Raw genomic sequence first — 124,732 nt, 5'->3', positions numbered from 1 at the left:
ATTAATTCCAAGAGTGGACTTAGCAAGAAACACTTATTTATTATTCATAGAGTAATAAAACTCCAACTGGCCAGTTTTCCGAATAATAAAACCTTGTTCGAGCTCCTCTTGAGGACATTATCAAACGAGACTCACCTCGCGCACGATTCAACATAATAGCAATCCTAGCACCGCTAGATATTAATCACCACTACCCAATATATCAGGATTATTGGGTTGCGAAAAACCCGCACCATTTGATAAGTCAAAGTAGTACATGATCAATACCGTATGCTCAATGCTAACGTATGTAGATTAAGAAATAGTTATTTATCAAGACCTAGTCTTTCAGTAGATAGCATAAAGACACGTCTTGCTGTTAAATCCATTCAGTGCTATACCATACCAACGTCATCTTATTTCAGAAAGGCTTAGAAATAATCGGACTGACATTGCAACCTTTCACGATAGGTAGTCTAAGCCTATCTGGGTTATGAAATTCTTCTTTGTCTTTTGCAAAGCATTGCATAGAACCGATTGTGTTACCTTAAAGTGGACGACGCCCACAACCAGTCTACTAAGCAAAAGACTTAGACTTTGTTTGATTCTTATACATTCAAATGTTTATAAAACATCTTCTAAATGCACAAGCAAACACAATGTAATAATATACTGATTTTATTCGTGCGAAACTGCTCGAATAATACTGAATCGGGTTAAAAGTGGATTATAGAGTTTTACGTATACAAGCAAGATTCTATTCGAGCGAAACTTGCTTGAAACATGCTTTTCAGTATACCAAACCTAACATTGACTGCATGCATTGGAAGTGGAAAAATTGCCCGACTGCTTGGAGGGGGCAACACTTAAGCGGCCACAAAGGTGGCGGCCCAACGCTTATCCTTGAAGCGGTCGCCGATTAGCGCCTATGGATTTGGCATGCATATTTCGGTGTTGTCGGATCCAACAACGACTTGAACGTGTTATATTTTTCACCACTCTTCGATGATGTTTTGAATGGTGTAGCACCGGCGATCGACTTCACCGTCAACGGAAATGCATACCAATGGGTTACTATCTCGCCGATGGTGTCTACCCAAGGTGGTCGACTTTCGTGAAGTCGTTCAGCAATCCACAAGAGCAAAGACGGATTCTTTTTGCGCAGCGTCAAGAGTCTGCTCGGAATGACATCGAAAGAGCTTTTGGTGTCCTTCAAGGCCGATTCAACATTGTGAAGTCCCCTTCTCGGCTTTGGTACGTTAAGAATATCGTCGACATCATGTACACGTGTATTATCTTGCACAACATGATTATAGCTGACGAAGGACCGATGGCGCGTAACTTTTACGACGAGGATGGAGCCGGAAGCTCAACCGTGAGGTCTCCCCCACGCCGAGGTGTGCATACGACGGTGAACGAGAGGATGGAAAGAAGACACACAATGCGCGATACAAGAGCCGACACTGAGCTACAAAAAGATCTAATCAATCACATTTGGGCGAAATTCGGCAACGAGTAGTGTAATTTTTAATTTTTAGGATTTTAATTGTGTAATTTTTAATTTTTAGGATTTTAATTATGTAATTTTTAATTATTTTGTAATTTGTAATAGTATTTCGGATATTTTAATGCATTTTAATATTGTGGAAATGTTTTTATTTAAATTGAATAATAGAATGGTGGGACCCTTGAGCTTGTCCTTAGCTAAGAGCACGGATGTGGGTGTTGTGCTTTTAGCTAAGGACAAGCAGTAAAAGTGGGTCCGGACCCACTTCCGTGCTCTTAGCTAAGAGCACGGATGGGGATGCTCTAAATTCAATTTGCAATTTCCCCTTCGTCGATTGGCTACCGGAAACAAGCAATTGCAACAGAATCGAACCACACCTTCTTCTGCTAAAGTAATTAACATATCTACAGTGCTGGAAATGTGTGTAATTGCGTTGGTGGCTTGAAATTAAGCTATAACCAAGCCGGATTTATAAAATTCGATGAGAATCGCGACGCTGCAATGGGTGGAAATCGTACACAAGTTTTAGGGTTTTCGATGATGAATTCGATGGTAATGGGGACACTTGCTCAAACACACCCTTATGCGGCGAATCGCCGACGATTTGATATGGAAGACATGACAACAGAAGGCTCTCAAATTGAGAAATGAGCATTTAAATTGAGGAAAAAGTTAATTAATTGATGTTCCTCTCGTGATGATGTGGGCGGCGTGGTTGATGTGCAACGACGAGAAGATTTAGTGATGGCAATTGAAGAAAGAGGTGTACCAAAGAAGACTGAATCGTATAACAACATAAATAAATAAATAAAAAATTAAAGATAAGGAAATTGATGACGAGGAAGAAGATGGAGAATAATTAGGGGAAATATCGGTTCGGATCACCTACAACTTTTCCTACAATATCACCTACTCCACCCCTCACAAACATAAGTAATGGGCCCACCATCGTATTTTATGTTTGTGAGGGGTGGAGTAGGGGATGTTGCAGGAAAAATTGTAGGTGATCCGGAGTGGAGAAATATATTACACGTCATCAGCCACTCAGGTGGCGCTCATATAGAGTCGCTCAGCTGAACAGTTCTCATATAAGTATATCTTATGGATTAATACTATAAAGTATTCATTTATATAAGTGTTTACGCACTTATACCTGGTTAGTAGTACAATGGAGTATTATACTCCTTTTTTATCATAAAGATATAAATATTTAAAATAATATGAGAATTAATGTACAATTGATAAAGTAACAGAGAGGATGAGAATGATAGTTATAGTATTAGTGGATAGTGAACCTCATTATTATTATTATTATTATTATTATTATTAGTTTTTAATTAGTTGTAATGGTGAGTCATACTGGTATAAGTTGTAAATAAATTGACGTATATGAGTAATGCGTTTGGAGACACCTTTCCATAAATGGAAATGTTTATATTTTTATAGGACAAGCGAAAATGAAAAATTTACATATTTTTACGTGACGAAGGGAGTATTAAGTGTTATTTAATATTTAATATATTTAAATTTTTGTTTATTTAAATGAATTAGATATTAATCAAAGTTTGATTTTAAATTCAAGAACAATTGAAATAAACACTGAAAATCCAAATTTGAATAGGTATTAATTGAGACCCTACATGAGTTAAATAATCTAATACTATTATTATGACCACATAAATGTCATTACTTAGAATTTTAAATTATTATAATGATCATTATATTTTTATATATAGTAGAATTATAAATCAATATACTGTAAATATAGATATTTGTATATATATTTTCAATATATTGTGAATAAGATATTTGTATTTTTTTTTATTATTTACATTATTGTATTAGTATATTATAACGAGGTATGATTATTATGTCAATTCTAGTTAATTGGTTATAGATTTTCGATGACCCTATTACCGAAATCAAAACCGAATCTTATTCGGTTTCTACTCCAACTTGTTGATTGATAATCAACCGATTGATTTGTAGGAACTTATTGTATATTTTTGTACCTTCTCTGCTTTATTATCTTTCTTATCTTACTCTCTCATCACTTTAACTATTTCTTACTCCCTCTGTCTCTACCTGAGCGATACGTTTCATTTTTGCAAGTGTATGAAAAATGATACTATTAATAAATAGTTAAAGTGAAAAGAAAGTAAAATACGATAAAGAATAATGTACTCCCTCCGTCCCACTCAAAATGGTCACATTCTTGAGTGGCACGTGATTTTAGGAAGTGTTGTTAGGTGGAATAAAGTATAGATTAAAAATGTAGTTGAATATTTTAATGAAGATAGAGGAGAAAGGAAGTTATTTCCAAAATTGAAAAGTGGTCATCTTAATTGGAACAAACAGAAAAGGATAGGTGACCATCTTGAATGAGACGGAAGGAGTAGATGAGTCCGCTTAATGGGACGGTGGAAGTATCATATTCAAAATGAATGCTAAAAAAGAAACACATCTACTAAGTGGGATAGATGGAGTATATGTTATGATTTCACCTTCAAAATGGTAAATTAGAATATCGACAATATTTTGTTAGATTTATTGGAATAAATTATGGAAACCGTGTATAGATGATAGTCTAATTGTAAGTACAATTGAAGGAAAAGAACAACAATAAGTGGAAGAAAGGAAAATCCTCTTTTCACAAGACAAATAGCAATATTACACAATGACCAATGCTTGCAGATTGACGTATTATTCCCAAAAATAAAACAATTTCCTCTTATATTATAGAAACACCTCAAATCAAGTAGACACCAGTAGACACTAGTCATAAACTTATGCCAAGACGTGTGCATGTACTAGAAAAGAGTTGAGAAAAGACTAGCTTGTTGTTATGTTGTGTGTATTCTCCTATTTCAAATCCCACTTGTTTATAGACTAAAAAACCACTTGAAAAGCTTGCAATCAAAATACTGTACCTCTTAACAAAGCTGGAAGATACCTATATAAGTAAAAGGCCACAAGCCTGGCTAAAGGCCAATACTCCCTCATCTCCACGTTTCCAACATACTATTACTAATAGTATTTATCTTTTTGTCATGTTAGTACGTAATAAAAACTTGCGCTACACTGGTTATACACCAAACAACTTTGTATTTTCTTCCTATATAGAGAACTTTGCACTATCTTTGATGATTACGATCGTTTTAGGTAATTAACCGAGGGAAAAGCTGGATCACTCAAACGATAGGCTTGGCATAAGGGTCATAATTTCATTTTTAATCGCAAAATGTAAGTTATTCAATCAATTTCCAACGATACAACTATATAAGAGCATCTCCAATGCTAAATAGGCCAGCAATAGGCTAGCCATTCTCTCTCCCTGCCACGTCAGCAGTACTAAAAATTTACCTGCCACATCAGATTTAGGCCAGCCGCAATAAAAATAATTCAAAATATACTACATTTATGTAATTAAAATTACGATTAAATTACGGAATTAAATTTACGACACATATACGGGAAAATTAATCCATTCCATTCAAAAAAGTACAAAGATTTTTTTAAAAAAAGTACATGATTTTTTTTAAAAAAAAAGGGCTTCCACACACGAGCCCCGCCACGCTCTACTCCTCATCGCCGTCGCCGCCGTCCTCGCCGTCGCCGCCGCCGCTGCCGCTGCCGCCGCCCGTGGTATCTGAGCCCACGTTGGAACCCCCTAGCCGTGCCATCGCGACATCCAAATCAACCCGCATGCTCTCGAGCATCGAGTGAAGAAACATCTTCTCCGTGGGGTCAGTGGCGGTCCTCCAATCTTGGAAGACCTTGTACATCTGAGCCTGCGTTTGGTTACGCGAATGGAGAGTGTACTCGAGTGGGGCGGGTGGGAGGGCGGAGGACTGGACCTCGCGGGGCGATAGGGGGGATCCACCCCTCGCAGCCTGTTGCGCCCGCTTCTGTCCAATCGGGCGGGGGCGACCAGCAAATGAAGGAGGGGATGGAAACTCCTCAGCATCCAGGGGGAGGTCGTGGGATCGCCGCTGCTGCCGCTGTAGTCGCCGGTATAGTTCAGTTTCTGCTTCTTCGGCCACCCAGCGTCGCACCCCGCACGGAACTTCTCGGAGTCCTTCAGCAACAAAAAGCACTCCCAAAAGTGGAACTCCTTGTACGTCCCCGCCAAGGGGAACTGACTCTCGGCTATCCTCCGGGCGTCCTCCTCATTCTGCCCACTAGTGAGCTGACGGAGGGCGTTGGCGTACAACGCCGAAAAACAGCCGACCGCGGCCCTGATGCGGTCCCATCCCTTCCGGACCTCCTCCCCGCTGAAGTCCTTCCCGTGCGGGCAATGCCTCCTATAGGCAGCTCTAATCTTCGCCCACATGTTGACGACCCGCTGGTTGTTCGCAACCAGCGGATCGTCGCACACCTCCAACCACCCCCTGGCCACCCCAGCGTACTCATCCTCCGTCCACTTCCTCCGGCCGGGGGTGTCATCAACAACGGGCTGCGACGACTCGCCGACCGCCTTGGCCTTCCCCCTCGTCTTCTTCTTCTTCGCCGCGGCCCGCCCTGCTGGAACGGGAGTGTCCGGATCGCCGAGATCGATCCCCATGTCATGCAATGACAAAAGGTCATCGCCAGTGAACTGCGTCTCCACTGGGGTCGACGTGTGAGACGAAGCCGTCAAAAAATCCAGAGAGGGACGATAGACCGTGTCCCCCCCCCCCCCCCCCCGGTGACCCCTGCATCCCCCCCGTGCTGCATCCCTCCCTGCCACATCATCCCCATCATCTGCTGCAGCATCTGGGGCATACCTCCCCACCCGCCGCTCCCCTGGCTCCCCTGCCCCCCGCCCGGCATCCCCCACGGCATACCCCCCTGGTTCCCCCCTACATCCCCCCCGGCGCACCGGCCATCATCCCCATCAACTGCCCCCAAGGGACGTTAAACCCTGGGCCCATCTGCCTGCCCATCTGGCCCCATCCAGATCCCACAGGTACCGTGGGAGTCTGAGATCCACTCGTCGCTGGACTGGACTCGTTGTTGTGATCCATCGCTCAATGATGCTCTTGTACAGAAAGTTAGAGAGAGAGAAAACTCGTTAAAACAAGTGGTGCAAATGAAAATGAAACGAAAATCGCGTTTATATAGGTTTTTTTTAAAAAAAAAAACAAAACAAAATTCGGGCGCTGGCCGATTGGGTCGCCACAATGGCGGCCAGCGCATCGACCAGCGCTGAGCGATCGGCCAGCCCACGCCGATCGGCTCGCCGATTTCCGGCTGGCCGCCTCCAATGGTTCGGCTAGCCGATCGGCCAGCGCCGCGAATCGGCTAGCCGACCATTGGAGATACTCTAAGTATCAACTCTTAAAAATGGAGTCGAAATGAAAAAGAAAAATAGAAACACGGGAAATGCATAAAGAAAAATAAAAATGAATTTTCCCAAAAATAAACTTGGGCGGTGAAGGTAAGGCCCATTGACTACAGCCCACCACACTACACAACCGGCCACACCTCACTGTCTACCACCACCACCAATATTCTATTTTCCAACCGGCGGGCGACGGCGCGTGAGGCAATTTGAAGATGAAGTTGAAGCAGTTGGAGAGCCTTCTCGGCTCAATTCAACAGTTCGAGCGCCCCAAGGTCTGTCTTATACCTTCTATCTGTTTGCTTTATCAATGATAAGTATAATGATATAATTTCATGGCGCAACAGATTGAATTGGAGCAATATCCCACAGGACCCCACATCGCATCTCGCTTGCTCTACACTGTAAATATTCTTCCTTTAATTTCCCTTTTACCTTTATCAGATGCCTAAATTACTGCACATTTTATTTGTGGCGGGTTGGATATTCTGTATAGGTTGACATTGGTTGTATCAGTACTCAATATTCGTTTTGTTAGCCTATTTTAGGCAGAGAATTCGTTCGGGGATTTGTGTGATAAGGTAGTGGCGGATTTCGGTTGTGGCTGCGGTACCCTAGGACTGGCTGCTGGTCTTTTGGGGGCAGAGTAAACACCTTTTCACTTTTTTTAAAAAAACTCTGTTTGGTTTAATTTGAAATTGATATGTAGTTCACATAATTTACTATCAGGCATGTCACTGGATTTGATATTGATCAGGAGTCTATTGAAATTGCTACCTCTAATGCAGATGAACTAGACGTACACTTTCTGTCTCTCCCCCTTTTTCCCTCAGCGTTGTGTACAGATATTGAGTTTTGTTAGTTTACTAATCTCCTTGAGTTTTTTCCTTGTAGTTAGACATCGATTTTGTTCAATGTGATATCAGGAATTTAACATTGTCAGGTAGTTATCTGAAACTCCCCACCTCAAATAAATTACTACTACCGAATCAACTAAAGTTCCTGAAGGGATTGATGGGGATTACTAAAGTTCAATAAAATCTCTTTTACCTTTTAGACAATTGAATGCTGAACTCTATCACAGGGAAGCATCTGCTTGAGAGATGAGTAAAATGTTGACCATTGCTCTTGAAATTTGCACAGATCGACATATCGACACAGTTGTAATGAATCCTCCGTTTGGAACTCGGAAAAAAGGAGCAGACATGGAATTTCTCTCTGTGGCTTTGAAAGTAACTCCTTTCCTATATTGTAATTTGTCTATACTAATTAATTGCAAGATATGTTACTTGCGTCTAGTGTCTACATGTTACTTATCACTGGAATGCGGATTTGACAGGTTGCTTCCCGAGCAGTTTATTCCTTGCACAAAACCTCAACAAGAGATGTAAGTTCATTTACCTTTTGAAACAGAGGTTTAGTTGTCTCTTGGTTACATCATATTTCAGTTTTGTGTTGGAAGATTGGTGCTTTTTTTTAGTACTTGTATTTTTGTTATTTCTCATTGTTTACTACTTTCCCAAGAAATACTATTTTTTGTGGTTGCATATTTGATATTATGAAGTTTGCAAAATACTCTATTCATTCGCTGGTATCTTGAACTTGATGGTCTTCCATCCTGATTTGATACGGCACTTTCCTTTAGGCAAGTAAATTTTTATCTGATTCTCTTTTTTTCTTGGAGAATTTATTGGGAAAAACCATCATTTTATTTACTTCTGTATAGTTGAGAGTGTAGCTTATTTTGACCTTTTAGCTTACTCACTGATTTTGATGTGGTCCATAAACTATTCACAAAACATCAGCTGGAAGTAGAACTATACTGATGTAGCTTACTGAGTCTGATCATTGATACTTTTAGGATGGTAGCCTGGTAGGGTAAAAGAGAAGTAATACTTATAATGTTACATCATTCACCTGTCCTCTTGGTGACGCACGCTGTCTGATAGGAATGCTAGGAGTTGCAAAGTGTTAGACAAGACAATGGTGTAACGCCTGAATTTTCTTTAAAGAAGCACTATCTTTTAACTATCTACTTCATTCATTTTGCCAGAATCTTTATATGCCCTTTTTTTTTTTTTTTTCTATTTGCCATTGTGAACTGGTGCTAATATACATTGCTTAATTGGGCTTGTTCTTGGATTTATTTTTTGAATGCAGCACATCAAAAGAACAGCATTGCGAGAATATAATGCTAGCAGTGCTGAGGTTCTGTGTGAGGTACATATGGATTGCATGCATTCTTTTGTGGGCTGAGTTATTTTCCTTTGGTAGTACTAGTAAATATGGGTTATACTTTTGCGCAGCTTCGCTTCGATGTGCCACAACTTTACAAATTTCACAAGAAAAAGGAGGTCGACGTGGCAGTGGATCTGTGGCGATTCGTTCCAACATCCAATCAAGGAAGGCATATCTAGCAGATTTGCATCCATTGCTTGTCACAAATATTCCCAGTAGGCAGAAGCCAACAATGCCGCCTTAAGATCTCGAATACGTGTGGAGGGGCTAGGGCTAAAAACTCATTTTAAATAGAAATATGAGACATGATGAATTCTTTGTGAAACATTATGAATTGTTCGCGCCCATGATATCGGTATTTAGCCATGTTTTAAAAATCGGGCTGGTGAGTGAACCGGAGATTAAGAATGGTGTGTTAAATGAATGGCGAATAAATTAAGACATAATAAATAAGAGAGATGAAAAGAGAATAAAATACTCCATTCGTCCCTCACTAAGTGAGATGGGGTATTTCTTTTCGGCATGGAATATAAGAAAATGAGTTTTTGTTAGTTAAGTGGACAATAATAAAGTAAGAGAAAGAATAACGTAGAGAGAAAAAAGTGAGAGAATGCCAACAAAAAGAAATGACTCATTGAACTTGGGCATCTTAAAAAGGAATATGCATCACTTAGCAAGGGACAGAGGGAGAAAGATGGAGTTATTTTTGGCAAAAATAGAAATAATTCAATTATCTTAGAATTTTTTAAAATAAAAAAAAATGACTCAATTAATATGGAATGGAGAGAGTAATTTTTATGAGTATTTTTTAGGGGTGACAAATCGTGCGCATTGGGTCGTTATCGGGTCAACATGATAACGACTCAACCCAATAAGGTCTAATCCGAACCCGACCTGTTAAGGAAACTGTAAATTCGAACACGAACCCGACCTGCTACCCTCAAACCCGAACCCGACACGAACCTGTTAACGACACGATACGATAACAGCACGAATCCGATATTACATGCTTAAAACCTATTATTATATAATTATACACGATATTACGTGATTAAACTTAATTTTTAAACTTGATTTACATGATAAATATTCATTATTCACGACTTAAACCCGATTTACGATAAATTAAATAACTAAAGTCAAGCCTTATTTTTTAAAAAATTAATAAAAATAATAATATTATTATTTCTTAATGGGATACCCGTATCCAATCCGAACCCAATCGGAAATTTTCGGTTCTTAACGAGCCAACCCAATAAGGACACGAACCCAATAAGGCTTGACTCAAACCCATTATTTTCGTGCAGATTCGTGTCGGATTATCGTGTTGGGTCAAAAATTGTCAGCTATAGTATTTTTACATTATTTGTAAAATTATTTAATTAAAATAATTTAATAATGCAAATGCTTCAAAATTTTGGCCATATTAAAATTTAAATTGCCCCAATTATAAAGGCAAAAAAGTATATAGATCGACTGCATCAAAATTTTAGAGTGAACTACAAAAATAGTCCCTGCACTATGCGTTTATCTCGCCAATGAACCCTGGACTTTCAAAATATCCCCAGACAATCCTGGACTAAGCGTTTATCTCGAAAATGGTCATTTTTCATTGTTTCGTGACGAAACTACCCTTTTGGGGGTTTTGGGGGATTTGGGCAATTTGGTCTTTTTACATTTTAAATTTGATATTATTTCAATGATATACTAAATCTGATATTATTTCAAAATTATCAATTTTCTTCCCTTTTGCCATGCTTCACTTTGTTTCTTGATTTCAATATTAGATTTAATTTTATAAAATGAGTGAACTACAAAATTAGTCCCTGGACTATGCGTTTATCTCGCCAATGAACCCTGGACTTTAAAAATATCCCCAGACAACTCTGGACTAAGCGTTTATCTCGAAAATGGTCATTTTTCACTGTTTCGTGACGAAAATACCCTTTTGGAAGGATTTGAGGGGTTTGGGCAATTTGGTCTTTTTACATTTTAAATCTGATATTATTTCAGTGATGTACTAAATTTGATATCATTTCAAAATTATCATTCTTCTTCCCTTTTTCCATCCTTCACTTTGTTTCTTTATTTCAATATTAGATTTAATTTTATAAAATTAAATTTTAAATTTCGATTTTTAAATATCAATAAATTCTTTTAATTATTAAAATTACTATTAAATAACAAATTAATAGTTTTAATCAATATTTGATAGTGTCTAATATTTAATCAATAAGGTACGATGACACCTTAGTTTTAATATCAGATTTAAGGCGTCATCGTACCTTATTAGTCTATTTATGATTAAAACATAAATTAGATGCACATTTATTTCGGAATAAATCGTGTTACATGATCTATTTATGATTAAAACTATTAAATACTGATTAAGGCGTCATCGTACCTTATTGATTAAATATTAGACACTATCAAATATTGATTAAAACTATTAATTTGTTATTTAATAGTAATTTTAATAATTAAAAGAATTTATTGATATTTAAAAATCGAAATTTAAAATTTAATTTTATAAAATTAAATCTAATATAGAAATAAAGAAACAAAGTGAAGGATGGAAAAAGGGAGGAAGAATGATAATTTTGAAATGATATCAAATTTAGTACATCACTGAAATAATATCAGATTTAAAATGTAAAAAGACCAAATTGCCCAAACCCCTCAAATCCTTCCAATATGGTATTTTCGTCATGAAACAGTGAAAAATGACCATTTTTGAGATAAACGCTTAGTCCATGGTTGTCTGGGATATTTTTAAAGTCCATTGTTCATTGGCGGGATAAACGCATAGTCCAGGGACTATTTTTGTAGTTCACTCTTATAAAATTAACTTTTAAATTTGGAATTCTAAATATCAAAAAAAAATTTAAATTATTAAAATTACTATCAAATAACAAATTAATAGTTTTAATCAATATTTGATAGTGTCTAATATTTAATCAATAAGGTACGACACCGCCTTAGTTTTAATCAATATTTAATAGTTTTAATCATAAATAGATCATATAACACGATTTATTCCGAAATAAATATGCATCTAATGTAAGACTAATATAATTTTCGTTTATTAATTTGAAAACAATCAAAATTAACTAGAAAATTCCAACAAAAATTCTCCTATTTCAAATTTTTAATAGTATCAAATTATTAGTCAGCTTCATAATATTTTTAGTCAAATTCTCTTATACATTAGATGCATATTTATTTCGGAATAAATCGTGTTACATGATCTATTTATGATTAAAACTATTAAATATTGATTAAAACTAAGGCGTCATCGTACCTTATTGATTAAATATTAGACACTATCAAATATTGATTAAAACTATTAATTTGTTATTTAATAGTAATTTTAATAATTAAAAGAATATATTGATATTTAAAAATCGAAATTTAAAATTTAATTTTATAAAATTAAATCTAATATTGAAATAAAGAAACAAAGTGAAGGATGGAAAAAGGGAGGAAGAATGATAATTTTGAAATGATATCAAATTTAGTACATCACTGAAATAATATCAGATTTAAAATGTAAAAAGACCAAATCGCCCAAACCCCTCAAATCCTTCCAAAAGGGTATTTTCGTCATGAAACAGTGAAAAATGACCATTTTCGAGATAAACGCTTAGTCATGGGTTGTATGGGGATATTTTTAAAGTCCAGTGTTCATTGGCGGGATAAAAGCATAGTCCAAGGACTATTTTTGTAGTTCACTCTTATAAAATTAACTTTTAAATTTGGAATTCTAAATATCAAAAAAAAAATTAAATTATTAAAATTACTATCAAATAACAAATTTATAGTTTTAATCAATATTTGATAGTGTCTAATATTTAATCAATAAGGTACGACACCGCCTTAGTTTTAATCAATATTTAATAGTTTTAATCACAAATAGATCATATAACATGATTTATTCCGAAATAAATATGCATCTAATGTAAGACTAATATAATTTTCGTTTATTAATTTGAAAACAATCAAAATTAACTAGAAAATTCCAATAAAAATTCTCCTATTTCAAATTTTTAATAGTATCAAATTATTAGTCAGCTTCATAATATTTTTAGTCAAATTCTCTTATTCATTAGATGCATATTTATTTCGGAATAAATCGTGTTACATGATCTATTTATGATTAAAACTATTAAATATTGATTAAAACTAAGGCGTCATCGTACCTTATTGATTAAATATTAGACACTATCAAATATTGATTAAAACTATTAATTTGTTATTTAATAGTAATTTTAATATTTAAAAGAATATATTGATATTTAAAAATCAAAATTTAAAATTTAATTTTATAAAATTAAATCTAATATTGAAATAAAGAAACAAAGTGAAGGATGGAAAAAGGGAGGAAGAATGATAATTTTGAAATGATATCAAATTTAGTACATCACTGAAATAATATCAAATTTAAAATGTAAAAAGACCAAATCACCCAAACCCCTCAAATCCTTCCAAAAGGGTATTTTCGTCACGAAACAGTGAAAAATGACCATTTTCGAGATAAACGCTTAGTCATGGGTTGTCTGGGGATATTTTTAAAGTCAAGTGTTCATTGGCGGGATAAACGCATAGTCCAGGGACTATTTTTGTAGTTCACTCTTATAAAATTAACTTTTAAATTTGGAATTCTAAATATCAAAAAAAAATTTAAATTATTAAAATTACTATCAAATAACAAATTAGTAGTTTTAATCAATATTTGATAGTGTCTAATATTTAATCAATAAGGTACGACACCGCCTTAGTTTTAATCAATATTTAATAGTTTTAATCACAAATAGATCATATAACACGATTTATTCTGAAATAAATATGCATCTAATGTAAGACTAATATAATTTTCGTTTATTAATTTGATAATCGTCAAAATTAACTAAAAAATTTCAAAATTTTATTGGCGAGATAAACACATAATACATGGACTTTTTTTTGGTTCAATCAAAATTTTAATATATTAGAATGAGCATATGCATCTCAACCAATTGTAAAGATAAAATTTACCGGTTTTCGATCAAAACCTAAAGGTTTTGGTGTACTTCCCAAACTCTCCCTATCGTCAATGGCGGACCACCACACTAATCAGCAAACAAACCATGGAAATGGGATGGATCACGGCGTGTTACTCTACTACAAGTACGCAGAAATCCCCAACCTTCAAGACCTCTTCGATTTCTACCATTCCAATTGCACCTCTCTCTCCCTCCTCGGCCGCGTCCGCCTCTCTTCTCAGGGCGTCAACGTCACTGTAATTTCCCTTCTCCACTCCATCTGTCCCAGAATTCAGCTTATGCCATTTTTTTGTGTTTTTTCCTCATTACCTTTTAATCCAAGTAACTCAGCATGCTCTGCTCTGGTGCGCAGGTTGGGGGGAGATTGACGGCATTGGGGGAACACATTGAGGCATTGAAATCTAACCCTCTCTTTGAAGGAACTGACTTCAAGCTGGCCTCTTGTTCCGAGCCGTTGAATGATCAAGTGGCCAAGGAATGTGGATTTACTTCTTTATCGATCCGGATTGTTAAGGTTGTGCTCAACTTAATTTTTCTGTTTAATTTATTTGAATTAGCGGACGAGTCATGAGCATGTGTTATGCTTGTTGCAGCGGGTCCCTCTATACTCTATAGGGATTGTTTCTGGCCAGTAGAAAACTTCCTAGTCACACCTTCACTATATATAAACCTATGGGGATTGCAGAAGTCATCTGCTTTAGTTTCCTCACATTCAAACTGAAACAGGCTATCATACTGTCAATAGGAACTGGTGACCTTAAGCTCTCACCCATTGTTGAAGTCTCCGGAGATTTCAAATGCTGGGAGACATCTCTCGGCAGCTGAATTTCACTCTGTTCTTCAGAATGCTGGTATTTTCTGTGTGTATTTCTGCAAGTTTTTTTCTTTTGAGTTGTGCACCATGGTCATTGGTTTGTGTACTTTGACTATTTATTTAGTGCTGACACTAACCTATTCTAGTTGCCAAGTCTTCTACTGCTGAATTTTCTGGTATTTTCCCAGGTAATTGTCAAGAGTTAAGTAGTGGTTCTGACAAGGAATTGATACTGTTAGATGCAAGAAATTTGTACGAGACAAGAATAGGCAAGTTTCATGCTCCAGATGTCAAAACATTAGATCCAGCTATCAGGCAGTATAGTGACCTGCCCTCATGGATTGATGAAAATTCGGAGCAATTAAGGGGGAATAATATCCTTATGTGAGTACGTGTGCTATAGCAGTAATTTACCATGCTAAGAGCAAAAGTCAGTTGTGGTTTCAATTGTAAAGCTTCTTTCACATTTGTTGTCTGCTTTACTTTCCAGTATATATTCTACAGACACTGTATCCTTGTTTTCTTAAGTTGCATTTAGATGACCATCGCAATGTTATAATGCAGTGAGTTGTTAGATTAATGTTTCGCAGCTGTCAGTGAGTAGCATGCTTTAACTTCTCATTGTACCTGTTAGAAAGCTAACTTCAATAACCTATGGAATGTGTGGAGTATAATTTATTATTGGCTTCTAATTGGCCTTTTCTATAAGCCCGTGTGCATATTCTTCTTGCTGTAATTGCACTGAATTACTGTGATTATGGTCTATTTCTATTTTTGATACTGAATGGTCCTCCATATGCATGGGTAAACTTATTTCAAGGATCTCAGTTGTTTGTTTGTTGTCATTCAAAGGTACTGTACTGGAGGAATTAGATGCGAGATGGCATCAGCCTACATCAGATCTAAAGGTGCTGGTTTTGAAAATGTTTTTCAGGTGAGCTCCTCCAAGCATTTTCCTGTAAATGATCAATTCCACAAACAAAATTTTCCTCTATACGCATATAATGAGATGTTATACTTTTTTGTGATTTGAGCTATTGAGTTGATTTGGTTCAAGGTAATTTTGTTTGATAAAAATTCAAGTATGGCTCATTTCAAGACATTTTAGTATATATTGCCTTAAATTTTTGGTTAATTTTCCTTGGTACTATGAACTTCTAGTGCTTATATAGCTCCTGTGTTAGGCATATTGAGATTGCTAAATCAAATTTTACTCTGAGCGATGAAACTATATTGAGATCAAGGATGCTGATGGTATTCACGGTATTGCTATTTTTTAGTTATATGGTGGAATCCAAAGATATATGGAACAATTCCCAGATGGAGGCTTCTTCAAAGGGAAGAATTTTGTTTTTGACCATCGGTATGCTTTGCATATTTATCTATTTCCTACATCTGATTTGCCTCATGAATGTTCTTTTATTACTTTTGTATTTCTGCATTGTACTATTGGACCTGCACAAACTTCCTCATAAGCTTGGGGCAGATCTTGTGAGTTGTCTTTGATAGAATAAATTCAAAATACTGTCCTTTTGCAGGATTTACATATTTTGTATGGTTTAGGTAAAGCATGTCTGTCTATTAAGACATCAATTTTGGTAGTTTTGTAATCTTATGGATTTCTGCTTTCAGGGTTTCTGTTGGGAGCTTAGATCCTAATAAGTTGGGAACTTGCCTTTTCTGTGACATGCCATTTGATGACTACACTTCACGTTGTCGGTGTACTCACTGTAGGATGCTTGTATTAGTCTGTGATCGTTGTCAGGTATGTTTCATTCACATTGCAACTTGTGAAGTATGTTGCTTTGAAACCTTGCCCAGAATGTAATTTGAAAATTCTAGATAAAATAGTTTGCTTGGCTGATTAAAAATTTGCAACTAATCTTTGCAGGAAAGAAATTCATCTTATGTTTGTGAGTTGTGCCAGAAAGATGGCAAGCCTTTTCCATCCATTTCCTCAATGGCGGAGGAAGTATCGGAGACACCATATGATGATCAAAATCTGGAGGTTGATCAAGCTTCATCTCTTCTATCTATAAGTGAAGGTAAGGCATTATTCATAACATTCTTCATATTTGGCACTCTAATATATCCTACTATTAAACAATCTCTTGGACCTTTCACACATAAACTGCTTCTCATGTCATTGCTAACTCTTGAATGGAATCTTGTTAGCTAAACTATGGATATGGAGTATAACATATATTCATCTCTTTACCTTCAGCTTTCTGTAACATTTGCTTCATATTCTCTAGTTTTTGTCCGATGTTCTTTGTTATCCTTCTGTGATTATTAAGAAGAAAATTGGAATTGTGCAGGACAAAATGCTGCTTTGACTAAGCCAATTAGAAAGCTCAGAATATTATGCTTGCATGGCTTCCGGCAGAATGCATCCGGTTTCAAAGGAAGAACAGCATCATTAGCCAAGAAACTCAAGAACTTTGCTGAGCTTGTGTTTGTTGACGCACCACATGAATTACCTTTCATTTACCAAGCTCCGCTAGCTGACCAGAATCATAGTTGTGATTCTGCATTTGAGCAGAAAAGCCCACCCTTGAACCATTGCAATAGAAAGTTTGCATGGTTGGTCGATGCAGATTATAATGGAAAGGATGATTGTGAGTGGAAGATGGCTAAAGCTCCTTTCGACTGTCTGCAGTACCAGCAACAAACAGAGGGGTTCGACAGGTCTATTGAATACTTGAAAAATGTATTCTCTCAAAAGGGACCTTTTGATGGGATATTGGGATTCTCTCAAGGAGCTGCAATGGCTGCCTTAGTCGGTGCTCGCAGAGAAGAGCTTAAGGGTGACATGGATTTTAGGTTTCTTATTTTATGCTCAGGTTTTTCTGTCAATATGGCAAGAAATGCCGAAGGGTCGATCAACTGTCCATCACTTCATATTTTTGGGCACAAAGAGGGCAAGGACAGACAGATAGATTGCAAAGCCAGTATGCAGCTAGCTTCCTTGTTTGAGAATGGATGTGCGGTGCTTATTGAACACGACTTTGGTCATATCATCCCGACGAGATCTCCATACATTGATGAGATTAAAGATTTTCTTAGACGGTTTCAGTAATGCTGAATCTTAATGTTTCTCGTATACTTTTGTCAATTGTGTAACTCACCTGTCTTCTGATCTGTTGAATTTCATTGCTTGAGTTTTTAGGGTAAACGGTTGTGCTGTTCTCCCTCAATACACCAACATCAATATCATCTATGTCATGAATTTTGACGCATTTTGTAACACTACCAAAATATTTCAACCTTATGGCATGGTTTTTGGCGCTTTCTAATATGCACGACGGCACCTACAACGTTTTAAATAAAAAATCCGATGTAGTTTTAATCAATTGATGTTCCTGAGAATGTGTTGATGCATTAGAATTTCCTTTACACATTTCAAACTCGAAGGATATGATATTATGTAATACACACCAAATAGTAGAATGCGTATAACAACCCTTACAGTAGTAATTAGTTGGATTACTATAGAAGTTGGTTCAAAATGTGAATGATAGTTTACCAAATATACAGGTCACAGCAAAAACAAAACAAGCTGGTGGTGAATATGGCAAAATCAAATTCCTTAAGGTGCTACCATGCCCAGAATTAAAAGTAGGGTGTTAAATACAAGTGGAGAAGAAGCAGAGGGTTAAAGCATTTACACTTGCACAAAGGCCGCTACAACTTGAGAACCTGCAACACAACCAAAACACCGTTTAGTTACTCATTTCTTACACAGGCAATACATTATTTTGGAGGCAAGGGCTGCAACCATTGGGGCTTAAACGACAAGAGGAGACATGATGCATGCTATGCTATTTCATACTTACCTCACAAATTCAATCATTAACTAGTGGAGTAGTACTAAAAGATATTCATCACAACCATGACCAAATTTATGATTTGCCTGATAAGCAACGATTGTAAATCACAATTTAAATGAAGCTTAAGTACTCCCAGGGAGGAACTACAAAAGATAGGTTCTACTAGAAGAATGTAAATCACGATTGCTAGAAACTAGAAAGTAGTACCTAGAAGCAGTGCCATTTGCCATTTCTCCACTCTTGATGCACCCTCAAGTCAGAATGCTCAAACTTCAATTCCTCAGGCGGGTTCTCAAAGTACACAGAGTACCTTTCTTTCACAAGAATTTTTGTAACCCTACCAACCCACCAACAATCATTGTAAAAAGCATCAACTTGGTCATTAACTTTAAATCTGTCAATGACTCCAACATCAGGAGGGCTTGGCCTTAAATGGAGTTCATTGATCTCTTCTCTCAAGAAGTCCGTGCCATCATCGTTCATCAGTTTTTTGTACTCAATCAGATATTTTCCAGCTGCTCTTTTCTCGAGAACAATTACAGGGAACCAAGCACCTTCAAAACCATCTTCATCGCTACTGGCTTCCGCATGGTCTCCTGAGTTAAAGTTATGCTTAGTCGCCACCATGCTGCCTTTTGCTTCAGCTGATGACGGAGTTTTCTGTATTAAAAGGCAAGACATTTATGAGCACAAGCTCTTAGTAATTGACAACCAAGGAAGCTAGCCTATATTGTTGAGAAAGACAGACAGAGTGAACTAACTCAATCCCAAAGTTAGAAAAGGAAAATGAGGAAACATGTACATTTTTTAATTATTAAAAAAGGAAACTATAGGAAGTTATTGAGAAAATTGATATCACATAACAGCATATCACCTTATGATACTGTATGGATCCATTTTCAAAACCATCTTCATCGTTACTGGCTTCCGCATGGTTTCCTGGGTTAAAGTTATGTTCAGTTGCCACCGTGCTGTCTTCCGCTTCAGCTGACAACGGAGTTTTCTGTATTAAAAGGCAAGACATGTGAACAAGCTCTTAGTCATTGACAACCAAGGAGGCTAGCCTATATTGTTGAGAGAGAGAGAGAGACGAAGCGAAATAACTTAATCCCATAATTAGAAAAGGAAAATAAGAAACAATTTACACTATTAAAAAAGGAAACTACTAAGAAAGTTATTGAGAAAATTGATTTCACATAACAGCATATATCACCTTATGACACTGTATGGATTCATTTTCAATCCAGCAAATCTATTATAGTATGTTGAAATTCAAACCTCGGATTTTGCACATCACGCATCAGAACTATGAGTGGTAAACGAATCTAATGTATTAGAACTCAGTACATAAGGCTAAGTTTGATATTCTCAACTGTTGTTTCGGTTCTATTTCCTTTTTGGGATGAAATAAGATGAGGCCCCAACAACTCTAATTCTTCAGTCCCATATGAATACCATAACTTTCTCAACTCTAGTACTCCATAAACACCTAATTAGGGTATGAACCACAAAATTAGTAAGTAGTACTCCATAAGATGCATAATCCCAATGGTTATAGTATTATGCAACAGAAATGGTACGTTACATTAAATTGGTTCCAAATTCAGCAAGAAAATCCATTTGAGAAATATTTTTAGCTAATCAGTTGATTCAATCACCAAGCAAACAGTAGGGTCTTTACTACGTATACAGCTCTTATATAAAAAAGGGCAAAAAACTGGAATTTGTAATTAAGAAAAGAAAAAAATGAAGAAAGATGAGGGAGGTATGCTTACATTGGCGTGGGGGTAGGGGAGCAAAGGCGGGACCCAGTTCCCCCCCGTGACCCACTCGCGGTGGAGCCTCAACTGCGAGGCCGTAAATGACAGCTCCTCCCTCGACCCGCGAAAAAAGACAGTATATTTATCCTTCCCCTCAAATTTCCGGGTGATCACACCCTCCCACCACCCGTCGTTGTAGTATGCATCCACTTCGTCGCTGAACTCGAAGGAGGTGCGATTCTCCTTTGGCGGCGGAGGGCGCAGCACCACCAGACTCAGCGGCTCCCTCAGCGGCCGCTTGCCCGCCTCGTCCTCTGTCAAGGTCTTGTACTCCACCAGGACCTTGGAGGATTCATCTTTCGGCGCCCGGATCACAGTGGCCAAGAACCAAGACCCGCGAAATCCATCGTCGTCGCTGTTTACCTCGACTTCGGCTCCTTTCTTGAAGTAGCGTAAGATGCTGCTCTCGCCGCCGCCTGCCATCGGTATACGCTCACTTTTTCTAGGGTTTAGCGAGGCTAATCGGAGATCAAAGATTCATGGCGGCACTGCGTCAAGAATTTTGAATTTTTTAGCCCAAAAAACCTAATAGTAGAATTGAATCTATCGACCGACCCGTTTAGGAACTCATTCAAAAAATATTATTTTTATAATTTTTAAAATATTATATTATACCGTTAGACTGTCCACAAAAATAACTTGTCCGACTAGTCATCACAGCCACGTGCGCCACGCCACAGTTACAAAAAGTAACTTGTCTGACTAGTCATCACAGCCATGTGCGCCACGCCACAGTTACAAAAAGTAACTTGTCTGACTAGTCAACACAGCCATGGCCCAGCCACAAAAACTTGTCCAGCCATGCTAGGACCACAAATCTCATTATTTTATCAAATTTTTATTTATTTTAATTGGAGTAGAATAAAATTAATTGAAAAACAATAATTAGAAAAAAAAAACATAATTCATTCATAAATAATTAGTGAACAAGAATTACAAACAAAAGTAATCACAATGTGCCCGTTCCTCTACGTGCCCATATCTCTTCAACCATATCGGCATGGAGTTGGAGATGTTCTCTTTCCTTGCGTATATCAAGGAAAGTTCAGAGCAAGTATTTATCAATACGCAATACACCCATTTGCAAGGGGACGGTGGCAATACCGTGACTTGGTCCAGCACCATCGTTCGATGTCCAACGCTCCATAGATGGACCTTCATCATCTACTATCATGTTATGCAATATGATGCGTGCAAACATGATATCAGCGACGCTGTTTGCGTGCCAAACTCACGTCGGGCACCGTATAATGCCCCATCGTGCTTGGAGCACACCAAATGTTGGCTCAACATCCTTCCTCGCACCCTCATGACGTTGCGTGAACCAAGATTTCTTTCGACCGACAAGATGTCTGATCGTCTTCAAAAATACGGGCCACCGAGGGTATATACCATCCGCCAAATAGTATCCCATATTGTACTCCCTGTCATTGGCTATGAAGCTGATTTGCGCACCCTCGCCCCGACGCTGCTCATTGAAGAGAGGCGACGATTGCAGAACATTGATGTCGTTTTTAGACCCTTCAACACCAAAATACGCATGTCAGATCCACAGCCGGTAGTCAGCAACGGCTTCCAGGATCATCATCGAGTGTTTGCATTTGAACTTGGTAGAGAACTACCATTTCCAAGCCATCGAGCAGTTCCCCGATTTCCAGTGCAGGCAATCTATGCTGCCCATCATCCCTGAAAAAACCGTGCTCCATCCCGTGCATAGCAAGCAGTATCTCGCAGTCGGTGGCGATCGTCTTTCGGAGGTACTCTCTACCGAAGATGGCTCTGATGCCGCTGCAAAACTGTCTCAAAACCTGTAGGCTAGTCGTCTCACCCATATGTAGCTATTCGTCGAACATGTCAGCTGGTCCGCCATAGCCAGTTGCATAATTGCAGCGGGTGTACTTGTGTAACGTCGACAGTCCAATCCTGCCGTTGGCATCAGATCGGAGGGTGAAGCACCTGTACTACGAAGCCAATGACGATTCTACATGTAGGAAGAGCCGTCGAGACTTTTGAAACGCCGATAAAAAAAGCTCTAGCGGAAAACGCGGGTTTTCGGCAAAGTAGTCATCCATAGCCGCTGGTTAGCCTGATATGGTCGCAGGGGATTGTCCGCCGATGCTGGATCGGACGAGGGACCACCGCTGCCGCCCGCTCCTCCTCCTTTACTTTGTGCGCAACCTCTTCAACCAACGCGTCATAGGCCGTATCCCATGCACGTTGATACTCATCGTCGGAATCCATTTTCTGTGAATGAATTTGAGAAAATTTTGAGATTTGAGATTGAAATGGAATGAAAAAAATGAATTGTGAATATGGTTTTTTCTAGAAAAAATTTAAAGAAATAAAAAAATATATATTGGAAATACGCCGCCATGGCGGTCCCGCAGCCTGCAATAGGCCGATGCGCCGCAGCCACGCGACCGCCACTCCCCTGCTCGGCGCAGCCGGATACTCGGCCGTGGCACTACTGCCGCGGCTCTAACGCGACTTACAATAGGCCGTCGCAGCGGCACTATTATGGACACTCTTAAGTTTAAGCAAGTTAGGTGTAATTCTGTGAATGACGTTTGTGTTATTCACGAGTTCGTGTATGGTGCGATCGTTTTCAAGTTTAATGGTAACAAGTTGAATTTGTATTTAGACAAAAAAATTTCTTAGCATATTGGGTTCAGGTTAAGTCCTATTGTAGAGATTTGTAACTAAGTGTTTACTTAGCAAACCAACTGAATTCACGGCTGAGTCATTTAAATAATTTTTTTGAGATTAATTGCTATAAAGTTAATTCAAATAACATGTATGCAAAGAATGCATACCATATAATGTAAAGAATTAAAATCCTAAACATGAATTGTGCTATTAGAATATTTATGACTCTGATTCATTAAAGAATTGACAATGGTTTGCTCTTTTCACGCTGCGGTCTTAAAACTCAATCATAAATGCTCTGATCTATTCCCAAACACAAAGTATGATATTTTTGTATGGATAAAACTAATCACACTAAAAAATTTGGTTTAGAAAATGTGTGTGGAGAATGGACTTTTTAAATCCATGTGTTAGGGTTTTTGAATATATGATGGCTAAAGTCAATTTTATCTCTTGTATAATAGTATCATATTTAAAGTTATTTTAAGTTAGATTAAGGATTTCAAGGATATTGGACTAAGTTTTACATGTTGGATTTTAATTAATTGAATTGAGTCTAATTTAAGCCAAACTCAAAAGAATATTGTGTTGGACCACTATAAAAAATAATATTAATTGCCCGTTAATATCTAAATCACAAATAATTTAGACTTCCTTTTAATTTAATTTATTTACCGTGTTTAAGATTTCAACACTCATTGGTTAATTTTAATTTGCTACTGACTTTAATTGATTAGTAATATCTTTTTATCGAAAGTAATATAGTATAGTAAAATAATACTATTATTTATTATACTCCTTCTGATATTATCAACTCGGACTCACCCCGGACATGATTCGGTGCAATAACAATTCTAGAATTGCTATGCATTGATTACCACTTCCCTAAGATATCATGTTTAATGGGTTACGATTAACTCGCACATATTGATAAGTTAAAGGAGCAGTGCGTAAATGATATCGTATGTTCAATATTATACGACATCCGTTTCAATGTAGTTGATTCGTATACCTTTTCGAGCTATCCCAAGGTAATTGAATTGCTTCCTACTATGCTCTTTATCTTTTTTAGAAATAAATAATTTTCGAGATCTCATTTTTCAGTAATTAGCAAGAAAGACTCATCTCACAATATAAATTTATGTTGTGTTATATCATATTAGTGTCGTTAGTCTTCTAATATCTTTGAGAATGACATTACAACCTTCTTTGATATATCGTTAAAAGTCTAGACCATGAAATTTAGTTTTCTTATTTAGGCAAGAAATCTTTAAATCCAAATAAATCCTCGGCCCATATATCGAACGTCTTCTTACTTTGGGCCGAATTTTCGTATCTTAGGGCCTTTTTCTATGCGGGAGCTGAGATCAATTCATTCTTATTGTTTTTAAAAACATTAGAATTAGTTCATTTAAGTTTGGATATCCTTTGATTTACAATTAGCCCTTTCTAAAATGAGAGGACAATTGTACGAGAAAGCCTGGTCTTAAATCTGAATTTGTACTCATTACATAATGAAACTTTTTGAGACAAGTTTTTTGTGCTATAATACATACGAGATGCAATCCATTAATTTAGGAGTAAAATGCAATTCTAATGTATTTTTGAACTTGACCTTAATTTTGGTACCAAGTGCCAAATAGTAATACATGTCGGCGCTGAACCATTAATTAGCCAATCAATCAAACATTACAGTATATATGGAAATTAAATACTAGCACTACAAAGATTCACACCCTAATCTTAAATTGTAGGGACTATTCGTAGGTGGACCACCATCAATTAACAATTTCTTCGATTTTAATTAGGTGTGGGGTTTGAATTAATTAAACAGAAGGCACGTGGCGATTGGTTGGTCCCCACTCATTACGCGTAGAAGAAATCTCTGGTTTTAGCAGTTAAGATTTGGTCCTCAAATCTGCACACGTGTCCCAGTTGAATTTAGATCTCTCTTTCACGTCATTAGATTTTGTTGGTCGTTAATTAGTTGGTCTTCTTTTTGTTTTGGCGTTTTGCTACATCTTTGACTATTGCAATACACCTATTAACGGCGTTACAACTGGGTTAAGTAATTAATTGGGATTAATGTTTAATTAGAAAAAATGGGCAGTGTCCAGAAGTAGCTGACTATTACAGAGCATGGTTTTAAATTATTAAAACGCCACGATTATCTTCTTCTTAATAAAAAAACTGCTACTACGATTTAGTAGTTGATGAATCATGCTTTTGTATTGAAAGTACTATTTATTGACTACATAGGTATATGGCGTCATGTCGGTTGGAGTTGTAATGTAAAGCTATAGTTTGATTATTTTAATAGTGTACATTAAATAAAAATAGTACACATCCACAAAATTTTGCCACAACTTTCTTTTCCATTGGTCTGCGATAAATTTGTCAATTTTTATTTTAAATACTCATCTACTAATAAATAAAATAGCACTCTTACTACGCCTATACTACAGTCATTTTTAAAAATATATTGTCCACATTGCGACAAATTTATTGTAGATTAATAAAATACTACTCCCTTCGTCCTCAAAGAGTATGAACAATGAATTTGTCACGGATTCTAATAAATAAAGAAAAAAGTTGTTATTGATAATAATATAAGTTGTTAATGATAATGATATAAGTTGTAAATAAAATAATGTGTATGAGTAATATGTTGTTTGAATTTTTCAAAATTAGAAAGTTCTTATTTTTGAGGGACGGATAAAAAAGGAAATAGTTCAAACTTTTTGGAGACGAAAGGAATACTACGCTCCTCCGTCCAAAAAATAGATTAATTTACTATTTGGAGCGTCCAAAATATTAGACTAGCTCTATATATGGAAAATTTAAGACATATATTAACCATAGTACGTCATTTTAAATATGAACCTTGCAATTGACTAATACTATTGTTTTTGTCACATTTTTCCTCTCTCTTAAAATAAGTTGCGGTCAGATGTAATTTTTTAAAAGAATTTCTTACTTTTCCTTCTCCAGAGAGAAACATTTCTGTCTCGTCTCATTCTTTAGGCCCACGAGAAGCACTTATCTCAATGATAATGAAATGTCAAGAATAAAAAAATCAATTTAGGAATTAATTAGTTGCAACTCAAGGCATGGGGTTGTTATGATAAATTTTCTGTTTTCAGTAGATGAAATAGGTCTCTAATAAAAACGCATATATATATTTCTAGAACATCGAATAGTGTTAGAATCAAGTATCAAGTCATATTAGTGCACATCCTGCTAAATTGTGAAAATAAAATGAACACTTGAGGTTTTCTAAAAGTGTATGTATTATATATATTTTGAAGTAATTACAACAAAGGTGAGATGGGGAGCAGCAGAATTAAAAGAAAAAAATAATAATAAGACTACTTAAAAAGGAAGAAAACACAGTGTAATCTCCCTCTGTTAGGCGTCTCTAATATCTGAAGCCCAACTATATAATTCACACTCCAAAAACCAAAATAGAAATAGGAATGCTTTAGCCTTTATGGTTAGGCGGCGGAAGGGGCTGGAACATAGCGAACCACGGCGCGAACCGGCATCAACTGCTCAGGTGCAGCAGCAGCGACCTCGCCCTTGTAGTCGAGGCTCTGGTCGTTGTAAATGTCCCACCACTTATCCACCACCATCTTGATGTCTTGGCGGTCCATGTTCTCCTCCTCGCCGGTGTAGCGCCACGGCTTGGACCCGGCAGCGCAGTAGTGCACCACCTTGACCTCCTCCAGCCGCACGTTCTCCGGGTGGCGCCACAGCATCGCCAGCACCAGGTTGTAGTTGTTGGGGATGGGGCGGTACACGTCGCGGAAGAACATGTTGAGGAAGTCCTGCTCTGCGAAGGGCGTCGCCTCCGTCACCTTCAGCGTCTGCAGCAGGTCGTGGTACGTCGGGAGGCTCGGCTCGAACACGAACATTCCCGCGTTGAAGTACTTTGCCGGCTTCGGGCCCAGGGAGTCTGGCCACTGCACCCGGTCCGGGCACTGCTGGCAGTAGCCGATCTGGAACTGCGGCGTGTGGCTCCACGTCTTCTCGCAGAAGCAGTCCATCACCGCGTAGAAATAGCCGTTCTCCATGTCGAACAGATGGTCGATGTTCTCCAACACCTGGATGTCTCCATCCAAGTAGATCATCTTGCTGTACTCCACAAACTGCATATTTGATTGATACGTATTAATTAGGAATTAATTAACATTATTTGAAATTTTGAAAGTGACAATAATATTAAATTAATGATTCTACCTCCCAAATGCGGAGTTTGGAGTAGTTGATGACGTAGTAGGCCATGGCGAACTGCGTCTGATTCTCGGGCGGGTAGACGGGCTCGATCTCGCGGACGATGCAGCCTTGGTCCACCAGTATGCGGCGGTGCTCGGCGGGGACGTCGGGGAGAACAGCCACCACGAGAGGGTAGATGGTGCGGACCTTCCTGAGGCCCTTGGCCAGCCCAACCACGCCCTTCACGTAGTCGCCGTTGCCGGCAAGGAAAGTGACGTAAGCGCGGCTGGGGAGGCTGCCGGCCTTCGCCAGACCGGAGGCACCCCTATTCAAGGGACGGTTCATGAGTTCTGGTGCCATATTTTGTTCTTGATTTGGAAAACAAGAGTGAGATGTGTTTGTGTTGTGCTTGTTTGTTTGTTTGGTGTGTTTGAGTTAGAATGAGGGGAGTGGTCGCTTTATATAGAATTTCATGGAGAGTAACGTTTTTTGCGTACAAAATGTTAGATGAATCGAGGTGGGAAAAAAGTGTGAAATTATTTAGTTTTGAATTGTTGATAGAGGTGTTTGGTAAACAGAGTGTTTGTATAAGAAATGAATCTGGGCCGTACGCGTGGAATGCTTCTAGCTTCGGTGAAAGTTCGAGTGAGGATGTATAGAATATAGATTATATCATAGGAGGGGCGGTGGAAGTGAAAAATATTGTATTGGGCCCACCATGATATGCTAGCAGCTTCCTAATACTAACATTTTCATAATCCTTTAGTATTAATTAGTGGTGATTGAGTAATTCTCTCGGTCATTAGGGCTAAAGCACTTTAGCTGCCTTGATTGTATATTCATGAATTTTGGACTTTGGTGCCAACTTCCCACGCTAAATGTTTCATTTTTTCAATTCAACTAGGTCCCATCTTATCAATTTCGCTGTTCTATAATTTCTTTTGCAAATTAAGTAGGAGTACTATTACTTCATTTTTAGTTATTTATTTGACTGAGAAACCGGTGTTAGAGCTTATTAATAATTTATTTAAAAGTAAATTAGTTCCTAAACTCACAAACTTTAACCAAAATTTTATATTTAGATTAACTTCAAATTTGATCATAAAAATCATGAATTTATACTTTATAGTGGATTTCCCATAAAATCATTTTTTTTTTCACAAAATTAATTATTTCCTCAATTCATTTCATACTTAATTTTTTTATTATGTGAAATGTGTGTAATCCAATATTTTAAGTGTTTAGGATTTCAAATCCCAAGTGATTATATTTATTAATCTAATTAGTATTATTTGACAAATTGTGTAGCAAATATTTTAAATAGGAGATTCAATAAAATTAATTATACCTAAAATCATAACTTTGGTCTAATTTAGTAGTATCTCTCAAACTTTAACTTTGATTGCAGAAATGGTGCACTTATCTCTTGTACTGAATTTCCAATGAATCGATTTTGTGAGAAATCCATTAGAGCATCCACTATAGGGGCGGCGCGCGGGCCGCCCCGTTCGCGGCTTAGCCGCGGCGGGCTATAACGGAGGAGGCGTCCGCCCCGGGCCCCGGGGGCGGACGAATTTGTTGGGGCGGACGGGCATTCGCCGCGATTGCGGCGAGGACGGGCCGGAGGAGAGAGAAGCACGGCGGCCGCCGCGCCTATCTATTGCGCGGCGAAACCGCCGCAGCTGTCGCCGGTTTTGAATATTTTTTTTATTTTTTTTTAATTCGAATTTGTAATGGTTTTTTTATAAATATTCCTCCCATTTTCATCTTCTCTCCACACACATGTTCACACCCATTTTACTTTCTATCCAAATTTTCTATCTCTAAAATTTTTTCAATTATGGATGATTTGTGGAATCAAGCATGGAATTCTTTGATTCAAGAGGTGCAGAGGGAGGCCGACGAGGAGGATGAGGCGGCGGCGGCGATCCCTCGTGAGATTCGTCATCGTCGGACAATCCCACGAGACCATGTCGGAGCGGCTGAGCGGCTTATGGCCGACTACTTTAGCGCTGACCCTCGTTACCCGGCTGAGATTTTTCGTCGGCGTTTCAGAATGTCGCGATCGCTCTTTACCCATGTAGCGACGACATTGGCGAACCGGTTCGAGTGTTTCACGCTCCGGAGTGATTGCACTGGCCGGATCGGACTGTCTACTTTGCAGAAATGCACCTCTGCAATAAGGCAGCTTGCCTATGCCGGACCGGCTGATATGTTCGACGAATACCTACAGATGAGTGAGACGACTAGTCTAAATGTGCTCCGGCAGTTTTGTAAGGGCATTCGGGAAGTCTTTGGTCTGGAGTTCCTACGAAAGCCAACCCCTGATGAGTGCCAGAGACTGCTAGATATGCACGGTGCGGTGCACAATTTCCCCGGGATGATGGGCAGCATTGATTGCATGCATTGGGAGTGGAAAAACTGCCCGGTGGCGTGGAAAGGCCAGTTCACTACCGGTTTCAAGCAGAAACATCCGTCGATGATCCTCGAAGCCGTTGCTGACTACCGTTTGCGAATCTGGCATGCGTATTTCGGTGTTGTAGGTTCGAACAACGACATCAACGTTCTGCAGTCGTCGCCTATCTTCAATGAGTGCCGGGGAGAGGGTCCAGAGATCAGTTTTGTAGCAAATGGCACGCAGTATCGCAAGGGATACTATTTGGCAGATGGAATATACCCTCGTTGGCCCGTATTCGTCAAGACACTTCGCCAACCGGCTGGAGCGAAGAGACAATATTTTGCGCGAAAACAAGAGGCCGCTAGGAAAGATGTTGAGCGAGCTTTTAGTGTGCTCCAAGCGCGATGGGCCATTCTACGCTGCCCGGCACGAGTTTGGCACGAAGATGATGTCGCGAATATTATGGTAGCATGTATCATATTGCACAATATGATAATAGAAGATGAAGGATTTGCTGCAGAACGTTGGGCGCCGGAAGATGGTGCAAGTACAAGTCACGGCGTTGCCTCCGCGCCGATACAGATGAGTGTACCACGTAGTAATGAATATCTGATCCAACGTTTCGCTGATATACGCAGGAGCACAACACATGACCAACTCCAGGTCAATTTGATTGAAGAGGTCTGGGCACGTAGGGGAGGCGGCGTAGCGTGAAGAACATGTGTGATTTTCCGTAGATCAAATTTTCGTTGTAATTTTCCCCTCACTTTAATCCGATGAAAATTTAGTTTTCAATTTTAATTTTATTGCACTAGCCGTTTTTCTCTAATTATTTTTAGTCCGATAATTTTAATTGTAATTGAATTAAAATATAAACAAATAAAATAAAGTGAAATGTGGCTAAAAAAAGTGTTCACTATTGCTGCGGACACTTTTTTTTGTGGCTATGGACAAATAAAAAGTGGCTATGGACAAAAAAAAAAAAGTTGTCCACCAAAAAGTATCCACCTATAGTGGATGCTCTTACAAAGACTAAATTCACGATTTTTAATACTAAATTAAAAGTTCGTAAAACAAATACTCTAAATTTTGGCCAAAATTTATAATCTTATAGATCTATATCCATTTAAGGTATAAATCGGTAATTTGAGTTTATTAGTACTAGTTGTTTTATATAACTCCAAGCAGGGGCGGACGCAGAAAAAATTGACTGTAAGGGCTGAGCTTCATTATATATTTAATACGAACTAGTCTAAAATATACTTCCTCCGTCCCATAAAAATATGTGCACTTTCCATTTTCGTCCGTTCTTCCACAAAAATATGTGCATACCATTTTTGGAAAGTTATATTAATTCAATAATATAGGTCCTACTATCCGCTTAACACTACTTTAACTGTCATTTTCATCCTCTCTCTTACTTTACCAATTTTGTCTTCATTCCTGTGCTATACCCCTTGCCCATATTTTTATGGGACGGAGGGAATATCTAATAAAAAGAACTTGTCAGAGCTTCTAAAGCGGTGGCAACGGAATTCTACCCGTTCTCATTGATTGAAAACGTTGTAAGATTCGTTCGTTATTAATAGTTTAAAACATGTCCTTCTCAATATACACAATTAAAATGTCATTTATCCACTCATCTCCCATTAGTTTATATCAATAAGATATTATCATACCCACATCAACATAACATAACTGTATTCTATATATTAGACAATTACAATTCACGACTATTAGCTCGCAACTAACATTGTTATAATTTTTTTAATTTGCAACTATTCTATCAAAATCTTAAAAAGACAAAAGGTAGAATATAAAATTAACAACTTTAATAAACTCTTAGCCTCACAATTTATGTAAAATTTGACTGTTAATTTCGGTAAAGTCTCAGAAACTCATAGTCTCAAACCCTCTGTATTCCTTTGATTTTTTAAAGTCCTTCAATTTTAATAAAAACGTGTGCCCATTTTAAAAAGTGATAGCACTTCTATAAAAATGCGTTCTCTATTTTTTAAAGTTAAAAACGAGTACATATAAAGTGGGGTAAGTGCGGTAAGTTTGATTTTTACTTTTATAATTAATTAATTCATTTATAAAATTACACATCTTCTTCCTACGCTCCCAAACACCATTGTTACACTTTTTTTCTGCAGATTTTTACTTCCCCCTTCTTTAATTTCAGCCCCTTACAATTCTTCATCACAAGATAATTTGGTCTTTAGTAGCATTATTTGGTAAGGGCTTAACATGATTTTTCCAAATTTTGATAAGTTTGAAAATAGAAAATTAAGAAAAAAAAAAATTGGGTAAGGGCTTAAGCCCTACCCTCTCTCCACGTGTGTCCGCCCCTGACTCCAAGGGTATCTTTTGTCTTTAGGATTTGTAGATGAGCTTGTTTCTTGTCCATTTCCATTTCTTTTCAATTATTTACTTTTATTATTGTTCTTATTATTTTTACTCTATATATATATATCTACTGTTGCGGTGAACAATGGTGAATAGCTGAAAGTCTGAAACAATCCACACTGCATTTATAAATTAAAGTAGCTAGTGAAATATAAGATCTATTTATTCAAAAAAAAAAAAAAGTAAATGCAAACTTTCGAGGATGACAAAATGTGTACCCTAACCGAAGTACTTAATTTTGTTAAATGTGTACCCTAACCGAAGTATGTTTGTTATTCTCCAAGGTACACATTTACTTATTATAACATCAATTATTTATTTGCATGAATTTCAGAATTAGAAAGAAAAAGTTCTGAAACCTCCATTTAAACATAGTATTTGCAATTAAAGCACTATACATTTGATTCATAAGTAATATACAAAAGTGCTTATTCCTAAACCTTTGATTACAAATATGGCTTATTTCCCCATTAATTCGACAGTTTAAAAATAACATGTGTTGCCTTGATAGTTATTGAAATTAAAATTAAAATTAAAGTAGTGTGTAGTCTACAGATAAGTGTAGCCATCCTTGGTCTATACATAGTACTCATATTACTAGTATTTATAAATTAGCAAAAAATACTATACTTACAAAAAAAAAATAACTCTCCATGAGTAGTACTATTAGGATTATTCTCAAGATATAATGAGAACTTTAAATTACAGCAATTTTTAATCTGAAAATCATAAACTTAGCACTTTCATACTTTACAAAAGAACAGCTAGCTCGTGTCAAACTTTTCGACCAGCATAAGTATACATACGTGTTTTTCCATAAGCCAATTTTCGGAAGGGAAGTTTAAGAAGTATATTTCTTTTGCTTGTCCACAAGTTTACAAGTAAAACTGTAGAGTTGAATACCAACTACTCTAATTTGGACAAGAAATGGGATAAGAAAACGAAAGGTAACTGCTCCATAAAAGCAGGCGCAAATAGACGTAGCTCCACCAACCGTCACCGACCACATCCCGCTCCCCTGCATGTATACCGCGTGTCAGGGGTGGGCCCATTTCTAATCTAGCGATTCACGTGGGTGCACCAGATTCCACCACGTGGGGACCTCCTTCAATCCTGCAACGTCTGGTTTAAGTAACAACCCTCGTTGCCGACTTATCTCTGGAATTGGAGAGATAGAGTGGTGACAGTGACTCGCATTGAATTTTTTCCTCCTATAGTACATTGTTAGTTGTTGACAACTTTATATGATACCTATATTTAACCTTTAACTTTTTGTGCAGCGGATTTCTTTTTTAGGTAAAAAAAGTTAAAATTAATAATATACTATCAAAATTATATCTCTGATTTAAAACATAATAATTAATATACAAGATGTCAAAACTTCAAGCTTGAAATAGTCGAGCTTTGAATTTTTTGCTATTTCTTATTCAGGCCGGTCAGTGGATAAAATTGCTTCATGAGGCGGACGAAGAATTCAAATGGGCTTGATTACTTTTTATATTGGAGGGCTTGATATTGTTTTCTGTGAGTTTTTGAAAAAAAAAGAAGGTGGAGACACTTTAATCCTGATAATATGTTGTAATGACAAAATATAACGTAGAGGGATAAGATTTCTTATCCGGCTTTTGTTTTTTTACAGTAATTGGGCTCCATTCTTATTGGGCTTTTGATTTTTAAGCTTGGGCCTATTACTGGTGTTTTCTGGTACTAAGCTAAATTAACACTCCTACTCAATTTCTTTAATTTTCATTCTTGAAGTAAGGTCGAGATCAATTTAAAGAAATTAAAATTGAATAAGTTTGGAGCAACTTAAATCTGCTACTTACTACTACATCTTATCTTACTTACAAAATAGGATCTACAAATTATGAATTAATTAAAATAAGATAACAACAGCACTACTATACTTACTAACAAATACCCCAAAAATTCACGAGATAATTTCGACTTTAATTCATTTGAGCTCAGAGCACTTCCAATAGGGGTGGCGAAAATCCGGCGAAAAATCGCCGAACATCGCCGGATTATCGCCGGCCGTTGTGGTGAAATCGGCGATAATTCGGTGATAATCTTACCGTTATTTCGCCAAGCGGCGTTTTTTCGCCGGATTATCGCCGAGCGATCGCCGGCCACTGTGGGCGACGCTCGGCGATAAATCGGCGATATTTAATTTTTTATTTTTTTTTCGGCCCAACGGCTATTTTACATTCCACCCCTATAAATATTTCCTCCATTTCCTCCATTCATCACCCACAATCTTCATTCTCTCCATTTTCAATCTCTTCTCCCAATCTTCAATCTTCATCAATCTTCCAAAAATTATGAGCTTTTGGAAGAAAAATTCCCGCTCGGGTAAGGGTAAGGGTAAGGGGAAAGAGTCGAGTTCACAAATTCCCAACACGGATGAAGCAAACGAGCAGTGGATGCACTCGTTGTTGGCGATGGGTTCTCCTCCCGGCCAACTTCCATACGCGGGTCCGTCTCCTTTGCAGACTCCTCCGGCGCGGAGACTTTCTCCGTACTTCAACTCTGCCGGCAGAATGCCCTCTCCAGCCGACGATGTGTATCGGCCCCAGTTCGACACCCCCGGATCAACCCCAGGCGACCAAGAATCTCAGGCCGCGACACTGAGCGCGGAGGACTTCGAGGTGGAAGAAACGCCCACCGAGCCGCCTTCTAGGAGCGGGAGGGGGAAGGCGCCGACGTCGTCGGCTGCGACTGATACGGGTTCCGATGAGAGGCCGAAGCGGGTAAGGACTACTTACACTCTGCAAGAGTCCGAGCTGATAGCCACCTGCTGGGCGGACACGTCACAGAACGCGGAGCGCAGCAACTACCAGACTGAGATCATATTCTGGGAGCGGGTTGCCGCGAAGTACAGGAGCCACAAGACTGCCTCAATGAAGGACCATGGCAGCGAGGCGATCCGTCGGCATTGGGAGCGCCTCATGAGGGACTGCGGCCACTTCAACGGTATTTATTCTAACTTGTTGGCGAACATGCCCAGTGGCCAGAACGAGCATATGGTCCGAGATGAGGCCATGCAGAGGTATTGTGGCCAGTACTTGTCGAAGGGGTTCAAGTATTGGAACATCTACGATAAGCTGAAGGATCTCCCCAAATTCCGGAAGGGGATGCACGTCGCGCTGCACGGGAAATCGGTGCGCTCGCGACTTAGCGTTTCGGAGAGCGAGGGGAGCGCGACCCACATCGACTTGAGTGGGGATGGTCCGCACGAGCGCCCGGAGGGAGCGAAGAAGGCGGAAGGGGAAGGGCACAACGTCGGAAGTCGAGTCGGAACCCCACATCGACTTAGAAAAAGCCACTTATTCGAGCAATGTCGCCAATCTGACGCAGATGTACACGCTGTACTTCACCGGCGGCGGGACCCCTGAAGAAAAGGCGGCCCTCTGGAAATGCATCCAAAGCCTGCAGATTACGATGGGCCTCGATCCCGACGCCCCTCAGGCCCCTCCGTCTTAGTTTTTTTTTTTTTAAATCTTTATTTATTTGCGTTTTTTATTTGTAGTTTTTTTTTTCTCGTTGTATTATATTTTCCAATGATTAATACAACGATGAATTGTTCATTATTAGTCTATTTATTAAATACATTTGTAGAGAAAATTAAATAATATAAAAAATAATGATGTAAAAATGAAATGTTGAGTTAGGGAGAAATAAGGGAGAAATAAGGGAGAAACCAATGTAGCAGTTGGCTAAAAACTGGGGATAAAATGTGATGCTGATGTGGCGCTGATGTGGCAGGAGTTAGGGAGAAATAAGGAAAAAATAAGGGAGTGCCATTGGGAAGTGCTCTCAGCCTCTTAAATTTATTTGACACAACGTGTAGATTTGTGAATCAAACATATTGCGGCGTTTAATTCCAACTGCCCAACTATAAAGTTTAAACGTAGTGAGAAGAGAAGAAGCGCTCCACGACATCAAAATTGCGTCTACCAACCTTCATTGTCCAAACTCCAACCTCTACAAAAACAGCTACACCAGAAAAACGAAGGAATTATGGCGGTGGAGGTGGAAAAGTCTCAGCCTACAGTGCAGGTCACCAACCTCAAATTCACCTATCCGGGAATCGACGGCCATCCTCCGCCCGGCGCAAAGCCTCTCATTCAGGATTTCAATCTCTCTCTCTTCGCCGGCAGCCGCTGCCTTCTCGTCGGCTCCAACGGCGCAGGTTCTATCTCCCTCTCTTTCTGTTAATCGTGATTGCCTGCAATTTTTTTTAATTGAATTTCATGGTGGGCATTTAGGGAAAACGACTATCTTGAAAATTATTGGAGGGAAGCACATGGTGGATCAGGAAACTGTTAGGGTTTTGGGAAGATCGGCGTTTCACGACACCGCATTGACCGCCTCAGGCGATCTTTCTTATCTTGGCGGCGAGGTCTGTCATTCTTCGATTTTATTTTCTGGATTATTTTTACGTTTCTTCAGTCTTGATCTGCATAGGTTGGATTTGGTTTTGATGTATGATAGGAAATTTTTAACTGCATTTGCATTTTAGATAAAGATGTTATGAGAGAAATTCTTGGAATTTGGAATATGAGAACAAGTGAAGGATCTTAAAAAGTACTACTAGTACAATTACTGTCCATTTCCAAGACATTTATGACTAGAATGAAGAGAAAACAACTTCTCAAATGATAATCGTTTGCAAGTACTTGGTTTTTGATTTGTGGAAGCTTAATTATCCAGTGGAGGAGAGAAGTTGCTTTTGCTGGTTATGAGGTTCCAATTCAAATGGATGTGCCTGCTGATAAAATGATTTTCGGGGTAGCAGGTGTCGATCCCAAAAGACGAGATGAACTGATAAAGGTATAATGTGTTTCCTTGATTTTTTGTTTCTCTTTATTCTTAAATACATTTTCTGTCTTTGCTTGATTTTTTCTGCCTTGAAAGTTGAAATGTTTGCATTTGGTCTGTCACTTAAAAGTTGCAAAATGACTGCCTTGATAGAGAATGTGGCTGATGTGAAAATTTCTTCCTAGCTAGTTTTCAAAATAAATGAACTGAGCAAATCAACTGTTGTTTACTGCTATTACACCATATCTGGTCAATCATATCAAAAATCTGTATTCATTGAAAGCAAAGAAAAAAAGTTAAAACTATTGAATCCTGCTCTCTATCTATTTAAATAAAACATAGACGAAGCTTGAAAAGCACCAGCACACCCTTTATTTGATGTATAAAGTGAGAGACTATGGAAATGCACGCCGTAGTTCTTTTTTGAACATTCATATAACTCGTCATTCACCAGGGCTTAGATAATGCCTATGAGGAAGCTTGTGATTATTATGGTCAATTTTCCAAGCTTTTGTGAGGTTCTGATTATCCTTTTAGTGACCACAGAGTCCCAGTTTTAGTATTTTGATCGAACATTTTTCAAGGGCGTGTTACCTAAGTGGACTCGGTGAGTTGATCAATATAATAACGTATCTGACTTTAATCAAATGCATCTATGGAGTTACACATAATAGTTTCTTGCTTGCCACTGCAATGAAAATAAAGAGCAGATTGTGTATGCGAACACAAGGCTAGTCGTGCTGAACTAACTTTATTTGAATTGATCCGTCTTTGTTCAATGATCACATATACTTAGATGACCAGTAACCAGATACTGAGATCTAGGAGAAATATGAATTAGTATCTCATGATGTAGGTTTTAGATATCGATCTGTCATGGAGAATGCATAAAGTATCTGATGGTCAAAGAAGGAGAGTTCAAATATGTATGGGTCTTCTAAAGACATTCAAGGTATGTTTGTGATCTTTTTTGACAACTAATTGTTTTAATGAATTAATAGAGAAGAGGCTTCATTATACCCTATGCTGTCAGGTCCTTCTGCTCGATGAAATCACAGTCGACTTAGATGTTCTAGCTCGGGCCGATCTCCTAAAGTTTCTGAAAAAGGAATGTGACGAGAGGGGAGCTACAATCATCTACGCTACACATATTTTCGATGGCCTTGAGGATTGGCCGTCTCACATTGTAAGTCTGATTCCAGCATGTCTGCTTCAGCTCTTCTCAGTCTAGCTAATTCTCAACCATCATACTTGTCAGGTTTACGTGTCTCAAGGGAAGTTGCAACTCGCATCGCCAATAAATGAAATCAAGGAGCTTAGCAATCTATCCTTGATGGTCAGTTCCTCTTAAACTACAAATACAAAATTTAATTGATATCAGAATCCTTGCATTCTTCAAGATTGAAGAAATAGCTTGAAGCTCATGTTGTGGTATTGACGTTGCAGAGGACTGTGGAGCGTTGGCTGAGGAAAGAGAGAGACGAGGAGCGGCTGAGGAGGAAAGAGAGGAAGGCGAAGGGGCTGCCGGAACATGAGAAACAAGTAGAAGGAAGCCGTGTGATAAATAACGGGTGGGCTGCTGGGAGGCTGAACTCAACTGTTGCTGGAGAAGAGAATTTTGTGTTAAGCTCAAATAGGGTCCTCAGATAAAAGGAAACACAAAACTACCAGGAGTATTATTAGAGCTTGATGTGTCTTTGTTGGCCTCATCATATTATTTTCCAAAATTGTTTTGCTGATTGCAGCATTATAAGTACCAAATAAAAATATAGTATACATATGTATTTTTACTTAATTAAATTTTAGTCAATTGCGCAGTTTTAAAAAAAGGAACTATGAATCACCAAACAAAAAATTCGTAATTATCTCATCTTTCTTCATTTAGCGGAAATCAACGCTGAGGTGCCATAAAATGACGGTGACTGGTAACGATGGAACATGCCTTGGCCTAGCTAGAGAGCACGGGAGAGAGAGACATGTTACGGCCGAAAGAAAAGTGGACTATTCGTTTCAGGTCAAAAAAGAAAGTGAAATACTTTATACTCACTCCGCTTCATAGTAATAAATGCGTTTATTTTTGGCACAAAGATTAAAAAATTGTGTTAGGTGAGTTAAGTAAAGTGAAAAATGAAAACAGTATAGAGATGAAGAAAGAATAAAGTAATAGAAAATAAAATAGATGTGAAAAAATGTGTTGAATTTTTTACTAAAAAGAAAAATAACTTTATTACTATGGAACGTACCAAAATGACAAAATGACTCTATTATTAACGGAGGAAGTACTACAAACTTCTTTCAAACTATTTTAGCAAACCCATCAAATAATTTATGGTTTTGCAAATTAAATGGAGCTTGGTTCGTTTCAAGTTAGAAAAAAAAAAATAGAAAATATTCTATATCAAACTTAGTCTGAAATATTTTAGCAAATCCTTCAAATAAATTATAGTTTTGCAAACTAAGGAAAATGGGTTTTATTCATTTTAGGTAAAAAATAAAAGTGTAAAATACTTAATATCAAACTTGTGTTGAAATATTTTAGCAAATCCTTCAAATAATTTAGCGTTTTGCAATGTAAAGGGAAATGTGGTTTATTCGTTTTAAGTGAAATTTAAAGGTAACGCATTCGAATATATCATTCTGACTGTGCATATACAAAAGCCCAAGCCCAAGCCCAATTATAAGCCCAAGCCCAAGCCTAAATCAAAGACCAAGCTCTGTTTAGTGCAATTATTCAAGAGGCGCATTCTACGCTTCTGGAAAGTCAATCAACAACGAAGGTAGAAGATCTTACTGTATTTTTTTAGAATTGTTCCCTTCACGCTGTACTTGTACCTTCACATAATCAAACCCTAATCACATTACATTCTCTCTTCTCTCGATTTCGCCTTGCATTCACGTAATCACTTAATTTGAGATCTATTACCTCGGTTGGCGGTGATGATTTTATTAATTTTAATCTCGTATCATATCTGCTTTTTTTCCCTGAAGGATCTTTATGTTCGTTTAGCAGGTCGAACAGATCGAAGGCGTCATGTTAGGTGTTTTAAGGCGGAAAGCCGCTTCCGGCGCCTCATCTGCTTCGGTAAATCCCTCCTACCTTTTGACTATATCTACGCGCATGTAATTTCTCAATGATATTCTGTTTTGCTGGTGGGAAAATATGCGTGTCGGTAATCACTTGTGCATTTCTTTGAGTAGGTTTACGGAAAATCATTTTACAAGCTTAAGCCTACAGGATCTGCTCACCTGCTGAGCTCTGCAGTGGGAGAGGAGGTAATTTGATGGTTTAATTTTCAATGGTAAATGCTAGCATCATAGAAATGTGAATACATGCATGTATATTCTGCTTTCACCTGTTACTCCTGTTTTGGTAGAAATGGTTGTCCATGAGTTGCTTCATACTTTTCATAACTTAAGTAATTGCGGATGAAGAAACTGTATCTGGTTGCTAACTTGCTATGATGTTTGCTATTTAATTGTGTTTGATTTCGGAATTGAGGTGTCTCGACTATATCTGTCACTGTCACTTATGTTTGAGATGTTGAACAGATTAATTGCGTAAGGGGATTTGGCAATGTTCGAGCATTTTCTCACCTTCCTTTGGCTGGTATGAGCAGTTTCTTATTCTTTGCCCTTACATAGACCAAATTACTCATTAGATGGATTTGCACCAACGATTTATCTATCATATTTTTACAGGACGAACAATGTCTCTGATGCCAAAAAGGTCAGTGGTTCAATATCATATACATTTAACAGGTTTTCATACATTGCGTAGATTTTACTTTATGATGAATAGTAGGATAAAATGGGATTAGCATGTACCAAATAAAGAGATTAATTCTAGCAAACTGTTCCAATTGTGGAATAAGAAATTTATACTATTGGACATGGTGATTATATCATGGAGACTGCCAGCATCGTGAAGTAGCCTCAAGATCTAGTGGAATGTTGTTGCTTGACCTTCATATCATTTGATTAACTGAAAAGGCACAAATTGTATACATTCTACTGAAAATTCACCTCAGATGGATCTGTTTTTTTTTTTTGTTTTGTTTGCAGGGAAGCACTGGACAGTTCCCTGAAAAATGTGACTTTACAGACTTGGAGTAGGTCATTCAGTTCTGACAGTGGTATGGTATCTACTTTGGTGGCACTAAATAATGCTTATTGGTGAATCATAGGTGTTTTCCTCTTCTAGAATTAGTACATGCGGGTTTGATCTGCAATGCTGGTTTCATTATCTCATTTGCACTATGGCCTTTGATCGTTTAAGTGTTCGCTATTGAAATTATTGATCGAATCGCATATGATATCAGAATTAAGATTGGCTATAGCTATGCAGATTGCTCGGAGACACATTCAATGTATTTATTTATTACTTTATTCATTTTAGATTCATGCTTGTAACTTGCTCATCTTATTGATGTATAAGCAGATGGTGATGTTTTTGAAGCTGTTGTCCCTTTTATGGGTGAATCAATAACTGATGGCACTTTGGCAACATTCTTGAAAAGTATGTTTCTTTATCTATGCCGAATGTTTTCACAAAAGTTATTAGCCTCTTAATGTTAATCGGATGTTTACTTTTCAACTGATTGCTGTTTTGAGCAGAACCTGGGGATAGAGTTGAAGTGGATGAGCCAATAGCTCAGATTGAAACAGACAAGGTACTCCTTTAATAACAGTGAACTTAGAATATTTCTCGACCATTTCCTGCTGCAGAATCATCATCTGCTATTGATGATTCTGGATGTTAATGTGACTTGTGTTTGCAGCTTAATATTATGTTGCTTATCCAGAGCTAAGAGAAGAAACTTTTTATATACTTAAGATTCTTCTCCAAGGCTCTTATCTTACGTTTTCTATTTGGTTGCTCATGATTCCAGGTCACCATTGATGTGAATAGTCCTGAAGCAGGGGTGATCAAGGAGGTGAAATTTCATAATTGGAATAGTAATTAGTCTAATTCTCTGTTTTGTTACTTTGGCCTTGATGTTATTTTTCTTTTGTCTGCTAATAGTTTGTAGCTAAGGAAGGAGATACTGTAGAACCTGGTACCAAGGTTGCTATAATATCAAAATCTGGTGAGGGTGCGACTCATGTTGCACCTTCTGATGAGAAACCCTCTGAAAAATCTCCTTCTACACTGGCACCTGCTGCTGAAGAGAAAAAGGAGAAGCCAGCACCTAAAGTTGAGACGAAACCCGCTGTAGAAAAGCCTAAAGGACCTCCTCCTCCCAAACATTCTGCTACTGAGCCCCAGCTGCCCCCTAAAGAAAGGGAGAGACGTGTATGACCAAAGTTTCCATGTATTTGGCTGATGCTATTATATATTTTTTCATAAGTGGAGATTGTAACATTATATGCTCTGGTGCAGGTGCCTATGACAAGACTTAGGAAAAGAGTTGCTACACGATTGAAGGATTCCCAAAACACATTCGCATTGCTGACAACATTCAATGAAGTTGACATGTGAGTTTATTCATCTCCATGTGGTTTTGATTTGCTCGATTAAAGAGGATATAGGTCTGCTCAGATATTTGTGATTTCTGTTACCTTTGTGGTTTAGTCAATCATGTCGTTTTGTTTTGGCTAAAACAAAAATGAAGGTAGCTTTTGACATTCCATTCTGCTGGTTACTCACCAGTTAGTTATTTTGCTGGTTCATCATCATGCTTTTTTTTTCCTGTTTATATCTGGAGTTTAACCAATTTTGTATGGATGCATTTATTTGAGCTGTTTCACCCTTGTCAGTAGACAAAAATGTGACTGATATTTCTCAGTTGGCATTTGGTATTTTTTTCAAGTCTTATAAATCCCGATATTATGGCATCCAACAATATTCGGAATATTTATCAATTTGTTGCTCATTACCCTTTATGAAATCTAGAATTTTTATACCATATGATTATCATGGTACATCTCTGACAGTTAGACATCTATTTTGTTTTTTATCAGGACGAATTTGATGAAGCTTCGTTCTGACTACAAGGATGCTTTTGCTGAAAAACATGGTGTGAAGCTGGGTCTAATGTCCGGATTTGTAAAAGTATGCTTGAATTAATACAGGTTTATATTCGTATGCATGTTTAATGTTACCCAACCTGTTAAATTTTTATTTCAGGCAGCAATAAGTGCTCTGCAGAAGCAGCCAATAGTGAATGCCGTTATTGATGGGGATGATATCATTTACAGAGATTATGTAGATATTAGCATAGCTGTTGGCACCCCCAAGGCAAGATGCCCGCATTTACTTCTTATTTTAAGATATTTACTTGGAGACAAAACTTTGAAATATTTAATGAAGTACACAGCTTACATGGACATATGAAGTAGGATCAATGGTAATTTACTTCCATGGACATAGGACTGTGAATAGACAGAATCTTTTTCATATATGGATATAACACCTTTTATATTTCCACACATAATCTTGTTAGGGAGTTTTTGTGTTTTATCATGTAATGAGAAAAGCTAGCTTTGATTGGCTTCTGCAAAAATTAACGGACTTGACTTGACTTCCCTCATATACCTTTTGGTAGCTATGCAAATTTGTAAGGTTTCTCAATCACTTATTTGGAGCAATTTCTATATTTCGTCAGGGTCTTGTTGTTCCGGTTCTACGGAATGCGGAAAACATGAATTTTGCAGAGGTTGAGAAGGCGATTAATAACCTGGCTAAGAAAGCCAATGATGGCAGTATATCAATTGATGAGATGGCTGGGGGAACGTTTACCATATCGAATGGTGGTGTATATGGAAGTCTTCTGAGTACTCCCATCATCAATCCTCCCCAGGTATGTGCCTCTTCTGTTTTTTGATATGTTGGTTCTTTATATTCATTTAGTGATTGAGCGGTTCCTCCTTGGCTTGAAATTGTAGTCTGCTATCCTGGGGATGCACTCGATAGTGAGCCGCCCTATGGTGGTTGGAGGCAACATAGTTCCGAGACCCATGATGTACATTGCACTCACATATGACCATAGGCTGATTGATGGGAGAGAGGCAGTGTTCTTCTTGAGAAGAATCAAAGATGTGGTGGAAGACCCACGCAGATTGCTGTTGGATGTATAATGCAACTGTGGATGTTGATGCGCATCCATGAGTTTGAGTTGGCAAAATAAATGCACAATATTGAAAGTTTTTTTGCAGTTAATTGCTTCCGTCTTTGAACGAAGATTGTGTGGCCTTTGCATGCGGCCACCCGTGTCCGAATTTGGAAAGAGTATTTATTGTCTACGGTGCTTGATTGTTGAAAATTGCCAAAGTTAAAACCGTTTAATTTATTTTTTTGCACCTACATGATTCTGTTCTATAAATGATTGATCATGCTGTATTTTGGTTTACTACCCTGATTTTTGTGTTGGAAAGTCTTATATTGAATTAGTAAATAGCATAATTAACCTGAAAGTAAGTAGATCAAGAATTTGTATGTATAAGCCTTCCATTCAGGCATATTTATTTTATAATATACCGTGTATTGTTAAAGGACAAATATCACTTTTATCTATAAAAATAATAAACTTTTATTCTCATAAATAATTCTCTAACTTCTACTTATATGAACAATAATTTGAATATTCAACAGTATTATAGGAAAATACATTTGTTTCGGGAAATTAAATTGATGTTAGCCATTAAATGATAGTAGTAATAGGATATCATTGACTATTAAACTTATTTGAACTGAATACAACAAACTAATTAATAGGCATTATGTATTTTGCTGTAAATAAGTTAAGATCCGCAATCCAAATATGTTTATCTTATTTTTTATTTAGAAATTAAATTCATGAAATCATAAATCTTATTCTATGAGTCAAATTTTCCAAGAACAATAAGTTTTATTTGAATAATAACTTTTATACATTAGAATGATAAATTTTATCAGCAAAAAACAGTGAACTCTTGTCAGTAACAATAGTAACCTTAATAATTAGAACAATAGCTTTTGTACATCAAAATAATACTACTGGATTTTATTTATTAAAATAATACTCCAACTTTTATTCATTGGAAAAATAATATTTACTTATAAAGAATAAATATACCTTTACTCAATAAAATAATAGTAATATCTTTATCTAAATATAATAACTTTTATTCAAAAATATAGTACTAATTTTTACAAAACTAATAATTATAATTTGAAAATAAATGACTTTTGTTTAATAAAAAAAGTTTTAGCAATAATGAACCATGATATCTCTTATTACCTACATCAAATTAAATATATATATATATATATATATATATATATATATATATATTATTAAATGGAATGTTATCTGATTAATTTACGACAAAAAAAATGAAAGAATGGGAGGATTATAACATAAACTATTACACCAAATTCGATGGATTTAAAGCCATCAATATAAAAAAAGGAGTCAATTAATTTTATCTTTTTTTTATATATATAAAAGATCTAAATAACTATATATGGTCTATCGCGAATTGAATGTTTTTCAACAATATTATAGGAAAATACATTTGTTTTGGGAAATTTAATTAATGTTAGCCATTAAATGATAATAGGATATCATTGGCCATCAAGCTTATTGACTGGAATACAACAAACTAATTAATAGAAATTATGTATTTTGCTCTAAATAAGTTAAGATCTGCAATCCAAATATGTTAATCTCATTTTATATTTAGAAATTAAAATAATAAAATTATAAATCTTACTCTATGAGTCAAATTTTCCAAAAACGAAAGGTATCTAAAATTAAGGGCAACAATAGTGGAAAATTAAGACATTAACTCATATATAAAGCAATGCATGCATTACTAATTTCTCAAGCAACATAGCAAATTAACAAACAAAAATGTCAAATGTCCATGGTCTTGTGTTGTTTTTTGGGCTCTTGGCTATTACTAATACCCCTTCTCTTGCTCGTGAACTAGAAGGTGGCGTGATGTTGAATATTGGTTCACAAATCAAGCATCACCACCACCATCATGCTCCCTCTCCTCACCACAAACATGAGTATGTTTGCCCTCCTTCCCACCACGGCCACCACCATCACCATGCTCCATCTCCTCATGCTCATCATAGTCATCCTCCTAGTCACCATGCCCCATCTCCTCATGCCCACCACGCCTATTCTCCTCATCACCATGCTCCATCTCCACATGCCCACCACGCTCATCCTCCTCACCACCAAGAACACGACCAACATGCTCATCCTCCAAGATATCATGGTCATGCTCCTGCTCCTCAACGTGCTCATTCTCCGAAACACCATGCTCCTCAACATGTTCATTCTCCAAAACACCATGATCATGCTCCTACCCCGTCTCCTCAACATGCTCATGCTCCAAAACACCATGGTCATGCTCTCGTCCCTGCTCCTCAACATGCTCATTCTCCAAAACACCATGATCATGCTCCTACCCCAGCTCCTCAACATGCTCATTCTCCAAAACACCATGATCATGCTCCTGCCCCGACTCCTCAACATGCTCATTCTTCAAAACACCATGGTCATGCTCCTGTCCCTACTCCTCAACATGCTCATTCTCCAAAATACCATGATCATGCTCCTACCCCGGCTCCTCAACATGCTCATTCTCCAAAACACCATGATCATGCTCCTACCCCGGCTCCTCAACATGCTCATTCTCCAAAACACCATGATCATGTTCCTGCCCCGGCTCCTCAACATGCTCATTCTCCAAAACACCATGATCATGCTCCTGCCCCGGCTCCTCAACATGCTCATTCTCCAAAACACCATGATCATGCTCCTGCCCCGGCTCCTCAACATTCTCATTCTCCAAAACACCATGATCATGCTCCTTCCCCGGCTCCTCAACATGCTCATTCTCTAAAACATCACGATCATGCTCCTTCCCCGGCTCCTCAACATGATCATTCTCCAAAACATCACGATCATTCTCCTGCCCCTGCTCCTCAACATGATCATTCTCCAAGACACAATGGTCATGCTGATTCTCCAAAACACCATGGTCATGCTCCTGCCCCTGCCACTCAACATGCTCATTCTCCAAAACACCATGATCATGCTCCTACTCCTGCTCCTCAACATGCTCATTCTCCAAAACATCATGATCATGCTCCTGCCCCTGCTCCTCAACATGTTCCTGCCCCTGCTCCTCAACATGTTCATGCTCCAAAACACCATGGTCATGCTCCTGTCCTTGCTCCTCAAAATGCTCATTCTCCAAAACACCATGATCATGCTCCTTCCCCGGCTCCTCAACATGCTCATTCTCCAAAACACCATGATCATGCTCCTTCCCCGGCTCCTCAACATGCTCATTCTCCAAAACATCATGATCATGCTCCTGCTCCTGCTCCTCAACATGCTGATTCTCCAAGACACAATGGTCATGCTGATTCTCCAAAACACCATGGTCATGCTCCTGCCTCTGCTCCTCAACATGCCCATTCTCTAAAATACCATGATCATGCTCCTGCCCCTGCTCTTCAACATGCTCATTCTCCAAATCATGATCATGCTCCTGCCCCTGCTCAAAATGCTTATCCTCCAAGTCATTGTGGTCATGATCATTCTCCAAAACACCATGGTCATGATAATGCCCTTTAAAGTCAAAAGCATAGTATTTTTAAATAAAAGTTTAGTTGATTATCATTGTAATAGCTTCAAATAAATAAAGGCTATTAATTTCTTGACATAGTAATACGTGTTTCATTAAATGTTTGAAGTTAATTTGACATAAAATTTTTGTGAAATCAATTTGAATATTGTGGCAATTTAATTAGTTTGTGTTGATGATTTATATTTAGCTGAAATGAATTTGAATATTTCTACAATTAAGTTGTAGGCTAATCAATCAATAAAATTGCACGAAATTCAATCTTATATGTACATTAATAAAAATGTACTCCATAAATTGACCCTAAATATATACTTTTGACAATTTATGTCAAAAGTATATATTTAGGGTCACATTATCATATAATCTAATCTTCTAAACTAATGGAGTATATTTCAAAATCACTTCATTAAAATCAATACATGCAAGTGTTGAAAAATGTTATACTAATGAAATAATTATAAAAATTGAACTTTTGTAATTTTAAATTATGTTGAGCTTGTGGAAGCTTAATGAATATTGAAAGAGACCGAGGGTTGAAGTGCAAATACTTGAGCGGTTGAGCTCACAGGAGATAGTTGTTGTAATGGTATTTGTTTGGATTCGGTTTATCGACTGGAACAATGAGCTGAGCAACTGTGATAAGTCAATACAATTAGAGTGAAGCGAGTGAATTTCATCAAGATTGCAGTCCCAGTTTCTGTAATTTCATCAAGATTTGGGTATTGTTCCCACGAATTATCAACTAGCAACTAGCGCATTTCGAAGTTCTAGATGAGCATTTTCATTCTTTATAGCGACATATCAAGTCAAATATTCTAGAGAGCATCTTCATTTGTTATTGTAATTTGTTGTTCATGTTTTAATTCGCACTAAATAAATAAAAATAATAATGGACGAATTGCAATATCTCATATAGTAAATTTTTGGTGTTGTTCCGTAGAAAAACTCAAAAATGGGTTTAAGTTTGATGTATTTTTGGATATCATTTTTACATTAAAAATGGATTTTGGTGTATGGTTAGAAATGGTCTAAGTAGCTAAACTCACAAAATTCTAGAAGTTGAGAGTAATTGACTTGAATGTTTTTCTAATATTTTATCCAACGAACTAGCCTTGTTTTACTTCCCCCGCCTCACTATTAAGTGATTATTATTATTTTTGCATGAGATTTAAGAAATTTATTAAGTTAAGTGGAGAGAGAATAACGTAAGATAGAGAATTCAATAGAGAATAAGATAGAATGAATGTATTCTTTTTGCTAAAATTGAAAACCGATCGCTTTATAGTGTAACGAAAAAAAAAAAGAATATCAATCATTTGTAGTGGAATACACGGAGTAATTGTTTGCAGTGATATTTTTTATTATTCAGCCAATAATGAATGTTACGTTGTTCAATATTGTTAAATAATCTGAAAGATGAGTATTAACACTTCTAAAAGCATTACTTTTCCGGCTTCTTATACAAAATTTGGCCCTTTTCGTATTTCCATTTAGCAAAAACAATAGTACATGCATTCAATTAACACGCCCTCTTTCTTCATTTATCACTCAATGTTTGTTTATTTATAGATACACTATCGCCGTATAGTGTGAAAGAGCATGTTTTGTGGCCATTTTGAACCTTCTCGAAGATAGAAAATCGATCCAAAACAAATATTGCGACGCCTCCAATTTCCAAATTAGCCATTGGTTTTGTTTCTCTGCCTAGGTGTTGTGATCTATTGTTTATTTATATTGCGAATTTCTGCATTTCAATGTGTCCTCACCACCACACCATTCATTTTCACACAATTCAACAGATATTTTTATAAAACTCGGGATACATTTGAAAATTATTAAAGCTCATGTTAGAATAACGAAAATTATTACAGCACAAGTTGGTGACACTAACAAAAGCATTAGAAAAATTACACCTAGAAAAGCTTTCATCTATATAAACTCATTGCTGATGTTCATCACTTCATCTAATAACACATGGCCGCACACAATTATGTACAACTACAGAAATGTCTTGAGATGCCTATCTATTCACAAAAAAATGACTCTTTTCTCTCTAATTGCAGAGAAACAAAAGCATAGTTCAGTAAAAATAAAAGTAATAATGAAGGGAAAATATGGTCACCTTTTCTCCTTTAATTCTGCTATTGGTACAAAAAGAAGAGATCGGTCACCTGAGTTATTTCCCCTAGCTTTGCCTATCCTCGAACATGGAAGTTCAAGAAGAAGTTGGTGCAGTTTCTCTACTCTGCTCTTAATTTCACAGAGCCTTTTCATCTTCTTTTCTGCTTCCAGCATACCACCCTGGCTTTTGCAATCCAATTTCTTCTTGGCTTCCTTCGCTTTGTTTCTTACATGTTTCAGGCTCACATCATCACCAAGATCCACACTCATCTACAGCAGCCAGTTTCAATGAATAAAATGTCCTTGCATATTGTGGTGCAAGTAAACCTCCCCCCGTCCCCATAAAAATGATATTCCATAGATGATACAGAATATGACGAATCAAATATGCAGTTGTGACTTTTCTAGAATATTCCTGTTAAGGGTTTAGCCCCATAATACCTGGTTTCTGATTGCTGATTGTAAAAGGTTTCCGTTGCTGCTTTATCTTGTAAGAATGGTTCAGCAAGTGTGTATTCCTTTGTTGAGGAAACCCTTTTGAGATCTTAGACTTTACTGGTGCAGTACCGTTCCTTGATGAGATTTGATCCCAAACACCCTCTTCAGTATCTGATGAGGATTCCTTTTGAATACCAGGGCTGACTGCAACTTCTGCTCTTCCTGTCTATTCAGAGTCATTGCTTATCAATTATTCCAACTTCAGATCCAAACATGCATGCTTAATCCACGGTATAACGATTTCACTTGAGGCATGACAAAATACAAAGAAAATATATATACCAAGATCTTAAACAGGTACTTACTTGCTTTCTCTCTTTCAATGCTAGGTAGCGTGCATTCTTGAACCATTTGTTCACCTACAAATGCAAAAAAATAAGTAATTATGGATCACACACAGTTGACATTAAATATTCCATGCTTCTACATATGTCTCTCTTTTGATGGATCTATGTTTGGCAAGTCAGTATATTGATTGGCATAACTGGTCATCTCCTTTGCCCCTTCTCTGTGGCTACTCTGATTTCCTTGTAGGTGTAGTTCATGATTAGCACACCCAAGATGAGATTGTATATATTCAACAGCCCAATTAAATATCTTATCTCGTATTGCAGACAACTTAGCAAGCTGTGGATGAACTTCACTGGAAATAATAATGAAGTCTGCAAATTTTTAACAATTTTAGCAAATAAATGTTGTTTTTAAGAACTTCGTCTGAAATTTGTATAATCTCCTTTTTAATTTGTTCACATTTAATTCTTTCCAAATTTAACAAGCCATAACCTTCTCAAGTTCTAGGCCTAGCTGCTCTGAAAGACTCACTCTTACTGCTCTTTCTGGAAGTTCATTCTCAGAAAAAACAAGTCGAAGCTTCTGAAAAGATAACAACAAATAATGAGCATACCTGGTGAATTGATTGTAAGTACTAAGAAAACAGAATCAATGTTACCTCAACTGCAACATGCGGGAGTCTGCAAATTGGTCTTCTCATCTTCTTGGTTAACTGTTTCTCTTTCAAATATGAAAGAGTTTCTACAGAGAATTTGTTATCAGTTTCACCTAGAGCCATCAAAGTGCTGGCAGCATTAGTCTCCTTTGCTTTCCGCTTTCTTTTTGTGGGACCCCAGTCTTCATCTTCACTGATTTGTTCACTTTCGGTAGGATTCTTTCCGAACATTTCCTAAAGGCAATGGAGCAAAATCTCATGCCTGACAATATGGTTTCCGGAATTCCTATATATTTATGGGAGGTAAAGAAAAAATATCAAGATATTAAACTCATCTAAGTGTTTAATGGTTTGTTCTCCAAATAAAAAGGTGCTTAATGGCTGAATACAAACATATAGATTTCAAATGGCGAAAGATTCTTCTTATCTCTATAAACAAGCAAAGGAAATCATTCAATTATTCAGATAAAAAACCCATCCCCTTCAAAGAATTTAGTGAATATAAAGACTTCCCCGATCATCGAGATTGCAGATTTTCAGAAGATTCTGGGGCTTTCAAGATTAAGTACATTAAGCAAGCACAGATCAATCATTATTCACCAAGAAGTATAGCTGTGTAGAGCAAATCTTGATCCCTTACATTGTATAACTCGATATAGTCGACAGCTGGTCTCTGTCTAGGATGGGATACAACTCCACCATTGTGTATCTCATCAGTGTCTGCTCCAATTGACTCTAGATTTTCATCAAAAGATCTATTGCTTCTCACTTCAAATCTCTCATCTTCATCCTCAAGCGAACCCAGGAAACTGGAACTATACTGAGAAGCATCAGATTTGGACGTAGACATATTGCCACTGCAGCTGCACTCATTTCTATCTGGATCATAGTCATCATCTGCAGAATCATCCGATGGCCATTCCTCTTCTTGGAACAACACAGAGTTTACACCATCAGGTAATTCAGCTTCTTCCTTGAAAACATCCTGTTACAATTCTAGATGCCAATGTATCAAATTATGGATGATGACATATCAATGCGACTGGTTACAAAACAGCCTACCTGCCAATTACTATCCAAGGGAAAATGAGTCCCAAGGTGCGCATTCGTTGCTTCCAGTATCTCTGTCTTTTTCTTACAGAATTTGCAAAACCACCCTTCGTCCCCTGGAGGAACTAGCAACATTGCTAACTTCATCATTACAAAGTAAAACAGAATTTGGCATATGCTACTGTAAAGGTATGAATATTGATCAACAAGAAACAACAAAGATTAAGCTCACTATTTTCTGGTGACAATGGAGGATCCATGCACTTCTGGTGAAAAGCACAATTGCATGTCCCATGACAATGGATGATGCGATTATCTGGGAGTGCTTCACACAACTTACATTTGACACAGATTATCTGAGTATTAAAAAATAAGAATGCCATGAATCTAGTGAAGGAAAGATGTTATGTTTGTAGATATGTAGAGGAATTCCCCAATAGATTATTTACTTCCAAATATGACAAAGTCACTAATAGATTATGGTTTGGCAGTCAAGATATCAGTTGCCAAACATATGTCATTTCATTTCATATATCCCCCCAAATTACATGAAGAAAGAAAAGGGGGCTGACATGTTCATGGTGCATAGATCCATCAGGAGCAACCGCGGAATCATTAATACGCCCTTCCGAGCTTAGCAAATCCAATTGACGGATGGCTTCTCGTATCCCTAGTTTGCACTTGAATATCTGTTGTTTGGCTCTTTGTAGTTCTTTCTCTGGTTTAATCTTTTCTCGACTGGTGGGAAAAAAAGTCACTTCATGTAAGTAATTAGTAGCATGCAGTACATGCCTATGAAAGAATGAGATAAGAAATGTAGTTGAATGTAATTGATCCTGAACAAATGTAATACACAGCTGATTCTTCTCATGAAGGAAACCAATTTTACTTTCAAATCAATACAAAGAAAATGTTTAAGCTGTATGCTATCAGTTATCCATTCTTCATATTTCACCCAGACCTTCTCTACTTTAAAATTACTCCCTCAGACTAACATAGTACTTTGACAGCAGGGATGTACAGCAATACATAAACAAAATTGCATCTACAAGTAGGCAGTTTAGATTTTAAAAATGGGGCATGATATTATACCTCTGACCTTTCCAACCTTCTGTAGAGTATGCATCAATTAGATTCTGCTCCAGCTTCACTTTTATTAATAGGTATTTTGTCCTCCTTTGCAAGCGAGAAGCGTCATCGAGCTCCATGTTGTTTTTTGTCTTCTTTCTCCTTCTCTTTGGTTTTCGCGATATTCCATATTTATCATCTGCTTTATCACCCTCCTTTGAGCTAACATTAGTAGAATTATCTTTGAGAACACCCAAAGATGGTTGCTTCTTGGAGGTTATGGTCCTATTCACAACGGTTTTCTTGACAACCTTTCTCCTCTTCAAGCTCACATTTTCATCATCTTTTCCTGAGCTCTTGCCTTTACACCTAGATAAGGATGAGTGAGCTTTGGTGCCGGATTTTATTTCCCGTGCTTTATTTTTAGATTTCGAAGCGTGAGGCCTGTATAGAGGTTTTAGTTCTCGTTTCAAGTTTTCTAAAGTTCTTTCATCATCTTCCAAATGCAGCTTCTTACGAGTTGCCCTTTTGGCCGCCCCAGGCATATTGAATATACAATATGAAGTGTCAGCATCAAAACTGAGAATTCATACAAGGAAAAACAGACATGGATAAGATCAATAGAAACTAATAAACTTCAGTATCAGGAAACATTTTTACAATAAATATCTAGGCATAAATACCATTAGCTCCCCAAACTTCAACCAAACAAATCCCAATTCAGTAGCTACGATCACTTGAATAATGACCTACTCTGAATCAACAATCAAATTCCAAACATTTGATCAGCTACATGGAATTCAAATTTAACTCACAGAACCATAAATCCCCCGACAAAAAATTAATCCAGATTTCCAACCAAAATGCTAAAGATAATAAATATTCATGTTGAGTCAAACGAGCAGAACAGGAAAGAATTGATCACCTCAGAAAAAAACAGAGAATGGAGAAGCGATCGGAACCTCATGAATCAGACGGATAGTGGATAACTAGGAGAGAGGAAGAATCTTAAATCATGAGTAGAATTGATGAAGTAATTGAATCGATAGACAGTAGGGAAGTTGAATTCAAATATTTGAACATAGTTGAATCTGGTGCGGCGGAGCAACTCGCCGGCGCTATTGTCGTTCACGGCCAGCCAACTGAATCATGTTAATTAATGGCATTACTTTATTTGTACCTTGTTAAATAAAATAAAGAAATGTTTGTTAATTAAGAACCGAATCACAAATATTTTAATGGATAGATACTTTTTGGATTAATGAAGAACTTGATTTATGACAATTTCCTACATGCATTTTGATAGGAATTTGGGGTTTCCAAACTTTAAGCTTAACCTCTTCACATTAGGTATCATGGAATTGATCTTGATTAAAACTGTTTATTAAATATTTCCACCAATAAATATCAATTGGCAACTTTATATTGGATGTGGGTGTACACGCATCAAAAGACTAATTATTGACTTTATTTCCCACCAGATCCACAAATGATTAGTTTTGAGGTTTTACTAAGGAATGCATGATTCTAATCAAAATTATGTTTATTTATTGATTTTGCTAAAATAATGTACGCCAATAATGTTATTTTAAATTGATGTGTGATTTGATATGTTTTGGTTATAAATTTTTAAGCAAGGTTTAATTAGTACTCCTACATCAAAACAAATTTATTTAGGAGGGAACAAGTGGTGGCATATTCGGAAGAGAGAAATTGGTTAGGCCAACTTTGGTAAGAGAGAGAATCTAGATTTGAATCTATTTTGGTCATTATTGAAATGAGTTTACGCAAAAATAGAGAGGAAGAATTTGTCAAAGTTGATTTTGTTTGTGTGTTTCTGGGATCTGTGACATGTTTGTTGTGATGAAGAATGATATGAGATGGAAAGCTTTAGAAAAGCCTATGGAGCACTAAAGGACTCCACCAAAGTTGGTCTAGCCAGTCTCAATAGTGACTTTAAGGTACTCAACATATTTCATTGGATTTATTCAACCAATTTTCCTCTCAAAATTTGTATATGTTTCAAGGTGTTGGATGTTGCAATTGTCAAGGCTACCAACCACGTTGAATGCCCCCCAAAGGAAAGACATGTCGTAAGTAAGTGCATTCATTCAATCTCTTTTTTAATGCCTTTTTCCATGTTTATTTGCTACTTGATTTTCTCACGTTAGTTTTCTTGTGCTATGTAGAGATACTTGCAGCAATATCAGCAAACCGCCCACGGGCCGATGTAGGCTATTGCATCCATGCGCTATGCCGAAGATTGTCCAAGACGCGCAACTGGATCGTATGCTCTTTCGACTTTTATTCTTTCAACTGCAAATTTCATTTGATTTCATTATAATCAAGTTGTAGGTTTATTATGCAAAGGCTAATTATGAAGTCTATACAATATTGATGATTGAGCTCATTTCAGGTTGCAATAAAGACTTTGATAGTTGTTCATAGGACTCTTAGAGAAGGGGATCCTGCATTCAAAGAAGAATTAGTACGTTACTCGCAAAGAGGAAAATTATTTCAATTATATAATTTCAAGGATGATACAAGTACTTTAGGTAAGAAGTATACATATCTTCATGATCACACTAGTTTTCATATTTCATCATAAAGAAAATCTTGTACTCAATGATACATTGTCAATACTTATCTAGTTCTGATGTAGCTTGGGACTGCTCTGCTTGGGTCCGTACATTTTCACTCTATCTAGAGGAAAGAGTCGAGTGCTTTAAGACCCTGCAGTATGATTTGGAGGGCGATAGAGGATCAAAACCCGGTCCTCAAACATCCAAGGCATGCCTAGTGTTTCTCCTGAAATTGTGCTCAATTATATAATAAAAAAAGCTATGAATTACAGTGGTTTTTGTTGCACCAGATGAACAGTAAGACACGATTTTTGAATGGTGAACAATTGTTAGAACATTTACCTTCGTTGCAACAGCTTCTCTACCGTCTGATCTGTTGCCAGGTTAGCCAACATTGTTTGTCATGTAACTAACTAATGGTTGTTCTGTTTATGTTCCCTCGATAGACTATCTGACTTTCGCGAATACTTTGCAGCCTGAAGGATTAGCCTGTCATAACTATCTAGTACAGTATGCTTTGGCCCTGGTATGCAAAAGAGCAATTCCAATTTTACCTACGAATCGTGCATATTTAACACAAACGAGTGGGATTTTCTGTAATGTAGGTCTTGAAAGAGAGCTTCAGAATTTATTGTTCCATCAATGATGGGATCATCAATCTTGTAGATTTGGTATGTGATATTTTATGATACTGTGAAATATTTGTTCCTTAAACATATTTATAGTCAGCAAGATTTCTCTTTCTATTCTTGCAGTTTTTTGACATGCCCAAGCATGACGCTGTTCGGGCTCTTGATATATACAGAAGGGCGGGAAAACAGGTTCGTATCTTCACTTGTATATTCACATGGGGATCCACCAAGAAATATAGACTAATGAACTGCCATAGAACACTTGATAACTGATGTTCGTGCTCTTTTTTGTTGTTGATCCATGGTTCGTTTAGGCAGCACATCTTGCTGATTTTTATGGCTTCTGCAGAACGCTAGATCTTGCTCGAACCTTTCATTTCCCTACGCTGAAACAGGTTTCCACCTTATTTTTTCATTGTGGAGTATTCATCAGTGATCTCCTTGTCAATATTTCGGTAACATGAACATAATTTTTATGTGCATGCCTCAGCCTCCCCCAACGTTTCTCGCAACTATGGAGGACTATATAAAAGAAGCACCGCAGACGAGTTCTATAACGGATAATAGACTGGTGAGAAGACCATCATACAAGTGTAGATCTGAGGTAGGATGAATGGTGCCATAACATAATTATGCTATTCTTGCACATAATGTGTAGGAGTATGGGGAGACGGAAAACGAATCAGAAGAAGGTGATGAGGAAGAATCTCAAGTAGAAACTGAAAATCAAGTTCAAGATAAAGAAGAAGAAGATGCTGTCATAGAAGAGGAAGAGGAGCCATTTCAGACCGAACCAACGCCACAGGAAACTGAAGAGCCCATTGATCTGCTTGTGAGTTTCTTTGTAATTTCTAGTACAGTGTATTTATTTTGCAGGATCCTTTAGCCTAAATTGTTATGCAGGGTTTGAGTGAAGTAAATGAAGAGGCCTTAAAAATAGAGGAAAACAATGCATTTGCCCTTGCAATCTTTGAACCTGGTGAGTCATGCATGCCTCGGGGATTTGTCGTTCCATCTAATTTAAAATAAGTGATAGTAGTTGGTTGTCTTGAGCAGATGCCAATCCACCTTCATCTAGCAATGCCCTAGCTGAAATTGGAAGCACAAGTGGTTGGGAATTGGCTATTGTTGAGGCCCCAAGCAATATGACCAAACCCCAACAACTCGCACAACCACAAATGGTATGTCACGTTAGTGGTGCACATTAAATTGATGATAATGAGGCAAATGTTATGATGGTTTTGTCATCAGGCTGGGGGCTTCGACAACCTACTGCTGGATAGCCTGTACGAAGACTCTGCGGCTCGGAGAACCATGGAGCTGCACAGTGCAGGATACAACACGAGCTACGCATATAACCAGAGCATGCAAATGACTCCATTTGATCATCAACAACAACACTTTGACCCTTTTGCCATGTCAAACAACATCCCGCCTCCGACAAATGTGCAAATGGCTCTCATGGCGCAGCAGGGTCAGCAAATGACGATGCTTCAACAACAACATCAACTTATGCCAACGCCGGAGGTGCCGGGCATGGAACCCTATAATCCTTATGCAACTCCTCCTCAACAGGCGGGAGGCTACTTCAATCCTTTTAGTGATCCCTTCCACTTTCCACAGCCGCCACATGGGGAAAATAATAGGAGTAATAATAATAATAATACATTCATCTAATTCATTCTTCTTCTGCTTTATTCGTCAAGGCCTTGTTTACTTTTATTGATTGGACGATAGATATCCAAGATATATATTTCAAATTGTATTAGTATTACGTTACAAGTGTTACAAAATTCATGATTCCCAAGATGGGTTAAACTTGAACCATGATCGGAAACCGACGAGAAATTAAGAACACGATCTAACCCAACCCAACTCATTTTTCCTTTGACAAAACATTATTTACATGTTTTTTGGTGTACACTTAGCCTATTTTAATTATTAGTTATAGAATTTTAAAATACCAAATACCAAATACCAAATATTACATAATCAAATTTTAAAAATGAACATTAATTATACACCAAAGATATGCAATATACCGCGTGCGTGCTCTTATCCACTTCCGTTGGCACCCACCATTTGTTTATATTCGTCGCTCTCTCTCTCTTTGAATTTCATCATCAGAATCGAGATGGCTATGTCTGGAATTCTCTCCAAATCCCTCGCCCGCGCTTCTCTCGCTCCCTCAAACGCCCTAATCACCCACCACCGCCACCGCTCCACCAAACCCGCCCGCGCTCAGCTCATCGACCTCGACCTCGACCTCGACTCCGATTCACCCGACCCCGACGCTGTTTCCCTCGGCGTTAAGAGGCTCCAGGACGCCATCCACAGCATCATCGTCCGCCGCGCCGCCCCCGATTGGCTCCCCTTCCTCCCTGGCCACTCCTATTGGGTCCCCCCACGCGCCGCCTCCAAAAACCACCATCCATTCTTGTCCGAGGATGAGCACATGTCCCTTTTATCGCCCAACGGCTGGCCTTCCTCCACCTATTTTATTCAAGGTAATCAAATTCTATTTCATCAAATCCATAATCTTGGCCTATTTCGATTGAAGTTGATTCCCTCTAGAATGCTAAGAATGGTAAACTTGAATTGGATAATTGGAATAAGATGGTGATTTTTATTTATTGATTTTCGGTGTGTTCGATATTCATATTGACAATTTGGGCTTGTTATGTGGCGAAAACCAAACGTATCGGATTTGATCTCTTGCTTAATCCTTACAAACAAATACACAGATAACATGTAGGGGAGGTTCTAACATGTTTATTTAAGATACTGGTCATATAGTTTTAGGTATGCTCTGGAGATATTATTGGCATATTCATGCTTTAGTTAGAGACTCTGTTCCACATGTTCTTACGCTTTATTAGAAGCATCGCACTTCATGTCTTGCAGACTTGCACAGATCTGACATCTCACTTCTTTCTTTACCATATTTAATTTGAATTCGATACAAAGTAAATTAGTTGAAATATGCGAATGTGGTGTTTGCAACTCTAGGTACTTCACCACAACATCCAATCCCAATGCTTATACTTTCAGACACTTCTAGCTCCAAGGATGAACCTTGACTGCCATTCAATTCACATCAGGTTGGGAATGTTGCTTTTGGTGTTCTTTAATGATCTTGGGTCATCATTCAAATAAGTTTGTCCCTTTTTCTTTTGACAGGGTTGCCGTAGTTGTACATATGAAAAGCATGGAAAAGGTGAAGGCAGAGTCAACTTGAAGGAAGAACAGAGATTGAATTTGCATTAGCATGTCCCCGGGAAAGTGTATTCGAGCAGTACCTGAATAGAGAATGTATATACTTAATGTTATTCTAGTAAAATAGTTATATAGTATGATGAAAGCTGAGCTCATTAAATAAATTGCTCCTTTTTCACAAAAATATTCTATTTATGTCGTCTTACAGAACTGAATGCTGTTGTTGTACGCACCAACTTTACTTCGTGAAATATATTCTACTTATTTTTCACCTGAATGTGCACTACAGACTCTTATACAGCCCAGTCAGGGTAAATTGTTGGATGAAACAGATGGTTTGACTACAAATAATTCACAACTTTTGCTGGATATGTATTTGGTAAACATTAACTTTTATTTCAATAATGTTTGTATATACAACCACACAATAGTAATACAAAATTTGATGGGATACAATAGAAGCCTTAATAGGACCATTTATTGTGTTTACTCGACAGGGATATACTTAATAATCAAATTTACATATTAGTAATAGCATCAAAATCACATCTCCGAGAGAAGATTGCTGATCTTTCTGAGCTCTTTGAGTGCAGCCGTGGCTGTAACTTGTCCTTTACCGACAAGACCATTCTTCGACAAGTTCTCCGAGGACCCTCCAACTTGACCACCACGATCCTGCTGGAACACAGACTCGAGCACCTGCAAGGTTCAAATGTTAGAAGATGCCGTCGCTACACTACACAGATTATATAACCAAACATGGGAAAGACCTTTTACAGACAACATGGTCAAGCTTGCTGCTCTTAATGAAATTCCTTGAATTTCTCAAATAAACCCAGTTTCATTTCCATACCCAATTAGTATATGTGAACAGATCAAGGAAGAAATAAATGTGACAATTATGACAATAGAAACTAGACTAGAGTACTGAGACCCTTTGTCCCTAACACAAAAACTTAAGCACGGTTTAGATAAGTACCTGAATGTTCTCAATCATGGATTGACCAATATTCTTCCAGCTAACCCTCAAATTTTGGTCCACTGTCTCCCCCTTGCTGGTTTCAGATGCGCGGTTACACCCATCGGCAGTGGAAATATCAACAAAATTGTTCTGATCACTTCCATTATCGCAAGCTTTTGCATCCTCAGGCACAGTTCTCACAGATGTGCCCTCGTTTACATTCCTTCCAAACTTCCATAACCACTGAAACTTCCCAGATAGATGTTTAATCTCCTTTATCCCTGTAGCTAATTTCCCTACAGCCTCATCATTTCCTGCTGAGTTTGATGAGCCGTCGTCATGGTGGCTTGAGACAGATACATGGGAGCATTCAGGATTATCTACACACGTCTGAGTTTCATTTTCATCAAATGGAGCACCATCTTGGTGACTCGAGACAGGCAGAGGGGAGCATTCAGGACCATTAACACATATCCGAGCATCATTTTCATCCATTGATGAGTCTGATGCAACACTACTTCTTTCCACTTCATTCTCATTATCACTACTTCTATGAATAGGACCAGAAGGCTCTGAGAAATTGGAAGAATTGTCTTCACTCCCAGCAGAACTTGATGAACTCTCATAGTTTTTATCAATTGCATCTTCTCTGTTGACATCCACCGAACCCCCGATGCCAACATCAGCATCAGACACTGTATCCTCTTTAGTATCTTCATCTGCTCCGAGCTGTCGTGCAAGATCATCCAACAAACTTCTCCTCACAAATGGCTTTGGAATTTTGGTTCTTTCATTTTTCTTTGATGGGGAAGGATCGGATTCAGTCCTAGACAAGCGGAGTCTTACTCTTTCGGACCAACCTTTTCTGCGATTTGGAACTTGATCTCCCCCAGCACTCAGCTTATTTTCTTCTTTTTTATGCAAAACTCTCCATTTCTCTTCCCAGTAGCTATCAGGTACCACAGTTAGAGGAGTATTTGGAGAAGAAGAATCCAGAGAAAGGCTATGACCCCTAGTTACGTTTGACTTCCTTCTGTCATATAACTCAGATTGAATTGGCACAGGGTTTAACTTGTTTGCATCTCTGGCGGTGGCATGCAAGGATTTTGCCTTCGCCAACAGCTTTGCAAGTTTAGTATCATCAGGAAAATTCAACAATCTCTGAAGACAGATAGTAGCATTCTCAGTGGCAAGCAATGAAGACCTCAAGTTAAGTATCATAGAAACTGCAAAAGCGCATATGAATGCTCCCCTAGGTGACTCGAGAAGTGCAACGTTGGATTCAGCATCACAAGCAACAGCAGGACTAGACACCGTATTTTCATGTGCAAAGATTTCATCCCAGATAACCAGAAGCTCTTCCAAAGAAAATTCACGTCCAAATAATACCCGTAGCCAGCGAAGTGCAAAATATTGGGGTTCAACTCCCAACTCTACAAGGTGAGCATGAAGAGATGAATCAACATTGTAAAGCAAGTGATAAAAGGCAGAAGAAGCCTCAATTACAGGAGGGGGTCCGGTATGTGGCTTTCCAGAAGGATGAGAGTAAAACTTGGCCATTGCTATGGGACCACCAGATCCACTCATTAAAGAATCAAACATGGAATAGGCATCATGTTCCATAAACTTCTCAGACAAGACAATGCCAAGTTCACCTTCTGCTCCATAGGCATCATTTAGTAAAACTGTAGTTTGAATCTCAGGATCAAGTTCACAGAGACTACTAGCTTTTGCAGAAGTGTTTTCAAATCCATTATTATCTCCCTCGGAGTCTGAGAATTTCTTGAAGTCAAATTTGTATGTCAAGTCATTTTCATGAAATGAGAAGCCATCAAATTTATCAACAAAGTGGTCAGCATATGTTCTTTTCACTTCTGACAGATTTTCCACATCAACATGAAGAACATATAACAGGGGAGCCAAGATCTCATGCATGCCTGAAAGTACAGTTTAGAGAGACGCATCAGTACCAAAGGCTAAAAGATTAAACAAATTTTCCAAAATTCAGAATGTACTACATTTAAAAAATATACGCTCATTGGTCTCATTTAACAATAACCTTCTAAATGTAAACATCTTCCGCAAACTGGAGGACCAGAAAGAACAGATACAAACAATATTAACCTACCTTGTCTGTAGCCATATTCTGGGTTTCTAAGGCACCAGAGCAGCAAAATCCGCCTTAATATGCCTTGGCATACACTTGTCTGGAAATAGCTGTCTCTTTCAGGATACAAGCGCGTCAAATCTTGATCCAACATTCTCTCCAGTTCAGCATTTTTGAAGAATCGACCCCACATGCTATCTAAGAGAGGGCACACCAGTTACAAATAGCTCAGTAACGCAGAAAGTATTTCAGCAAGACCAAAACACATGAAAGCCTAAGCCAAGGCAGATGACAACGTGAGAGTTTTTATGTCACTGATGAAAAGAATACAAATTTTAGTATTTCAGCAAGTAAAAATAAAGAAAATCGGCATGCCTAACCAAAATCCCCCAAACTAGAATCAGGACGTCAATAATATTGCAGGAAAACAGAAGTCACGTAGACTCATCAAAATCCTACCTGGGTTTTGGGATAGTGGATTGTCCATGACACGATCAGGAGAGCTACTTCCATCTTTCGGTATGTGTGGATCAACTAGAAGCTGTCTTCTTAACGCAGCATACCTGCATCATCACGAATCCAATTCAAGATTACATCAACCAGAAACGGAGAGAAAAACGTGGCCAACTTCCAGTTTTCAGATGATTCCACAATTTGATTGATATTCTTTCAGATTTAAATCAAATTACAGAGTAGCATAAGTACAAATTGTGAAGGATTGATTGATTTAGTCCTTTTAAACCCCCCAATACCTGCTAAACTCGATCAAAATTGAAGCGCCGAGACATTAAATTGGTGATAATAAATACAACCGCGAAAAGTTAATAACGACTGACAAATTCGTATGACCTACTGAAAAGAGTGACATCTCTTCAATCATTGGTCTAAAAAACTACGAATAATAACTAAGACTTATAATATCAAAAAGCTATGCGTTTACCTTCTCCGAGAATTAGCGGTAATCCGGCGAAGATCGTCGACGGAGGCCGAAGGATAAGATGGTAAAATCCCCAAATCAATACGCCACCTTACGCCTCTGAAATTTCTAAAGGGGCGCGAACCTCCAGAACACGACTCCGTTTCAACTATCTCTGTATCTATGGAAACCTGTGACATGTGTGAGTCTTCTTCCACCGGTTGTCTTTCTCTGTTTTCACTTTTCAGTCAATCCAGCTCAAACTATCCAGAATCCAGCACACGAATCGCAATTTTTAAGACAGAAATCGTCTTAGAAATGGTAAAATTGGTAGAATTGTGGAACACCCACTAAATTCGTCTATATCATCAAGTAATAGACCTTGAATAGATCTCGATTCTCGAGAAATATTGCAGTTTAAGAATTACAGAGAATAGAAAAAGAGTACTAGCAGAGAAAAATCAGCAAAAATGTAGAGAGAGAGTTGAAGGTGCATCGAAAATCCGCAGCAGTGGAATTTCGGATGGAAAAAGAATAAGCTGAAAATGCCTTTTCAACCAGTTTTATACAATTATTATAATTCCACTTTCAAGGGATGTTTTTTATTTTCCCTTTCATGGAAATACACTAGTACTACTCTTTATTTTATTTTGTGCTGATAAAATGTTAATAGTGAAATGTGAATATTAATTATCAAAAATAGTAAGAGTAGTAAAAATTATAAGTTGGGAGCAAAAATGAAATTGAATGGGGAACAAGGGAGTATATATTTTCCACCCGTCCTCAAATTTTCGTTTGCTTTTTCTCATTCGTCCCTGAATTATATTCCCGTATAGAATTTGATACAATAAATTAAATCCTAATAATTAGAGTCTAAAAAAACCTCCATCGGAATAGATCAAAGACATTAAATCATAAGTACAATTCAGAGGCAGGATTAGGAAGAATAGTAGTGGTACTAAAGTTGACCAATTTTTTTTACGAAAGTCTTAAATTAGAAATTAATTTAAGGGATTTAAAAAAAACTTATATTTATGGCACATGTTATATTTGGTAATGAGATTTACTATAACTATGCTACAAAAAATTTATTGGTAATTGAATTTCAATTTAAAGATCGCGTCATGGAGGACTCGAACCCAAGGCCTTTAGTCTTGGACTCTTGGCATTATCTCTCTAAATTTCTACTCCATAATCCCTGAACTTCATTATCTAGCTAGTCCTTATATTTTGTTTTTTTTGTCAAATCCAATAGCTTGTAAAATACACAAAATTCTTGTCAAGAAAAAATGATAGTACCATAATATGCACTAAAAATTTAGGTTATTTCAAAATGAAAACGATGAATTGATTGCATTAAGGTCATTCTTACAAAATATGATAGCTTAGTAAAATACATGAAATTCTTTTCAAGAAAGATGATGTATAATCTGGACCGATATTCTGTCATTTCAGAATGAAAACAATGCACAATATGATCATTGTTCATTGAGGTCATTTTTACAAAATTCGATAGCTATTAAAATATACTATATGAAATTATTGTTAAGAAGAAACGATGCATAATCTATACCAGTTTAGGTCATTTCAAAATGAAAACGATGCACTTAGCATTATATGGGGTTGCGAGTCGAATTATATAAATATTCGTCTGTATTGCGTTCCATATAGTATTCCGTTGCAGATGTGAAGCATATATGTTAAACAATTCATTTCATATAGGTCCAACATTTCATTTAATATATATCTAAAAGTTAATTTTTTTTTCATATCATGTGAAACGTATCATGTTTGTTTATCTGAAACATGAAACTATTGTTTCATATATGAGACACAATTATTCGGTTAGATTAAACAAGCCATTTCATATTTTTGAAATAATTACTCCCTCAGTCCCAATTAAAATGACTCATTCCTTGAGTGACAAGTAATTTTTATATAGCTTTATTTTATATGTCAAGTGGAGAGAATAAAATAAGAAAGAAAAAATAAAGTAGGGATAAAAAATGTTTCCATTTTTAGTAATAAGTCATCTTGGAACAAATCGAAAAGTAAAGTGAGTCATCTTGGATGGAAGAAAGAGAATATTATGTATATACTAGTATATCATGAAAGATCAGAGTTACTCTAGAAAAGACCAAGTTACTCCATTAATTTCGCGATTGACACTTGCAATGAATTATTAAATACCTTTCACCCCTAAAGTAAAATGATCTTAAACACAATTTCATCCATCAAATTTTTATCTATTTTTTGAATCACTTGAGATTTGATTTCTAGTTACAAGTGATGGCTCTATAGTGGTACTATCCTACTTATTTGTGCGTTTTTTCGTAATATATCTCTTAATCCCGTTATTATATTCATGTTCTGGTGTCTGATAATCAATTATAGATTAATATAGTTAGATCCGATCTTCATAAACAAGCTTGGTTACTCTTTTAAATGAATAATGCATTGAAGATTTTAGTGTATCTTCCCCTCTAAATAAAAGATGATTATAATTTAGATAACTACATTCCCACTAATTAAAAAGAACCAAATCACATATCTAGATCCTTTTTATAGTTTATCAAAATACTCCGATAGTAAACAATAAATTTGTTTTTTTGTGTGAAGTAAAGTATATGAGAGTATGGAGGTTGGATTGTTTTATGTGCATGTTGCGGGTCACTCACCAACATCCATCCCATGTTCTCAACTTTTCTTTTTGTGCACAATCCAAATAGCTGCAATCATTCGTTTCTATCAAAAAATTTAACTGATTACATATATATATAAATAGCCTAGACAAAGAATTTTCGTTTTATCTAAGATAATTGTCCTAATTTATAAAACAAAGTTCTGTTCTTCAAGTTCAGTTTCCATGAATTTGCCGCTAATAGTGTTCGTTGTATATTGAACTTTTGGATACAGCTATATCTCATTTCAAAATTAATACTAAATCACTACTACTCCATTAATTATGTGCAAACAAATGACAACACGATACGATAATTTCTGCATTCTAATATAGACATGGGCAATGACATAATCCATGTGATGTGATCATTGGAGTGAGTTTCATTTATTAATCAAATGTTCAGGGATTCAATTCATACCTTTGTATATGAACTAGTCTCACTCGTCGATGCATCTACAAATTAACACAAAGTATAGTCGATAGCTCTGCTGGTGGACATTCTTGCCTTGGGTTGGAAATTTTGACACACGAAATTAATAAGTTTGAGTCAGTTCTAATTGCTTTCATGTCCTTATCGGTTTCGGGTTGAGTTTTTGGATAACCCGTTTAAAAAATAATAATATCACTTTTAACTACTTTTAGAAATTACTATATTTTACTTTTATTCTCTATATTCATGTGAATCAGGTTTTTATCGTGTAATATCAAGTTCAAACTATTTTTTAGAAATTATATTTTACTTTTATTCTATATATCCGTGTGAATCATGTTTTTATCGTGTAATATCAAGTTTAATTGTGTAAATCAGGTTTTGATTGAGTAAATCAAGTTTAAAAATCTGATTTAATCATGTAATTCAAATTCTAATTGTGTAAATAAGGTTTTTATCATGTAAATCCGGTTTAATTGTATAAAATCAAGTTTTAATCGTGTAAATCAGTAATCATATTGTTATGTGTCGTGTCAACACATATTGAATTGATGACGAGTTCGTATTGTATTCATGTTCGGGGTGAGAATTTCCTTAACATATCAAGTTCGGATTAACCTATTTCATGAGTTAGGTCGTTATTAAGTTGACCTGATAACGATGAAGTCCATGCAATTTACCATCCCTATCCTTTGATCTACTATAAGATATCATCATATCTACATGCAAAACGCAAAGTTCATGGATATATTAACTCCATTAACTAATATTCTTTCGGCGATGCAATATTGGGGTAGTACATTTGGAGAATGTTTTGTTTATATTAGTTTCGTGATCCGTAGAATTACTTGTTTAGTTGTTTTAATTTTTATATTTTCTGAGTGCGTCTATCTAGAATATTTCACTATATTATACCCAATTTTTGTAAAATATACATGTAGTATCTATTTTCCTAGATTACACTCATCTGGAATCCATACCCTAATTATGCCATATCAATATCATCATTCCTTTCAACTTATACACCAAATAATCTTCTACAATTTCATATCATTACTCATACATGAGTTACATCTATCTATATAGAACAGCTTATTTGAATTTTTTTTAATTTTTAAAATTATAAAATTCGTAAAATTAAAATAAATAATACTGTAAATCGAGAATATAAGATGAGATAAAATTAGAAGTTGGGATTCATTTTAATTAAGTTGATGAGTGTTGACGGCTGAATTTATCAAATGTAAATTGAGATAATCAATTCCAGGCTGTCATGTGGACCAAAATAGTGGCTATTTTCATGCTAACCTATCTATCATTAATATTTGGCATTTTTCGCTTTCCACTACTCCACAGCAGTTAACAAATGAGAAAACGGCACCTCTATTTGATTTTGGAGGCTGATTAAGACCCAACACTCCAACACAGAGTCAAATTAATTAATCAGAAACCAAAAAGATAAAGCCATATACACGAATATTGGAATATATGTTTTGTTACGTTCCCAAAATATAGAAAAAAGACTGTGACCTAACTCTGAGCATCTCAATCGAACTTAACAAACTTGGTAAACAACTCCATAATCTCTCATATACAATAACACAAATGATGTTAATTGCATACCTAATCTTCAGATAAACGCATCTTTAAATTTCCATCATTTTTCACAATTAGATTGTTGAACTTTCAATTCGCTCAAAATTTTATTTATGTTATCATCAAGTTCAACACCAAATTTTAAATCCAAATATTCACTTGATTTAACATATATTTAGTTAGCATTTTTTTTTGAAAATATATTTACTTTTGCATTTTTAATGAGATGTAGATCAAACCAGCACAGCAATGTGGAGTACAATTATAAACAACATTTTAATTTTAATTAATGTGTTTGTTCCAACTAAAAAATATTAGTAGTATTTAGAATAAAAGGGGCGTAATTATTAAAGAATTGGTATGGCGGTTGTAGACGATCGAGGACGTATGTATGACCACATGCGAATTCGACATCACGAGCCGCCCATAATATTTATTATTGAGTTTAATTATCACATTTCCTTAGCTTGGCGACCGCTACCGCATGCTGTCCTGTCGCTAATCCTCAATTTTTTCTATTTTTCTTTTTTGATGGCTTCCATCCAATAATAAGAATAATAATCTTCGAATTACGTCCATATTTTGTCAAGTAATATCTACGTTTGCAAGCCCCACACATATTTTTTTTCCAGCTGTTTTATTATTTTCATGCACAATTTTCCTTTCACAAATTATATTATATGAATTATTTCTCCTTCCACAATCTGATGGAGTGTAGGCGTTGCGTTGACTGAGTGGGTCTTCCAATAATTTTGAAAAAATGTAGAAATAGTTCTTTAAATATATAGTTCTAGGTTTGTGTTAAAATGACAATCCCTTTAAAGTGACACAATGACACCACTTATACACCAATATTATAAACGCTACACAATAATCTATAAATTGCTGTATAGCGTGTTGGATATTGCTGGCCAAGAAAAATTGATGTATAGTGTACAAAATATTGTTGGCCGTCTTTTTCAGAATTTTTTTTGCCTCGTGACAGCTTATTATTCGTCCACACGTACAAATGATTGGCTAGGAATGGTGGTATGATGTTATTTTAAGAGGTGGTGACACCCTAACACTCCCCTATAGTTCTATTTATTTATAAATTAAACTTTTATATTTGATATAGAAAATAATTAACTGATCATCTTATGCCTACTCACACATAGGGGTGGGGAAATGGGATTTCCGTGTAAACCTGACCCGAAAAAATCAAGTACCCACACTTGAAAATTAATTGTCCACTTCTCCTAATATCCAACTTGGTTATACATTTGTGTACCTGATTATCTAAACTCGACCAATTGAGCACCCAAAAAAACTAATTTTTTTTTTTACAATCCATTTTGACCGTTTGAAGCTTTGCCACTACTATTTAATTTGTATACCCACATCATGCCCATAATTATATTAACACTCTAGGAGAGCCATGTGAGCTTAAATTATACTTCTATTGCTCTCAATGTGTTCAATGCAAAAAGTCATTTAAGATTACAAATTGCAAGTTACAAGGTAGTTTAGTTTTAAATTGACCACGACTAATTCCTTGTATTTATATAATTAACTACAGTTTTATCAAGACAGAGGTGTTATTAGAAAGTATGCAACAACTTGTGCAAATTGACACATTAACTTGGAGATAAAGACCAAGATATTATTAATAAATAAGTAGTAATTGATTATGATACAATTGCAAGAGTCGGATTTCTGCCTAACATCGTTCAATTTGATGTAGTGTCAGTGTCAATCTATTTTTGTTTATCTTGTCAACTAAAAAAACATTCAGTGCCCCTTCCTTTCCGGTTTCTAATGCCTTATTATTTTGTCATGACACGCGGCCTCTATTTATTTATTTATAAAAAAAAATCAAAATAATTTGTTTATATATTATAAAAAAAATCAAAATTATTTGAAAGTGTTATATCATTATGAGATTATACATTATGGTTTTTCTTCAAAGCGATTTTTACGTTCTTGTTTGTTCATCTTATTCCTAAGAGGGTATTTAATTCTTCCATTAAGGAAAAATATAATTTTTCACTCAAACATCGTAGAGCATATATTTTTCTCAAACAAAAAAGTGGTAAACAAGTGCATAGTGAAAGGATATTCGTTTTCCAACTGCAATCTTGTCGCCCTTTAAAAGTGAAAACAACATCCCACTCTGCTATAAATATCGTAACCGCTCCCTCATCCGTCCCAAAAAAATAAGGACATTTGGAACGGCACAAAAGTCAATATATAATTGGTGAAGTAAGAGATAAGGAAAATGATAGTTTTAGTAGATAGTGTGATCTACAGTCAATGGCGGATCCAGAAACTAAATATCGTAGGGTCGAACATGATTTAAAATAATTACTTTTTTATAAACATATATTTTAATTTAAATAAATCATGCGAGGTATCTTAAAACAACTCTCCCCACTTTCGTCATCCCGTTACAAGGGAGACGTTTCTTTTGAATACAAAATTTAAGAAAAAGATGTTTATGTGGAGAAAGAATAAAGTGAGGTGAGATAAATATAAAAGTGGAAATAGATAATAAAGTAAGAGAGAACAATCGTGTCTTGACAAAAAAAATAACATACCTTAGTTGGGACGTACTAAAAAAGAATATGAGTTGCTTATGGTAGGATTGAAAAAAAGTAAAGAGAAACAATAGAAGAGAGAATAAAGTAAAAAAGAGAGGTTGCGAGTTATTTTTGCGCTTCACTTATAATGGGATGGTAATTTTTCTATAATATCCCAAATTTTTAAATATTAAAAAAACTGAATATGTATATTAAGATTTAAAATTTAAATTATAAAATTTAAATTAAAAGAAATTAAGAAATATTTACTTTATAAGTATATGTTTAATTTAGATAAGTTGATATCATATAAAAAAATTCAAAGCCCATTTTACAATTAGATAACAATTTGAGATATTTAATCTTTTAAATTTAGTCAAATTGTATTTAGTTTACTTCACGAGTAATTATAGGGAAAAGAAAACAATAATGAGATCTCCATTATTATTTCTCTCTCTTCAAAAACAAAACACGCAAGGACTCTTCCCCTCCAACTCCTTCGTTCTCGCAACAGCCTCCCATTCTCGCGACCGACTGCCTCACACATCCTTCCTTTCTCTATACCCAGTCTCCTCGTCATCTCACACTGTGTGAGGTGGAGGCGGAGTCACGGATGCCGTAGGGTCGGAGGCGGAAGAAAGTAGCTTCCCGGTGGCACTCCGTGGCCGGTGGTGGGGGCGGCCGACCCCGCCCGACCCCACCTGGATCCGCCACTGCCTACAGTATCATTAGTGTTTTATGATGGACCCTATAATGATAGAAGTTGTAAATAAATTGATATAGTATATGGGTAATAAGTTTGTGATAACTTTATATAAATAGAAATGAGATACTTTTATGAGAAGAAAAAAAAGGAAAGTGCATTTATTTTTAGAGTAGTGCTAAAGGACCATATTATAGCCAGCTATAATATTAAAATATTAATAAGAATTGTATAATTAATACTCATTTAATGAGACCAGCTCGCCTTGGAAGTGTAAGTTCTTTTTTTAAGACTATTGTACCCTTAACTAATTATTTTATGTAAAATATAATTATATGTATCCATATCCATACTTCTGAAAATAAAATACATTGTTTTCAATGTGGAAAGAGTCTTTATTTTTTCTTAGTAATTCAAAATAATGCAACAAAAAATATTTAATCTTCACATAATTTTCTATACGAATTTAATTTACCTATTCACTAATTTTGTTATTATACTAATTCTTAATATTTTATTACAACATACATTTAACCATAATAATATAAAATATTTAGATTTACGAGTAATACATATTTTTACAAAGAATTGCTTTTCAATATTAAAAATTACAAAAAAAAAAAAAAACAAAACTAATAGTAGTATATTACGTTTAAGTGAAATAGTATATGATTAACAATGAACGTGAATTAAATCATTTGATATCCTAAATTAGTTGCGACACTTTTATGTAGTCTATAATAAAAAAATCTATTCAAATTGAAACTATAATATTAATATGCAGTACAATTTATTTTAAAACTATTTTATGAATTTTCCATGATAAGAAGACTTCATTATTAAATGTAGTTTCATTTATTTAACTTAAACTGAATTTAATAATACTTAGATAATTTGCGAAGAAAAAATTATAAAACATAATGATTTGAAATTGCAAATCAATAATAATTTACGGCAACAATAGTGTTATAGTCTAGTATTTGATGAAGTATAATTTTGGTGAATAAAAAATTAATTAAATTTCAACTCCGACGAATATCAACTAAAATATTCAATTGAAAACCTTAATTTGGAAAGTGACTCTAATATCAATTAAATTTTTAATTGAATTTAAGATGGATTGAAATGTGCAACTATTTTAATTCTAAGACCCAACTAAACAAAATACATTTGTACAAAGATATAATGAACCAAAAATTTGTAGAAGAACCTAATAACACAAATATATTAGTATAAGAACCTCTAGGTGTGTTTTGTCTAAAAATTAGTATAGTATAGTATAGTATAGAATACTTTTAAAGATGATGTTCACGTAAGATATATAGCATATCAATTATATCTTTTTATATCATAACAAATTATCATACTTCCGTCTCTCAAATTTTGTCACATTTACATTTTCTCATTTATGTCTGTCCCATAAAATTTGTCACATTTTATTTTTATTTTTACCATTTTTGGTAGTCGAAAATTTTAAATAAATTTTAGATTTAATTAAATACCTTAGTAGTTTCAATTAATACTAAATCCATATGTATTTGAACAATTGAATGTTGAATTGGAAATTTCAATTGTTATTAAAAAATTCGGCTGATCATGGTTCAATTGGTAATTTATTTAATCTTAAGTTCAATTGAATAATTGAGATCTAAATTAATTTAAATTCAAAATAATTGAAAATTTAAATAATTAGGTTCCATTGAATAATCTTTAGTAATTTTATTTGATAATAATCTTCAGTAATTTTATTTGACATTAGGTTCCATTGAATAATTAAGACATGAATTAATTTGAATTGCAAAATAATTCTTAAAATTCATTTGATAGTTGAAATTTTAATCATATACTAATACAAGTCACTTAATGGTGGTACGGATGAAGTATTAACATTTGGTTCGACCCGAGTTTTAATGCATAATTAGTAAAAGTAGAGAGAAAGAAAAAGTTTTTAAAATATTATTAGTTTAGAATGAGTCTCACCTCATTAAAGAGAATATTTTCCGAAATTAGAATGTTAATACTTTTTAAGGACAAACTTAAAAGAAAAGATTTCATAATTTTCGGAGACGGAAGGAGTAGCAAACATAGTGATGCCATAATACAACAATGTATATAGTTCTCTAATTAGTACACACACGAGTATATCATAATACACAAATAAATAATTATGATACCAATCCATGAGATATTATTGAAATACACAATTATAAAATAATTGATAAAATTTAAATATTATTATATGATATTTTAGAAGCTATTACTAATTTTTAACGATAATGTGTGGTACAATATAAATGTTATCAAGTTATTATTATCAACATTACTGTTCTTGTCATTTTATAAGATATGGAGTATTATGGTGTAGTGAACAAATTCTCTTTGATTGCAACTGATAAATTGAAAAAAATAGAAAATAAATAAATAAAAAGCATTCCTGATATGTATAGTAAATAGAAAGAAAAAAAAAGCATTTCTCTTTGTTGATTTTTCTGGTGAAGGGAAAGAGTAGAGGAGAGGGTTATTGATTTTCTTGTTAGATTCATTTTTAAAGCTATAAATCGGATTGAAACTAAATAGCATACTAAAAAGAAGTACTCCAACAGATTTTAATAGGCAATGTTTATTATGTAAAAACACTACAACACTAATAACTACACTGATTACTATTATTATTTTAATAGGTGTAGTTACTATTACGTCCTTTGTGGCCAGCCACATTATGGCCACATAGCATTATCCTTATTTTTATGAAACGGAAGTAGTAATTAGGATGTGATCAAGTTTCACATTCCCCAACACCAACATCTCAATCCCCAAAATAAACATCCCATAACTACTTCGTCAACCAAGATTTTGTAGCATCACATTTTGGACCACCAAATTTGATGTTGAACATAACACCTCGAAATAGTATAAGAGAATTTCATATCACCCAAATCCCCAAATATTGGTCTATTCTTGGAATTCACCCATTATATTTGAGAGTTCTCTTGTTTCTATGTTAGATGTCAGTTTGTTAATTGTTACTACTACTACTATTATAAACAACAATAAATAATGCTCTGGCGATTATTGTAGCAACTTCAATTGCCTGACTATTAAGCTCAAAAACTCTTTAAAACGATGCTTGAATTATTCGACTTACTTTATGGACATTTAAAGTAGCTTGTATATAGTAACAATTAGAAAGTTTCTTACATCTCAACTATGCTACTATGTAGCATCCCCATTTCGGAATGTCAATTTTAGAAGGAAAACAAAATTTGAATATGAGAAAAATAGGGATAAATATCTCGAATAAAATTATCATAACGAGGTTGGCCATTTCTTCACCTTCTGTATCTCCACTAGCACTTGACATGGAACCACTTAACAACAGAAGCTAGACTATAACTGGAGATGAATGGGTCAATTGCAATGGCTTTAATCGACCAAAGAATCCATATCATTGGCCGTCAATCCGCCTCAACAGATGTATAACTGGGGAAAAGACGTAGCAGCCTATTCAGTGTTTCAGGTAAGAACTTCCTTGCAAATAGAAAACACGGGCGTTCGACTCCATTCCATAAGCACTGTGTAAGCTTGACTTGTCTCTGAGTTCACAAGGAAAAGTAACATAGTTTTTATTATTTAAGCTCAACAAAATAATACACATGCATTAAACTAACCGTTTTGTCACTTGTTACGTGCAAACTTTCTGAAATAGACTGCAAAAAAGTTGAGAAGTTTAGTATCTAGATAATTTCAAGCAACTAGTTTACAACAATATCTTATCCAAGAAATATTTCCAAGCAGAATACATATAAAAGTTACTATATCAATATAAATCATGTAGCTTTGGATGAACATAGTCATACTGTGATATTTCTCAAAAGCTCCATGGTAACATCCCGTGATTTGTATGACTTTGGGTGCCACTTCATTTCTGACCAATCAACATGTGTTACTGACCAATTGGCTATTCCAGCCGGATCAAGCATCTGAAAATGCAAACTAGAATTATACACAAAGAGAAGGGATTGAATAGTGCATCATAAGTTCCTAACCAACCGAAAGAAGAAAAACACGACAATCTCACATGGAAGAATGTTGGCAAATAGTGTTCATCTGAGTAGCAGTTGCGTCCTCCTTCCATGCCTGGCTGTTCAATCAAAAGTAAGGATTTAGCACTATCACTTCGGTACAATGTGAAGTGGGATTTCATATTGATCAATATGCCACAAAAAAATGAATAAAGAGGCGTAATTTCTAGCTAGCAAGAAAACTGAATCCCTAAATAGCACGTGCCAAGTGGTAAATTATATCCTGAAGCCTCTAAAGTAAAACATGCAATACAACATTTATACACTGTATGTACACCCTCCCGCACGCACACAAGGAGGCATAATTATCAATGAAGCACGAAACAAGGGCTTGCTTACATTCTGATGTTCACTATTCCTATAGTAATAAGACATATATCAGTAAGTGATTGGAATAGGAAAGCTGACAAGCTGCTGAGATCAACTAAACACCTATGCAGATAATCTGGATTCTGGGTTTATTTTGTGGTCTATTGGAAGTTCATTAAGTTTATTTCACAATTCAGCAAAGAAATGAACTACTCCTATTTTACATAATAACCATCACCATATTCACATCACTATATAGTACTCCGTATAAAATGTAGTCTTTATGTATTAACATAAGATCATGCGTCAATTATAAAACTTTGAATCAGTAAGAATTCAGTAATAACAATCATCTACTATGTTAAAGTAATTGCCAATATTATGTACTAGGAGTACAATATAACCATAGGAAAAAAGGTATAATGGCATAATCCAAAGTAGAACGTGACAAATGAAATAAAGACTATAGTACACATATCGAGCATATTTCTTGTCCTCTAGGCTCTTAACTCATCTTCATTCCTATGCATACACATGCATATATAGCATCCACACATTGAGGCAATATTAAATGTGCTAATTACTATATTTCTGGTAATTAAACCTGTATTCCTACCTTTTAGATGGATAAAAATAAACAATTTAAGGAAGAGGCATTTCTAGCAACAGACATAGCACATAAGTTTAGTTCATCTTGTTCAGGTGGATTGAAGCATTATTCATAAAATAAACTTTAATGACCTTGCAGTGCTCCCTGAATTTTCTGAAATAGAGACTGTCAGCCATGATTACAATAGCATGTTGCCGCTTCATTGTGAACCACTGCATGTTGATATACAACATGTTATGGCTTGAATTATAATGACTAAAAAAGGTGAAGAGGTAATGATTTTATTGAAAATGCCTCTTGTCACAGTAGCTGAAAGAGAAATGTTAAAAATCATCATACAACATACAGAGCCTTGAAGGTCCAATGTACATTGTTAAATGCCCAGATGAATTTCAAAGACAAACATTATATATACTTGAACAGTATAAAATCTGAATACTTATTAGTTATTAGGGGTAGAGCGGACAGCTACTATTTACCAAACCTTTAATATTTGAGAATAATTTCAAATCAGTACTTTTTCCCAAATAATCACATGATGAAACACACCTGGGATCCTTTGCGAAAGTCTTTCTTCTCTACTTCAGGTAACATATAGTTGATATACCGGCCACTTCCATGAGGACCAGGATCCTCAAAGCTGCAGATATAGTACCGTATTTACTTCTGATTTGTATTCACAAGCTAAAGTCAAATTTACTTAAAGGGCTTTGATTACTAGTATTCAACTATTCATTGATATCCCATGGGGAATTAATAGTGAAATTTGACAGTCTTCATTTATTTTATGATAATACTTGGAATGGGGATACTGTAGTGGTTTTCCATCGCCTAAGTGGAATATATTTTTGTACATGACTTAGTTTTGGATGTTATGCTCAATATGATGCAAATCTTAAAAAGCAAAGTAGTCAATTTAACTAATTTTTGTTTCAGTTTATCCAACCTAGATACAAAAAGCTTGCGGCCTAGTATTACATAAACTTGAACTAATGGTAATACATGGCTCAAAATAAGCAAAGGAAAAGGATGAAATGAAAAAGTCAGACTTACCAATCTACAAAGCTAACATTTGTCTGCATGAGATAGTCATACACAAAATCAAAACTACGAAGTGGTATGCAGCTGCACTAATTAAAAATGCCTGATTAGTATTTGAGCCATTCCACGAGATCACATAATAGAGAAAAGGTGAAGAAACTTGTCAGAAATAATATTTATTTTACAGCTACCTATCAGAAAGCAGTACGAAATGTTGGTTGTCTGAATCTTTGAGAGCATTGGCTAGAAGCCGTCTTTCAGCATCAACCATTGAAATTTTCCCCCACTCTACCTGAGATTATGAAATTAACACGAATCAAATCTAATGGAAATTTTAGTCCACCAGTGGTAGAAGGGTTTCCAATTTCGACCTGGAGAAACCAACTATAACACATAAGAATTAGGCACTGCTACAAACAATATGGGGAAAAATCTTGGCTGTACTTTAAGTAAAATCGTGCCGACTGTTTAAGCAAAAGAAGAATTTAATCTATCATGTCTTACTGAAAAAAAAAATTGGTAAAAAAAAGAATGCAATCAACATAAAGTAAAACGCAGTATACATAATGGTTATGTTGGACATGCTAGATAGTGTTCAGTGCATACTTAGACCAAAATCCTAGGAAACAATAATACTCTTAATTGTGCAATGTTACCACTCACAAATAATACATAGATATAATGATATTCAGATATAGTGATATGTATACGTTTTTAAGAAGCACGGGAAGCTCAAAAAAATACAGCAGTTTGAATTACAATAGTACACAAGTAATAACATTATTTTTATCAACTGTGAAATTATACTGACCAAGATGGGTAAAGAAATTGAGAACAGACCGTGTCACTACGAATTTCCCGATTGATAAAATAACGGCTAAAATGAACGGGTCTATCCTTGGATGCATGAACGTACACAGAAAATCTTCCTTCATTACCCTGCCATAAAACAGGAATTTTTGAGAAAAAGATGTTGCCCAATTGAAAAACATAAAAAAGAATGTCATATAATTTTAAGTACTAAGTTTATACTACTAACTAAAATTTATATAAAAAGGAGTCTTCATTGACACCGTTCACCACAACATACTCTTTTGGCTGGAAGAGTTGGTTCACATATAGGTGATGAGCTAGTTGGTGATACTTTAGATTCCTTTATCATACCTTTAGAGTTGGTTCACATATGGGCCTCTCCTTTCAGTGCTTATGATCATATATACTAAACTTGTTATTCATTCACAATTATATATACTTGAAATCAAATGGAATTTTTTTTAAACAACATCCTTTTAAAACAGAGAAATCAGAAACTACACAGAAAGACTCTAAGTCCATGAAAAGACAATTTCAATCTCTTTAGAAAACAAATAATTTATTGAAATAATAGTAATTTTAATTGGTGTGTGATCAGTAAATAGATGTTGAATTACCTGGAAAAATTTGTCCCACAACTTTTCAAACGGTAAAGCACCAGGTGTCAAAAATAAGAAGGCAATTTTGGGATTGAGGGATATAATGGGAGGCCTACTAAGGATATGTTTAATTACAACTCGAGAAGCAACTTCATCATCAGTTAGTTCTTTGGTAAGTGCGGGAGGATTCCAATTTTCCCATGCCTCGCAGCCATCATATGAGAACACATAGCATGCTGCGAAATTCCGAGGATAAACATATGAAAAAATCAAGAACAAGCTGACCAATGAGACCAATACAATGATCCATGTTGGCTTCTTTGAATGGCTGCGATGGCGAGCCATAAGCAACATAGGTGAATCTTTTGTGCCCATAGGCCAGCCCTGAGTTGATTTCATCTAGAAATGATGCATCGTATATCAATTCTAAAAAATACTCGATCTTGTTCCACAGCTCGCCTCAGATACGAAATGCACAAAGTAACATTACAAAACCGCCTATAGCGGACCCTGAAACAAGAGTCTGTATATTAAGAGAAGAAGCGCATAACCTAAGTTCAAGTGCAGAAGGGTCACTAATTCAAATTATAAGGATAAAGCGCGTCAATGTTACGATCGAAATGGTGATTTGGCATAGTATTGAAGATTGAAAATAGGATAATCATGTTGCAAAACATGAAATGGAATCACAACGAACTGAAGATATCTATATCATTAAGAAAGCAAATTTATTCGGCCACGCGAAATCCAAAATGCAAGACCGAATCTGAATCCACGACCTATGGATAGAGAGCAACTATCGAGAAAACACTTAAAAATAACACGACTCATGCAGTTGCAAAAACAAAAATTAAATAAGCAATTTACCTGAAGAAGAAGAAGAAGAGGAGGGGAGATATGCATAGAATTCAAATTTAAAATGAACACAATGATATATTGTTTGTATATGTGAGATCTAGGACACATCGAGCTAGTATTTGAGCAAACGAGATAGGTTGACGCCCCAGGCTACAATATAATTAGGTTGAATAGACACAATTGATGCATAGGTAGGTGACCGGAGGAAATTCCAAGCTCTTGTGTGTGTGTTTGTTCAAGTATTCACTTCTGCATTGAGAATTTGAGAGAGAGAGAGAGAAGGGTAAACGACGTTCTCCATTGAAGAATATTAGAATAACAAACATTTGGACCGGCGACGAGAGTGAGAGGCACGCATGTGATTGTGACTGCACTTACTTATTATCACTCCATATATTTGACCCAAAATTCGTGGACCAAAATAGCATGCCTAACTAAAAGGACTAGGAATTTAGTATGTTTGGCCTATCAATTGGCTCTATTGCAATAGAGTTGACACGTATATAAAGAGATTTTATAATTTTTACAAAATGGCAATGTTTTAATGGGCATAAACAGTGCTTCCTTCGTCACTTTCCTTTTTAGTTTGTCCCACTAAAAATATCACATTTTCATTTCTAGAAATAATTCTTTCTCACAATAATATAAATATTTATATTTTCTCTTGCCACCTAACACACAAAACAAAACTTCCTAATATATATCATGTGCCGTCCCACAAGTGTGACATCTTTTGTGGGACGAAAGGAGTAGTAATATAATACTATATTTTATTTTTAGTTTTAAATTTATATTATGTATATATACTTTATCACCCTTGTACTAAATTTTGTATTAAATACAACTATTTTATTTTGGCATCATAGGACCCAAAAATTTATGATGAACATTTTTTGATCGTTACCCTTCTTATTGCATTTATTTAAATAATTAACTTTAAGATTCTAAAGTGTTGTAATTTATTAATTTTATATATTTGATGACATTTCACCACTCAAATAAATATTGATATTTATTAGCAAACAAAAAATGATGAATATCTTATAAAACTAGTCTGTATAATTTTTAATATAAAAATAATTAATTATATGAAGTATTAAAAAATTGTTATCTAATTTTAATAAAATGCAGTAAATAATAAGATTTATAACATATTGCAAAAAGAGTACTTTATTTGCAATATTCAATATCGATAAACTTATTCATTTTGTCACTTTTAAATTTTAATCTACAAGATTCTTTATACTCAATTCAATATATCATGCAACAAATATTACAGTATGATATAATGAACTGAGCTAAAAACTCTAATATTTTACTTATGAAAAAGAGAAATACTAATTATATAATTTTAAAATATTAAATAGATGAATTAAGAATATTTGCTAATTGTTTTGATCGATGCTTGATTGTTATTTCCAAAATTTAAAATAAATTAAAATATCTAATTGTAAAGAAATAAAATCAATACGACAAACTCAAATCTTAATCAGTATAATTATATATCAAATTTAATTTGTCGCATGTTATAGTCAATACTACTAAACAAATAACTCTAATAGTTTTATTAAAAACAAAGAGAAAACATTAACTACAGAGTATATATTTTTAAGAAAAATTAATACCGCAAACTCAATCAATATTATTATGATAAATTAATACTAATTGAGTTTATAATTTTAATTTTAGAAATTTCATAATTTTGATTTGTAATCTGTTTATAATTTTAATCTTACTAATTTCATAACTTTAATTTGAATTCTTTACTTCCTAAAATTTTAATTTCTTTATTTTAAATTTTGTGACGTTATAATCGAATATCAACCAAAAAATCAAATATTTTAAATGTATAATTTGTTTTGTAAAATATTAGAATTATTAGCTCAATTCGCTATTGAATATATGAAAGTAATAAATTAAATGTTGATATATTAATACTATCTGAGTCTACGCTTTTGATTTTGAGAATTTATAATTTTGATTTTAATTATTTACTTTTATTGATATTAAACTATTACTGTTTGAATACATTCGGAGACATCAAAAATTGGAATAATAGATAAAATTAACATGTCTCGTGCACAAGATGACATGCATAAATAACGAAATATACTATTATTAGTAATTAATCACCTAATTACATTTAAAAAACACTAATTATAGAAGGTGGGCCTCTGATGGGCCCGGTCCCGAGCCGGTCCTGGGCTGGGTCTGGGCCGGGCCTGGGTTTACAAAACGATCCAATTGGAGCCCATCTCAACTAATGAGCCCAATCCAAGCCCGCTTCGTTTCACTGGTGGGCCGGGCCTGGGCCGGGCCAGCCCGGCCCAGTTGACAACTCTAGATGAGCTGCAGAAGAGCCTCCGCCTCACAAATGAGCATAGGTCTTGCACTAGTTAAATTTAAACACAATTAATTGAAGTTTCATAATTTACTTAGCTCGCCAAATTGGGATAATTCAAAGGATTAGAAATGTGTCCACTAAGATGGAGAGACTAATGGCGTGTCAAATTAAGATAAAAGTGATTATAGTAGGCGTAATAATTATTACTACTAATAAATAAAGGCTGCTGGCTATGGGCCTAAGTTTTAATTTGTAATCAATACGTCATAGAGTCCAAGCACAAACAGAAGCTAAACATAAGAAAATAATTGAATTAAAGATGAATTCCTGGATTACTCGGAAATTGGGATTGGACGAACAATTAATATTATTCCGATGCTATAGCTAGTGTCAGATTATAATATTATTTTATTTAGACTTGAATTAAATTGAAGTCTGGTCCAATTCAATCTCTGTGCATCCGTAATGAGATCCAACATAACTTTATATAAAGGAGACTATGAGACTAAACATGAGACGAAAACCAAGTCTACATAATTTTTAGAAATCTTAATGGAAGAGATTTCAAAATTCTATCCTTTTATTTTCACAAAATAAGTTCTTCAACTCATTCTTCATGTAGTTGAAAATTTTGGCTCTTTATTAGTCTAGCTCTTGATTTATTCAATATGTTTTGCCCAAAGACCAGATAAGGAGTTTAGGAAACAACTCAGAAGATTTATGGAACAGTACAACAAATCACGAAGAGATGTATCAAGCCATCAAAGATTCTCATTAAAATCAACCGGTATGACTCTAACCAGTAGATATCATGTTTTCTAATTTATTTTGTTATGTGATTTAAATGTGTTTCTAGCATGCGCAACTTGTTATGTGCACGGTTTAGTCATAAGATCACTTAGATATATTCACATATTATGAATTAATTTAATTTGTCCTTTGCGAAACCCAACATGCTCTCTATTCTTCTTATTGATTGAACAATTATGATTTTTCACATTGTTTGCCATTATCTCAATCGAAAAAGACCCGATTTTTGTTCTATGCATCGTGCTCGCCAAATTTTCTCATGTCTACTCAATATTAGTATTTGGCATAGTTGCTCAAACATTGTAATCGAACGTGTAAGAGATTTCAAACTAAGAAATTGAAAGATGATGGTGTTGGATATTGGAAATCACATCGAAATTATCTGTTACAGTGATTCTGTACTAGTAATTGATGACCATATCCTCATAAAATCACAATAATTTAAGATTCCATAATTTAAGATGATGAAATTAAGGAACATGAAATTATAAGATGAAGGTGAGATGTAACAAGTGTACGTATGTATGTATGTAATGAAATAGTAGTAGTGGAGAGGTAGTAGTTGAATGTTGTGGAAGGCCACAATTGACATGAGAGGAGAATCCGTTGAAGGTTAGGAGTACAGTATTTTTCCTTACTTAACCAAATCCTAACCATATCCTAATCACCCTTAACTTCCCCAATTGTTTTTTAATCACACTCTCACTACTATAAACACCATCATCCACTCCTCTCCTCCCACACTAATTAAAAATGACTGGCGGAGCAGATTCCCTCCATCAAACCCCGGGCGAGAAGCCGCTGAGCATGACGCGGCGGCCTCGGGGGCGGCCCGCGGGGTCGAAGAACAAGCCGAAGCCCCCCATCATCATCACCCGGGACAGCGCCAACGCGCTCAAGGCCCACGCCATGGAGGTCGTCTCCGGGTGCGACATCGCGGAGAATCTAATCGGCTTCGCGCGCCGCAAGCAGCGCGGCGTCTGCGTCCTCAGCGCCACGGGCTTCGTCACCAACATCACCCTCCGCCAGCCCTCCTCCTCGGGCTCCATCGTCACGCTCCACGGCCGCTTCGAGATCCTCTCGCTTCTCGGGTCCGTGCTGCCCCCGCCTGCCCCCGCGGGTGCGGCCGGGCTGGCCGTGTACCTGGCCGGGGCGCAGGGGCAGGTTGTCGGGGGGAGCGTGGTGGGCGCGCTCATTGCGTCGGGCCCTGTTGTCATCATGGCGGCCACGTTCATGAATGCTACTTTTGATCGGCTGCCGTTGGACGACGGCGAGGAGGTGGTGGCGGGCGGCGGCCAGCATTATCAGAATAACAGACAGCAGCGCCACCTTGTGGATGTGGGTGCGGATGTGTATGGGGTACCGCAGAATCTGCTGACTAATGGAGCTTTGCCTTCCGACGGATATGGGTGGGGACAGGGACAGGGCCGGGTCGGGTCGAAACCGTGATTGGATTTCTTGATTTTAAGGATGGGATGTTTATTTTCTGTATGTTGTACGTGTATGCTATGCACACCAACTTTATATAACTTCATTCTTCATTTCTATTACTCCTACTATTGCATCTCTTATTGTTTCTTCATTCCTTCTAACTTATTATTCCAATTCCATCGCTTTTAATTCGTTGTGTCCATTGGTATCTTCATTATTTTAACACACGGATTCTAATTAATTTGGAACTTGGTGGATACTTGATACCAAAGGTAAATTTTCATAGGAATAACTATCGGAAAATATTCTCTTTTTTGGGTCTACTGTCTTCGTGTATTACTAAAACCTATATCATCCAAATTTACTTATATATGGGCGCTGAAAAAATATTACTCACTCCATCCATTATAAGTGTCTCATTTTGCCATTTCCGTCCGTATCATTAAATGTGTCATTTACTCTTTTTTTTTACTATTTTTGGTAATAGATCACACGTTCCACTAAATTTTCTTCACTCACATTTCAATATAAAACTAATACTTAAAAGTAGGATCCACCTTTCACTAACATTTTCAATTCATTTTCTACTACATTTCTAAAAATCTGTGTTCGGTCAAAATTGGTCTTATATTGATGGACGGATGAAGTAAATACTAGTATTATCTAATTCACATTTATGGAAAAATTATTAAATTCAAATATAACAGCATAACATAAAGTCCAAAATACAAACATTAGAAGGGATTTATTCACAATGCACGCACACGTATATATATGGAGTATTAATTTAGTGGGAGTAATTTCTAATTTAGTGGGAGTACGTAATTTCTCATCATAACTCAAACTATTGAACAAGTCATTTCGAGAAGCACAATGGAAAATATGGAACAAGTCATTCAGAGAAGCAAAATGTGGACAGAAAGAAAAATAAATGTGAACAATATAATGATTAACCTTGGGAGACTTCGTGGTTGATAAACAGCATTGCTATCCACTGTGCTACCTGTTCACATTTAAAATGGGCACTAACTTTATTATGGAGTAGTATTTATATCAATTAATCAAACAAATACTAATCAAAATCGAAGCAAAAACAAAAATTTCAGTTATCGATGAACTCATAGGTAGAGAAGTTAATCCGATTCAGTATAAGTATAATCGATTAACGATAATTGCCTAACAAATTAGGCACTCGTGATTCGAATGCTGGGCTTCTCCCAGATTTGTGAAATTGAATAATACACGTGGCAATCAAAAGCAAGCAGTTTAGAATTTGGGTAATTAAATGGCAAGACTAAAAACAGTGGGAGTAGTAATCTTGGTGCGGGTAAACAAACTGCCTTGTTTCTTTTTGTAGTAAATATAGATGAATCAAAATGCACTTTACCGCCTATGGCCCCTGGTTTATCCTTCAAACATCCACCGTTATCCTATGACTTTATTCTTCTTCTTCTTCTTCTTCCCTATTTATTCCCCCTCTTTCCTCTCCTTCATCCGTCAACGCTCTTCCTTGCATGCTTGAATAAGTTAAATAATGACAGTTAAAGCGGCGAGTTTAGTGAGTAGATCGGATTATAAGGTTATTCATAAGAAGAGGAGATGTCGGAAGAGGGTTAGGCGCCCCGCTGGAACTCTGCAGCACCTCTTTCACTCTTGCCAGGCAGCCTTCAAGGGCCCTGGGACTGTTCCTTGTGCTACTCATGTCCAAAATCTGTGTCGCATTCTTGGTAATTAAGCAATTCAATTATTTGATTTTGATCGATCGACTCGTCTAATTATGTGTGTATCAAAACTAGTTAACTCTATATTTATGTCAGATTGTATGAAACCTGAAGATGTGGGACTTAGCAAGGATCTACACTTCTTTAAACGCAACACCCAAATTGATCGCCATCCAGCTCGAGTCACCTCAGCAACCATCTATAAATCTGACCAATTTGAGGTATATATAAATGTTTTCTTCAACTTGATCCAATAACATTTGGAATGTGATCATATGCATAAATATCTAATCAAGAATGTATTGTGTAGTTGTGCATATTCTTCGTCCCTGAAAATGCAGTCATACCTCTTCACAATCACCCGGAAATGACTGTTTTCAACAAGCTTCTCTTGGGGACGATGCACGTTAAAGCATATGATTGGGTTGATCTCGATCCCCTCACCTCTAAATCACCTACTAAATGTAAGTGCTCTTTCCAATTATATAAACATAATTAAGAACTAATTTAGGTCAATCCAATTAATCGATCTATACGTTTAATTTTCTAGTGTTAGATGTGGATGGAAGTTGTGTAAGATTAGCCAAGGTAAAAGCCAATGGAAGGTTGGCAGCCCCATGCGACACTAGTGTGTTGTATCCAACTTCAGGAGGAAATATCCATGAATTTACTGCAATAACACCATGTGCCGTACTTGATGTAATCGGACCTCCATATTCTAAACATGATGCCCGTGATTGTACATATTACCAACTAGTGAGTGACTTCGAAATAGAAGAAGAAGATGGGTACGGATGGCTAAAGGAAACTGAAATCCCCAAGGAGTCCAAGATGGACAGAATTGAGTACATGGGTCCACATATTAACATTAACAATCCTAATCCTTCTTCTACTTAAACACATTTCTTTTTTTGTAATTAATTATCTTTTCTTTCCGTAGAGCTAGCATGTTTAGTTTCATTTTGTATACATAGATCTGCCCCTTTGTAGATAAATGGAAAAGATAAGCTGCAAGTAATTAAGAAGGAAGGCCAATTGTTATATTGGTGGCCACCACCACCCTTATTTCCAAGCACCCAATCCCGTCGATCTTAAGCGCCATTAATTTTGAAATTTTTTATAATTTTGAAGCAAAAAAGGGAGCCCATGTTGTTAACACAATTGCTTTGATAACGATGTCAAATCGCTCTCGAGAATGACTGAAACTAAACCAATCGATAGAAAAACTTAAGTTTCTTAGTTTTGTTTATTAAATATAATTTTCCAAAAAAACTAGTACCATTGATATTACCAATAAGGCCATTATATAGGCGACAAAAAATACTAATATGAATTGGAAATGAAAAGATAAATCCAATCGCTGAAGGCGGTGTTCGGTTGGGAAGACTAGCCAAGGCATAATCTCGTTGACTGCTTTTATTCCGCATTCGGTTGTCAATATTGGAAATTATGTTGGCCCAACACTAAATAAAGGCCCGTGGCTGGCCCGTCCACATGATATAATCTTCAATTGAATTACCAACTATCATCAGAACTCCAGTCCTCCGACTATTCTATCTCACCGCCTCTATTCTTTTGTTCCCCTCTCTCTCTTTCCAGTATTAGTTTAGTCTTATAAATACTCCATCTCAACAGATCTCAAACTATATCTCATTACTATTTTAATATCTCAATACTAGTAGTATTTTATATAAGCAACGAACATCACCTAAGGGGATAGAGTTATATTTAAATTCAACTTCTATGTCTAATTGAAAATGTCTAATAAATAAATTCTACTACTTTCTTAAATGGATAGAATTTGACGCAAACAAAATAATTAAGCCCGTTCAGTACAGTACTACTTTATTTGTATCGAAAGAGAGGGCTCACATATGCATCATAAAAAGCATTTAATTTTTTGTTCGAATGTTTGCCTATGCTGCCAAATAAGACAGATGGAGATAGGGAGAGCAGACTGTGTTACTTGGGAAATGAGACTTGGGAGTTGGGACTTAGGGAAAGATTTTGAGCAGGAAATTATTTGCCCAAAATAGGATCTTTTAATTGATAGTCCTTGTGGGATTGGGTACGATGAATTGATTTTGATAGTTGAACCCATTTTTTATAAAATAACTAGCCTACACTTGGATAAATCAAAGACCACTTCTAATTAAGAGGAGCCCAGGACAAAATAAATAAAAGGTCATGTTATGATAAATAGGGCAATTGTGAATTGAGAAACAAAAGAACGTAAATAGACACAGAATTTACGTGGTTCACCAACATTGTGTTGGCTACGTCCACGGGCAAAAACGGAGAACAAATTGTATTATGACTGCAGTTTTCAGATACAGATCATGTGTTCTACTCCCATATATATAGGCACACATTAGACAGACTGGGCATAGGAAACATAATCTTATCCCAATTAGGAAACCTAATCCTATACAAATTCAAGGCATACTAACAAATCTCCACCTTGACTTGAATTCTCCTTGCAGACGCATCATCATAACACCAGACGAACAAACTTCTCCATTCTTGCCTAAGATTTTCCCTCCACGGGCAACTAACAGCTCATGACATTAAGCAAGTCCAAACAATGTTGGAACTTGCTCTGCGGGACTGACTTGGTGAACATATCAGCAGGATTATCAGCAGTACCTACCTTCTTCACCTCAATTCTCTTCTAATCTCTTAGAAAATGATACCTCACATCAATATGCTTAGTCCTTTCATGATGGACTTGATCCTTGGCTAAACAAATAGCGCTCTGACTATCACAGAACACAACAGCTTGATCTTGATGCAAACCAAGATCACCAACTAGCCCTTGCAACCATATTCCCTCTTTAGCAGCTTCTGTCAACGCCATATACTCTGCTTCAGTAGTAGACAAAGTAACTGCAGCCTGCAAAGTTGCTTTCCAACTAACAACAGAACGACTAAGAGTGAAAACATAACCGGTCATAGATCTTCTACTATCGACATTTCCAGCGTAGCCAGAATCAGAATAACCAGTCACTAAACAGTGAGTATCACCTCCATAAATGAGACCAACATCAGACGTACCTCTCAAGTAACGAAAAATCCTCTTCACAGCCTGCCAGTGCTCCTTTCCAGGATATCCCATGAACCTGCTAACAACGCTGACAGCATGCGCTATATCTGGCCTAGTACAGACCATGGCGTACATCAAACTCCCTACTGCATTAGAGTACGGGGCTCGAGACATGTACTCCTCCTCAACTTCGGATTTCGGTGCAAGATCAGATGACAAATGAATGTTTGTGGCACTTGGAGTATCAATAGCCTTAGATGCAGATATGCCAAATCTTGACAAAATCTTCTCAATGTAGCTCTTCTGTGACAGAGAAAGCTTTTTCTTTTCTCTATCTCTAGAAATCTCCATGCCCAGAATTTTCTTCGCAACACCCAAATCCTTCATATCAAACTCAGCACTAAGCTGAGCTTTCAACTTCTGTACTTCAGACTTCGACTTCGCAGCTATGAGCATATCATCTACATATAGAACAAGATAGACCATAGAACCATCGTCAGCTTTGTTGTGATAGACACAACAATCATACGGACTCCTGCTGAATCCCAGCTACTGCTGAAGCCGCCGTGTATCTAACCACTGGTGAGAGTATCTCATTATAGTCAACCCCCTCCTTTTGCGTGAACCCTCTTGCAACTAGACGAGCCTTGTATCTAATGCCCTCATCTGGTGTAGTGCCTTCCTTCTTCTTGAAAATCCATTTGCAAGTGACAATCTTTCTCCCTTAGGCCGTGGAACCAATTCCCAAGTCAGGTTCTTCAAAAGTGATTCTATCTCTTCTTGCATTGCAACGAGCCACTTGGCACGCTCACTGCCTGAAATGGCTTCCTTGTAGATAGGTGGTTCATCTGCCGAAAGCTCATCTTCGACCTCATTGGCAACCTGCAATACATATGCCATCATATCCTCAAAACCATACCTCAACGGAGGCTTCACATTTGTCCTCCTAGCTCTGTCAATAGCAATGCTTATCTGACGAGCTTGTGGATGAACATCCGAACTAGAAGTATCGGCGGCTTCAGCATTAGTGTGTTGATCTTCTCCACCTTGGAGTTGTGATTCACTCACATCGTGAGTGACTTGCAGCTCCACCTGTTCATCAACACCATCCAAATCCTCTGTAGCAATAGACTTCACAGTAGAGTTAAGCATAGAATTTTCATCAAATACCACATTCCGACTTAGAATAATTCTATCCTCTGAAGATGACCAAATTCTGTACCCCTTAACTCCATCTCCATAAGCAACAAATACTCCCTTCTTAGCTCTTGGCTCCAATTTACTTTACTCACATGATAGTAAACAGTACTCCCAAAAACTCTCAACATAGAGTAATCTGCAGGTGAATCAGACCATACCTCGTACGGTGTCTTGCAGTCAATGCCAGTGTGAGGTCCACGGTTGATCAGATAACAAGCCGTGTTTACTGCCTCTGCCCAAAACTTTCTAGTCAAACCGGCTTGGAAGAGCATGCATCTTGCTCTCTCCAACAACGTCTGATTCATGCGTTCTGCCACACCATTATGCTGTGGTGTATGTCTAACGGTGTGATAGCGAACGATCCCTTCACTCCTACAAAACTCACCGAACTCAGACGAACAAAATTTCAGACCGTTATCTATTCTCAATCGCTTGATCTTCTTCCCAGTCTGGTTTTCAATTTGAGTCTTCCACTCTTTGAACTTCTTGAATGCCTCACCTTTATGCTTCATCATAAACATCCAAGTCATTCTCGAGTAGTCATCAATCATCGACACAAAATACTTGTGTCCTCCAATAGACTCAACACGTGAGGGACCCCAACAATCCATATAAATGTAGTCAAGTGTCCCCTTCGTTCGATGAACACCCTTCTTTGGAAACTTGCTGCGATGAAGCTTCCCCAAAACACAGTGTTCGCAGAAATCAAGTTTCTGCACCTTATGGCCCGAAAGAAAATCACGATTCGACATGATTCTCATGCCATGTTCTCCCATATGACCGAGCCTCATATGCCACAGCTTGGTCATATCCTTGGTTGCAACCTCGGATGATGCAATATCAGCAGAATTTTCCACGATGGAACCTCTCAGAACATACAAGGTACCTCGTTTCAAAGCTGTCAGAACCACCTTCGAACCTTTCAAAATACGCATTACTCCACCTTCACCTTTGAAACTGAACCCCTTACTATCAAATGTACTCAGGGATATCAGATTCTTCGTCATCTGTGGAACATGCCTAACATCGTTCAAGGTGTAGAAGACCCCATCATGAGTCATAATCCTGATTGAGCCGATGCCAACCACCTTGCAGACAACACTGTTGGCCATGGTAACGTTGCCCCCATCTATCTGCTCATAAGTGTTGAAATACTCCATGTGAGGACAGAGATGATATGACGCTCCAGAATCCAAAATCCACACATCATTACAGTGTGGCTGTTCATCCGCAACCAAGGCCAATTCTTCTTCCGAATTTGTGTCATCAGCTTCTGCCACAGTCGCAGAACCGTTAGCATCTTCCTTCTTGCCCAATTTCTTCTTTATCCTTGGACAATCAGCCTTCCAATGCCCTGGTTCTTTACAATATCTGCAGATGTCATCTGGCTTAGGGCCTTTAGGACCTTTTGAACCTTTTGAGTTCTGCTTCTTTTGTCCGAATTTCTTCCGTCCTTTACCCGTAACAGATAATCCCGATGTCAGATCTTCTGTGGCTGAACTCGTTGCCTGTTGACGATCCTCTCTGATGTGGAGAGCAGATCGAACATCCTCCAACGAAAGAGTTTCCTTGCCAGTCATAAAAGACTCAACAAAATTAAAGCAGCATCCTCGTCTTCTACTTTAACTTCAACATTACGCAAATCTAGCAAAATTTTATTCAAATTTTCCAGATGATCCCGAAGGGGCGTACCTTCCTGCATGCGTAACCGAAACAAACGTTGCTTCAAGAGCAACTTGTTGGTTAGAGACTTTGTCATGTATAGACTCTCCAACTTCGCCCAAAGAGCAGCAGCCGTCTCCTGATCCGCAACTTCGATGATAACATCGTCAGACATGCTCAATATGATGGTCGAGTGGGCCTTTTCATCTAGGGTTGTCCACTCCTTATCATCCTCTGTAGCCTTCTTTGTTTTGAGCAGCTCCCACAAACCCTGCTGCTTCAGCAGAGATCGCATCTTGATCTGCCATAAACCAAAACTATTTCTCCCGGTGAATTTGTCAACCTTCACGTTCAGAGCAGACATCTCGATTTACCAGACAAAACCCTCGCAGCGGAATTCAAAACCCTAGTTCGAAAACCAAGGCTCTGATACCAGTTTGTTATGATAGATAGAGAAATTGTGAATCGAGAAACAAAAGAACGTAAATAGACACAGAATTTACGTGGTTCACCAACGTTGTGTTGGCTACGTCCACGGGCAAAAACGGAGAACAAATTGTATTATGACTGCTAGGCACACATTAGACAGACTAGGCCTAGGAAACATAATCTTATCCCAATTAGGAAACCTAATCCTATACAAATTCAAGGCATACTAACAGGTCAAAAATATCTTTATAACTTGTCATTCAGAAGAAAAATAGTAATCCATCTTTCCACATTTCATTAAACTTGGCACCAAAAGTGTCCACCATAAAATGTGATTTTATATATGTTTAGATTAACATTACCATTTTTACCCTATACAAGATCAATGTATGTTGTCACATTAATTAATTAGAGTGAATTGTACCAAAGGTCTATAACTTTTGCACTTATTGCACCAGTAACTTTTAACAAAAAAAATAATATCAGAGGGGCCTAACAAAATATACAATCACAAACGAGGTTTTTTCGGACGATAACACCCTCAGACCCTTAAAGTGTTAGGTTTGGTATACTGAAAAGCATGTTTCGAGCAAGTTTCGCGCGAATAGAATCTTGCTTGTATACGTAAAACTCTACAATCCACTTTTAACCCGATTCAGTATTATTCGAGCAGTCTCGCACGAATATAATCACTATTATTATTATTATTACATTGTGTTTGCTTGTGCATTTATAAGATGTTTTACAAACATTTAAATGCATAAGAAGTAAACAAAGTCTAAGTCTTTTGCTTAGTAGACCGGTAGTGGGCGTCGTCCACTTTAAGGTAACACGGTCAGATCTATGCAATGCTTTGCAAAAGAAAAAGAAGAATTTCACAACCTAGATATGCTTTGGCTACCTATCGTGAATGGTTGCAATGTTAGTCTGCATATTTCTAAGCCTTACTGAAATAAGATGACATTGGTGTGGTATAGCACTGAACGGATCTAACAGCAAGACGTGTCTTTATGCTATCTACTGAAAGACTAGGTCTTGATAAAATACTATTTCTTAATCTACATATGTTAGCATTGAGCATACGGTATTGATTATGCACTACTTTGACTTATCAAATGGTGCGGGTTTTTCGCAACCCAATAATCCTGATATATTGGGTAGTGGTGATTAATATCTAGCGGTGCTAGGATTGCTATTATGTTGAATCGTGCGCGAGGTGAGTCTCGTTTGATAATGTCCTCAAGAGGAGTTCGAACAAGGTTTTATTATTCGGAAAACTGGCCAGTTGGAGTTTTATTACTCTATGAATAATAAATAAATGTTTCTTGTTAAGTCCACTCTTGGAATTAATAAGATATTAATTAATTAAGTCCATAGCAGACATTAATTAATTAATGGACATTTATATCTTAAGCGCGGGAAATAATTAATATAAATAACGAAAACCCGGATTACTTGTAATTTCGGATTTGGATGGGGAGTGCAATATTACTTCTGTAGTGGTTGCTCGTAATATTCCAATATAAGCTTGTATTAAATTGTGGGTTCAATTTAATTAGTAAAAAGCTAATTGGGGGAGCCCATATCCAAAACCTTCTATAGATCCCTGACTGGACCCAATATGAACTTAATATAAATAGGAGAATAAAGGAGAGACAGAATTACAATTAGTAGTAGAAATTTTCGTCCCCCTCTGTTTTTAGAGGAGCTCGAAAATTCTCTCATCTCTCCTCCGTGATATTTTTCTGTCTTCTTTATTCGAGTCCTAGTATTTTGATAAGATCAGCGCACCCTGATATCGAGATAAAGTTCGGGAACCAGTCAGAAGATCTGTGGTCTAGTATTGAAGATCATCGTGGAGAAGGCGCAAGCAATCGTCATTTCTTTGGAGAATCAAAATCGGTAACCCTAAACCGTTGAAATCATGTTTAGGATTTATATTATCTAAGCATGAATTATTTGCGTTCTAGCATGCAATTATCTGTTTAACATGTGAATTGATTAATCGCATAATCGGTCAAATAGATCCGTGTCTGATTTATTTATTTTGTACAAGTCTTTCGCTGTGCATGGGGCACCAAACCCCAGCATAAAGTGCATTCTCGTCAAATTACACACCATGATGGCGTCGCCCTGCCATGCAACCTGCTGCATGTACTATCACACTGACACATTAGCAAGTTTTTTTTTCTCCCTCGAAACAATGCAGATGCAGCAGCAACCTTTCGCCTCCCAACTTTTAAACACACCACTTAAGAGAGTAGTACTTGCATTGTTATTTTGTCAAAGTTGAAACACTTCTCTTCCCTCCATTTCACTCTACTTTTCTTTTCGCTCACTCCATTCCACTCCTAAACTTCATTTTCATCCATTTCACTCGTCATTTGCATCAATGCCGCCAAAACGGAAACGAGTTGGTTCTTCTGGAGCATCCTCCTCGCGGAGTTCCTCACGGCGGAAAACGCAACCGCAACCGCAACCTCTGCCAGCGATGTCACCTAGACACGTACCGGTAGTCGACGTAGACCCAGAAACATGGGACGTCCGCGATCCTGAGTTGAATTTCTTTGTCCCAGAGGAGAAATACAGTAAGTTGTATTTTAAAATTTCACAAATCGTTCACTATAATTTCACCAACCAAGAGATGCAGTCTGTGATTTAGGGTTCCGAAATTGATATTTTTGGGAATTTCTTTTGATGTTGTGACGTTTGGTGCTCTGATTTTTGTCATTATATGTTGTATTTGTTGGTTTAATTTTGGTAATTTTCTGATAACCCTAACAGAGGAGCATCCTGGGAGGTTTTCCATTGCTTTTCATCACGGTGGTTCAATATTCGAAATCAATAAACAGAAGAAGTATGTTGAGGGTCGTTTGACATACTTTGACTTTTGCAACATTAACCAATTCGAGCTCTTATATCTGTCAAGTATGGTGTTGAAGTTGAAGTATGATAGGAAAACCATTTGCGAGTTTTATATTGTCATCCAAAGTATAGTGATGGGTGTATGGACGTTGACATAGGAGGCTCGTTGATGCCTATTATTGACGACCCACATCTGACTGCTTTTTTCGAAGTGGCGGCTTCTAGCACAAAGCTGGTTCAAATTTACGTCGTCGAGATTACGCCGGCGGTCGCCTTACTAAAGAAGCGAAAAGAAGAAGCGGATGAGTTTCTCAAATATTGTAAAGCTTGTAAAAACTCCACAGTGGTCATTCAAGAGATTGACGAACCTGATCTAATTGTGCCGAAGCCTAAACCAAAACGGAAGAGACAACAACAGGAGGAGCAGAGGAAACTATTGAAACCATTGATGATTGGGTGGTACCCTAGGGATGTTGAGTTCGAAGAGTATCTGACCAAAAGTTTAGAAGACAAACGTCGGCAATGGAAAAGGGATGAGGCAGCTTATAAGAATTTGATGGAAGCATTTGCGTCATGTAATAGTACAGATGGAGCATAACCCGAAGTTGTTGTGATTGAGGTTGGAGAGATTGTAGGAGTTGGAGTTATTGGAAAATGAGACGATCATGCACGCGTGGCAGAAGTATGTCTGTGATTTATGATTTACAGCACAATTCGTAACTAGTTTTTTATTTATGGTTTATGTTTTGTTGATTATAGGATGTCCCAATCCCAAGGCCGTCATCAGTTGATTCAATGACATGTTCTCCAACAGGGCAATCAACTCCTACAATAACGGGGCAATGCCAAGTTACCGAACAAACATTAGATGTACAACAACTTGAGGTTGAAGAGATGGAAGAAGTTGTTGTAGTTGGAGAAGGTGATGTCCGCGCATGCGTGGCAGAGGTAACAACACAAGTTGGAACTACGTTTGTGATTTATGGTTTATGTTTGGTATTCGATATGATTAAAGTTTTGTCGATTGTAGGTTGTCTCAAGGCTATCAGCATCAGTTGAACATCCAATTCCAAGTCCTCCACAGAGCAATCAATTCCAACTCCTTCACCTGGATGTCCACGTGACCAAGTTTCTGAATCTCTAATGGAAACAGTAGTTGTACAACCTGACATGGAAAAGCCAAGTTCAGTTGAAGAGGATGTGCATGGATGAGTCAGAGGACGCTCATTGTCAACCGTAGTTGGACGTTCCCATCATCGAGGACGTTACGGGTGAAATTTTAATGTCAACATTTGAAGGTGATGTGCAAGAAGGAGCTCCAAGGGCAGAAGTACCTGATGTGCCGGAAGTAGTACTTGTTGTAATTTGTTGTAAATGAAGTTGTCGATGATGATGTATATATTCCATCATTTGAGTATGTTCCAGACGGATGTCATCTCCATAACAAGGGACCTCCGGCTGATGATGAAGATAATGAAATATTAATACATCCTACTAATAAATTAAGTTGTTGTAATAAAGTTAGATTGAATTTACCGAAATGAGAATTTTAAAAAGTGAAAAGGTGTGTGCAAGTCTGAGGGCCAAAAATAGCATATATTATAAACACATCTCCCACCTTCTTTTCTGGCGCATGTTTCTACCATAACTTTCCACATCCAAAAACTCACTATTTTTCTTTATTTTTTCTAATTATATTCTCCTCACTTTTGTGACCATTTATTCAGATATAGTATAAGAAGCTGGATAATTACATTTTCATATTCAAGAACGCAAATAAATCAGACGTAGGATCTATTTGACCGATTATGCGATTAATCAATTCACATGTTAAACAGATAATTTCATGCTAGAACGCAAATAATTCATGCTCAGAAAGTAAATCCTAAAACATGAATTCTACGGTTTAGAGTTACTGATTTGATTCTCCAAAGAATCGTCGATTGCTCGCGCCTTCTCCACGATGATCTTCAATACTAGACCATGGATCTTCTCTCTGGTTCCCGAACTGTATCTCGATATCAGGGTGGGCTGATCTTATCAAAATACTAGGACTCGAATAAAGAAGACAGAAGAAATCCTTCTCCAATTAGGAGAGAAATTCGAACTCTTCTAGGTAGAGGGAGACGAAAAATATGAGTAATAATAATGAATGATTTCTGTCTCCTTTATTCTCCTATTTATATTAAGTTCCTTTTTGGCCCAGACATGGATCTATGGAAGGTTTTGGATATGGGCTCCCCCAATTAGCTTTTTACTAATTAAATTGAACCCACAGTTTAATACAAGCTTATATTGGAATATTACGAGCAGCCACTACAGAAGTAATATTGAACTCTCCCCATCCAAATCCGAAATTACAGGTAATTCGGGTTTCCACTTTGTTTATTATTTATTTCCCGCACTTAAGATATAAATGTCCATTAATTAATTAATGTCTGCTATGGACTTAATTAATTAATATCTTATTAATTTCAAGAGTGGACTTAACAAGAAACATTTATTTATTATTCATAGAGTAATAAAATTCCAACTGGCCAGTTTTCCGAATAATAAAACCTTGTTCGAACTCCTCTTGAGGACATTATCAAACGAGACTCACCTCGCGCACGATTCAACATAATAGCAATCCTAGCACCGCTAGATATTAATCACCACTACCCAATATATCAGGATTATTGGGTTGCGAAAAACCCGCACCATTTGATAAGTCAAAGTAGTGCATAATCAATACCGTATGCTCAATGCTAACATATGTAGATTAAGAAATAGTATTTTATCAAGACCTAGTCTTTCAGTAGATAGCATAAAGACACGTCTTGCTGTTAGATCCGTTCAGTGCTATACCACACCAATGTCATCTTATTTCAGTAAGGCTTAGAAATATGCGGACTAACATTGCAACCTTTCACGATATGTAGCCAAAGCCTATCTAGGTTGTGAAATTCTTCTTTTTCTTTTGCAAAGCATTGCATAGATCTGACCGTGTTACCTTAAAGTGGACAACGCCCACTACCGGTCTACTAAGCAAAAGACTTAGACTTTGTTTACTTCTTATGCATTTAAATGTTTGTAAAACATCTTATAAATGCACAAGCAAACACAATGTAATAATAATAATAGTGATTCTATTCGTGCGAGACTGCTCGAATAATACTGAATCGGGTTAAAAGTGGATTGTAGAGTTTTACGTATACAAGCAAGATTCTATTCGCGCGAAACTTGCTCGAAATATGCTTTTCAGTATACCGAACCTAACAATAAATATGTAACATTTTTTACTATAAGAGCGAATTAGTTGAAATGAATTACTAATATTTACGAAAAATGAAAAATTGTGAAGGTTGGATCCAGTGCAAATAAAAATATGAAGACAAATGAAGAGTTAAAACAACTTTGCTTTGATCGGCTCTCTCATTCGGCCAAGCTTGGGATACTTTGTCGTCGGATCATGGAAGGCTAAACGCAAAGATTTGATTTTTCCATAACCTGAAATCCAAAGGCATGAATGACCTAATCACATTCTCAAAGCATTGAACTAGAATGAATTCAACGACATCTTTATATCGAGGAGTACACAAAACGAACCTACTTGGCTTACCTGAGAAGATCTAAACTTCAGAGTAGAGAGAACCTTGAGCTCGACAGCGTTAAAACGGACACACTCTGATTCCAGTGTGTATATACACTATGAGAATATAAGGGATCCTGGCGCCGTAGGGCCGAGATTCAATAGGTTATATTGTTGTCTGGGACCGTTGAAAAATGGGTAGATGCGTTTTTGCCGGTCATTTATCTTTTTGGGCACTTGTTTCTTGCGAGGAATGTACAAGGGACAGCTATGGAAATTGACTTAAACAATGGTTGGTGGCCGATTGCTTGGGCTGTGACTGAGGCGGAGAGCTATGAACAATGGAAGTGGTTTCTGGAATACTTGTCTAAAGACCTTGACTTGCATGCAAATTACCCTAAATACATGTTCATGTCTGATCAACAAAAGGTATGGGTTATGTGATTTCATCATTACATTTATACTCCAAATGTGATTACAGTTTAATACTCCAAGTATGATTGGACCTAATATGTTAATACTGTCATCGTGATTATGTGATAATTGTGTTGTGATAATTGTGTTGTGTTGCACTAGGTGGTAGGGCCTTGCAAAAGTTATTCTTGAGGATTTCTCACAGAGCGAGCATCGCTTCTGTGTTCAGCACATCTACAACAACTTCAAGAAGAGATTTACCGGTGAAAATTTCAAAGACAGGTTGTGGGAGATTGCCGCAAATACAACCCACAAACATTATGTGGAGAAGATGGATGCTTTGCGGGTTGAGTATCCTCAAGCACATCAGTACCTTACCGGGGTTGCTCCTAAAGAAAAATGGATAAAGACATATTTCTCCACGCATACTTGTTGTGATGTGCTCCTCAACAATATCTGCGAGACATTTAATTCCAAGGTTGCATTGGCTCGAGAAAAAGCTATTATCAGCATGTTGGAGGACATTAGACGAGTCAGATGAAAAGGATTCAGATTAGAGGCCAGTGGATCAAGAGCTACGATCACGTAGTCCCTCATGTTATCAAGGAGATTGTGGATAAGTTTTACGTGAGAGCTTCTTCATGGAGAGCAACATGGAACGGAGAGGACTCATACCAAGTATCGGGGCCGTCTGGCCAATATGTTGTGAACATGAGCGAATTTACATGCTGCTGCAAATTATGGCAGGGATCCCGTGCACACATGCTATCGCTACAATAAATAAGAATGGCGAGGATGTCACGTGATACGTCTCTCGCTATTATTTGAAGTCCACAACAATGATTTTGTACGAGAATGTCATTTACCCAATCAATGGGATGGACAATTGGCCCAAGAGTCCTGAGGTTGGACTCGAACTGGCGTCCCTAGGACACGCAACAGCGTGGACGACCGAAGAAACTGAGGCGTGAGGAGTGGTTTCTCATACTCCTTCCGTCCCATATTACTTGAGGCATTTCTTTTCGGCACGAGATTTAAGAAAGTTGTGTTTAGTGAGTTAAATAAAGTAGATGAGAGAATAAAGTAAGAGAGAGAAGAGAGAGTAAAGTAAAAGAAAGAATAAGCTAGGTGAAATTAGATGTTTTATTTTTAGCCAAAACTAAATATGACTCAAGTAACTTGTGACAACCTAAAAAGGAATACGACTCAAGTAACTTGGGACAGAAGAGTATATAAGACTATTTGTTGCAGCCCAATCCAGCTGCTCTTGTGCCTAGCACATGTCGGACCAAGGCCAGGACTCAGCCCCAGCGCTGTGGCCGCCGCGATGATCGAGATTGAGTTCCTAGTTACTGAAGCATTGGAAAACTTGATTATGTATAATCTTTAAAAACTTGTTTTTATTTTGGTCGTTGTATGTTGAATTACTCATGTACGAACATAGTTTGTTATTTTGGTTTCGGGTTTGTTGATGGAGTACTTCATATATTATTTACACAATAATTTGTGTGATTTTTTAATTGTGTACATAGTTTGTTATTTCATGCAAAGGGTTAATACTTCATTCGTGATTTATGTGTTTAGTTTGAAAATGACATATTATTTGATGATGTTAACCCTCTCCATATACACTTGTGTCAACGTATGTTGTTGAAACCACACTTTTGTTTCTGATTTGCGACTAATGTTTGATATTCGTATTCATATCACTTCTAAAAATGTAATCAACATGATAGAAATTTTGGGAAAGAACAGAGCCAACACTACATAGCTTTGTTACAAAAGGAGAATAATTACAACACATAACAACAAGATTGTAATTTTCATCTTTCGGGAAAGCTTGGTTATTTTAGCAATCCTGAACGTCAAAGCTTCACACTCATCAGTTTTCATGGTCAATTGTAACTTCAACGCTTCACACTCGTCAGTTTTCGCGCGCAATTTCTCTTCAAGAACACCTTGAATCGTTGATTTGGCCCTAAGCTGTGATTCGAATTGGTCTCATTCAAGCTTGGGAAAAGACCCGCATCAACCCAACGAAAAAACCTGCAATCATCTTCCTGCACAAGACTATATCATTAAACTTCATACGAAAAAATTAAAATGAAAATATAATACATGATTTTAACATACCCTCCATATTGGAGAGCGATAGTAACGTCGACCGGGGTTAGCAGCCGTCCTAGATATCACAAGCTCAGCCTCAAGATCATGATTACATTTCACAATTTCAGAATGAGGTCAATTCCAATTGAAACTTGACCCGTAAGATAGAGAAGAAGAAGAAGAAGAAGAAGAAGAAGAAGAAGAAGAAGAAGAAATTTCAAAATTAAAACCAGAATTGCAATTTGGACGGGACATAACTACCTTCAAAATTAAAACTTGTTTATAAAGCAAAAAATCATATGCTAAAAAAAATAATAACAAACCCCAAAATTTGCATAGCACATCACGGGAACCCCAAAACCCTAAATCGAGTTGCTGACGATGCACCCTAAACCCCTAAGTCGAGTTGCCAATCGAATAGCCTAAATCGACGGCCGAGGATGAAATCCATACGTTACATGATAAAAAAAATCAACAGAACCACACTAACTCAGGTATGACGATGCATGGGTTGAAGAGGCGACGGTAGAAATGAAAGGAGAGAAATTAGAGAAGAAAGAGGACAAAATGAAAGAGGGTGAAATGAGTGAAATCAAATGAATAGAGACAAATGAATAGAGAGAGATAATATTCACAAAAACTCATCATGAGAAATCTGCACCAAATATAATGATTCGACAAAACTCTGCAGGTATGTAGAGTAGGTGTGCAGGTTTGGCGGTCATCAAACTAAATTGCCCTTCAACCCATTTAGGCATTTTCGTTTGAAAAATGGCTAAAAACCTCGTTTGTAATTGTATATTTTGTTAGGTCCCTTTGGTGCTATTTTTTATTGCTAGGAGTCATTGGTGCAAGAAGTGCAAAAGTTAGGTCATTTGGTACAGTTCACTCAAATAATTATTGCAGGAATATGTAGTTTTATATGAAATTAAGAAATATATAGTTCACTCAAATAATTATCCCAGGAATATGTAGTTTTATCTTAAATTAAGGAAATATATTTCATTGTTGTTCGAAAAGTTAGCATTACATATTTACATTACCTTCCCACCAAATGTCTTATTTTTTTAAAGAGTGTTTTCATTAATTTAAAAAATAATCCAATCCTAATATTCAAGTATGTTCTGTCACATCTAGGAGTCCAGCATTCCCTACTCTATGGTGAACAATTGAGAATTTGAATTTTGAAGCAAATCAGCCATTTGTTAATATGGCATGTTCAATCAACTAGATAAGTTGATGATTTTGAAATGAATACAAATATAAGAAAAGTTATAACAGTTGACCCTATTGAGGCCATTACAATCTAGGCACTTTGATGAGCCCCCATTTTCAAATGGTCCATGTCACATTAATAGTTCAATTCAATATTATTATAACATGAATATGTTTAGCCTTCTTTTTCAGTGCATCATTGCACTTTTTTGTAAAGTCGCCATCACTAATTCCTTACTAGTATTAACCATCATCAATTAAATCTCCTCTTTCGCTATCACATTCTTTTGTAACTTGTAAGACAGAAACTACTGCTAATTTCAAAAATAAAAAATAAAAAAGGGGAAAATTATAGTACTTCATAAAAGTACAAGGTACTACTATATATCAAATATAGGATACACATTATATGCATAAATGTTATACTAGTGGTATTTAATTTGTTTGGACTAGATAAATAGCGGAAATTAGTGATTGGTTATTTTAACTACGACGAAATGAAAATATCTGGAGGTTTGTACCTTGTTTTATAAAAAATAAAATATGTGACAGAGACCTTTTTGGAAACTTAGCAAGGGTTAAAAACTTGGAGAAACTTTTTTTTGAAAATAAAAAAATATCCCAATTTTTTTCTAAATTATTATCATTCGTCCACTCAAATTTCCAACAGAGTATTGTTGTTTCTGAATAATTGTGCATCACCACCACGTTGCATGTTCCTCTTTTCTACTTTCCAAATTCCAATCATAATTAAATTATTGTACTACCATAAATTAATTAGTTGGAAACAAAAGAAAAAAGTGAAAGAGGTGACGAGAAGAAAGAGGGTCACAGCTAAGCCGCGAGTTGGGTCCCCACACACATGACACAACCCTTACGCCAAACTGCTGACTCCACTTTGATTGCGAAATACCACAAACCCATTTAATACATTAATCTAAGTAACCGAATGCTCTAAACTAAATGGAGTAATTAAATGCTCTAAAAACCTCCAAATTTATTTAAACAATAAACTAATCATTTCTATTTTTTATCATCTAAACCAATACTAATGACAAATGTCCATTAAATTACCAAAATTGTGGCTAAAATATTAAATTTTGGGCAGTACAAATCCTAGCAAGCAAACTATATCACCGTTAAATCTGATGACCATTTAATACAAGAAAAGGATGCATGTACAAGATGACGAACAATAACGCACATAAAATAAAAGACTCTTCAAATCTAATACAAGAATCTATTTCTTTTCTTTTTTGTAGTGTCTGCTTTTCTTTATTTTTTTCCTTGGCGGTTCAATTCATCAAATGTAGCTGCAAAAGCACTAATGCAATTGTGGAATAAAGCTCATAAAGAGAGAGTTTGCCTAAAGAAAATTGTCGGTTTATCAAAGTTAAATCAGGTGTTTGCTGAACCCATGTTCTCCTTTATGCATGCTAAACTCCTTTATCCTTAATAATTTCTGATCACTCCTCCACTCCAAGGAAAACATTTAGGGACTCTTTTGTTAAGGACCCAATTCTTCAAGATAGCTTTTTTTGGAATTTTATGGAATATTTTTTTTTTTTGCAGGAATGGGAACAGCAGCAGTATTAGCTATAATCCTTATGGTCAGAGTTTAAGTGGAGTGAAATGAGGGCTGTGTTTGAAGTTTAAGGTTGCTTAATTTGAAGGTCAGGAGTTGGTAGTTCAGCATCACCTGATTACTGGTTTGTAATTTAGTTGCTTCATTTGTGGGAAATATTGTGAGTGAATGAGTGTGTGTTTGAATTAATTGAACTTAATGATGGTGATTCTTTTTTGCACATTTAGGTTCACAAGAAACTTCATTCATTTGCTAAGAAAAGGTATGTGTTGCTTCAATTACATTTTATCTGTTCTGCATTTTTGCTTTTTGGAGCAAATAGTAGTTTGCTTTTGCGTTTTTTGAATGGATGAGGATTGCATACACCTCTTCAATTTTCAGTGAAAGAGCAACATAATTTTCAAGCATAATCTTTAGTAAAATGCAGATCTTTTTCAAATATCAGTGTGTTTGTAGTTTGGATACTAAATTTTGCTGCTTTTTAGTGAGCCTACACTATCCATCTGCACCTCAGAGTTCCATTGTTTCTTTGCAATGCAAATGAGAGTTGGCGTGATAATCTTCAAATTATAGCCCATTTCCTCTTTTTCTTTGATGAGTTGTTTATGATACTTGAATTTTCTTGACCAGGTAGCTGATGGCAATTCCCTTATATCGAACAGCTGTCCCGTTTTTGCTTGTCATGTTGGTTTCAGTCTCTTGTAAAGAGCATCTGGGATCACCATATGTCCAAACTCTTTTGAGAATCAAAGAACTCCTAAATTCTCCACCATATCTGAGTAGCTGGAAAACTGGAATGGATTTCTGCACCAGTGAACCAACTCCGACTCTCACTGTCGTTTGCTATGATAAAACCATAACTCAGCTGCATATTGTGGGGGACTTAGGGGCTCCTAGATTGCCTATGAATTTCTCAATTGAGTCCTTCGTTGGCACGCTTGTGAGGCTCCCGAGCTTGAAGGTCCTCACGTTGGTCTCTTTAGGTCTATGGGGGCCTCTGCCTAGCAAGTTCATGCGCCTATCCTCCCTAGAAATAGTGAACCTGACTTCAAACTTCTTCGAAGGCCAAATACCACCCATTATTTCATCACTCCAACACCTTCAAACTCTCATACTCGATAGCAATAACTTCACTGGTAGGCTTCCAGATAGCCTCGGCTCACTCTCAGCTCTGGCCGTTTTGAATTTGAGAAATAATTCTTTGTATGGATCCTTGCCTCATTCACTGGGAGATTTGGAAGCCCTCAGGGTTCTCGTGCTGTCTAACAACAATTTCTCAGGTGACGTGCCGGATCTTAGCAGCCTGACTAATCTTCAAGTGCTCAACTTGGAAAACAATGCCCTTGGGCCTCGATTTCCAATAGTAGGCCAAAAGGTCGAAAGGATTGTGCTGAGGAACAACAGATTCAGCTTTGGCATCTCGGAGAAAGTTCAAACATATAATCAGCTCAAGTTCTTTGATATTTCTCTCAACAGATTCGTGGGGCCATTTCCAGTGTCTATGTTTTCTCTGCCATCGATTGCTTATCTGAATATTGCTGAAAACAAATTGACAGGAATGCTTTCTGAAGGTCTGCCTTGCAATGATGATCTTTATTATGTGAACTTCACTGCCAATCTGCTGACTGGAAAACTGCCCCGATGCCTACTGTCTGGTTCCAGTAAAAGAGTTGTGTTGTATGCTGAAAACTGTTTAGCAACCGGAGATGAGAATCAGCAGCCGATTTCCTTCTGTAAGAATGAGGCTCTGGCTGTGGGAATTTTACCTCATTCTCATAAGCAAAAGCAAGCTGCCAAAGTAATTCTTGCTTTAAGTATATGTGGTGGAGTTATGGTGGGAGTAGTTTTAGTGAGCGCGTTTTACTTGATAGTAAAGAATTTTCTTGCCAAAAGAGCAGCACAGAAATCGCAACCTAGACTCGCAGAAGACAATGCATCAACAACTTACACCTCAAAGATACTTAAAGACGCAAGTAAGATTCTGCTCATTAATAAACTGTCACTATTTTGATCCTCGTTTTAGGAATGTGACAATGGCCGTTGGGCACTCTAAATGTATGTGGGTAGGTAGTGATTTTCGTCAAATGAAAGCTAATACATCATGTGCCATACTATGTTTAGGTATTAAGATTAGTGCAATGGTTCTCAGCTTTAGTACAGCAATGTGAGATTTGACAATTTGAATTTGATCTTACTGGTGTAATAGGATATATAACTCAAGCAATGAAAATAGGCGGACTCGGGCTTCCATCTTATAGGACCTTTTCACTGGAAGAGCTCGAGGAGGCAACAAATAATTTTCATTCTTCAACTTTGATAGGAGAAGGTTCTCAGGGTCAGGTATTTGCATCAGTTTCATTGACAAGGCTACACTTAATAAGATTCGCGTCCTGATTCACTTTGTTTATCATCTCTTTGTCAAGATTCTATTCCCAAAAATTTTAGTTTTATATGTTTCTCACTATCCTTGTTGATGTTGGACAAGTGCTGACTCTACCTTAACTCAGATGTATAGAGGTCAACTGAGGGATGGCTCCTATGTGGCAATTAGATGCCCTAAATTGAGAAGAAATCACACAACTCAGCACTTTAAGCCTCACATTGAGTTGATCTCAAAACTCAGACACCAAAATTTGGTCAGCGCTCTCGGACACTGCTTTGAGTACCACTTGGATGATTCAAGTGTAAGCAGAGTGTTTCTGGTCTTTGCTTATGTGCCAAATGGCACTCTCAGAAGCTGGACATCTGGTAAATTCACCAGACCACAATTCTCGTTATGAAATGCTTCATGTATATGTTTCTCTTACAACCAGTTGCTGTTATAATTGACAGAGAGGCGTCGACAAAAGCTTTCCTGGGCTCAGCGCATAGCAGCTGCTACTGGGGTGGCAAAGGGTATCCAGTTCCTCCATACAGGAATTGTTCCTGGTATTTTTGCCAACAACATTAAGATAACAGATGTTCTATTGGATCAGAACCTTGTCACAAAAATCAGCAGCTACAACCTTCCTTTGCTATCAGACAACATGGAAAAGGTATATATAAATAAACTTGTCACTTACCATGATTCATTGATTCTTGTACAAATTGAATGTCAAATCTTCTCAACTTTACAGGATAGCCTCCAAAACTTTTTCAGAGGATCAAAGGAGCTTAAGAAGGCAAGGTTAGTTAGTAACTATGTTGCTTCTTCACATAAAAACTACTAGGAATCAGAGTGAAGAGTTTCTTGTTTATTGATTGACAGAGCAAAGCATCAAGATAAGTTGGACATTTACGACTTTGGGGTGATCTTACTAGAACTCATCACAGGGAAGCCCATAAATTCGAGGAACGAGGAGGATGCAGTAAAAGATGAGGTAGTCATGAACTAATATTGAATTATGTTATCTCCCTCTTTTACAAAGTGGAGTACCAAATGATGCAGTAAAAATGAAGCTAACTAAGTTTACATCAGTTTAAAATAGAAGAATATTATGCTACTTATCAGCATCTTTTTCTTTCTCTGCTCTATCAAATGCCAAAATATACTACTACCAAACATCAGTGGTAGCAAACTGAGCAATTGATAACACTTTCATCCACAATATGTTATGCAGATGAATGCGAGCATAACAAGTGATGATTCATCGAGGAGGAGTTTAGTCGACCGAGCAGTCAGAAACACGTGCTCTGGTGAATCTGCAAGAACGATGATTGGGATATGCTGCAGATGCTTACTCAAAGATCCAGCTGAAAGACCTTCGATCGAAGATGTAGTGTGGAATCTGCAGTTTGCTGCTCAGGTTCAGGATGCATCTCAAAGCAGCGACGGCTCTCCCATTTCTCCTCTGCAATCCTCACGCATGAAGCCAATCATCACCAATAAATGATAGGAAAGAAAACATTGTTATACACAACACAATGCCAGCTCAAAACATGCACTTTGTTGTATTATAACTCATCAAAATCAAGCCTTTGAACTCTGATTGATCCATCCTTTATAACAAGCAGCATAGAATATCATGTGTGCTCAGACGGTAGGATGCCGGAGCAAGAAGAAGCACCGCAGAAACAAGGGCGAGGATCGGCGCTAAGGGTGACATCGCCATAGCTGAAAGTGAGTTCGTCGTCTGCCCGAATATCCGAAGCCGCAAAGAAGCAGACGCGGGGCAGGAGGGAACCGGAACTTCTGACTATCAGGGTGTCGAGGTTACCGCCATCACATGAATGGTTGATGAATCGCGCAATGTTGCCGATCCGGGTTGCGTCAATGTTCATCCTCATACATGTGTTTCCGAATGGAAGATGCTCCTTCACCACCAAAAGAGCCGGACTCAGCCGTCCCATCCTCGCCGCTTCGTCGTAGCTTTGCTGCCTCTCTCTTGCTTCCTTGGTCGACAAAACCTCACCTTCACACCAATCAATCCCAGATCACTCTATAGCTATTGCATAACATAAATTAACCAACAATTTATAATTAAAATGGCGAAGTCAACAAATTTTCAATAAACCCTAATTGGAGATTGGTGAACAGAAAGTATTTGGGGGAAATGATTGTTTACCGGCATATTCGCAGATAAACCTTCCGGCGGTGATCAGCTCCGCCGCATAGAGGCCCCAGCCCTTTTTCTCGTGTTTTACAATCTTCAACTTCAAATTCAGCCCGCACTGAGTCTCCCTGTTTCCGCACAGCGAGTCACACTTGCAACTCGGGCCGCATTCTAGATTCAAGCAGGGGCAAAAATCATCGGCGCCGCAGCCTTTTGCGCAATCGCAACCGGTGGCGCCGTCGACGCGGAATAGAAAAGGAGAGGGGGGATCGGGTGGGGTATCGTGGTCGGAGCCCCATGGCTGGCGGAGGTGGGTGGTAGTGCGGAGAATCTGCGATGGAGTGTAGAGGAAGTAGGAGTAGGTGTGGGGGTCGTCGGGGATGGGGTTGTGGAAAGGGACAGGAAGCTTCTCAAAACCTCTGGAAGCGTCGGAGGTTCTGCGGGGAATTACGCTGGTGGAGAGGTGGTGCAAGGTTTTGCAGGTTGAGGAGATGGAGGCTAGCTCGGTGGGATTGAGGTAAGGAATGACGATGGGGGCGCAATGAAAGAATGGTTCGCCGGTTTGATGGTAGTTGATTTTCCGGCAATGTGGTTCATCCATTGTACAATTGGGCGAAGGTCCAACCGTCCTAAATTCCCATTACAGGGGTTTATCCAACCCAAAAATTGAGTTTTTTGTTGTAGTGGCTAGTGGGGGATATAATCAGCCTAATTTTTCCTTTTACTAAATTAAATTTGGCAACTTACATTTCTCATAAAAAAAACTTTTTGTTATATAAGGATGCGTAATATCTAGGGATGTTTTTTCGGGTTATATAAGGATGTCAACGGGAGGGGTGAGGCCATCGCAGGGGCACACGGGACGGGCGTGGGCGGCCGTCCAGCCCACTATGGCGCCCGTCAGGTCGCCCGTCCGCGACGGGCGAGTGGGAAGGGCACCGGTGGAGACACCCTCAGTAATTGACTAAATATCTTCATAGTTCATATGCTATGAGTCTATACACGAATTTAAAAATATTTTTATTCAGTGGCAGATCTAGGATTCAGAAATGGAGGGGGAGAAATATATATTAGTGGGTTGGTTTAGGGCGAAAATGACAATTTTTTTCGATTTTCGGCGACGTCAGGGCAAACGTTGGGAGCGGACATGGTAATTTTACGTCCATATAAGAGGAAATTAGTCGCACAGAGAGGGTGACCGCCCCCTCTTGCCCCCCCTAGATCCGCCAGTGTTTTTAGGGAGAATTCTTCTTTTGTTTTGGGCTTGTAATTGCATTCCATCTTAATGAAGAAGAATAAAATTGTTCCCAGACAGGGAGTGACGCATAAGCATTATGCGTCACTCTTAATGAAACGCATAAAGCAGATGCGTCTTTGACGAAAGACGCATATTGATGATGCGTCGTTAAAGTGGAAACGCAAAAAATATTGCGTTTTGTAAAGACGCATATGGTGACGCATATACGTTGTGCGTCTTTGAGCAATGACGCATATCCGTTGTGCGTCTTTCGGCAATGACGCATAACCATTATGCGTCTCTGGGCATGTTTTAAAACCGGCCAGAATGCATCAGAACAGACCAGCCGCAGAAGCCAAGGATGAATTGGCGAATTGAAGCCGTTTTTCAACCGGCAACCGGCGATTTGAGGTTTTTTCGGCGAATTTCAACCGGCTGCAAACATCTTCAAGTAATTGTTCTTCAATTTCATCCTTTATTGCTTAATTTGTGTAGGTTTTCCCTAATTTTGACAAAATTAGGGTTAATGATGAAATTGATGAATTTATGATGAAATTGATGGATTTAGGGTCGATTTTTGTTGTTTTGTTGCCTATTTGTGGGGTTCACATGTATATAATGCAATGAGTAGAAGTAATTGATTCAAATTGGAATATAGTTTTTTGCTTAGTTATGTGTTTTCAAATTGGAATATAGTTATATGTTTTGCTTAGTTATAAGTAATTACAAAGCCACAAAATTGAATCTTAGTTATATGTTTTCAAATTGGAATATAGTTTTTTTCTTTTCAATTGAAGTTGCAATTTATGTTGGATTGTTGAGTTTTTGTGATAAAATTTGAATCTTGGTTGTGTTTTACAATATTTTTTAAATTTTGTTTAAGTGATTACTTATTGAGGTATTTGAGTGTTATGTAGATATTAAGTTGTTGATGAATATGTTAGTTTTGTTTGTGATATCTTTGATTGCTATGCTGGAGGTTACAATATGTTAGTTTTGTTTGTGACACGCCCAGAGACGCATAATGGTTACGCGTCATTGCCAAAAGACGCACAACGGATATGCGTCATTGCTCAAAGACGCACAACGAATATGCGTCACCAGTGAAAGACGCATAAGGGTTATGCGTCTTTACAAAACACAATATTTTTTGCGTTTCCACTTTAACGACGCATCATCAATATGCGTCTTTAGTCAAAGACGCATCTGCTTTATGCGTTTCATTAAGAGTGACGCATAATGCTTATGCGTCACTCCCTGTCTGGGAACAATTTTATTCTTCTTCATTAAGATGGAATGCAATTACAAGCCTAGAACAAAAGAAGAATTCTCCCGTATTTTTATTACTAGTACTCCCTCCGTCTCACAAAAGATGTCACACTTTCCTTTTTAGTTTGTCCCACAAAAGATGTCACATTTCCCTTTTTGGAAAAAGTTCTCTCTCACATGAATATAAAAATTATATTTTCTCTCTCTATTTAATACACAAAATAAAACCTCCTAAAATCCCATGCCATTTTCAAAGTATGCCAACTTCTCTGGGACGGAGGGAGTATAATTTTAAATAATACTAGTAGTATATAGGTTACATTATTTTATAGTACTACTATAAATTTTCAACTTTCCTATATATTTATGTCAAAAGAATGTGTCATAAATAAGGATAGAGATAGTGGAGTAATTGTTTTTAAGGTTTTACAAGAAACAAAAATAAAGGACAGCGTGAGACACTGATTGACCAACAAAAAACTACTCCACCAAGCAGTTTCGATCTCCAAACTGTTGGTTTGGTTCTATTTTCTCAGATCTCCGAGACAATACTCGCAGGCGATGTATCACTTGTTCATGAAACAATTAATTACAGACATCTATATCACAAAAACATGACAACAATATAGTACAAAATTGATGAGGACACACTAAAAAAACAAAAAAAAAAAAAGAGCAAAAAAAGAAATCATTTGGAGAAGTTGGACTTGGGAGAGAATAGGCGCTTGGGCGAGAACATCCCCATATTAAAATATCTTGGCGACGCCACACCATCAATGGCCTTATAACTCGGCATCGGACTCGGCGGCATGATGTATCCGTCTTCCCTGTTACTCCTATTCACGCTAAACGAGCCGCACTTGGCCAGCTTCCCCAGCCACGACTTCTTGCGGTGCGACGTCCTCCCGTTGATGTTGTCGCACATGTACTGCTTCAGCATCAGCAGCCCCTGCTCCATCACATGCGGCGGCGGCGACACCAGCGGGTTCCCCTCCACGCTCAGCTTCTGCAGCTTCTTCAGGCACCCGATGGAGTCCGGGAGGGCCGCGATCTTGTTGTAGCTCACGTCCAGCTCCACCAGCGACATCAGCAGCCCCACCGAGTACGGGAGCGTCTCCAGGTACTGGAAGTTCTGGCTCACGTTCAGGATCTGGAGGTTTATGAGGTTCTCGAGATCCTCGGGGAGGGACCGGAGGCAGTTGAGGCGGGCGTCGAGGACACGGAGATTGGTGAGGTGGGAGGTCGAGTGGGGGAGGAAGGCCAGGTTGTTTGAGTTCACTGATAGCTTTCTTAGGTTTAGAAGCTCAAACCCCATCGTGTCCGGGAGCTGCCGGAGCTTGTTGAAGTTGGCGTTCAGCTCTTGAAGGGATCTGTTAATGAATGAATTAATTAGTTAGGGTTTGATTGAGATGGAATTGACCGGTTTTGTTTAGAAGTGAGGTGATAAGCCACTTGATAAGTTGAATGGGCATATGATAAGTTGGGTTTTGGGCCCACATGAGGTGTACTGAAATTAAAATATTGCTCCTCCTACCTGCAGTTCTCTATGGTTGGAGGAAGTTGTTGGAGGAGATTGCCGGAGACGTTCAAGATCTTGAGTTTGGAGAGACACCCTATGGAGTTTGGGAGGCACTTTAGCTGATTGGAGTGCACGTCTAACACCATCACGTTTAGCAGCCGCGCAGTCAACGATTCCGGGATCGTCTGTCAATATTTAAATCAATTGATTAAACATGTTTATTTTTTGGTAGCAACTAGCAATTGAATGAAATTTGATGTATGGAAATTGAACCTGGAGATTGTTGTTGGAGAGGTCTAATTTGGAGATGGAGGCCAAATTGATCAGAAAGGGACTAGGAAGTGAGTTTAAGGACATCCCACTCAAATCCACAATCTCCAGCTTTTTGGAATCCTCTGATTTCATCCTCCCCTTGTTATCAAGCCGCTTATTCCTCCGATTAAACTCCGACTGCGGTCGCTGTTGCTGCTCGCACATCTTTTTTCTGTTCTATATATGAAGATGAAGATGAAGATGAAGATGTATATGTATATGTGATTACTTATCGGCCAGAATGAATACAAGAGAAATAACGGTCTCGGTTGTTCAGGAGAGGAAACAAGATCAGATAGACAGCGGTACTGATCCTATCTATAGAGAATGCGGAGAAAAAAAGAGTAATTAATTTAGAGAGGATATGGAGATAGTACAGCAAGCGTACGGTCATAATAAGGTACGAATTCCGTATAATGAGTGTGTAATGACGTTACCTATTTTCTTAAAGTCAACCATTTCGGATTTCGGTTACTTGTTATGCTGCCCCTCTAATTCCTCACTATTTCACTTTGACGTTACCTACGCCGTAATAATTACTCCAATCAAATATAGGAGTTAGTATTACTTTTATTCCTAAATCATAATTTCATTTTTTCACTTTTATAGTCACTTTTTTTAAAAAGGGAATAAATCTCATTTCGCATTTGCTGATTCACACCATTCACTTAATACATCGCTTTAAATATTCCAATCAAATAGAGCTGGCATTGCATCAGATTTTGTCAAATATAGAAATTCTCAACATTTCAAAATTCAAGTAAAAATACCAATTAAACCCATTTAAAAATTGGCGGAATTGTTAGTGTAGGATCAATTGTGATCCGAGTTGAAATGTTTAAGATGTAAAAATTCAAAAGATAAAGTATAGAACCAAAATCATAAAATATGCATATGTTTAGGACCAATTTTGACCTTATTTTTTTATATCAAATCATTTTTATCTTACGAAGCTCCCTGACACTTTAGGGCTATCTTAGACCTTAAGAAAGTGATGAGTTGAACCATACAAAATAAATCGGGTACCAAAGCTATTAGTATTATTATAAGAGTTTACTTTGTGAAGGGCCAAACATTTCAAGACTACATAAATAGGTTGTTATTAATAATCATTAAGGAATACAGTTGTGCCGAGCTCGACTAAAAAAAAAAGAGGACACATATGTGCATCTAGAAAAGGGGATACAATTGAGAATATATAAGCGTGATTTTTTAAAAATATTTTCTGTCGAAGTTCTATATAAATTAGGAATAATTTATTTGGGACAATTGTACCATTCTTATAATAATACTCCTATGATTAAACATTCAATCAATCCAATCATGTACCTGATCAGCTTGTATAAATACTTATGTCAACTACTACGAACCGTCAAAATAATTAATCAATGTTCGGTACATAAAACATTTTATACAGATTATAGTATTTAAAAAGTTTGATTAAAAAAACATGTACTTTGTCAGAAGCCAGGTGAAATTAGAACAAATTAAATTATGCTTTGAATTCGCAAAAAAAAAAAATACTAACTAAAACAGATCTTTTTCTGTTTGCTGATTAAAAAATGGAGGGTGCGGTGTCTCCATCGTTGTTTCCCAGTTGAAATTAAATATCAAAATCCCATATTTAAAATATCAACTGTACATCATAAACTAATATACACTAGATCATTAAGGAATATTAAAACTAGATCAATCGAGGACAACACGATAAGGATTAGTAGCGATTAGTAGTAATCCAGATTAACAATACGCATATTATTAATTGTGTTGTATAAATAGTGTAGCGATGAAAAAGACAAGTATTCAAAATATTTTGTAAGTCAATCGACAAACTTTGGTGGCTTCCCATTTTTCTAATGTGAAATTGATTGGAGCTGATCCTAAGATTTCGATCTCTACATTTTCATGTTTTTAGTCAAAATATATGATAAGGTTGTTTCAACAAATTAAAAAATAAATACTACTAATAGCGTAATCTAATTCAGCATTTGAAAGTTCGAGGGTATCTTGTTTATTATCAAGTGGGGCACTATTTATTTTAGATTCGTAAATTTATTTGAGTTTTGAGTCAAGTTTAACTAAATTCTGTTAATAGTGTAACTCTTTTTTTTAAGTAGCAAAATTGCATCCCACCATAATTTTACATCAAAATATTATACTCCATAATTTTACATCAAAATATTATAGCTTAAACACCGTTTCCAATAACTGATTATAACTCCATGACTATTTGCGAATAAATAATTACTCTATAAGGTTAGTCACAACGAGAAAAATGTCGAAAAGCCAATGGAAATTATTTCCCACTAGCTTTCGCGGATTATCAAATTATTTTCATCATTCCGATTGTAAAAACTAAAAAGGATCATCAAGTCTACAAATATTGACTACTCGAAGACTAATGGGTGTTGCTCTGTTTTTAAAATTCATTTGCTACACCTTTAATTCACGATACATTCAATTGTTTTTATTTGACTGTTGTAAGAGGCGGTAGTTTGATTGCATAGCCGATTTATTTGAAGACTCATAGTATAACTTTTCAAATTTATTATAGGAGTAGTATTTAAATCTAGGCTTGATGAGTGTGCAATATAAGTGTTTGGGATTTTGTCCCAATGCAAGTGATGCGACTTTAAAAACGAAATAATTAGAACTCAACAACTTTATATTTCGTTAATTAGTAGCAATTTATTTGATTTTATTTACACAATTTAAGGACGAGTTGTTAGTTGAATTGAGTTTTATTAATATGTTTCAATCAAGTTTTTTTAATATTTAACAAAATTCAAATAGTTTTTTTAATAATAGTATGTGATCATTTTTTTTTGAATAAAGTTGATTGTGGCATCCATTTGCAAGTATTTTTTCCCTTTTCCGACTTTTTGGAGTTGCCGATTTCAAATTTCTGATTCTAAAGTAAAAAAAATGACACATAGTAGGTCATTGTATTGAATCCTAAAATTCTACATTTTTCTCTATACTTTTCAAACACCAATCCATCTTTTATTTTATTTTAAATTACTTGAATTGTTAGTAATTAGGAGTTTAGAAACCAAACTCAATCTTTGATGGTCTAAATAGTGAAATACTATTATAATTCGAAGTACTCAAATAGCTAATTAATCTACGTGGATAAGATACCTTTGCTTGTCACTAGTATAATAACCTTATATACTATCGGGAAATAATTTGCATAAATAAAGGCGAGTCAATGGTCTCACCTGGCCAAGTGGTTTAGCCCATCCATTTTACTCACTCGAGTGGGAGTCTCAAGCCTCTAAACTTTGTCTAATCTGAGCACTAATCTTATTTTACCTATTTTGACATTTTCACAACAAAACTCTATATAACTACTAATTAATTGTTGAAAATATAAATAATGATGAGAATAACTAGGTATAATACCAATAAAATTAAATTAGATCTACCCATAAAACACACAATTTATGAGTTGATCAACTGGAAGCTTCATTGCTCACATATAATACCGATTACTTTGTTCACCGATAATCTGCTAATAATTTTGTTGTTTGATGTTGTTATAATCGCCGCGACCAATCAACACACAAGAAACGCTCACTTGAACAATCTATCGAACACTATGAATGCAGCAACTGGAAATGAATGCAAGGATACAACAATTACGTGGTTCAGCTCTATTAAACCTACATCCACGGGAGAATCATGATGAATCTTTATTCCACTTTATCAAGATTACAAACGCACACTACAAACTCGAAACACTCAGAGAGACAATACACTCTAGAATCTTTCGTTCACCCTCTCGTAAACTCGGCACCAAAAACAGAGATGATGCACTCTCGATTCCTCAATCAGAAAAGTGTATCCCTTTCTCTATGAAACTGAATTAGTTATGAGCTCTCAATCCGTAGCTCAACCCCTTTCAACCGTAGCTCCTCTCAACCGCTTCCTTCTAACTGAAACTAGCCGTTGTAGCTCCTTTTGAGCTTGTGTATACTTTTGCAACTTGGTCCCTGATCTCTTGTGTAATTCTATTAAGTATCCACATGTACTAATAAATCTCCACCTTGGATCTTAATGGAATGAACATCAGATCATCTTCTCCACTTCTCTTGCAACCTCAGTGCTGGACCAGATTCACCAGCTCCAAACAATGTCTAAGTTTGGAATTGGGAATGGTTTTAGTCAATATGTCTGCAGCGTTTTCTTCAGTAGATACCTTCTCAATTCTTACCTTCCCCTTGCTAGGGGTGAGCAAAAAAAACAAAAACCGAAAACCGAATATCCGAACCGAACCAAACCGAAATTTCAAAATTCGGTTCGATTTTTTCGGTTTTTCGGTTCGGTTCGGTTTTGAAAATTTAAAAATTTTGGTTTTTCGGTTCGATTCGGTTCAGAGGACCAAAAAACCGAAAAATCGAATTTATTTTAATATAATATTATACCCCACATATTATTTAATTGTAACTAAATATAGAATCCTAAAAACAAACCCTACTTTATTTCTGCCTCACTCACGCCGCCTCCTTCCCTATTTTCTAAACCTAATCTCTCCACCTCCACTCCAAGCTGCCACCAGTTGTGCTGTCCACCACGCCCTCCAGTGACCAGCCATCCACGCCGATCGCCGTCGCCTCCAGAAGACCCATGACAGCTCTAGCCCGTCGCTCCTCCACCCTTCCACCCACGCCGTCGCCCCTCCACGCCGTCATCCATTCAAGCCTTCAGTTCTAGATTCACGCCATCGTCTCCAGCCTTACACCCATCTACGACACGCCTCGAGAAGAAGATGTTCATTGTATGTATTTATGTTTTTGTATTTGATGAAATTGAATGTTCATTGTAATGTAAAATTGTATGATTGTTGTTTGATAGGAAATTAGGAATTGTATTTCACTGTAATGTAAAATGCTATGATTTTTCGATTTCATCATTTCAATTATACAAATGTTGTGTAAAATTGCATATTATGAAAAATTGTATGATTGCAGTTTGATTTTTCAGTTTTTCATCATTTTGGTTTTTCGGTTTATTCGGATTTTTTAGTTCGGTTTTTTATATAATTTCGGTTTTTCGGTTTAATTCGGTTTTTTAAGTTCGGTTTTTGGTTTTTCGGGTTTTCGGTTTTCGGTTTCGTTTTGGTTTTGATTTTAGCCTAAATTCGGTTTTTCGGGTTTGGTTCGGTTTGGGCGAAAAACCGAACCGAAACCCGAATGCACACCCCTACCCCTTGCTCACTTCATCTCTGATAAAGTGCAACTTTACATCCACGCAGGGACGAAGGCACACTGGGGCCTGGGGGGTCCATGGGCCCCTCAGCAATACATATTATTATAGTATTAGTAGTATTATTTAGACATTAAATATCTGATAGAGTCTTAGCTTACTTGGTTTAAGAGTTGGTCTGGCAGCTTTGTGGCCTGAGTTTGAAACTCACTAACCTCTAATTTTTATTTCAATGTCAAAGGAGTATAATATAGTTATATTTTTAAATCTAATCTTTTTATTCTTATAAAATATTATTTGACAAATTTATTTATCATATACACACCCTCTGCTCTTTCTTTCTCCTTATTTTTCTATATTTTTTGCAACTCCATATCGCTATGCTGTAGCATTTTTCGGCAAAACTAACATCGAAAAATATCGAAAATTTGGGCCCCCCAATGTAAAATTCCTGGCTTCGTCACTGCATCCACGTGTTTAGATCTTTCATGGAAGGTTTTATGCTTAGACAAGCATATAGCGCTGCTACTGTCACACCTTACTGTCACTGCCTCTTGACTTACTCTAAAGTCAGACAATATCCCTTTCAACCAAAAACTCTCTTTCACAGCTTCTTGTTGGGACTACCGCAGCGGAAGATACGGAAACCAAACAGGTCCTTGACCGGATCTATTTAGGTGATTATGCATTCGACTCCAATTTCATGCAATAAACATAGATCTATAGATATAACATCAAATAAACACATAATCATGCATATTCGATGTAGATTCGATTGTTACCTCATAATCCATCATTGGATTGACGTTGCTAGCTGCACCACCCGGAGATCCTTGGTTTATCGACCACGAATCTTCCGTACTATTCCCTTGTCCTTGATTCTCCATCCGTGTGGGCGGATCTTAGATAATCAATTAAATAACTTTGAATGGATCTAGGGAAACCCAATACAAACACGAAATTGTCTAGATCTAATCCTATGAATTAGGATAGATCAAGAACAATAATCAAAACCCTAATTCTCCCACGTGCTAGGCACGAAAATCGAGACCAAGAGGGAGAGAGAGAGAGGCGCCGATTTTGGCGGCTAGGGTTAGGGTTTAGTGTGTCTTGAATTGTGTGCTAGGGTTTCCCTTTCATTCATTATTTATAGTGGACCTTATTGGGCTAGTAAGGGGATCCATGGAATGACTTAAGTGTTGGGCTCACCCATTAGATAAATTACTAATTAAATCAAATGACCCATGATTTAATATATTATCAATGGAATATTATTTTATTCCACTAAAGAATAATATTGCACTCCCACTTAAATCACCAAATTACAAATAACTTGGGTCCATTTATTTTTATAATATTTCCCGCGTTTAAGATTATCTTGATCCATCAATTTAATTCTTTTGTCTGCTATGTGACTAGAATTAAATTAATTCTCCAAAGAGTTTTTCTAGTTTGAAACTTTATTTATTATTCGTGGAATAAATTCCAACTGCGCAGATTTCTGAATAATAAATTCCTCTTTCAAACACCTCATTGGGGATCACCCTTTTAGGGATTTAATCATACCACACTGGGCACGCGAATTCTATGAAATAATATTCCAGTACCTTCATGTTATTCAATTACTACCACCCAAGATATCATGAACTTGAGTTACGTACAAACTCTCACATATTGATAAGTCAAAGTGGCGTTTGATTGAATACACAATATTGATATTAATATCGTAGACTAGAAAATACTAAACTTTCTTAAATATATTCTTTCAGTAGATAGCAATAAAGAATACATTTCGGATTAGATCCTTTCAGTGCTTTACCACACCGGTGTTACTAATCTCTTCTTAGGTATGAGAAAATTATCACAAATACCGCAACCGTACCAATAGGTAGCCAAAGCCTATCTAGGTTGTGAATACGTTTTTCTTCTTACTAGATCTGGCCAAGTCCCCTACTGGAAAACTCATGAGGAGATTCATCGAATTTCCCTACTTGACCTTCTTAGTAAAAAGCCTTAGACTTGTTTATCATATTTCAATAATAAACCATTATATTATATTATTTATTCTCATAAATAGGTAAACAAGTGGACGTGGCGTTTCTCGTATACATGCACAAGCTGACTGTACAAAGGCATGTACGCTCGAAGCATCTTTTAGTATACAAACCCCAACAATCTCCCACTTATACTCAAAGAATGCTTTCGAGTATACCAACCGCTTTTATTGGCCTTGTGCTACACATTCACACACATTTTCTCCCACTTATACTCAAAGCAGGCTTTGGCCACTATGTACTCAAAACTATAATTCTTTAAAAGAATCTACCAACATAGTTTTCTAGAGTACATAAAACGAAAATATACTTGTAATTTATAACCTTAATTCTTGCTAAGGAGCACGATTATTTGATCAAAATATTTCTAGGCCCTTTGATCCAGTGGAATAATTTTATGTGCCTTTCTCAAGTGCACTTATACATATTCCTCTATCAAAATCCACTATTTTGATCCTTCTGAATTTCTACTAATTAAAGTAGAATACTTATAGCAAATATAAAGTTTTAATCATGTCGAATATGATTCCCAAAACTTTAATTATATAATACCAATCTTACTTGGTATTATCCTTGCTATATAATTTGTGATGTAAATTTATGCATGAACATAATTATCTCATCACAATGACTAATTGGAAATTAGTCCTTATGACAAAATAAAACCGAATGATTGTTTTATAGTCATAAATTCCAAGAGTTCATTTATTTAACCATTTGTTGTGATCTTTAGAAATACTTTCTTTGGAGATCCAAAAGCAATTCTAATTTTAATAGCTAACTTGGAAATATCTTTTAATGTTATTAGAGTCTTAGAAAGTGTGCAATTCATCACTTCTTTCATTCTAGGGTGTGAACCCCTTTAACTCTATCAAACATTACCTTAATTCCATTTATGAATATTCTAAGAGACAAAATTTAGCTCCCACTTTTAAAAGTAGAAAAATACCAGTCTCAATATTCTTTAAGGCTATTAAAACAATTTAAATAGTGTCTGGAGTTAAATTCATCCTAGTTTAATAAAATGAGCTATGAAGCTCTTATTAAACACTTAGAATTTAATTATTCATTAAGAAAGGCTCTCACTATTTTAATTATCACTTTCACAACAAAGTAAATAAGACATCAACTATTTAAATAGTTAACTCTTGGCTTGGAACATTAAATTAAATTTAATGTGCACACTATATTTACTATACAAGAATTTCTAGTATTTGTAATAAATACTTATCTTGTCTCTAGTTGAATTTAATTTACTTGTCTTGTAATCAATTGTTGTGATTATTTTTCTTACACCTTTATTTGAACAAACGCGATCATAAGATCATTTTATTTTGTATTGAATCCATGTCGAACATTAATGTTCTATTGACTCATTAACAAAATAATGGTTCAAAAGACTTAAGGATTAAAGAAACTTAATAATCAATATTTCTAGAAGAAAACTTCATAATAATTGAATCAACAAATTTAATTACAAGTAAACATTTTTGATATTAACCATGTTACATTTGATGTCATATCAATAATGCAAGCATTATAAAATGACATCGATAATCCAAAAACACAATTGATAAACCAGAAATAAAATTCCATATCAATAATCCATATGATATCAAAACCAAACAATATCAAAGTATCAAAAATCCTCAAAAATTCAACAATGTAAATAAAACAAAATAAGACTTTCATTGTTCAAAAACATAAATGTCATAGCTAGATCAAGATCATGTCTTCCTCCTAATCACATTGGGTTGGCTCGAACTCTCTGCCATGTCAGACTTGCGTCTTAGGTCAGTGGAGTTGTTGACCATCCCACCCTCCATCTTCCTTATCTGGACTTGTGCCTCAATGAACTTGCTAGAGAGTACTAGAAGAGATGTTGGCCAAAGCTTGTCCATTATCTCTTTCTTTACATTCTCATAGCTCTTTGGAAGTCCGTCGAGAATCATGAGTTGTTGGGTTTCTGGGCCTATTTTCCCACCCAACTCTTCGAGCCTATCAAAACCATCAACCATTTCCACGACATAGTCGTTAATGTTTTGGTTCTCCTTCAAGACCGTTCTCCTTAAAATGTTCACCACCGATCTCATGAGACACTTGGTGGACATTTCATCAAACCATTTAGGTTCTTCAATCAATGACCTGTCGGGCTTGTCAATCTTGCCAAGAGCATTGCCGACCGAGGCCAACAAAAACCTCTTGACATGACCGCTCGCGGTATCCCATTGATCACAAGCATCCTTTTCCTTGTCTGATATGTAATAAGCAGAGGGGCGATCCTTAGTGAGGACCAACCTCAAATCACTAGCCAACTGATCAACGTCAAGTCTCCTTTTCCAATCCAAATAAGAATCAGAATCGCGTTCCTTCGATTTAAGGATCGCACTATAAACTTCCCAAGTAGTAAACATCTTTCGTTCAAGCTGAGAACAAATACCAATAATATAAACATGTAAAATTTCAAAGAATTGCAAATAACCACAAAACAATTCATCAATTTTACATCCACAAAAATCAAGCACAAACGTTCTTCTAATAGGAAGCCGTGTCATATTCATGCAAGGAATTCATTATTTTTACTGGCCACAATGTCGACAGATAGTCCAGAGACCATAAGAATGGCATGGCTGACTAACAATGCTAAAGCGTATAACCATAAAATTAAGCACTAAGGATTCTTTACTTGTGCGTGAACTCCTCTAAAGAAAGGTCGAACCGGACAAGCACCTCCTCCTATAGCTCCCTCTAAGCATTATTAAAATACAATCCTTATAATTTCGTAGCAATATTGCTCCGGTAAAGACCAGTTGCGATATTACTGAAAAACTAATTTTACGATTTTAATAACCTTTATCTAGAGAAGTCCAAACTTACGAACTGGTAATGTTCCTCCCGTAAAGACAGGCCGGTCACTACTTCGCACTAAGACAATTTTATGGAGGCCATATACAAACGTGTTGTAATTATAGCTTCATATTTTCTTGTTTGTGGTTTTAATAGTTTAATTATCACTTAAGCAGATAAGGCAGATATCCACATTCAAAGTATAATTAAACATGTACTAGCTATGCATGCAAGGCAATAAGTACATAGGCAATGCACGAGTTAAACTAGATTTTAACAAATAAAATCATAACTCAAATTAAATATCCATCATTCATCAATAAAACATGTAAACACATTTACATAAGGTTCACATAAACATAATGACGAAACTTGATCATTTAATTAAGCATCTAAAATAAATAGATAGAATTAAAATTCCATCTTCACATAAACAGGATTATCTAGACATTAAGTCCAATCTTAAACAATCATACATTATTAGTTAAAATAACGTATCTTGATTATTAGAATCACCTTTTAATACTATTAGGATTTACTTAGATAGAATTAATCCATCATTATCCTAAACTTAATGTCTAGGTGTATATCATAAAAGATTAGCTAAGTCTCAATTTAAAATGCCCACTTGGATATATAAATCTGTTAGAGTTTGTATACTAGAAATCACGTTTCGAGTGATTGAATACTGTAAAACTCTTATTTTATTTTCCAATAAATAAAACAGATTATTTTTGTCATAATGTTGTTATGTTTTACATTTAATGGATCTTAATGCATGTTTAAATGTATAAGTTAACTTAACAAAGTCTAAGTCTTTGTTTTAGTAGACCGGTTGTGGGCGTCGTCCACTTTAAGGTAACACGGTCAGTTCTAAACAAAGAAAAAGATGAATTTCACAACCTAGATGGAATTTGACTACCCATCGAGAAAGGTTGCAATGTCAGTCCGCATATTTCTAAGCCTTACTGAAATAAGATGATATTGGTGTGGTATAGCACTGAACGGATCTAAACAGCAAGACTTGCCTTAGGCTATCTACTGAAAGGCGAGGTCTTGATAAATATTTATTTCTTAATCAATGTAGGTTAGCATTGAGCATACGGTATTGATTATGCACTGCTTTGACTTATCAAATGGTGCGGGTTTTTCGTAACCCAATTATCCTGATATATTGGGCAGTGGTGATCGATATCTAGCGGTGCTAGGATTGCTATTATATTGAATCGTGCGCGAGCTGAGTCTCGCTTGATAATATCCTCAAGAGGAGCGCGAAACGAGGTTTTATTATTCGGAACCTAGCTAGTTGGAGTGTGATTACTCTATGAATAATAAATAAGCGTT

The 124,732-nt window shown here is 36.6% G+C and overlaps 16 protein-coding genes and 1 long non-coding RNA gene across 38 annotated transcripts; 9 read left to right on the top strand and 8 right to left on the bottom strand.

Annotated features, from left to right (window-relative positions):
* Positions 1 to 6,887: 6,887 nt before the first annotated feature.
* Positions 6,888 to 9,424, top strand: LOC125219432 (S-adenosyl-L-methionine-dependent methyltransferases superfamily protein). The gene is made up of 9 exons (XM_048121406.2): positions 6,888 to 7,084; positions 7,157 to 7,213; positions 7,358 to 7,455; positions 7,539 to 7,608; positions 7,704 to 7,752; positions 7,953 to 8,041; positions 8,149 to 8,196; positions 8,970 to 9,029; positions 9,116 to 9,424. Exons 1-9 carry the CDS (start codon positions 7,025 to 7,027, stop codon positions 9,224 to 9,226), a joined length of 642 nt encoding a protein of 213 aa, XP_047977363.1. The 5' UTR covers positions 6,888 to 7,024; the 3' UTR covers positions 9,227 to 9,424.
* Positions 9,425 to 14,062: 4,638 nt separating this feature from the next.
* Positions 14,063 to 18,100, top strand: LOC125218602 (rhodanese-like domain protein). Its single transcript, XM_048120297.2, has 9 exons — positions 14,063 to 14,325; positions 14,442 to 14,603; positions 14,835 to 14,940; positions 15,092 to 15,287; positions 15,756 to 15,837; positions 16,184 to 16,266; positions 16,536 to 16,668; positions 16,795 to 16,948; positions 17,222 to 18,100. Exons 1-9 carry the CDS (start codon positions 14,140 to 14,142, stop codon positions 17,980 to 17,982), a joined length of 1,863 nt encoding a protein of 620 aa, XP_047976254.2. The 5' UTR covers positions 14,063 to 14,139; the 3' UTR covers positions 17,983 to 18,100.
* Positions 18,101 to 18,368: 268 nt separating this feature from the next.
* On the bottom strand, positions 18,369 to 21,107 carry LOC125218905 (protein AGENET DOMAIN (AGD)-CONTAINING P1-like). The gene is made up of 4 exons (XM_048120705.2): positions 20,509 to 21,107; positions 19,608 to 19,736; positions 18,941 to 19,393; positions 18,369 to 18,602 (listed from the first exon to the last, which is right to left on the bottom strand). Exons 1-3 carry the CDS (start codon positions 20,974 to 20,976, stop codon positions 18,941 to 18,943), a joined length of 1,050 nt encoding a protein of 349 aa, XP_047976662.1. The 5' UTR covers positions 20,977 to 21,107; the 3' UTR covers positions 18,369 to 18,602.
* A 5,364-nt stretch (positions 21,108 to 26,471) lies between these two features.
* Positions 26,472 to 27,858, bottom strand: LOC125224233 (galactinol synthase 2-like). Its single transcript, XM_048127596.2, has 2 exons — positions 27,439 to 27,858; positions 26,472 to 27,347 (listed from the first exon to the last, which is right to left on the bottom strand). Exons 1-2 carry the CDS (start codon positions 27,772 to 27,774, stop codon positions 26,694 to 26,696), a joined length of 990 nt encoding a protein of 329 aa, XP_047983553.1. The 5' UTR covers positions 27,775 to 27,858; the 3' UTR covers positions 26,472 to 26,693.
* An 8,261-nt stretch (positions 27,859 to 36,119) lies between these two features.
* ABCI20 (non-intrinsic ABC protein 9) lies at positions 36,120 to 38,871 on the top strand. Its single transcript, XM_048120798.2, has 7 exons — positions 36,120 to 36,413; positions 36,490 to 36,623; positions 36,935 to 37,054; positions 37,899 to 37,994; positions 38,076 to 38,228; positions 38,301 to 38,378; positions 38,489 to 38,871. Exons 1-7 carry the CDS (start codon positions 36,242 to 36,244, stop codon positions 38,690 to 38,692), a joined length of 957 nt encoding a protein of 318 aa, XP_047976755.1. The 5' UTR covers positions 36,120 to 36,241; the 3' UTR covers positions 38,693 to 38,871.
* Positions 38,872 to 39,787: 916 nt separating this feature from the next.
* LOC125222745 (dihydrolipoyllysine-residue succinyltransferase component of 2-oxoglutarate dehydrogenase complex 1, mitochondrial-like) lies at positions 39,788 to 44,345 on the top strand. 7 transcript variants are annotated; one of them, XM_048125529.2, is made up of 15 exons: positions 39,788 to 39,819; positions 40,053 to 40,124; positions 40,241 to 40,315; positions 40,592 to 40,649; positions 40,742 to 40,769; positions 41,105 to 41,175; positions 41,481 to 41,558; positions 41,657 to 41,712; positions 41,932 to 41,976; positions 42,066 to 42,335; positions 42,423 to 42,517; positions 43,004 to 43,094; positions 43,170 to 43,280; positions 43,648 to 43,842; positions 43,928 to 44,345. In XM_048125529.2, exons 2-15 carry the CDS (start codon positions 40,074 to 40,076, stop codon positions 44,117 to 44,119), a joined length of 1,416 nt encoding a protein of 471 aa, XP_047981486.2. In that variant the 5' UTR covers positions 39,788 to 39,819; positions 40,053 to 40,073; the 3' UTR covers positions 44,120 to 44,345. The 7 variants fall into 7 exon arrangements, with proteins under 7 accessions (XP_047981486.2, XP_047981482.2, XP_047981483.2 ...); XM_048125525.2 differs by lacking the exon at positions 39,788 to 39,819 and adding an exon at positions 39,821 to 39,938 and having other exon boundaries at positions 40,050 to 40,124; XM_048125526.2 differs by lacking the exon at positions 39,788 to 39,819 and adding an exon at positions 39,834 to 39,938.
* Positions 44,346 to 49,542: 5,197 nt separating this feature from the next.
* Positions 49,543 to 54,615, bottom strand: LOC125217798 (pathogenesis-related homeodomain protein-like). 13 transcript variants are annotated; one of them, XR_007175811.2, is made up of 12 exons: positions 54,244 to 54,613; positions 54,002 to 54,072; positions 53,343 to 53,897; positions 52,823 to 52,988; positions 52,483 to 52,606; positions 52,263 to 52,387; positions 51,841 to 52,185; positions 51,204 to 51,434; positions 51,038 to 51,127; positions 50,560 to 50,613; positions 50,198 to 50,416; positions 49,543 to 50,026 (listed from the first exon to the last, which is right to left on the bottom strand). XR_007175811.2 is itself a non-coding variant. In XM_048119336.2 (12 exons), the coding sequence occupies exons 3-12, from the start codon at positions 53,861 to 53,863 to the stop codon at positions 50,007 to 50,009; spliced, it is 1,899 nt and encodes a 632-aa protein (XP_047975293.2). In that variant the 5' UTR covers positions 53,864 to 53,897; positions 54,002 to 54,067; positions 54,244 to 54,610; the 3' UTR covers positions 49,543 to 50,006. The 13 variants fall into 13 exon arrangements, 7 of the variants coding, with proteins under 7 accessions (XP_047975293.2, XP_047975292.2, XP_047975297.2 ...); XR_007175812.2 differs by having other exon boundaries at positions 51,077 to 51,127; XM_048119336.2 differs by having other exon boundaries at positions 50,198 to 50,420; positions 54,002 to 54,067; positions 54,244 to 54,610.
* Positions 54,616 to 55,198: 583 nt separating this feature from the next.
* LOC125185385 (putative clathrin assembly protein At5g57200) lies at positions 55,199 to 58,275 on the top strand. Its single transcript, XM_048081909.2, has 15 exons — positions 55,199 to 55,279; positions 55,346 to 55,415; positions 55,508 to 55,605; positions 55,735 to 55,873; positions 55,981 to 56,108; positions 56,191 to 56,283; positions 56,376 to 56,426; positions 56,506 to 56,571; positions 56,656 to 56,721; positions 56,847 to 56,927; positions 57,023 to 57,103; positions 57,191 to 57,364; positions 57,436 to 57,511; positions 57,589 to 57,713; positions 57,784 to 58,275. Exons 1-15 carry the CDS (start codon positions 55,199 to 55,201, stop codon positions 58,207 to 58,209), a joined length of 1,755 nt encoding a protein of 584 aa, XP_047937866.2. The 3' UTR covers positions 58,210 to 58,275.
* A 326-nt stretch (positions 58,276 to 58,601) lies between these two features.
* On the top strand, positions 58,602 to 60,019 carry LOC125219385 (uncharacterized). Of its 2 annotated transcripts, none has more exons than XM_089062529.1 (3): positions 58,602 to 59,039; positions 59,584 to 59,633; positions 59,713 to 60,019. In XM_089062529.1, the coding sequence occupies exons 1-2, from the start codon at positions 58,667 to 58,669 to the stop codon at positions 59,610 to 59,612; spliced, it is 402 nt and encodes a 133-aa protein (XP_088918655.1). In that variant the 5' UTR covers positions 58,602 to 58,666; the 3' UTR covers positions 59,613 to 59,633; positions 59,713 to 60,019. The 2 variants fall into 2 exon arrangements, with proteins under 2 accessions (XP_088918655.1, XP_047977314.1); XM_048121357.2 differs by having other exon boundaries at positions 58,606 to 59,039; positions 59,542 to 59,633.
* A 104-nt stretch (positions 60,020 to 60,123) lies between these two features.
* LOC125219383 (uncharacterized) lies at positions 60,124 to 64,276 on the bottom strand. The gene is made up of 5 exons (XM_048121356.2): positions 63,757 to 64,276; positions 63,276 to 63,379; positions 62,838 to 63,014; positions 60,728 to 62,646; positions 60,124 to 60,447 (listed from the first exon to the last, which is right to left on the bottom strand). The coding sequence occupies exons 1-5, from the start codon at positions 63,930 to 63,932 to the stop codon at positions 60,292 to 60,294; spliced, it is 2,532 nt and encodes an 843-aa protein (XP_047977313.1). The 5' UTR covers positions 63,933 to 64,276; the 3' UTR covers positions 60,124 to 60,291.
* Positions 64,277 to 75,005: 10,729 nt separating this feature from the next.
* Positions 75,006 to 80,202, bottom strand: LOC125224493 (glycosyltransferase BC10-like). Its single transcript, XM_048127898.2, has 11 exons — positions 80,024 to 80,202; positions 79,175 to 79,666; positions 78,585 to 78,683; positions 77,936 to 78,036; positions 77,757 to 77,828; positions 77,253 to 77,343; positions 76,835 to 76,915; positions 75,781 to 75,843; positions 75,560 to 75,682; positions 75,371 to 75,409; positions 75,006 to 75,295 (listed from the first exon to the last, which is right to left on the bottom strand). The coding sequence occupies exons 2-11, from the start codon at positions 79,553 to 79,555 to the stop codon at positions 75,158 to 75,160; spliced, it is 1,188 nt and encodes a 395-aa protein (XP_047983855.2). The 5' UTR covers positions 79,556 to 79,666; positions 80,024 to 80,202; the 3' UTR covers positions 75,006 to 75,157.
* Positions 80,203 to 82,903: 2,701 nt separating this feature from the next.
* LOC125224187 (AT-hook motif nuclear-localized protein 16) lies at positions 82,904 to 84,717 on the top strand. 2 transcript variants are annotated; one of them, XM_048127547.2, is made up of 2 exons: positions 82,904 to 83,145; positions 83,938 to 84,717. In XM_048127547.2, exons 1-2 carry the CDS (start codon positions 83,079 to 83,081, stop codon positions 84,615 to 84,617), a joined length of 747 nt encoding a protein of 248 aa, XP_047983504.1. In that variant the 5' UTR covers positions 82,904 to 83,078; the 3' UTR covers positions 84,618 to 84,717. The 2 variants fall into 2 exon arrangements, with proteins under 2 accessions (XP_047983504.1, XP_088913514.1); XM_089057388.1 differs by lacking the exon at positions 82,904 to 83,145 and having other exon boundaries at positions 83,162 to 84,717.
* A 1,345-nt stretch (positions 84,718 to 86,062) lies between these two features.
* On the top strand, positions 86,063 to 87,379 carry LOC125185225 (plant cysteine oxidase 2-like). The gene is made up of 4 exons (XM_048081725.2): positions 86,063 to 86,326; positions 86,417 to 86,541; positions 86,631 to 86,784; positions 86,871 to 87,379. The coding sequence occupies exons 1-4, from the start codon at positions 86,134 to 86,136 to the stop codon at positions 87,215 to 87,217; spliced, it is 819 nt and encodes a 272-aa protein (XP_047937682.1). The 5' UTR covers positions 86,063 to 86,133; the 3' UTR covers positions 87,218 to 87,379.
* A 13,879-nt stretch (positions 87,380 to 101,258) lies between these two features.
* LOC148933509 (uncharacterized) lies at positions 101,259 to 102,233 on the bottom strand. Its single transcript, XR_016135571.1, has 2 exons — positions 101,638 to 102,233; positions 101,259 to 101,564 (listed from the first exon to the last, which is right to left on the bottom strand). It is a non-coding gene; the product is annotated as an uncharacterized LOC148933509 (long non-coding RNA).
* Positions 102,234 to 104,047: 1,814 nt separating this feature from the next.
* Positions 104,048 to 108,376, top strand: LOC125222252 (Leucine-rich repeat protein kinase family protein). Of its 2 annotated transcripts, none has more exons than XM_048124768.2 (10): positions 104,048 to 104,227; positions 104,398 to 104,498; positions 104,638 to 104,672; positions 105,041 to 106,383; positions 106,617 to 106,750; positions 106,918 to 107,158; positions 107,243 to 107,445; positions 107,527 to 107,576; positions 107,658 to 107,769; positions 108,010 to 108,376. In XM_048124768.2, exons 4-10 carry the CDS (start codon positions 105,048 to 105,050, stop codon positions 108,280 to 108,282), a joined length of 2,349 nt encoding a protein of 782 aa, XP_047980725.1. In that variant the 5' UTR covers positions 104,048 to 104,227; positions 104,398 to 104,498; positions 104,638 to 104,672; positions 105,041 to 105,047; the 3' UTR covers positions 108,283 to 108,376. The 2 variants fall into 2 exon arrangements, with proteins under 2 accessions (XP_047980725.1, XP_047980724.1); XM_048124767.2 differs by having other exon boundaries at positions 104,398 to 104,534.
* Positions 107,771 to 109,641, bottom strand: SDG20 (SET domain protein 20). Its single transcript, XM_048124769.2, has 2 exons — positions 108,955 to 109,641; positions 107,771 to 108,801 (listed from the first exon to the last, which is right to left on the bottom strand). Exons 1-2 carry the CDS (start codon positions 109,541 to 109,543, stop codon positions 108,413 to 108,415), a joined length of 978 nt encoding a protein of 325 aa, XP_047980726.2. The 5' UTR covers positions 109,544 to 109,641; the 3' UTR covers positions 107,771 to 108,412.
* Positions 109,642 to 111,868: 2,227 nt separating this feature from the next.
* On the bottom strand, positions 111,869 to 113,584 carry LOC125224193 (plant intracellular Ras-group-related LRR protein 6-like). The gene is made up of 3 exons (XM_048127551.2): positions 113,241 to 113,584; positions 112,983 to 113,152; positions 111,869 to 112,818 (listed from the first exon to the last, which is right to left on the bottom strand). Exons 1-3 carry the CDS (start codon positions 113,442 to 113,444, stop codon positions 112,137 to 112,139), a joined length of 1,056 nt encoding a protein of 351 aa, XP_047983508.1. The 5' UTR covers positions 113,445 to 113,584; the 3' UTR covers positions 111,869 to 112,136.
* Between the last annotated feature and the right edge of the window lie 11,148 nt (positions 113,585 to 124,732).

The sequence above is a fragment of the Salvia hispanica genome, chromosome 1, assembly GCF_029641045.1.
Source record: "Salvia hispanica isolate PSC_SH4W2 chromosome 1, Shi_PSC_v1, whole genome shotgun sequence".
Lineage (NCBI taxonomy): Eukaryota > Viridiplantae > Streptophyta > Magnoliopsida > Lamiales > Lamiaceae > Salvia > Salvia hispanica.
This window is presented reverse-complemented; position numbering and strand designations above follow the sequence as displayed.

Coding starts and splice junctions, on each gene's coding strand:
- LOC125222252 (XM_048124768.2), top strand. CDS start 105,048: ATGGCAATTCCCTTATATCGAACAGCTGTCCCGTTTTTGCTTGTCATG. Junction 107,446..107,526: donor TATCAGACAACATGGAAAAG/GTATATATAAAT, acceptor TCAACTTTACAG/GATAGCCTCCAAAACTTTTT. Junction 107,577..107,657: donor AAGGAGCTTAAGAAGGCAAG/GTTAGTTAGTAA, acceptor ATTGATTGACAG/AGCAAAGCATCAAGATAAGT.
- LOC125224233 (XM_048127596.2), bottom strand. CDS start 27,774: ATGGCACCAGAACTCATGAACCGTCCCTTGAATAGGGGTGCCTCCGGT. Junction 27,348..27,438: donor CCAAACTCCGCATTTGGGAG/GTAGAATCATTA, acceptor TCAAATATGCAG/TTTGTGGAGTACAGCAAGAT.
- LOC125217798 (XM_048119336.2), bottom strand. CDS start 53,863: ATGCCTGGGGCGGCCAAAAGGGCAACTCGTAAGAAGCTGCATTTGGAA. Junction 51,435..51,840: donor ACTATATCGAGTTATACAAT/GTAAGGGATCAA, acceptor CATTGCCTTTAG/GAAATGTTCGGAAAGAATCC. Junction 50,421..50,559: donor CATTGAAAGAGAGAAAGCAA/GTAAGTACCTGT, acceptor GACTCTGAATAG/ACAGGAAGAGCAGAAGTTGC.
- LOC125224187 (XM_048127547.2), top strand. CDS start 83,079: ATGGAACAGTACAACAAATCACGAAGAGATGTATCAAGCCATCAAAGA. Junction 83,146..83,937: donor ATTCTCATTAAAATCAACCG/GTATGACTCTAA, acceptor CTGGCGGAGCAG/ATTCCCTCCATCAAACCCCG.
- LOC125218602 (XM_048120297.2), top strand. CDS start 14,140: ATGGCGGACCACCACACTAATCAGCAAACAAACCATGGAAATGGGATG. Junction 14,604..14,834: donor TATCGATCCGGATTGTTAAG/GTTGTGCTCAAC, acceptor TACTGTCAATAG/GAACTGGTGACCTTAAGCTC. Junction 16,267..16,535: donor AATTTTGTTTTTGACCATCG/GTATGCTTTGCA, acceptor TTCTGCTTTCAG/GGTTTCTGTTGGGAGCTTAG.
- LOC125219432 (XM_048121406.2), top strand. CDS start 7,025: ATGAAGTTGAAGCAGTTGGAGAGCCTTCTCGGCTCAATTCAACAGTTC. Junction 7,214..7,357: donor CATCTCGCTTGCTCTACACT/GTAAATATTCTT, acceptor AGCCTATTTTAG/GCAGAGAATTCGTTCGGGGA. Junction 7,609..7,703: donor CTAATGCAGATGAACTAGAC/GTACACTTTCTG, acceptor TTTTCCTTGTAG/TTAGACATCGATTTTGTTCA.
- SDG20 (XM_048124769.2), bottom strand. CDS start 109,543: ATGGATGAACCACATTGCCGGAAAATCAACTACCATCAAACCGGCGAA. Junction 108,802..108,954: donor GTTTATCTGCGAATATGCCG/GTAAACAATCAT, acceptor ATTGGTGTGAAG/GTGAGGTTTTGTCGACCAAG.
- LOC125185385 (XM_048081909.2), top strand. CDS start 55,199: ATGGAAAGCTTTAGAAAAGCCTATGGAGCACTAAAGGACTCCACCAAA. Junction 55,280..55,345: donor GTCTCAATAGTGACTTTAAG/GTACTCAACATA, acceptor ATATGTTTCAAG/GTGTTGGATGTTGCAATTGT. Junction 57,714..57,783: donor AACTCGCACAACCACAAATG/GTATGTCACGTT, acceptor TTTTGTCATCAG/GCTGGGGGCTTCGACAACCT.
- LOC125218905 (XM_048120705.2), bottom strand. CDS start 20,976: ATGGCAGGCGGCGGCGAGAGCAGCATCTTACGCTACTTCAAGAAAGGA. Junction 19,737..20,508: donor TCCCCTACCCCCACGCCAAT/GTAAGCATACCT, acceptor CTTTTAATACAG/AAAACTCCGTTGTCAGCTGA. Junction 19,394..19,607: donor GATCCATACAGTATCATAAG/GTGATATGCTGT, acceptor CTTTTAATACAG/AAAACTCCGTCATCAGCTGA.
- ABCI20 (XM_048120798.2), top strand. CDS start 36,242: ATGGCGGTGGAGGTGGAAAAGTCTCAGCCTACAGTGCAGGTCACCAAC. Junction 36,624..36,934: donor TTTCTTATCTTGGCGGCGAG/GTCTGTCATTCT, acceptor TTAATTATCCAG/TGGAGGAGAGAAGTTGCTTT. Junction 37,055..37,898: donor GACGAGATGAACTGATAAAG/GTATAATGTGTT, acceptor CTCATGATGTAG/GTTTTAGATATCGATCTGTC.
- LOC125219385 (XM_048121357.2), top strand. CDS start 58,667: ATGGCTATGTCTGGAATTCTCTCCAAATCCCTCGCCCGCGCTTCTCTC. Junction 59,040..59,541: donor CTCCACCTATTTTATTCAAG/GTAATCAAATTC, acceptor TTGCAACTCTAG/GTACTTCACCACAACATCCA.
- LOC125224193 (XM_048127551.2), bottom strand. CDS start 113,444: ATGTGCGAGCAGCAACAGCGACCGCAGTCGGAGTTTAATCGGAGGAAT. Junction 113,153..113,240: donor TCTCCAACAACAATCTCCAG/GTTCAATTTCCA, acceptor AAATATTGACAG/ACGATCCCGGAATCGTTGAC. Junction 112,819..112,982: donor CCAACCATAGAGAACTGCAG/GTAGGAGGAGCA, acceptor ATTCATTAACAG/ATCCCTTCAAGAGCTGAACG.
- LOC125185225 (XM_048081725.2), top strand. CDS start 86,134: ATGACAGTTAAAGCGGCGAGTTTAGTGAGTAGATCGGATTATAAGGTT. Junction 86,542..86,630: donor ATAAATCTGACCAATTTGAG/GTATATATAAAT, acceptor TGTATTGTGTAG/TTGTGCATATTCTTCGTCCC. Junction 86,785..86,870: donor CTCTAAATCACCTACTAAAT/GTAAGTGCTCTT, acceptor TTAATTTTCTAG/TGTTAGATGTGGATGGAAGT.
- LOC125219383 (XM_048121356.2), bottom strand. CDS start 63,932: ATGTCACAGGTTTCCATAGATACAGAGATAGTTGAAACGGAGTCGTGT. Junction 63,380..63,756: donor ACCGCTAATTCTCGGAGAAG/GTAAACGCATAG, acceptor GTGATGATGCAG/GTATGCTGCGTTAAGAAGAC. Junction 63,015..63,275: donor TCCACTATCCCAAAACCCAG/GTAGGATTTTGA, acceptor GCCCTCTCTTAG/ATAGCATGTGGGGTCGATTC.
- LOC125222745 (XM_048125529.2), top strand. CDS start 40,074: ATGTTAGGTGTTTTAAGGCGGAAAGCCGCTTCCGGCGCCTCATCTGCT. Junction 41,559..41,656: donor TTTGGCAACATTCTTGAAAA/GTATGTTTCTTT, acceptor TGTTTTGAGCAG/AACCTGGGGATAGAGTTGAA. Junction 41,977..42,065: donor AAGCAGGGGTGATCAAGGAG/GTGAAATTTCAT, acceptor GTCTGCTAATAG/TTTGTAGCTAAGGAAGGAGA.
- LOC125224493 (XM_048127898.2), bottom strand. CDS start 79,555: ATGAAATCAACTCAGGGCTGGCCTATGGGCACAAAAGATTCACCTATG. Junction 75,844..76,834: donor AATTCAGGGAGCACTGCAAG/GTCATTAAAGTT, acceptor TTGATTGAACAG/CCAGGCATGGAAGGAGGACG. Junction 75,410..75,559: donor AGCTTTTGAGAAATATCACA/GTATGACTATGT, acceptor ACTTTTTTGCAG/TCTATTTCAGAAAGTTTGCA.